The sequence below is a fragment of the Protopterus annectens genome, chromosome 14.part0 (assembly GCF_019279795.1).
Source record: "Protopterus annectens isolate FY-2018-M chromosome 14.part0, PAN1.0, whole genome shotgun sequence".
NCBI lineage: Eukaryota > Metazoa > Chordata > Ceratodontiformes > Protopteridae > Protopterus > Protopterus annectens.
This window is the reverse complement of record NC_056748.1, coordinates 96,317,637-96,461,815: the sequence shown is the minus strand read 5'-3', so window position 1 is coordinate 96,461,815 and position 144,179 is coordinate 96,317,637.

Here is a 144,179-nt window from a genome sequence, read left to right as displayed (position 1 = left end):
GGGTTTCTGTGAACATTTCTCCATAGGCAGCAGTGTTCTCAGGGTTATGGGGACTTGAAATTTTGCCAGGTTATCACTTAATAGCAAGAGGTTAACCTTAGAGTAGTTCCTGAATATTCCTGGTTTAGCTAGTATCCAGGTTTTATTTTTACTTCAAAGGAGACCATTTTGTTGTCGGACCTTATCTGGGAAGACATTACAGTAGGGAGTGTGCGGCACTCTTCCATATTAGTGTGGACCAGATCCAGTATGGCTGTACCCCTGGTTAGTGTATTGACTATCTGGTTCAGGGCGTTTGTGTTTACAAAATCCAGGAATCTCTGTGTCTGAATGTTTGGTGTAGTACAGGATTACCGGGTAATAGTGATGTAATTAAAATTGCCCATGAATATGGTATTGGGTTGGATGGTTAGTGTTTCTAATAAGTTTAAATAACATGGCATGGGTTTCCTGGGTCATAGTGGAGGACCTATAGCTGGCAAGGAAGTGCTGTTGGATTTTGCCTATGGTGATCTGAACATGGAGCAGCTCAAGTGCATTGTCCTGTTTGACCATCCTTAAAGTATATATTTTTTTGATGTAAATAGAGACACCTCCACCTTAGTCCCTGTCTGTGTAGTAGCTGGTCTAAATGTGTGGAAGGCATTATAACCTTGAACTATTGGTGTGCTCTCCGAGGCTTTAAACCATTTCTCAGTTACCACACAGACATCAGCATTCTCTAGGGTGAAGAGAGCTTCTAGGGAGTGGAGTTTTTTGTTTAGACTCCTAGCACTGAGCAGTAATACCTTTAGATTTTCTTGGTTTTGATTTGCTATGTCGGAAGTACTTTTAGTTTGGCATTGCCTAAAAAGGGCACTATGAGGGAAGACCATGTTTTACCTAACATTTGAAAGCATAGAGGGGAGAGGTGCAGACCATCCCTGGCAATGCAGCGTGGTCTGTTTACCATCTCCTTCCAAACTGACAAATATTGCACCCCCTTAGAATAACACCAGAAACTAAGCCAATTATTAAAGACAGATATATTTTGTCCATATTGTGGCATCATCCTTGGAGAAGGTAAAATGATGTTCAGTGCTAGGCTTGTACCAGCATGAGACACATATTCTGTGAACTCTATGATGTCTCTCTTCATATAGTCTAGGGAGGTATGTCTCAGGTCATTTATTCCCACATGGACTATGACTGAGTCATACTTGTACTTGTGGTCCAATGACATGAGTACATGCATAGTGTGGTGGATCCTAGCCCCTGATAAGTAACTGACTATGACTTCCTCCTTACTCAGCCTGATGAGAAGGAAATCAGTATGTCTCATGATGGAGTCTCCAATGACCAGAATGTTGGATTGTGTGGTGGCTTGCTTTATGGGCTTAGATGTTGAGGCTCCATGAGATATAGTGATATGTGTTGATGTGGGTTTTGGTCTGAAACAGTGCATTTGGGGCTGCTGAGGATATTTGTTATATGTACATTGTCTAGGAGGTATTTGTGGTTTAGGAAGGTTACATTTAAGTGCCTCAGCATATGTAGGTCTATATGTCTGCTTTGAATTCTGTGTGATGGGTACAGCATGTATACTACTAACACCCTTATTGACATTAGGAGTACTTTTATGTGAGAGTTTTGTCTCCAGTGATGTGTAAACACATCTCTCACATACCATATCAGTTTGTTTGAGAATTAACAGGTTGTCAGTAAACATGAGGCAATTTCTACATTGCCTCAGGATGCCCATATCCACCAAGTTAGTAATGGAGATAGTGGCAAAGTTCATATCCATGGCAACAGACCCTTTTTTATTGATTATATAGCTGAAATGAGAATATAAAGTAATGTCAAGAGTATTTAGTTTGCAACTCTGTGGACAGGGCTTTTTATTTATTTAGTCTAGCTGGATACATGCTGTCTTTTTAGTAGAAGCCGGGGAGATAAGCTCCAAGACATGGTCTAAATACAATGGTACACACAACAAACAAACACAGAAAAAAATATCATATACTAATAAAGATAGCAACTTTAAAAGAAGATAACTGTAGTTGTGTGATACTGGGATCAGAACTAGTGGGAGGTAGATGACTAGTCTGGTTTGAACAGGTTTGAAGTTTAAGCTTGAAGAGAAATAATTTTCTAGATAAAAGAGAGAAGAGGGAGGAGGGGAGGTAGGAGAGAGAAGATTCCAGGATTTAAGAGGGAAGAAGAGAAAGAGCCCCAGCTGTTGTGTGGTGTTTAGTGGTGTGGTGTGGACTTGTGAGATGTGAGACGGACTTCATTTGTATAGGGGGTGTGGGGGGGTGATTAGGGTAGATAAACTTAGAGTATTAGAAGGTTTATATGTGGGCAAGGGTGAGTTGGTGAAATTTAATCAGGTGTTGTTGTAGTTAACCATCCTCTAGCTGTTTTAGCTTTATGCAATGATGATATGTTCTGAATGGGTTGCCTGCAGCAAATCGTGCTATGTTATTATAAAGCCATTCCAGTTATTCTGGAGGAGATTAGTAAAATGGGAGAGGCATAAAGGAGTGTAGAAATCAAGTGTGTGTGGGAAACTGTTACACCCCATTTTTATTAACAGTCTTTATGGTATTATTGATGTGGATGTCAAAGCTCAGATTATTGCAGAGTCAGGAGATATAATAGTATCATTGGTAGATGTTACTGAGAATTGGAGAGGGAGGACTTATGAGTGGGTGAAGAGGAGAAGTTTGTTTTTTTAGGGTTCAAGAAGAGGCAATGCTGAGAGAACCATTGTTCAACTATGTTGAATACTTTTTGGGTGACAGCATGAAGGTCATGGGATGATGTAGCTGAACATAATAGTGTTGAGTCATCAGCATATTGTATGCAGGTGGCTTGTGGGATAGCTAGATGAAGGTCATTAATAAATATAGAGAAAAGAAGAGGTCCAAGTATGGATCCCTGAGGGACTCCTAAGGTAACAGGTAGAAGGGTGGATAAAGTGTTCTGCCAAAGTACTGCTTGTTGTCGGTTGTCAAGGTAGGATTGGAACCATTTTATGGAAAGTGGGTCTAATGAGAGAGATTTCAGGATGTTTAAGAGAATTTGGTGGTTTACCATGTCGAATGCTTTGGACAGGTCAATGAATAGAGCAGAAGAAAGGTTATTCAGGTTTCGGTGCCTGTTAATATAGTCAGTGAAAGACAAGAGGGCAGTGGTAGTGCTGTGTGAGGGTCTGAAACCATGTTGACAGTTGGAAAGTAAGTTATTTTCAGTTAGATGGTGGAGTAGTGGCTTATGGTTACACTTCTCCATAATTTTAGATAGTTTGGGCAATATACTTTTAACGCCAAACTAGTTGTCCTATGTGCAACTAGTTATTGGAGAAATTTCAGTTGTGCTTTTACAGGAAAAATGTCACTCAAGGTGTCTGTGTCTGCACAGGGAATGGTCAAACACTTGAGGGAAAACTAATATGTAGTCCCTGAAAATTTAAGGATGAAGTATTTAGGCAGATATTCTGAAGTTAGAAACAAATCAAGCAGTACTTACTGAAAACAAAGAATTAGTTTGGTAAGAATGATAAAAGAGGACAGTCGCATAAATGGCTACTGCTTGGCTACTGCTAGTGCTGGTCTCACCACAGCTTTACTCTGCTGGGACACAATGCTCCTTTGCCTCTTCTCTCACCAGAAGCAAAATGTTAGCACCAGTCCCAAGATGAGAAGCAGGTGACAGCCTATTTGATGATCTACAGTATTGTCCCAGATGATGCAAGGGTCTGAGGGCTAGTTGCAGCCTTTTTCTGGTAGATGCTGTGATGCCCCTGCACTGGCCCAGTAATCAAGGAGCCTCAGTCCTCACTACTAGCATCAGTGAGGGACATGCACATTGGTAGGATGACAAGTACGCACACAGTAAAGTACAATTTCCCTTAAGAGCACACAGAGATCACAGTCAGTCTGGGGCTAGTTTCTCCCTCTTTCTCCAGATGCCCAACAAGACTCCCCACTGGCACAGCTATAGGTTTAAGATCTCAGCTGAGTGGTCAAGCTACAACCTCCAGCACCCTCTCTGTCCAACCAGTGCTTCGTGTCCCTGCCCATTTAGCTGACACACACACACACACTTTGAGATTTGATTTATATACAAACACACAGACACTCATGGGGAAGGCTGCCACAGGTTCGCTAGCTATGTCCCCTTTTGTCCAGATTATAAGGTAGTAATCACTGCCACCAACCACTCTTACTTTTCAGCTACTAAATAAGGCCCTTACAAAGGGTGACCAATTCTACTGTGTAATGTTACTATTATCCAAATGGTAAGTGTGACCAACAGCAAGGCTATTGGAGTGGCCTATACAGTGTCATCAAATACATATGCAAGTATTCTAAGAGCTTAATTATCTCTAAACAAACCAGCCACAATTAAAAGATTTAAATATATTTAATAATAAATAATAAAGGAACACGACAATACTCAATAACTCAATACAGTGACAACAGAGTTCAGAATCACAGGAAATATTTTAAAACAACATTGCAGGACAGTCTCATACAAATACAGAACACATCTAAACTAATCTTACTATATTCCTATCTATCTCTAAGAGAGATTACTGTAATCTAGTACTTACTATTAGCAAGGCAGAAGTGCTAATGAAAGGATGTTTCTAGGTCCAAAGAAAAATACAAAATGCACTGTCTCTGAGAGGGTTTCCAAATTAATATCAAAGCATTACTGCTGGGTCAGCTGGATGACATCACTCTTTGTCACCTCTGCCTTCATTTCCCAGGCTAACAGAAACTTAAAATTTAGCACTTCTGTGTCAAAATGACTTATCTCTCAAAAGTCTGCCTAGAACTGGAAGTCGTAGAACAGTTAAAACACTTTTACATTTGAAACCTAGTAATTATTTTTGTTTCCAGACTACAGAAAGAAACCTCTAGCTGTAGACATCCTGTCCCTAGCTGCCTTGAAACTGAGATAAATACAGTCATAAAACTCTTTGTTTTCTTGAGGGTTTGCAAGTTAACTCTGCATGTTCCAGCCTCTACCATCAAAACATGCATTTGCATAGGCATATAGTTTATATACATTTCTGCTCTTTTCCAGTAGGTTACACTGTGATTACATTATTGAAGCTCAGTACATAACATACAGTTCAACACACACTTCTACACCAGTAGTTTAATATATCCATAAAATATAGTTCTCTTACATTTGTAAGACAAGCATACGAATCATATTAATATTCACAAATGACATTGAATTATTTACAAAATTCCAGCTAGCTGGGCTGGCAGCTTCACAGATGCCTTGAATAGCAACCAAACCAGTAAGCAGCATTAAGCACAGACACTCACTGTCCATCCAGAAACAGTCAAAAATCAAAGCACTCTGCTCAGTTTCTCACCAGGAGCAGAATATAAGCACAAATTCCAAGCTCTAACCTATGAAGCACTTATCAGGCTTTCTGGTGAGCAGCAGTCTCCAGGAAATAATGTCCCTGTCCTCCTCTCACCAGGAGAAAACAGAAGCACTAATTCCAAGATTACTACTGAAAGGCAGAATGTAGGCTCTCCAGTAGCTGATGGTCTTGCAATAGATGTTTAAAGGTAAGATAAAAAAAATGGGTTAATATTATAAACACTGCAGTGTGCACTAAGTAGTAAGATATAAAAAAATGGTAATTAAAGATTCAGCTATCTAAGCAGAGCACCACTAATTTTAAAAGAGCAAAATAGATTTTGGGGGCATTTTTGTTTTCTATCTCAATGGAATACAGTGGTATGGCCAATAAATTTAAACAGGTGAAGGGGAAGGGGAGTGATTTCACAAAATGATAATTTTGTGCTTATTCACAACAGCCAGTGAATAGGGAGAGGGAAGGAGATATGTGGTCAAATTAACATAAGGGTCAGGGAACTAGAAAGACAGTTGTGCTAAAGAACACAACAGCAACAGGGTAGGAAGGTGGGAAATATACTGTGTGACTCATAAGAGATACAGCTGTGGTCTCTTTCCAAGTTTTAATATGCAATGCAAAGCAGAGTAAAAGTAAAACACATTGCAAAGAAAACAAATCACAGTATACAAAATAGAAGACAGCAATAAAGTAATACAACATTCAAGAAATCAAAAGCAAACTAACCTTTCCCTCACAGCAAGTTGTGTCAAAGTCCTGGTGACCTTTTCCAGTAAAGTTTTTTTTTTTCTGTGGATGTGCAACAGGTATTGAAGGAGAAAGGAAAGCTTGATACAAGCAACTCATACTTATCTAAATGAAAATTATTGCCTTTTTGGTGCCAAAATTGAGGACAGAGCTCATCTCAACTGGGGCCACCTCTGGTTCTCTAGTACCTCTATGAACTTGTTAATTCTAGCTTAGGGTACACTTCAATAAAGGTACATCTTTCAGCCATGTAAGCCTATCTACTATAGGATCCCATATTTCCTCAATACCAAGTTAAGCATTTTTTTAAAGGGAGCTTTGCATGTCACACTGCCAAGAAAAAAGGTGGCACCTTCTTTGCATTTGAATCTTGTTTTAGAAAAATTAACTATATCTTCCTTTGAACCTACAGCTACCACTCATGTAAAGTTTCTAATCTGATAGCCTGCCCTACTACTTGCTCTAACTTCTGATTCAGATGTGCCTGAGAATCAGTCCTACGTTCATGCCTAAAGTTGTCTGAAAATTTGCCCTTAATTAAACACTCCGGCTTCTTGTTTTGTTTTGTTTTGTTTGTTTGTTTTTTTAATCCACTAAACAAGAGAGAAAAGTTGCTTCATTGCCTGCATTTTCACAGATTGCTGAATAATCTGGATGATACTAAAACATTCAGAAAATTGAACCATTTTGCATGTTATGTTGGTAAGAAAAAAGGGATAGCCAGCTTCTAAACAAACTATCATAAATGGCTTTCTCTTTCCATTCAATTCTGTTTAAATAACTATGGCAAAAATCCTCCTGACAGTGTCCAGGCTCATATTAATAGAGCACCTGTTAGATCTGTAGCTTTCTATAAGGGTGTGGATTCTAGATCCATTTTGCAAACAACTACTTAGCTCTTCGTTCATACATTTACTAAACATTACAAGATGGATGTCATTTCCAGAGGTAGAACAGCCTTTACTAGAGCTATCTTTCAGGGAATCCTAGACTAGACTAAGGTCCTTTTCCATCCACCATCTCTTCTCAAGTGTTTGCAATCAGCCTATATGTAATGGCTACTGCAGCAGTGATTTACTGAAGAACATAGCACAGTTTTATAGTTAACTTACCATAACAGTAGATGTCAAACTAGAACACTAACACTGAAACCCTCACTTTCTCATCCAAAATAATTCCTACCCTTGCCAGGGTGAAGCTAAATACACAACCCTCTTGGTGAAACAACTGAATTACCTGATTCCCCTGAAAGTTTCTCCTATACTCGGAAGAAATAATTCTCCACAATGTGCCATATTTGTGTACTGGCAGCGCGTACCACATTTGTATGTGCCTTATACAACATGTTTATCGGTGAATACTTTCACATTGGTCTATATTTCAACAAGATTTTGAATATCACTTTTATAGGTATATAGAGTCAGACTGGAAAAAATGGTAAACAATTAGGCATTTTAGAAAACAGGTCCCAATATATTAGTGACAATTTTCAAAATAAGGGACATATTATAATCGGTTTCAGAATTCACCACAACAGCCTCATCCTTGGACCCAGGGCACTCTAGCTGGTCCAATGCATCCAAACTAGATCTATTACCACCCAAGAGAGGAACATATTTTGTATTCACCCTTTTAACACTTCACTCTTGAGGTCTTTAATCAGGGGCAGTGAGTATCCCCAATCTAGGAAAAGTTATTCAGTGTAATCCAGTTCCCTTACCAAATCATCATAAGCAGATGTCATACAAGCTGCCCTCACCATCTACCCTTTGACTATGTTCTTCTTCTGGTGGGTCAGACGGTTACTAATATAATATAAATAAGAATTAGAAAACTATCTTTTCAGTGAAATTTGGATCTGAATTTCCTTTTGTGAAAGTCTTTTACAAGTCTGACGTCCAAAAAATTAATCTCATCACATCTTACGTTACTGCTAAATTTCAGAAATTCCATAGTTTGGTTAATGTAACTATGAAATTTATCTAATTCATAGGGTGGCCACGATGGTGCAGTGGTTAGCATTGCCGCCTCACAGCAAGAGGTTCTCTGGTTCGATCCTCGGCTGGGGTGCCTTCTGTGCGGAGTCTGCGTGTCCTCCCTGTGGTTGCGTGGGTTTCCTCTGGGTGCTTTAGTTTCCTCCCACATCCCAAAGACATGCTGTAGGTGAATTGGACACTCTAAATTGGCCCTAGGTTTGAGTGTGTGCCTTCTGTGGAAGGCTGGGCACCGGGCTGGCAACTCAACACTGTAGTACTCCACTGCCAATCATGAGCGGACAAGGTGATCCACTGTGGCGACCCCTAACCAGGAAAAGCTAAAAGAAGAATAAGATCCTTACCCCCTTTCCAGTTATGAAAGATGTCATCCAAAAATGTAGGTGTAGGGCAAGGCATTGAAAGTAAGGGAATTTAAAAACATATTCTTGCTCAGACAACCCTATTATTGTCAGACAAATCTTAAATAAGTAAAATAGCATCATACGTGTCCAGCCATGTCCAAAATGCAGTGAAGCTTTATTTGTATGGTCTCTTATGTAACTGTCATTTTGTATACTAAATGTTGTAAATTTATGGATCTAGTTTGAAACATCAAGTCCCAGTTAACCGAAAGTCATATTCCCAAAATGAAAACCATGAAAACAGATATACCGAATGGCAATGTTTTCCCAGGGTAAGTAAATATTTGCCCAAACATACGCAAAAGATGAACCGAATTAAGGAAAACATACCTAGGTGGGGGCTATGCCCCTCACCCCACCCAATGTAGGGGGCTGTGCCCCCCACACCCCCAACTATATATACCAACTCCAGGATTGCACTGCAGTGGAGAAAAGGGCATGTTGGGCAAGTGAAAGGACATGTTGGGCAAGTGTTTACTTACCCCGGGAAAACTTCGCTGTTCGGCTTTTCGATTTTTGTCTTGGTAAAGTGACATTTGCTTAACTGGGACTCAATGTTTTAAAGTAACCCGAATGTGTATGTATATATATATATATATATATATATATATATATATATATATATATATATATATATATATATATATATATATATATATATATATGACATTCTGTAGTTACATCCATAACCTAAAAGGAAAGGCCCAGATTTGTGCCAAACTAGTAGTTAATGATACCACATATACTGAGCCTGTGGACATAGCTAACCTGTTGGCTGACAGGTTCTGTGAAAACTTCACTCCCCTGTCCCCAGCACATGTACCCCATGACATTTCTATCACCTGTCCCCTACCGTCTATCTCTAAAGAGCAGGTTGTAAATGCTCTCTCTAAGGCCAAAAACTCAGCATTTATGGGACCTGATAACATCCCAGGCTGTGTCTTACATGGGCTTCAACATGAATTAGCAACACCATTGGGTACTCTTTTCATCATAGTCTAAGCACCAGCTTCATACCAGGTGAATGGAAAACAGCCACCATTATTCCTTGCACAAAGGTCATGCTTCCACTTACGTCGGGATTAGTCTGACTAGCCTTATCTGGAAGGTCATGGAGCAAATTATCATGGACCTTATCAACAAAGATATAGGTAATATACAAACACGTGACCCTACTCAGTTTGGATTTATCAAAGGGAGGCCATGCCTGTTAAACCTCATGGACTTCTTCAAGATAGTCACCAAGGCCCTGGACAAAGGGAAATCTGTGCATACAGCCTACCTGGACTTAGCCAAGGCATTTGACACTATCCCCCACTCAGGCATCATCGATAAACTCACACAACTAGGCAGCAACCCTTATATCATTAGATGGGTCGTTAAATGGCTCACTGGTAGAACTCATATAGTCAAAATAGGGGAATCCACCTCAAACAGCAGACCTTTAATAAGTAGTGATCCACAGGGATCAGTCCTGGGACCTCTACTGTTTGGAATCTATTTCACTGAAGTACAAGCAAAAACTAAAGTTCTGTGGCTGACAAATATTGCTGATGACTGCAAAGTGGGAGCGGTCATAGAATCTCCAAATGATGTCAACATTCTACAAGAGGGTCTTACACAAACAAATGATTGGTGCCAAAGTCATGGCCTTAAACTCAATGCAACAAAATATATTTTATCATTCCTTTCAGTAAAAGTGATGTTCCTGCTAAGTACCAAAACAACAGCAACACCCTGAGTATGCACTCAGTGGTGAGAGACCTGGACACACAGGTTGAAAGCAACCTTACCTCTGACCAGCAAGTCTCCACAGTGGTAAGAAGGGCATTCTATATTGCTCATCTCATAAGTAAGGGCATTGTCTCCAGAGAAAAAGAAGTTATAACCTCCCTGTACTCTTCCCTCCTCAGGCCAATAGAGTGCAATGCCCCTTTTGGTATGCACCTTTCCAAGTGCTTGCAGCAATTGGAGAAACCACAAAGGTTCCTCACAAGGAAAATTCAAGGTTTTCACTATCTGTCCTCTGGGGATCATCTGAAATCACTATCAGTTTATTCTGCTTCATGCAGACTACTTAGATGTCATCTCTGCCTTGCATACAAGGCAATCTCTGACCCAGCTTTACTGGAAATGCTGCATATCCATAAGTCAAATGGTACATGGGCTACTCGCTTTAAAGACCTTAACCTGGCATGTGACATTAATAAAACCTGCAGTATGGACAGATTTGTCTCCCAGTGGTTACCACACCTTTGGAACAGACTCCCACTTCTTGCCAAACAAAGTACCTCTTTGGCCCTCTTCAAACAAAATCTGGACAATTGGATAGGTGACCATAAATTCACCCCAGGGGCTCCCCCTGTGATACTCTTGGACAGGGGCAATAGGTACTGATCATGAAAATAATGGTAACAACTTGGCTATTCTTGTAAGGGCCCTAGGGCTATTAGCCTAGTAACTTCCTATGATCCTATGATCCTATGTACCATAACCTATATGGATTTACTGTGGAAGCTCAAACTTTCAAAATTTCAAGCTTCATATGGTTGATACCATAACATTGACGTTTTGAAAGTTCAAAATGTCAATAAAAAAAATAAAAACATTTTATTTTTACATTTATGCAGGGAGGCAAGCCCTCCCTGCACCCACATCATTCCCTGGTTAATTAAATATGCCAACTCCAGGATCATATTACAGTAAAGAGAAAGGTAAATTTCCCATTCCATGCTGTACGGTGATCTCCATTTAAACTATTCAAAGTTCCAAAACTTCGATCTGATCTCAATCATATGAAGTTCGAAGTTTTGAAACTTCGAGCTTCCCAAGTAGACCCAACTTATACATATGTATTATAACCTGTTTAATTTGCACTTATCAAAATTATTTTAATTCTCATATGCTTTTCTTCTTAGAAGTTCTGTAGCATCTTGCAATTTTTTTCTACTGTTCTGTAATTCACTGTTATTACAATTCCTGTGGGCCTGGGGCTTGGCTGAAAGAGGTCTGGGGATCAGTCCACCTATCTGGTTATCAAATGTAATAAATAAATAAATAAATAAATGCCTGTGGTAAAATATGGTTTATTTATTTATTTATTTATTTATTTAACATTTGTTGACCGGGAAAGTCAGACTAGGACAGAGCCTATTTTCAGTGGAAGCCCAGGGAGAAATGCTCCAGATGCATGTCTTTAGAATGTGGGAGGAAATCGGAGTACCCACAGGAAACCCACGTGAACGCAGGGAGAACATACAAACTCTGAACAGAAGGCACCTCAGTCGAGAATCAAACTGGAGAAACTCTTGTTGTGAGGTGACAACATTAACCGCTGCATCTCTGCACCACCCCCAGTGAGATATATGGGTATGTTGTTGTTTGCTCATTATTCTGGCTTTGAAGGATTAATATGATTTGTGTAAAGTAACTTTGAATACTTTATTGTGTAGCTACTTATGTGTCAAACAAAGCTGTTGCACATTATACGGCCATCAGTTTTATCGCAGTCAGATGTCTGAAGTTTACATAGAAGTGGCTATAACTGCTAAGTGGTGGGTGGGAGCTGTCTGCTGATTAAAGCAACTGACCCTCTTGTTGTGTGCTCTTTTTAAATAGTCACTAATCTGAATTTGCAAGATTAGTGTGCATTTGTCTGAAATAAGATAGAATACGGTATTATTGTGACTATTATTTCCTTATTAATTTGTTTATTATTTCTACAGTTGTGCATCTCTCGTATATACAGTTTGTAAGGTAGCTGTAATTGATCTGTGTATGTAAGTGACTTACAAGTGACTTATGTCTGATGTTCTTGGATGATTGTTAAATGCTCTTTAATCTAGTATCATAGGAGGAATATCACATACCCCGGAATTCATGAAGCTTGCGCCAGGTGTGTTCTAACACCAAATATGGCTGCCGAGCGATTCAAGTACAAGCTGTTTCCATGTGCACTACCTGCGTACGCTATGCCCGCACAACTCCCAAGCCTTGTATGCTAATTACCCCATGTGCAGCAGTGTAGCATGCAAATGAAGGTATGTAGCGATTCAGGAAGTGGTGCAGGCGTAGTGTAAGCATGCAGAAATGTAAACCGCAGAAAATGGTTTACATTTTTGCAAACATAAAATCGGAGCCATGACAGCCGACCAAACACATGTATTATATTGTTAATATATGCCAATGGCTAAATATATAGCCATTGGCATAAAGAAAATGTACAAAATATAAAAATAACATTTAATATATATAGTCGCACTATCGCGACGTGGAAGTACAGGGCAGCGGTGTGCAAAGGGGATCACAAGGAATTTATAAAAATATAGAATAAAACTGCAATGAAATACATATCACGATTTCCCCATAATAGTCAATGGCAGGCATGCTACACCATACTATGGCACAAGGGTTGCTAAGGGGCAGTGACAGTGTTATGCGCAGTAGCTAGGAATCAGTAGGCAATGCCATGCAAATGAGAGGAGTAATAGTGAATTGCAGATTCCCCGCTGGTGTAAGGATGCACCTCACAGCATAGTGTTATAACACCGAGGTGTGAGATAAAGATGACATCAAGAGAGGGGTGTGTCACCATTGCTGTAAGCACATTGGAGCATTGCTAAACCGGTTTGCCCCTAGCTAGACAAAGCTGCAGGATAGGGGTCTGTTGAACTGACCATAGCTAAGCTTAGCTGAAAGTACACAAGGTAACCGAGTATGCATGTGAACGGAGTTGAAAACACACATAAACCAGGTAAATGGGTATGCGTGGCATGCACTGCAGCTGAAACAGAAAGGATATTGGAAAGAAATAAGGAAACACTGCAGCAGTGAAATTGGAGTACAAATGACTAATTAACACCTAGGAGCCTACAGTGGGCCACTGACAACAGCTAACAAGGCTGCAAGCAGCTACCTGCAGAACAAGAAAGGGGAGGGACTGTACTGCAAAGAAAATAGTAAAGTATCAAAGCATAACAAAGCCGATTTGCAGTATATCAGCTACAAGGCACATTTTGCCATGACTGGGTAGGGAAAGTACAAAACAAGAAAGATGGCATGTGGATGCATGCCTGATAATGGGAGGAGATCCAGGTCTAAAAGTGAATTAAAGGGCAACATATTAATCAAGGCAGGCAAGCAGATGTCCACAGTAAAGGCCCCACACTTGCAGTACTCATTGCAAAACCCATAATTAAGACACACTGCAGCTGGAATAGCTCATACACACCCACTGACATCAGCAGCATCCATAGCACAATAGTATAAAGTGTGAAAGCACCTCACACACATTTGTGTACTCCCATACACTCTGCACCAGTGATGTATACAGACGGGGAACTTTTATTATGTACATGTTAGGTGCTGCCATAGTTTTGATCCACCGGCATGTGTTGGAGACTGAAGGTGGTGTGGAGGATGATGCACACGACCACCTCAGGCACCAGAGGAGGAGGAGAGTGTTCAGACCCAGGGTAACCTACCAGGGGCTACATGATCTGCAGGTAGTAGAGCATTACAGGGTGGACAGGGACATCCTACAGCAACTTGTGGAGCTGTGCCGGCCATGCCTCAGAGCCATAACAAACAGAGGGGGAACCCATCCCAGTGGATATGGAGGTATGTGCAAGCCTGAGAATACTAGATGCAGGTACCTTTCAAAGACCAACTGGAGATATCATGGGATCTCACAGGCATCAGCAACCAGGGTTCTACACCAGTTCCTGGATGCCATGTTACCACATGCCAATGAGGACATATACTTCCCCCGAATGCAGGAGGAGTTGGCCAGTAATATGTGACTCTTCCACCATGTGGCAGAATACACAGAGGTACTGGGTGCAATAGACTGCATGCACATGTACATCAAGTCACCACCCGGTGAGCAAGGTAGATGCTACATAAACCACAAGGGATACCCCTTCATCAACTGCCAGGTCATGTGCAATGCCCAGGGCATTATCATGGATATGTGTGCTGGCAGCCCTGGAAGCTATCATGACTCCCACATCTGGCATGCCTCACAGCTGTATCAGTTATTTGCCAGGAGGGACATCCCAAATGGCAACCTGGTGGGGGATGCTGGCTATGCACTGGAAATGTGGATGATGACTCCCATCATTAATGCACACACATCCATGCAGGAATGCCATAATGAGGCACACGCACAAACCAGAATCATCATAGAGCATGTGTCTAGGATGCTGAAATCATGGTTCCGTTGTTTGGACATATCTGGTGGACCCTTGCAGTACTCTCCAGGCACATGTGCCCACATCTTCATAGTGTGTGCCTTGCTACACAATATGGTCCTGCAGAAATGGGGACAGAATGGTGAAGGCCCTCACAGCCCACAACCATTGCCAAGGGCCCCACAGGCACAGAGGTACTCAGACCACAAGCACACTGAGCCAGCCCCAGTAGGCAGATGGAGGCCTGCCCAGTATGCTCATGCCTTGGCAAAGAGGGAACGTATAGCACACACACTGACAGTGTAGGCACCTAGGGACTGACACCTTTCTCCACCTGCACACACAGTAAAAATGGATGGCACACCCACAAGCCTACCTGTAAATTGTCATGTATAGGCAGTCTACTGTGTGCATCCAACATAGGCAGTCCTCACCTATTGCACACACAACTACCAGGTAAGTCAACACCTGAGCAGTAAATTAAGCTATCAGCATATGCAGATACTGTATGTATAGATTCATAGGTAGGTACTTGACCAACTGCCAGAGGCCATTCATAAGCCCAGCCAAAATGTGTCAGCTTTTGACACCCCATTGATTCATTAACTGTCCCTCTGTGGAGCAGAGCCAATGGCGAGATCCCTGGGGTGCATCTACTGTTCCCCATCCACTCTTCAGGGTTTCTCTTGCAGAGTGTTAGTGAGGGGCTCTATATAATGTAGTTAGGGATGTTGTTCCAAAGTATGGGGAGTGTCTGTGACAGGAAGCTGTCCCTCCAGCATCTTCCAGTTATTGTTGTGGCAAGGTTCAGCTCACTACAGTGTGTGGCTCACTGTGACAAGGATTCCCATAGGTGGAGAATATCCATCAAGTCTGAGTTTGACATGGCTGTGTTGGCCAGCGGAGATCATCTCTGGGTAAACGAGATGCCACTGAGTAAAGCAGGAGTTTATTCAGTCTGGCTGCATAGGTTATATGTTGGAGGCCAGTATTCCCCTTGGCGAGGTACATTTGTGGACCTCCCAGCTGTTGGAAGTGTCTTCTCAGGTACATCCCACATGGGTTATTATACCCTATGATGGGACTGATGAGTGATGAGTATAGGGGCACTGTAACCCCAGTATGTCTAGATGGGAATCCTTTAGTAATCAGATGGCCTACATAGAAGGATATCGTAACTACTGTGGATATATGATTGTCAAAGGGGAGATCACTATCTACCTTAGTCCCCAGATACCCCATTACCTCATCTGTATTAAACTGGCTGCCACTTATGTGTTAATATGTGGGTGCCAATTCCACAATGGAATGACCATGCAGTTAGTGGCACTTGGCTGGAGGCTGTGGTGTTGACACCCTGTGATGTTCTCTGTGAGGACCCAAAGGGATGTCTGTGTCAGATGGACAATCAATCATGGCTCCCAGTTTGCAGTCTTTGCCAAACATGGTCTGCCGTAGTCCACCTGTTTGCCTGTATCTCTGAGATGTATATGCAAAACAGTAGGGCTCCCAGGACTGAGTCCTGTGGGACACCAGTCGTGACTGGTCAAGAGTTGGACCTGGAGACTGCTAGTCATTCCATGTGGGTTCTGTGTGTAAGCCTGTTGGCAACCCAACCTGTGATGCATGGGTGTATGTACAGGCTGATGTGTTTATCAATAATACCTGAGTGGGGCATGGTGTCAAAAGCCTTGGCGGGGTCCAGGTAGTATGTGTGAACCACCTCCCCCATCATCTAACGTGTTGTTGACTGTATGTAAAACATCAAACAGGTTCAGTAGGCATGAACTGCACTCAACCAAGCTGACCTGGGTTGGGTCACGTGTTTGGAGGTTATCAATGTCTTTGTTAATGAGTGCCATGAGGATGCAAACCATACCATTGCAGAACAGGCTAGTCAGGCTTATGGGGTGGCAGTTACCATGGTCAGTTGTGATTCCATCTTGATGGAGTGGAATAACTGTTGCCATACACCATTGCATGGGCATGTAACCTGTGGAAAGGCTGAGGTAGGAAAGCTTAATTAGATGGGGGATCAGGTTGTCTTGTACAGTTTGCAAGATGCAGTCTGGAACAATATCTGCCTCCACCGACGCTGTGCTCTGCTGTTAGAGAGGGCCATTTCCACCTGTGTGTCTCTGATGTGTGGGATACTGTACCTTTTGGGTAGTGTTGTGGGCTCTTTAGGGGGAGAAGTATGCAAGAATGTATCTGCAAGGATGTTGGCAATATCAGTAGGGTCAGCATATGTTGTGCTATATTTCACCGACACAGTGCAAATCTGTGTGTCACCTCGTAGATCCTTGAAATAGCCAAAGAAGGCTTTGTGGTTATCTTTTGAATCCTTGTGTATTCTCCTGCTGATGTTAGCCTTGGATGATGTCATGAGGGACCTACACATCATACTAATAGTGGTCACAGATGTCTGCCCTTCGTGAGATTTTCTGTTTGTCTGGAACACTGTCGTACTTCTGTAGTATAGCCTGTTTATTGCAGAGGTCCACCAGACCGGTGTCCTTGTCTAGGAGGAGTGAGTCTTAGTTTACCAGTGATGACATGATCCATACATCCATGTAGGTGAGTAGAGACTGCATTTGTAAATCTGTCTGTATCTTGAGCAGTGTTTCCCCTTAGCATGGGGGCTGTGAACCCACCCCTGTCACTAGTAGTGTAAATTTATCTGTAGGAAAGGTATACATTGTGGTATCCATGGGTGGGGGAGATGCTTAGGTGTGGAAACAGTGAATAGTTTATGGTCAGATCTAACCAGTGACCGGTTAACCTCCACTGTGGTGCATCTGTTGCCCATGTTGGTGATGACCACTTCTAGTAGTTTCCACCCCACGTTAGGGAGGTTACCATCTGATACAGGGCATATGGCTTGATAAATTCCAGGAAGCGCTGGGCCTGGAAGTGAATACTGGAGTAAGTTTCCCAGTTAATGGTATGGTAGTTGACATCGACTAATGCCAGGGTGTGCGTTAGGACTGTCATGTTCTCCACTGTCTCCAGGTAGGTGGAGTGGTGGTCATGGGTCATGGAGGGTGATCCATAGCAGGCCACAGTTTACATTGCACTTGTGGCTGATGTTAGCTGCACATGGATGATCTCAGAGGTATCATGCTGCCCCACTAACCTGGAGGTGTAGGTATCCCTGATGAATATGGATACAGCCCCTCCATGTCTGTGTCAGTCCATGTTCTGTGGCTGAAATGTGTGGTATGAGTTGTAGTCTGGTAGTGCTAGTGTGCTTTCAGGAGCCTTAAGACAGGTTTCAGTTACTGCACAGATGTTGATGTTGTCCATCCTGAGGAGTGCTGTGAGTGCATGTGTGTTGTGATCACAACCTCTGGTGTTGAGTAGCATAACCCTCATTGAATCTGCAATGTGCTGTTTACAGAGCTGGTATTCACCTTCAAAACTCTCCTAAATAGGGTACCATGGGAGCACCAATAGCCTTGGTCAGTATTCCAAAGCCTAAGGCTGACACATAGGCCGGTATGGTATCGTTGCATGCATGTTCCCCATCTGTGCTTGTTTTTCATCTCTCCTGTAGGTAACCTACTGGTAAGCAATAGAAAACCTTAAACTTATACAAGTCTTCTAGCTTCCAAGATATGCTTTTGGAGTGACTAAGTATCAGTGTTCTGTATGTTCTTGCTGTACTTAACTGTTTCCTGAATACATGGTGATTTCTCACTGTATATTCTGATCTGAAGGTCTGTTTATTCACGTATCATGGCTGTGATGGCCTGCACTTTAGAGGTTTACAGATAGCCTACTACCTATCTGCCCAAGGGCAATTAGAAGCGTAGCTACAGTGTGTTGGCTTTCCCCGTACCATTGATGAAGTAACCAAGCCTCTGTCAAGCATAGCCAATGAAGCAGTTCTAGGCAGAGTTGCTGGAAGCTGTTGAAGACTGGGGTTGTGGAGGATGATAGAGGCACTTAGTGATCTAAAGAGGGCATGTTAATGTGACAAGTCAACACCATTCAATTACCCCAACAGGTCTCACAGCTATCAAACTGGACAGGCTCCCCCACCCCCTGGCTGTATGGTTCTGGAACACGATCCCAGGGGTGTATATTCTGTTACCCATTCACACAACAAGGTTTCCCTTGAAGTGTGTCAGTGAGGGGCTATGCCTAAAGTAGTTAGGAATGTAATGTATTGTCTCACAGTACATTTGTTATATGTTGTTATTTCAAGAGTATGTGAAGCTCAGTGATTTGGAGGGCCTCCGTCCTTTGCTTAGCCTAGGTTTACACATAGAAATCAACTAAATAGGCGGAAGCAACATTAATCTCAACAGTGTAATGGTTACAGCATCTGTATAGTATCTGTGCATTCGAGGTTCAAATCCCAATAAAGGCAGGGATGTTTATCATGTTCAAAAGTGTACCTTAACCACAACTTGCATATATAGGTAGCAATCATCTGTATAATAAACATTCGAAACACCCATATAAACCCATGTGTGCTGGAGAGTACAGTCAACATAGAATGTAATGTTATGTCAACACATAGTGAGATGTTATTTCACTGACATGTATATATCCTGAGTAGTTAGCGGATGTGGCGGTGTTTGCACGCACAGGTTATACATTACAAAGTTTGCTTCACTGTGTTTAACAGCTGCTGTAATGTCACACAAACACTTTTAAACATGCTTACAACTGCTTAGATGAGCCTTATTCTGGAGTAAAAACCATTTGTAAAACATCGCAGGTGTTGAACCCTGGACTATGCACACTATAGTCATGGGACTTACCCCTAAGCCATTCCAGGTGTATAAATGTTTCATGGTCTTGAGACTACACCTTATACCATATGCATTTCACTGTAATGATCACAAATGGGACAGTCACTTTGTGTACATATGTACAGTACATTGTAATGTAATGTAGTTTGTGAACCAACACATTCCAGTCTACATATGTATTACTGTTACAAATTAATACAAAATATATATATATATATATATATATATATATATATATATATATATATATATATATACACACACACATGTCAGTGATGTCTGCACACACACACACACACACACATATATATATATATATATATATATATATATATATATATATATATGTTATACAGTTATATCAATAGCCATATATATATAAACATCTATGAACACACTTCGTGACACAGAAGCACTCCAAATGAATTGGAGTGTACACAAAACACGTGCAGCTCTGGTATTATAACAATTAATATTAACCTAATTCACCATAGAAGGGGTGGTTGTTGTGTATGTGAAGATTGGGGTGGGGGAGGAATGATGGGTAATGCAATCATGAATCAACGTGGGTCTGGGTCGGATGTCCAATAAGTGAACTGGAGGGTATACATGGAGTATGGGGACAATATAAAAAGGACACAAAACAAGAACATTTCTCATTCATAATGCACCCTGTCATGTCACATTGCAACACCTAATTTCACAAACATATGAACATTAACATGTATCAGACATATGTACACCAACTGATTGTCACATTTGTTTTCAGTAGTGAGGAATCTTTGTAGTACAATGTATATTCTAAACACCATAACATTTGTACATATCTCAGATGCCTTAGTGCCAAAATCAGTGATTGTGGTGTTCATGGTCCTGGGTTCAAGACCTGCAAGGGCTGTTAGGTTATTTTGAGGGCCAGAATAAGGGCTGTTGGATGCAAGTGGATTAAAGCACTCTTAAGCAGTTGTAAGTGGGTTTCCACAGGTTTGTGCAACAGTAAGCGGCGCTGAAACATGGTAAACGGAGAAGTACTTCACAGGTTTAACCTTTGTTTAACATCGTGCAGACCACGGGCAAACCTGCTTACAAGCGAGTAAATGTGCATTATTCACACTTTCCCTACCAGTGCCTACTCTGACAGGTAAAATAATAACACCTTCCAGGAATAGAACCCGCAACCATGTACTCCATCCTCAGAGTAACCTAACACTAAGCTACCTGGGATGTACCTATCCAAGTTGTGTATGCAGACAGGTTAAAACAATAGGGAGGAATGTGTTGAAATAGGACAACCTGCCATGTACCCAATTAAAGGTGTATGCTCATATATATATATATATATATATTTTTATATATATATATATATATATATATATATATATATATATATATATATATATATATATATATATATATATATATATATATATATATATTCATATATATATATATATTATATATAGAGAGAGAGAGAGATACATAGAAACATGTCAATATATACAGGTCTACTTATATATGTAGATATATAGGTAGGTTAAAATCATCTACACATCTATGGAGGTACAGATAAACGTATGCAACAATATACATATATATATATATATTTATATACATATACACACATGTATCTATATACATACACACACACACACACACACACACACATATATATATCTACATATATATATATATATATATATATATATATATATATATATATATATATATATATATATGGATTCCTATTACAAGAACGAAAGTTCACTACTTCGAACTTGTAATAGGAAGCCTCACTTCTGTGAAAGTTCACTTTAACAAAAGTGAACTTTTGCATAAGTGCACTTCACCGAAAACACTGCAGCACAGTGGAGGACATAAAAAACAAGCTATGTCCTACACTATGGTGCAATAGTCACGGACCTTAGAGTTAGGGCACTGGTTAGGGTAAGGGGGTAGTTAGTATAGCTATTCCCTTACCCTAATCCATGCCCTAACCCTAAGGTTCATGACTATCGCACCATATTGGAGGACATTGCTATGTCCTTCACTGCGCTGCAGTCATCACAGACCTTACGGTTAGGGCATGGGTCATTGTAAGGGGATAGCCCGTAGGGCTATCCCCTTACTATGAATCGTGCCCTAACCCTAAGGTCTGTGAGTACTGCACGGAAGTTCAGTACAACACCCGTTCATTGTACTGAACTTTGCATAAGTGCACTTTCGCTACAGTAAGCATTCCATGCACTATTTCGAATTATTGAAAATATGATCTAGTGTATGGAACCTATATATATATATATATATATATATATATATATATATATATATGTATATATACACATGCATACATGTCTGTAGACAGCATCCGAAGTGTTCATAGCATGGACCATAGCAATCACACATTCCGCCCCCCCAAACAATATGAGCATAACATATAAAGCGCATATGCCAATACAATCTTACATATATGTTCTATGGACACAGTCACCAACACAACTGCAATGACTGCAAATATCCATGACAGAAATACACAGCTTTCATTTTGCAAAACTTTATTACATTCCGATGTATTACCAAGAGGATTCAAGGACTTACAGTACATGCATGCTATACAGGTAGCATTTAACAGTGCCTTAATGAATCAGCCTGCAATTACCATAGTATTAGTCCACTAAGGGATAGGTGTTCACATATGGAAAGAACACCCACACACATATAGATGTTGTATAAAAGGGATTCCTACACACCTGCATGTGCTATGTACACCCACCAACATCTACCCCACAACCAAAATAATTACATCAATACTTACTGTCATACCATAACCAATTATTCAACTACTGTACAACATCTGCTGAAACCTTAACAAAATACCTGGACACAGACACACTAACATGGCCCTTTGTGAAATAGTTGCTGTTATACAATTGAACAGCTGCTAATGTAACAGGGTTTGTATGAACTAATCCCGTTTCAGAGGGTTGAAATGTTCGTACACCAGGAAGTGTTACCGAGTACTGATTATCTGCACAGTATGATACACAGTAACACCAAACTAAATATGTCTGGTAAGCACACTGTAAACCCCTTAACATTATAGGCATAGCTATGCAGCCTTGAGCTGGTCAAACAACCTGGCCAGACTGAAACATATGCAGAAGTATTAGGTACAGACAAACCCTGCACAAGTAGCAATGTTCAGAAATATCACAGCAGTACTCACTTTTAGACCAAATCCTCTAGGCATTACACACAATATATTACTGTTTGTCTCCATACAGCTGTTGCAATAGATTCCAAACAACACTTCCATGCTGTCTTCCTCACAAGTAAGGCAAAGGGACAATGCCCAAGTGGAGTACTCCATTATACTCCACTGTAGCCATGGTATTGGCTAAGGCAGTAGCAGTGCAGCTGATGTGCATGTAACTAGCTACTTAGGAACACCAACTGGTTATCAGGATAGCATATGTTACTGATCTGTAACTATAAAAGGTTGCCTTGTCACACATTCCAACCATCTGTATCTACCTGTAGGACAGTACAAAACACTGAAAGACGAACTGAAAATGAGTATTATACTAGTCAATAACACCTCCGATTACTAAGAAGGTGTGTATAACATGTAGTATGTCTGTGTATGTAGTACCTGTTCTGTAAGAATTACAGTGTAATCAATGCATATAGTAGTAATAGCTATGTTGTAGCGATGTATTGTTGAGCAGTAGTAATGCTTGTAGTACTCTATGTGTATACTGCTGTAGGTCACACGGCAAACTCCACATACACCACAAGGGATGATATGGGCTTGGAACCCACCAATTTGCTTCCAGCCACTGTCAGTGTCAGGATTGGTCCAACAAGTATGTGCTATAACAGGGGATAGTATATGTCGATATATTGTAACAGTCAACATATGTATGGGTGTATAAGTAAGATGAACATGTTAAAGGTGGGCTTACCGTGCAAATATGTTGTGCAATGTGGGATATTGTGCCAATAACTGTGTAATGTACAGTATTTTAGGCAGATCTGTATTCTATTCTACATACCAGTTCTGTTATGTTATGAAAACAGTAGTTATGTCAATTGGCTTTTACAATACTCAATAACAGGATACATATCATTTGTATTCATCTGACACTTTAGCAGCATGCTAGCAAAGATAATTGAAAGAGCCAGGTAACTATCCATGCACATAACACATGTAATATCCACCTCTCTAGTATCGTTTGCAAGCAATAAGAGCTGTGCATGTGTACATGTTATGCAAATGTGTAGTGACCCTTGTTACAGGGCTGGTCCTCTCTAGTATCATTTGCAAGCAATAAGAGCTGTGCATGTGTACATGTTATGCAAATGTGTAGTGGCCCTTTTTACAGGGCTGGACCTCTCTAGTATCATTTGCAAGCAATAAGAGCAGTGCATGTGTACATGTTATACAAATGTGTAGTGACCCTTGTTACAGGGCTGGTCCTCTCTAGTATCATTTGCAAGCAATAAGAGCTGTGCATGTGTACATGTTATGCAAATGTGTAGTGACCCTTCTTACAGGGCTGGACCTCTCTAGTATCATTTGCAAGCAATAAGAGCAGTGCATGTGTACATGTTATGCAAATGTGTAGTGACCCTTGTTACAGGGCTGGTCCTCTCTAGTATCGTTTGCAAGTAATAAAAGCTGTGCATGTGTACATGTTATGCAAATGTGTAGTGACCCTTGTTACAGGGCTGGTCCTCTCTAGTATCGTTTGCAAGCAATATCACTTGTGCATGTGTACATGTTATGCAAATGTGCAGTGACCCTTGATACAGGGCTGGTCCTCTCTAATATCATTTGCAAGCAATAAAAGCTGTGCATGTGTACATGCTATGCAAATGTGTAGTGACCCTTGTTACAGGGCTGGTCCTCTCTAGTATATTTTGAAAGCAATAAGAGCTGTACATGTGTACATGTTATGCAAATGTGTAGTGACCCTTGTTACAGGGCTGGTCCTCTCTAGTATCGTTTACAAGCAATAACAGCTGTGCATGTGTACATGTTATGCAAATGTGTAGCGACCCTTGTTACAGGGCTGATCCTCTCTAGTATCGTTTGCAAGCAATATCAGCTGTGAATGTGTACATGTTATGCAAATCTGTTGTGACCCTTGATACAGGGCTGGTCCTCTCTAGTATCATTTGCAAGCAATAACAGCTGTGCATGTGTACATGCTATGCAAATGTGTAGTGATCCTTCTTACAGGGCTGGACCTCTCTAGTATAATTTGAAAGCAATAAGAGCTGTGCATGTGTACATGTTATGCAAATGTGTAATGACCCTTGTTACAGGGCTGGTCCTCTCTAGTATCGTTTACAAGCAATAACAGCTGTGCATGTGTACATGTTATGCAAATGTGTAGTGACCCTTGTTACAGGGCTGGACATATTAATTGCATGCTATCTGCCATAACACATGTACACATAAGGTATGGTGGTCCTGTTAATGGACACTGGTCAGACTTGCAATGCACCACAGTGTTTACCCATGTGAAACAATTGAAGACTGTATGAAACACCTACACTAAACCTTCCAAACTGCAGACAAAGGGTGGTATGTATGGGATGTGATACATGTTTTGCAGGATAGTTGAGCAGTGTTGCAGTCAGCCCACTACTGTTATGTGCTATCTGGCATGTCCAAACTGTCACTGCCGGATGTGTGGACAACAGTGAATACAATGGTGAAGGTGTGTTTCTCTGTAGGGACAGGTACTACATATCAGCATTACACATGTTGGGAATACAAACAGTACTGTATAGAGAGCATATGGGTGCACACACTCTAAATGTGTTGGAGTGGGAGTATGACCAGCCCACAGGATACACCCTTGTGGATTATACCCTTGCTATGAATGTCACACAATGCTATGTGCTATCTGGCATGTCCATGACATGTAGTGGGCTGACTGCAACACTGCTCAACTATCCTGCAAAACATGTATCACATCCCATACATACCACCCTTTGTCTGCATAACCCTGTCCTCACTGGAGCATATGACATCTTTGGGTGTATGTCATATGGGATAACACTGACATGTGAAATAAGATGGCCATCACAACCATTGGACAGAACATGTGTACACATGGCCATGGAGGATGGCCAGAGACATGAAGCAACACACACAGTAGAAGTAATGTACATGTGTGTACACCCTGCTGTACATTGGCTCGACACAATACAACTATGGCCTTTGTGTAATGGTGATATTGCAGATGTAAAACACTAAACATCATACAGGCCCGTGCACAGCTTGTGTAGGCATAACATGAAACCACCACATAACATGTCTTGAACATCTTGAGTGTGTCACGACATGAAAGCATTGACCTATACAGTATCCAAATACATACATGTGTTGTACATCATACACATACAACCACATCAGGCCACAGATACAGTACATTCACCTTGCTGGTGTCAGACATCACTGTCATGCCTGCTCCTGGTGTGTGAGAGGTACACAGATGGCATGTGGGTCATAGAGTACTGCTAAGTTAGACATGTGTGGGCATAGTTGCCAGGCATCAGTAATATGGTTGCAGATGTACAGGGGTGTCATCCATATAACCTTCTGTGACCTGTGTCACACATTTCCACATTAGGGTTAGTGTGCATACACCTCAGTGATGTGGGTCACATTCCACATTAGATATGTATTGTATGTGAACATAGTCATGGCTATGAACTGTGTCAGTAGCTCACACTGTATAGCAATTGTGAAGCCACATGATGCCCTGCAATGGCTATGCACATCAGCTCAATGTGCAGTATGTCCCTGCATATTTGTAGGGTGGAAAGACAACATTGCATCAACTGAAGGCCCATGTTAGTATAACATGTCCCTGTATTGGGACACCATTACCATACTGTAGATTGGAAAGGACACCATTGTATTACACATGTATGCATGTCATTCAACACATCAGCAGAAGACATGTCATACTACATGTGACTGTCAAGATCATATGCCACACAGCAGGCTGGTGTATTGTAAATCTGTGCTGGTCTGTGGCACCATTGCAAAGTAGGGACAGCCATGTCAAACATGTATGTACAGCCACATGCACAATGTCTAGACTCAGCTCAGAGGTAGGCGGAATAATGCTGAAAAGACATGCCCTGCTTTGGGAGAGATATGCAAGCTAGGGCTCAGGCAAACATAGTATGCAGTCGACATACCCTACTGCTCATGTCCTCACACATAGGTGTGTTGGCCAACGCAAAGCATCAGTGGCAGATGTACAAAGGTCAGCGATGGTCTGTTAACATGTGGTGTATGTTGCACACACCATGGAAGTGCAGTGCAATGGTGCAAAGTGCATGCATTGTGTTGCAGGTATGGGACGTAGGCTACTAACACAGATGGTGCAATACAGGTATGTATGCTAACCACCACTATAATTGTGTAAGGTGCATGCCATCTGCTATAACACATGCATGCTGTTGTGTGCAACTCAGGGATGTATAACTACCACTATAATTGTCTAAGCTGAAACTATAATTGTCTAAGCTGAATGCCATCTGCCATATCACCTGCATGTAGCATGTGTGTGTGTGTGTGTGTGTGTGTGTGTGTGTGTGTGTGTGTGTGTGTGTGTGTGTGTGTGTGTGTGTGTGTGTGTGTGTGTGTGTGCCTGTGTGTGTGTCTGTGTCTGTGTGTCTCTGTCTGCATGTGTGCGTGTGTGCATGTGTGCGTGTGTGCGTGTATGTGTGTGTCTGTGTGTGTCTGTGTGTCTGTGTCTGTGTCTCTGTCTGTCTGTGTGTCTGTGTGTTTATGTTTGTCTGTGTGTGTGTCTGTGTGTCTCTGTCTGTCTGTGTGTGTGTCTGGTATAACTTGTAATGTACAGTTCTTGTCTTCCCCTCACAGGTGTTGATGTAGATGCGTTGCCCTCCTGTGGTCCACCTGATGTTAGTGTCCCCACATACTCTAGCAGTGATGATGATAGTATGATTGAGGCAAAGGCAGGGTTGTCAGGGGCTGAATTTGTGCCACTGGTTGCCATTCCACCTGTCTCCCCCTAATCCTCGCACACAGTTCCCCTGCCTACACATACCCCATCACCACTGGCCATAGAGGAAGGACAGTTGGTGTGTGGTAGCATGGAACAGGGAAGTGTGGAGGCTATGGAAGGTGTGCCTGCACACCATGATCCCAGTCAACTGACTGGTGATGTCCCACACAGGCATGTGCCCAGCGCTGCTCATAGGAGGACCACTGGCCAACATGCCCCTGCGAGGCAAAGCACATCAGCTGGAGTCACCATACACATGTTTCGGGCTGTAATGGAGGCACATGCATGTGCTGAATGGCACAACAGAGAAGGTCTGAGGCTTCAGAGGGCTGCTGTCCATTCATTAACTGACAACATTCAGGCACTTGCAAATGCTCACCATCATCTTGCAAATGTTTTGGATAGACAATTCGGTGACATGGTGGGAGTCCTTGACTGTGGCATGTCAATCCTCGAGCATGGAATGTTTGTGCTGGAACATCTGGTGGGAGTGAGGTGTCGGGCACCTGGACATACATCAGCTACATCACCTGTTGAAGGTCTATGTGAACATGCTACCGCACATGCCCACTCCCATAGTGGCGGTAGCAGCAGCAGGGCAGCTGGTGTTGTGCAGTCCACACCAGGACACAGCAGGCCATGTGCACATGGTCCTGGATGGTCCAAAAAGAGACACGATTCCAGTGGACATGTGTCATCAGACAGTACCCAATCTGGACCTCTGCCTAGTAGTGTCCATGCAACCCCTGGCAGGCACAGGTCACGTGGCCAAGGCTGGACACAGTGAACTGTGAAACCTGCCTTGAGCAGTCTGCAGCTGTCAATAATACCCCTGTGTAGGCCAGCCACATGCCAGATCTGTGTGCATGCATACACACACACCAGAAAAAAATGTAGGGCACCTCAACACACACACACACACACACACACACACACACACACACACACACACACACACACATAACATTCACACATGCCCAATGATATCACAGGCCCTAACACACAAACATGATGTCATCCAATGTTGCAGCCTACGCTTCTGGCAAACATTATCACCCTGTGCATATGATGATGCCTGTGCCGCATCCCTGTCATCCACACCATCAGTGCAGGGACATGCTCATATGGTCTGATGCACAGGGTGAACATACTAGGTAGACAATTGTGGATTAATATTGTTGAGTAGTGTTGACAGGCAGCAGACATACCATGTATTACAGTTTTAGAATGCATCTTGTACGTTTGACAATATGTATCATGTGTAACAACACTAACAGCATGTTGATCTTGACATTCTGCCTTCCTCTTTCAGCTGTAGTTGCATGTGTTGGGGGATTCAGTGTTTGCGGTTAGTGTCCCATATGTACATGTTGACTACCCACAGGTCAGTATGACAATACCTGCATGCACATTGTAGCTTCCACATCACAGTTATATTCTCCCATGTTTCAATTATGTTTACTATTCTAATGATCCAAGAGCATGACAGCTGTGTAGTAAGCTACTGTGTTTAAAGCCATCACATCCATAGTGGGTGACATCACAGGTATAGTTACCTGGAGTGGGGAGGAGGTAAAAGAGTGGTATGCCGGATGACAAGGGTAAAGGCCAGTGGAAATAATGGCTTCACATTGGGAAGCAGTAATACCCACTGCCATGACAGCATGCAAACACAGACACACCCACACACTCAGGGATTCACAGACACAATAACACACACTCTGACACATACACATAGTTGTCAGATGAGAACCCCTGCCTATGTGCATATCATCATTATAGTACTAGGCAATTACAAGATGTGCCACGGAGATTACACATGTACAGGTGGTTGGAATGGCCTAAGATCGAGGACATCAACAGGGATACTACAGTGCAGTGAGTGTATGTGGGGAGGGGGGTCCATCAGTAGGCTATGTAACAACAGGTCACACCCCAGGGTGTACATGTTAACAGGCGGTTAGAATGTCCATCTACGATTGATGATATCAACAGGGATGCTAGATTGCATTGAGTGGATGGGGGAGGTGGCATTAACATTTCACTATGGTAAAATACAGCCTCACTCCAGGGACCGGAAAGCCATACACACGGACAGCCATACACATACACACACACACACACACACACACACACACACACACACACACACACACACACACACACACACACACACTGTGGCATTCACAAAGATATACACCTATGTCACACACATACAGACACTTTACATGTGTGAGGTTCAACCACCTGCCTATGCCTTTCTTTCTACACTTCACGCTGTACTGGTGTCAACAACAGTGTTCAGGAGACTGAAAACATGTGGGATGTATTCCCAACCATACGTGCCATATATGGACACACACACACCCACACGTGCCAGTACTGTGAATCAAACACCTGCCAATCTCATGATAGGTATTACAGCAGTACAGTACTATCACATCTGGTACAAAGCTTACTGACTCTTTCCTTTGCCAACTGTGCTGATATATGCACAATATATACACAGGGGAGGTATTACTGTTACAGGTGTCATGAGGTTTGCCTTCAGTGTCACCCTTACAGCAGTCTACATTGTCTGTCTTCCACTTCAATTAACAAAACCTGACCTTAGCAGTTACACAGGTTATTGTAGGAATGGTTGTAACACACCAGTGAACTGTCCTCAGTAATCATTCATCTGCAAAGAAGCCCCACCACTTAGTAGTCATGTCCAACATCTGTCCATACCTCATGTATGGCTTACTGTACTTAGAGCATATCACCATATACAGCTGGCAATGTTGAGGCTGTATTGCAACAGCATGATGTACTAAGACAACAGTCACCTTCAGACATCAGACACTGCACACACATGGAATCTACACAAACATCAATACATGTACACATACATGGTCTACATCAGTAAGTGCACTAGCAGGTCAAGAGGATATATTCCACACCTTCCCCACGCCATGTGTGAAACATAGCCGAGCATTACACCATAATGGATGTTGTATTCATGTACTGGTAGGACACCACCACCTTCACCGAGTAGCCAAGTGTACATATATGACAACAGCACATATCAGCAAGACACACACAGCATTATTCCATGTCATGCTCCTACAAACTGTTACTTGACAGTGCCATGGTGAAGCCAGGGCACTGTAATGGTCAACAGTGAGCACATCATATTTGCCACACACACACCTCATGTTTACTGGAAGAGTGCCAGCAATGTGCTCTGTTAGAGCTAGGCAGTACACTCATTCAAGCATGTGCAAGGTCTGTGGCTTGTAAACATCTCACTCCAGCATGTACTGGCTATTGTGGTACTAAGGCTAATGTCCAGACAGCACACAGCATGCATGGCTTACAATTGTTGACATGGGGTATTTGTAGGAACTGTGGCCACACATGGCTGTACATGTCATGAACATATCACCTGTGACTACTCAGGAACATACAGAACAGAGCTGGAATTCCCTGAGTCTGTCAATACAGGCCTTGTGTAGGTCCTATGATCCTGTTATTTGGGTATGTTTGTAGGCATTGCATTAGGTGGACATGTCTAATGACTTACATGCCACATGGGGTGTTGTATGATATGATAGGTGTCATGGGTGACCAGTAGAGAGGGAATATTACCTCTGTTAACATAGATATCAAACCTTATGTACTGTTAACATGCTATCTGCCATGTGCATGTGTGTAATGACTGTAGCCACCTGTATATAGAAAGGATAGCGAAAGCTATAGTAATGTCATTTATGTTGTATGAGTGTGGGATGTACATATATCAGGGCAGGTACAGTTAGGTCATATCCAACCATGAGGGTGTTGTTTACTGGTGTACATTAACAGTTGACCATGTTAATGCTGACAACATCCGAGGGACCCTGGTATATGTACAACTGAGCTGGTTACAAACAGTGGTATTATTGCATTGCATAACACATTATGCAGCTGTGTCTGTACATGGGTACTTTGCACAGTTGATGTAGGCCTAGGTACAGTCCACCAATCAATGGTTATCTGGTAGTCTACCATACTATTTATACCACATATGGATGTGTGTTGGTAGTCTGGGGACAAGGTGGTGGATGTATATGAGGATATAACCTAGAATGCAGAATTTGCCACTCTCACCTGTACCTGACTCATCTGTGATGTATTATGTCGGAGTAGTGGTCTTCACATGTGAGTAGCCTTTATGAATATGTGTACACCACCACCTTGAATGGTCCATACCACTGTTATGGCCCGCATGTTTGGATCTGAGTTATATGGTGGTAGTGCAATTGTGCACTACAGAGCCTTCAGCCAGGTGATCCTCGCTGCACAGATGTCAGTATTCCCCATTGTAGGTTCAACATTGAGCAAATGGATTACTAAAGCCACACATCTAGCACTGGTTAGCATAAGCATCCAATGCAATTGTATTGTAGGTGTCAGGGTGTTACTTCTGGGTGTAGGACATTTGCTTTGGAATGCGGCTATATGGGTAAATGCGACTTAGGTATTATCCACACACATGTGAAACATGGATGCATGTGCTCTGTGTTGAAGGCTTGTCGTTCAGTCATGACAGCCCAGAATAGCAGACACTGGACAACCTCATAATAACAGCAGGACATTGGCTCATTGTTTTGATCTAGCAGTTGCCACTCATACCATGACATCACTTTTACCAGAAAGGCTCATCCAGACTCTGCTACACTTTGCTGTGAAGGAAAGGTTAGTTTGCTTTTATTTTTTGTATTACTGTATTGCCTTTCTATATTTTGAATACTGTAGTTTGTTTTCTTTATCTTGTGTTTTGCTTGCATTCTGTTTTAACAGCATATTAAAACTTCAAAAGAGACCACAGCTCTCTCTGTTCTGAGTCAGGCAGAATTTTTTCCCACCCTCCCACACATTTAAGTTGTCTTGTTAAATACCACTGTTTTTCTAGTTGCCCACCTCTTATGTTAATCTGACCATATATCTCATTTCTCTCCACTTTCACTGGCTTATGTGAGTAATCACAAAATCATCATTTTTGAAATCCCACCCCTTCAATTATTTAAATTTATTGGCCATCCTACAGTATTTCATAGTACCAAAATACAAAAGTGACCACCCCTTTCAATCCATCTTGCTGTTTTAAAAATAGTAACTCTCCACTAAACCTTAACTTTTTAAACAGGTAAAACTCAAGTTACCTACTTTCACATCTAACTTCTCTAGTGCACACTGCAGAGTGCATTCTTTTCAGTCTTACCTTTAAGCATCCCTGTGACTAGCACTTTCTAATACCTGCTGGAAAGCACTAGGAAGCCTTAAACTCATACAAACACAGAACTCTCCTTGTTAACAAGGAGAAATTAATAGTAGGCACTAAACAGCCTATAACTGCAAAGTACCTTGCTAAGGAAACAGCTCCTATACTTTACAAAGAAAAAAAAAAAAGCCCCAAACCAGGCATGTCCAAGGGTCAGCTTCCGGTGATTTCTCCTGTCCACATGGTGAATCTGGGCATACTGGGGCAATGCAGCAATTGCCTCATGTACACAGACAACCCTCTCCTCCTACCACCCAACACTACAACCTGTGAGAGATACACTTATATAGCTAAAATGGAAACAAAGCGCTCTCCACCCAAGATTGTGCTAAATAGTCAAGAGGAGAAGGTTAACACCCACACTACACCTCAAGCAACACATAGCCCTTCTAAACCCGCACCGCCAACACCCACATATAGCAACACTAAATCCACATATGCAGAGGCCCTTAACTGTAACCTGCCCAAGCAACAAAGACCTCTGAAGCTGAAATGCAAACAAACACCAATCACAACCAATGTGTCACATAGTTCACAACACCAGTGTGCCACCCAGCAACAGCCCCTAAGGCAAGACAATGTACCTAACACTTTAGTCATAGGTGACTCTATAATCCGGCACACTGATGTCCCTCTCACCAGGTTGAATAAGGAGAAAATTACAGTCAGCTGCCTGTCGGGTGCCAGGATCCGCCACATAACACATGCACTCAAGTAACTCCACAACAAGTACAAATATGACTCTGTCATTGTCCATGTTGGGGTGAATGACTTGAGAACCCCTCCCTGGACTACATGAAAAGAGACATGGAAGAGCTCTTGGATCACGTGGCCCAGGCAGGTATGACCCTAGCCCTGAGTAGCATCCTGCCTTCACCCAGAATGATACCACAATATAAGGATAAAATGATTGACTTCAACAATTGGCTGCTTTATGGTGTCATTCAAAGGGGATCCAGTATCTGTCTGCCTGGGATGACATGATTGACAGACCACGATGCTTTGCCAGAAATGGTCTGCACCTGTCGCCCCTGGGATTCAGGTTACTGGCTAAGGCTCTTGCTACCCCTATAGTGCCTTTTTTAGGCAAACTTCAAAGGACAAAACCACCATCATAACAGGTACAAGCATGCAAAATCTGAAGGTAATGCTACTCAATGCTAGAAGTCTAAACCTCAAAATGCACTTTCTCGAGGCACTCCTAAAAATGGAGAACATCGATATCTGTGCAGTAACTGAGACCTGGTTCAAGGGTCCAGAGAGCACCCCTGCAATACCAGGCTACAACTCTTACCACACTTTTTGGCCACCAAACCAGGACCGAAACACTAAAGGTGGAGGAGTGTCAATATTCACCAAGGATATTCACACCACCAGGCTAGTTGGCCAACACAATGTGTCTGAAATTCTCCAAGTGCAACTAACACTAGGTAAGACTGCAATCTAAATTGTAGCTTGCTACAGATCCCCCACCATACCCCAAGATTCTCACTACACCTTTCTAAGCATACTGGAAAATATTAAGATAGAACCAAACACCCTAATACTGGGTGATTTTAACTACCCTGCCATTAACTGGGAAAACTACTCATGTCCCAACACCTTTGCGCAACGGTTCTTGGAATTCATAAATTCTAACGCCCTGGATCAACTAATCCATAGTCCCACCAGGGGCTCCAATATCCTAGACCTGGTCATTACCAACATGGGAAATCAATGCTCCATACCTATGGTCACCCCCTCGTTAGTCAGGTCTGACCATAAGCTAATCACCCTTAACATCCTCATCCCACCCCCACCCCCCCGTAAAGAAACCACCATAAAAAACTTCTCCAAAGCCAACTTCATGCTACTCAAGTCAGAAGTGACAAATGTCATGACACCCATGCAGATGGGAACTGAAAGTTCAACTGCTGAATCCTTCACTAAGGCACTGTACGAGAACATCCACTCATGCATGAATCGTGCCATCCCAAATAGAACCAAAATGCTCTCATCCAAAAAAAGGAAGCCAATCTGGTGGTCCCCTGCCATAAACAAACTTTACAACAAAAGGAAGAAACTTTTGCAGAAAAGAGGAAAATCCCAGGATGCAAAACTCCTTACTAGCCTCAGTAAGAAACTGAGATGCCTCATAAAATCCTCCAAAGCTAGTTACGAAAATAAAATTGCCAAAGATTCCAAAGACAACCACAAAGCATTCTATAACTGTCAAAAATCTAAATGGCAATGCTCAGATCTGCTCTGAGCTAAAACAGAATGGCATTAAATATACTGATCCGAAGGATATTGCCAATATCCTGGCAGATCGATTCAGTGCCAGCTTCATCCCCCTCTTACCCACTAAATGGCCCATCTCAATACCAGAAGATTGCCAAATTCCAGTAATAATGGCCACACAGGTACAAAACGCACTCTCTAAAGCCAAGAATACAGCGTCCATGGAAACAGATGACATCCCGGGCTGTGTACTACATGAACTACAATATGAACTGGCACCTCACCTAAGTGTCATGTTTAATCATAGCCTCACCTCAGGTTTCATGCCCACTGAGTGGCGCAGAGCTACAGTTATCCCAATCCACAAGGGGGGATCCACCTTGGATCCCGGAATCTACCGTCCCATCAGTCTGACAAGCCTTATCTGCAAGGCCATGGAGCGTATTATCATGGAACTTATAAACAAAGACATTGGCAACCTTCAAACACTGGACCCCACCCAATTTGGGTTTGTGAAGGGCCGATCTTGTCTCCTGAACCTGATTGACTTCTTTGAATCAGTCTCCAGAGCCATGGATAAGGGTAAGGTGGTCCACACAGCGTATCTAGACCTTGCCAAGGCCTTTGACACCATCCCCCATTCTGGAATCATAGATAAACTTACTAAGTTGGGCATTAATCCCTATGTCACCCAATGGGTTGCTAAATGGCTTACTGATAGAACCCACACTGTAAAAGTAGCCCACTCCAAATCCAGCTCCAGACAAGTGACAAGTGGAGTACCTCAGGGTTCAGTCCTGGGGCCGCTCTTGTTTGGCATCTACTTCTTTGAAGTACAGGTCAACACTAAGGAAATCTGGCTAAGAAAGTTTGCAGATGACTGCAAACTGGGAGCCATTATTGAATCCCCAAATGATGTGGATACTCTACAAAAGGGCCTTACAGAAACAGATGCTTGGTGCCAGAGCCATGGGCTCAAGCTCAATGCCAAGAAATATATTGTTATCCCCTTTGGGAAAAAACATGTATCCATGAATTACCATATAGGTGGCAGTACACTAAACACAGAAAGTGTAATAAGAGACTTAGGGACACAGGTGGACAGTGGTCTCACCTTCGATAACCACATCGCCACAACAGTCAGGAAATCCTTCTATGTGGCACACCTCATCACAAAGGGCTTTTCATCCAGAAAAAAGGAGGTCATTGTCCCACTGTACTCATCCCTCATTAGACCCATTATAGAATACAACGCCCATTTGGTATGTACCTCTCAAGACATCTGCAACAACTGGAAAGGCCTCAGAAATACCTCACTAAAAGAATCACAGGCCTAAAGCAGATGCCCCGCTGACCGCCTTAAAAACTCCAGCTATACTCGTCTACTCAGAGGCGATCTCTGCTTAACATACAAGGCCATGTCAAACCCAGAGCTGTTGGACATGCTACACTTAAAGAAATCCCAATCCCTCAGAGCTACATGCTCCAGGGATCTAAACCTTGTCATCACAATAAACAAAACATGCTGGAGGGATAGGTTCCTGACCCAGAGACTCCTCAGACTCTGGAATAGATTGCCCATACATGTCAAGCAGAGTGCCTCTTTGGACCTCTTCAAGAGGAACCTTGACGACTGGATGGGAGAAAGGAAATTCACCCCAGGGATCACGTCAGTCACCCTGCTAGACAGGGGTCCAGGAAAGTATATAATGTGGGAAGAAATAGCCAGGGAATTGTTATGGCTAGGCTTGTATAGGCCCTAGGGCTGATAGCCTAGTACCAACCTATGAACCTATGAACCTATGCAAGTGGCAGTAATGTGCTTGGTAGCAAATGCCTCATGTAAGGTGATGGACAGCAGCAGAAATTGTGTATATGACCAGTGTGAGATATACTTAGGGTAGCAGTCCTGCTAATAATGACAACTACTAACACAGCCGGGAGAGGTCATCTTGACACTTGCAACTCAGTACCATTACACAACGTGGCTCACACATTAGGCTTGCACATGCCACTGTTCCATGTATAATGCCACTGTCCACAACCTGCTATCAATGTATGCCTTTCAGAGCAGCAAGGTGTGTGACACATGCTGTAGGTAGCATCAGCCTCTGTGTCCCAGGTAACCTATTGTCTGTCACATCCACACATGAATGAATGTGTATACGTAACATATATATCTCAGTACTTCATGTACATGTATGCATGTGTATCACACAGCACAGACACAGATATATCATTTGCAGGCCACCTACAGGTATCAGGTAGTATGCCATTATGATGTGCATATATGCTGACAGGTAAGATGTATATAGCTGTAAACCTGTGTGTTTACAATAGGAGTCCATTACAATGTGTTCTGTACATGTAAGTGTATGAGGATGCACACTGTGGCCTTCTGTGGTTAGAATTGGAGTGCATCCCAAACAGCCCGGTGCTACTAAGTGTATGAGCATATCCACTGCCACCTTGTGTAATTTGAGTCAGTGCATCCAACAAGCCCTTTGTTACTAAGTGTATGAGCATGCCCAGTATAACCTTGTGTAGTTGTAGTCATAGTGCATCCCAAACAGCCCTGTGCTACTAAGTGTATGAGCATGCCCTCTGTAACCCTGTACAGTAATAGTAGTTGTCCATTCCACAGATGTCTATACTCCAGTTCAGGTTCCTGTTGTGCTACAACTATACCTCTCAGACCTACCTGTAGATGATGTGTCTTGTTTGTGCATACAGGTTGTAATGGACACCTACTTTAAACACACTGGTTTACAGCTATGTACTTTGTGACTGTCAGTCTCCCTGTTGTTGTCCTCAATCTTAGAAGGGCAGTCTGACTGCCTTGGAATGTGTAAACTCTGTGGCGCATCTCGTAACTGTGTAGTACTGTAACAGTGATCTATAGATAGGCAGGAGTTCTCATCCCACCACTGGCAGCTGTGTGTGTGTGTTTGTGTGTGTGATAGCAAATGCCTGATTGTGTGTCAGCAAATGGCTGAGTGTGTTTGTGTGTGTGTGTGTGTGTCAACAAATGCCTATATATATATATGTAGTTATGACAGTTGTACAGATGTAGACTTGTCTTTATTGTTTCACAGAGTACAGTACATTCAAAGGTACTGTACATATGTACGCAAAGTGACTGTCCCATTTGTTTTCAGTACTGTGGAATACCTGCAGTAAGATGTGCATTATAGAGTCCATACAACATGTATGCAACCCAGATGGCTTAGTGGTACATCCAGTGACCTCAGTGTGCATGGTCCAGGGTTCACGACCTGCAATCCTTGTTGATACTGTCAATTAGGACTGCATAAGACACTTTTAAGTAGTTGTAAGCAGGTGTAAATGTGTTTTTGTGACAGTAGGCAGTGGATACATGCAGGTACAACTCACAGTACACTTGAAATGCCCTTTTTTGGCAATCCTGCTGATGTCACCCACCTACGAATACAACTCTGGGACTACTGTAACCTAGTAATCTCCATGGCGCGTGCTGTAACTGCGTAATGCTACAGTGTGTTAAACTAGTTTGGTAGGTGTTCTAATCCCTGACAGACCAACTGCGTGTGTGCCTGCCTGCCTGTGAAAGAAACAATGCTTTTAGAGTATGCAAACTCTTTACAATTCACATACCCACCTTTGGAAATCCTGCTGATGTCACTCACCTAGAAATACACCTCTGGGACTGCTGCAACCCAGTATTCTCCGTAGCGCATGCTGTAACTGGGTATTGCTGTAGTGTGATAAACTAATTAGGTAGGGGTTCTATTCCAAGAGAAGGTGTGTGTGTGTGTGTCTGTCTGTCTGTCTGTCTGTCTGTGTGTGTGTGTGTGTGTGTGTGTGTGTCTGAGAAAGTAGCAATGCTTTTTAGAGTATGCACACTCTTCACATACCCACCTTTAGCATTCCTGCTGATGTCACCCACCTAGAAATACACCTCTGGGCCTGCTTTAACCCAGTATTCTATGTAGTGTGTGCTGTAACTGCATATTGCTGTAGTGTGATAAACTAGTTAGGTAGGGGTTCTATTCCAAGAGAGGCCAACTGTGTGTGTCTGTCTGCTTGAGAAAGTAACAATGCTTTTTAGAGTATCCACACTCTTTACAATTCACATAATAACCTTTGGCAATGCTGCTGATGTCACCCACCTAGAAATACACCTCTGAGACTTCTGTAACCCAGTAATCTCTGTAGTGTGTGCAATAACTGTATAATGCTGTAGTGTGATAAACTAGTTAGGTAGGGGTTCTATTCCTTGACAGGCCAACTGTGTGTGTCTGTCTGCCTGAGAAAGGAGCAATGCTTTTTAGAGTATGCACACTCTTTACAATTCACATAACCACCTTTGGAAATCCTGCTGTTGTCACTCACCTAGTAATACACCTCTGGGACTTCTGTAACCCAGTAATCTCCATAGTGCGTGCTGTAACTGCGTAATGCTGTAGTGTGATACCTAGTTAAGTAGGGGTTCTATTCCAAGACATGGCAGGTGTGTGTGTGTGTGTGTGTGTGTGTGTGTGTGTGTGTGTGTGTGTGTGTGTGTGTGTGTGTTTGACAGATAGAGCCTGTGTAGAAGTGGCTGTGAGTGTCTAACTACTGGACATGTTGGGGAGTGGATTTTGTAATTTTCCTATACGGTGCTCGTATTATATGTCACAATGTCCACCTCACGAGGAGTACAGATGTCAGTCAGCTAAGGGACTGTGTTGGCAAGCCATACCCCTACATCTGGCAAAAGGCCTGGTGAAAAAAGTATGCAACCCTACTATTACCCGGAATACATTCTGAACCCATGTGTTATACACAAACACACTTGTCTAGAATATCCTGCTATGTTGCTAGTACCTTGCACATTGATGACAGATAGTAGGCATAGTATGATTGCAGTGGGCTGCAGAGGGCATGGCACCCTGTACAGCAGTGCAATAGGCACATACTTGTGGACAATGTGCCTTCACTATATTTCCCACTGGATGCCTGCAACATATGTGGTGCCATCAAATGTGATCCGCAGAGGCCATACAATGCCTTACACATGTGCCCTGTATGAACCGATGCCACTGACACCAGGGAATACCTGTATCATGCTATCAATGCAGGCGCAGGGTCAATCTGCTGTCTATAAGCAGGTCCTGTCACACCAGGCCAGTAATGGCATATCTGAGGATAACAGTCTGTGTACACAACATGTGCCAGCCAAACCAGGTACACTTGTACATGTCACTGTACATTATTGTGGGACGTGCACATCCCAGGCAATGTCCATGTCAAGGACTATCAAACAAAGACATGGCATGCATTGCAAATCAATGGCCATACACAATGGTAACCAGGATCTCAGAACAGTTCATACAATACTCATCTGTGTGGGACATTGCAGACACTACATCCCTGTACCACACTGCATGCCATTGTTGGGTGGCATGATGCCAAGGATTACCCCTTACCCAGCCTTGCACAGCCATCTTGCACAGCCAACCACTACACAACCATGAAGCAATGCACACATGCATGTCAGTACTGGTACCTTGTGTCTGCATGTGGGGTATGATGCTCCCAACCACAGTCACACCCAGTATAACTCCCATTGGCATACTGACTGATGTCAGACATGTTCACATGCCCTAGCCCATAGAACCTCTGGATATCCCCTGTGGTGCATGTAGTACCTGTGCATTACTGCAGTGTGGCAAACTAAGTAGTTAGGAAGTGTATTTGTGGGCCTGGCAAAGTGTGTCAATGTGAGTCCATTAGAGAGTGTGGTTGTGTTGACAATGACATTCATTCATGTGGACAGCCATGTGTGCTACACCTAATGTATGTCTATTATATCTCTGTTGCAGATGTCGCACACCAGCACACATATATGTTCTTACAGCACACCAACATGTCACCTTTGTGGCACATGGAACAACCACATGCACTTGTAATAGTAATGACTAGTCAGTCAGGGTTTTGAACCCCTGTACTGGTAGGTGTGTGACAGATGATGCTTAGGTTTTAGTCTCCAAGCCCTTCTCTGATGTACTTTGCCTCTGTCTGTCCCTCCCACACATTCTCTGGTGGATGTGGAGTTGTACACCTGCTCAGCAGCAGCTTGTGTTTTGTAAGTGATGGTCATGATCAGGTGATGGCCTCTGCACCTACTGCAGTTTTCCTCTAGATGATTGCATGTGGAACAGCTGTGATGATGTTCCCATAGCCATATGCATGGAAACACAGTACAATATCTAGGGGCATCATGTTGGTGTTTGCCCATGACAGTCTCTGTGAGTGGTACCTGGATCTGGTGTTTGGTAAATGGCATCACAGATGATATCTGGATGTTCCTCAAACAACATACACAGTAAGAAATAGCCTAAAGACAGGAAGGTGAAGTGCCAGACATGACTACAGCATGTAAGTGCAGCTATGCTTCATTGAGACTACTGCCAGTTTAACAAGTTGTGTGTGGTAATGGCTATTCTGCATGTTTTAAAACTGACAAGACAGTGCTCTGTTTGTGAGGGAACCCCCATCTGTAGGGTCATCTGTGGACTGGTCAGTGTGTGGAATCATTTGTTTCCTGTGTTACTCACTGAACACACATCTGTGAACTGCAGGAGCATAGTGTGAGGATTGCAGTCAGTACATGGTGATAGTGATGAGTTACTGGCATCGCATTCCTGATTGGACATATGTCACATGAAGCAGTGGTATGACAGACACTGTCTGGGGTTCTCAGTGACATGCCAATAATCGGCCACTGTTCATAGCTGCAGTCACAAGTCTCTTACACTTTGTACAGATGTCATGCAGTATATATACATGCGTTGTGCTCCCTCTGCAAATGTATATCATCTGTTGTGTTGGGTTGATGGTCATATCTATGCATGCTGTTATAAGTAATCCTGAATGATTTTGACTATTACTAAGCCATATCTGTGTTAAAACTGCAACACCATAGGCTGTATGGGTTTGGAGGTCCTGGCAGAACCTCCTGTCCCACTTCAGCTGGCCATGGCACCGGGCGCTAGCACATCTGGTGCCCAGCCTTGGACCTCCACCTCTGTTGGTTCTGCACCACCTTCTGGTGGAACCACCACTGAGGATGGGGCTTGTCGCCCCGGGAGCAGGAACAGACAGGAACATGTCCACTGTCATACAGTCCCGGACGTGGTGCATAGGGGGCTCAATAAGGGGTTTCAAGGCCAGATATGCCAGCATGAGGGCAGAGTGTCACATTTACAGGGTGAGCCTGCCCCTCCTAGACTGCTGTCAGCACTGCCACCTTTGTGGCTATTTTGGTGCAGTGGTGGCTGCCGATGGATGGGGACCTGCGTCCCACTGTTTCCATCTGGGGGCTCATGGGCTTGTGACTGTCGAACACCCTTCCCCGTCCAAGGTGTATCCCCCCACATGTGTCATATACTGACCCTATATGCTGTCTTGTCTGTCATCCTACCCAACCTATCCTCCATGAGCATACCTACTCTCCTTCCCCCACATCCCACTCTCACCCTACAGAAACAAAAGGCCAATCGGTTCCTAGAACAACATTTGCCCCATACATAGCTGTCCATTTCACACACATGTCCACTGGGCACATGTAACCCTTTTAATATGCATCACAATATACTCCAGTTGTCCTCACCCCTGTCTCTCAGGCACACGATCCTGGTATGCACATGACTCCTAAAGGTTCCAGGTACACATGATGCAGATGACCCCATTGTACACACAACACTACCGGTCCTTCTATGGTTACCCCATTTACCTTTTTCATGATGATGATGTCGCACACAACACCTTGCAAGAGTACTGTTCTCACATAATGATTGGACAGGAACTGCTGTGTTAATGTAAATAAAATACACTGAGTGATGTATTTGGCCAATGTACAAATGTTTTCATGTATTAATGACACATGTCTGTCTGTGGGAGTTTTGATGTTACATAGGACAATGCCACTACATAATACAGGCTTTGTTGGTGTTTCCCTTTTCATTCCTTTGTAATGATTTGCTGTCACATGGGATGTTCTTGATATATCTATATATATATATATATATATATATATATGTGCATGTATCTATATCTGGACATAAACACACACACATGCATCTACATGATGGAATACATTTCCTATACTGTTGAATGACTGCGCTGGATGATATGTTTGCGATATGATCCGATGTCTTTATATCTTCCATGGCTTAGTGGTAAATCACAATAACTGTGTGTGCAGGGTCCTAGTTTCGAGCCTTGCAGAGGCCATTTATTTTGTTGCTGGGCAGAACAAGGCCATTGGATATGGAGTGATTAAGGCACATTAAAGCAGTTGTGAGCGGGTGTGCGTGGGTTTGCATGGAGCTAAGCAATGCTAACCTCCAGTTATAGTTTCTTACACTCAGTTAGCCTCTACATTGCTTCACCAGTGTAATACTTGCATACTGGCGGCCAAACAGGCTTACACCCGTTTGCTCCCGCAGTTGCAAATGCACTGCATTTCGTGTTTGCATCTGACACTCATGCCTCTGAGTGGGAGTGACGGCTATGATATTACCATTAGATGCCTATTACATCGGATTACCTGCCTACAGTATTGGGAATGGCTGCCCATTAGGCAAAAGTATGCCGTTTGACTGTACGGAATCCGCGGCCTGTCCAGAGTTTGATTCATATTATTGGTGTGTTCCTCTTACAATCTGCACCTGTCTGGCTAATACATGGGAACTGACACTCTTCAATACAAACAAGTAATTGGGTTTTGGAACCCACATCCTTCAGCTGAGTCATGCTACTGCATACCTAATATTCTATCATCTTTCTAAGGTTGTCAGTGGAATATGTGCTTTCTGTCCCTATCAGACCTCTCATACGATTGGGGAAAAATATCAAATGAATCAGGGACACATCATAACAACATCAGGGACACATTTAAATTATTGGTGCTATTAACCTGACACATTGACAGACTCAGAGCATATGAATTCATACACATTGTCTGAGGTAAGTGATGTTTATAACCCTTAATTGTTGTCATTATTCATTATGTGTAATTCACCACCTTTCCTCCAAAAGTCACTAGTTTTAGGAGGGATTAAGTGGGACAGAGTTAGAAACTGAGTTGGAATCTGGGGTGCCCCTGGAAATCGGGGTCAGTTCAGAGGTATGGTCCATATTTGTTCCCCCAATGGTTTATGTCCTGTCCAGTGGATTTGCTCTTAGGGGTTGAGAGGTATGGGCGTCAGCTATGCCCATTTCGGGATATTACTTACATCCCCGGGGCAGTCCTGATACAACAGCGCCAGCCAACACCTGCACACCTAGGCCCATAATTGCATACAACAATTCCCCCACCTGCCCCTCATCTACAGCACTCATCCTTACTGTGGGTGCAGGTGGGGTATAAACACACCACTACACACTGCCCACTCTCCGTGTGTCGGGACACATGTCATACATTGTGTCGAACCATGGGTTATCAGACTTGCGCAACCTACTGGTCCATGTACGTCTAAAGCCTGGTTTGATGAATCATAACTGGGACTGACTCCGATGATCATTAATTTTTGGTGTCCCACAAGGGACATCGATGTCTATGTTTCAGGATTAGACCTGGCAGATCTCTCCCACTGGTAGTATCCTGTTGGTGGTCTGGGAAGCAGTGGTGTGTTTACTTTTATTCTGTGTCTGTATGTCTCATCAGCCTAGCTGGGGGGGGGGGGGTTGATGCTACATGTTGCACATTTGTTTATTGGACCCCTCACCCCCATATACACGGCCTGTGAACATATGTAACTCATAACTGCACTATCATATCCTAGCTATATACATGTGCATATTTACAGTCACATATATATATATATATATATATATATATATATATATATATAGAGCTGTTTCCTATCACAGCTGTATATCTGTGTATATCTATGCACACACACACACACACATATATATATATATATATATATATATATATATATATATATATATATATATATATATACTTATATATATATATATATATATATATATATATATATATATATATATATATATATATATATATATATATATATATATATATATATATATATATATATATATATATATATATATATATATATATATATATATATATATATGTATGTGTGTTTCTGTAAAGCAATGCATACATCATGCAAACACACTTACACACGCTTACTGGTGTTTATATATGCTTATACCTGCTTACTAGTGCTTTATTCATTATGATATTGTCACTTTGCTCCAGTTAACTTTTAATTTTTATTTTGCAGGTTATACAGCGGACAGATGTCACAATATGTTCATGTACAGATTACCGATGTTAAATGGTATGTGATGCAGTGGGATTCAGAACGGGAATGTCTGTTCGCTAGGTGGTTGCTCTAACCAATACACTATTGCTGTGCTGCTTCATTTGCATATATACCCATATACCCATGGCTCCTGGTTCCCCAAACACCCACCCTAATGCCTCCCTAACACTGCAGTCATCCAGTCTCCTGTTGGATTCGAGGTGTATCCAAACCACTAAAAATTGGCCACTCCATACTCCTGCAGACTCATCCCATCAGTATCCTCAGAACTCCCAAACGTCCAGTACACAAACACTGTTGACATCAGCGACCAAAAGGACAATCTTTGCAATTTTTGGGTTTTCCCACATGGGACACGCATGTCTTTATGTCAAGATTAGACCCTATACTTCATTACATCCTTACTCCCATTAACATGACACTACAATAAATTAATAAGTATGACTATGTAGTAATGCACACATTACACGAGAGTCTAATTATGCACATGTTTGGCGTATTTCTTTTATAAATTGACCAGTTTAGTAATAGGCGTTACCGTAGCAGGCAGATCACAGGAATGATTCTATGTGTGGGAAAGTCCTCATATTTGATTTTTTTCAGCACAGCACTGACTTTGGACATTGTACACACTTCTGTGCTTTAGCAGTTTTGTCCCGTCCCTCTTATGCCCAACCTATTATTCTATCGACTGTTGAGGTTTGTAAGGGCATATCCATGTTATTTATGTCTGCAAATGGAATGAATGTGTTACAGAGAATGTACTTCTACATATTGATGTCTGCATATGTGTATGCATATATACTTATAACGAACTCGCTGACCTCCATGGGGCGGTCCAATTAGAACCAGCCCATTCAACCCTGGCATGCCTGGCTCCATAATTTCATACCCATACTTCCTCCACCCCACCCGAATTCAACATACATGCATACCATCCATTATCCAGTTGGTATCGTAACCATGACACACCTACACACATTGCCCTCTCTCGAGCATTAGAGGCCCTACACGTATGTTGTCCCAACCCATGTATTCTCAGGCTCTCCCACCATTTAGTCCTTGAACATACCTGCCCCTGCTTGTGTAATGGTCGGATGGCCAAATAGCCTATCAATTTTTGGGTAGTCCTACCAGGGGCTATCATCTCTGTGTAAAGTAGACTTAGCAGATCAACAATGTTACTCCCACTGGTAATATCCTGCCTGTGGTGTGAGTAGCAGTGCTTTGCTCACTCCTGCCCAGCTTGATATGACATACGCTGACAGCGCTATATAATACTGGGGTTGCTGTTGATTCCCTTCTCATTCCTTTTGTATGCTTTATTGTTCCATCATTCTTTCTTCATATATATATATATATATATATGTGTGTGTGTATGTATATATATATATATATATATATATATAGTATATATATATATGTATATATGTATATATATTATATATCTGTACATACTTTTATACATTTTCTATGCTGGGCACTGCTTAGACCCACGCAAGTGCACTCAGACTTGCTTACTGCTACTTATATATGTTTACTGCTGCTTATTTGTGCTTACACCTGCTTACTAGTGCCTTTTCATTATGACAGTGCCACTTTGATTGAATGATAGTTAAATTAAATATCTCATGTGATACTCTTATGTCGGTTTTACAGCAAAACGACATTCATTCCACATGGAAAATGATATGTGCTATTGTGGGGCTTGAACCGTGAATGCCTGTTCATTAGGCGGATGCTCTAAACACTACACTATTGACATTTACGTTGATGCCGCATATTTTTCTCTATTTGAATGAATTTGATGTGTAAGCTACACTTGGCGGAGGGCGGCAATGCACAAACACGCTACCCTTTGCTTACACCTTCGATATTGCACCAATTTAAATGTATAATAGGGACACGGTGAATCTAGTTGTGAAAGTTCTAGGGACAGGGCTCAACATTCCTCTACGTGCCTGTGAGTTTGCTACTTCAATTTCATTTCACTGCTCGTGGACACTCTTGTATGCTTTGCATACATTTCGGTATCCACAGACACTGAATTACTGACTTACTATTAGAGGCAGGCTCTAATAGTAGGCATAGTAGGTTTTGCAACTGTCGGGGCATGTTTACACCTCTGTAGAGCACTTGTACACGCCCCTGCACTCGCACATGTTTCCTGTGCACATCGAGGGTGCGGTGGCATACCCACATACATATTCATATGGCGCTGCTGCACCATCTGTAGTGAGGACGCTCGGCGCAAGGCTAAAACCATCGTTGCCCCGAGCTTCTTGAATCCTGGGGATAATGTATATGTATTCTATTTGTTGAAGTCAATATAGAGATGGTATTGCTATGGCTTAGGTTTGCGGGATTGCAGTTCATTTTAGAATGGCAAGTTTGCCATAATTTCTTTCATTTTACATCACAAGTATCAGTACTGCATATGACAAGTGGCTATCTTTCGTGATCTGGCAGGAGTATATACATATATATATATATATATATATATATATATATATATTTGTGTATGTGTCTGTAAAGCAATGCATACCCCGTGCAAATGCACTTACACACGCTTACTGGTGTTTATATATGCTTAAACCTGCTTACTAGTGCCTTATTCATTATGATACAGACACTTCACTCCAGTTAACTTTTAATTGTTATTTTGCAGGTCATACAGTGGACAGATGTCGCAATATGTTCACATACAGATTACCGATGTTAAATGGTATGTGATGCAGTGGGATTTGGAATGAGAATGTCTGTTCATTAGGCAGTTGCTCTAACCAGTACACTATTGCTGTGCTGCTTCATTTGCATATATACCCATATACCCATGGCTCCTGGTTCCCCAAACACCCACCCTAATGCCTCCCTAACACTGCAGTCATCCATTCTCCTGCTCGAGTCGTGGTGTATCCACACCACTACAGAATGGCCACTCCATACTCTTGTAGACCCATCCCATCGGTTGACTCACTCCACGTATCAACAGAACCCCCAAACTTTTAGTCCACAAACATTGGTGACATGAGCGACCAAAAGGACAATGTTTGCAATTTATGGGTTGTCCTACATGGGACACGCATGTCTTTATGTCAAGATTAGACTCTATACTTCTTTACATCCTTACTCCCATTAACATGACACTACAATAAATAAATAAGTATGACTATGAAGTAACGCACACATTACACATGAGAGCCTAATTATGTACGTGTTTGGCGTATTTCTTTTACAAATAGACCGGTTTAGTAATTGGTGTTGCCGTAGCAGGCAGATCACAAGAATGATTCCATGTGTTGGAAAGTCCTCACATTTGATTTTTTTCAGCACAGCACTGACTTCGGACATTGTACACACTTCTGCGTTTTAACAGTTTCATCCCTTCCCTCTTATGCACAACCTATTATTCTATCTACTGTTGAGGTTTGTATGGGCACATTCATGTTATTTATGTCTACAAATAGAATGACTGTGTTACAGAGAATGTACTTCTATATATAGATGTCTGCATGTGTGTATGCATATATACTTATAACAAACTCGCTGACCGCCACGGGGCAGTCTAATTAGAACCAGCCCATCCAACCTTGGCATGCCTGGCTCCATAATTTCATACCCATAGTTCCTCCACCCCACCTGAGTTCAACATACATACATACCATCCATTGTCCAGTTGTTATCACAGCCATGACATACCTCCACACATTGCCCTCTCCCGAGCATTAGGGGCCCTACACGTATGTTGTCCCAACCCATGTATTCTCAGGCTCTCCCACCATTTAGTCCTTGAACATACCTGCCCTTGCTTGTGTAATGGTCGGATGGCCAAATAGCTTAACAATTTTTGTGTAGTCCCACCAGGGACTACCCTCTGTGTGTAAAGTGGACTTAGTAGATCAACAATGTTACTCCCACTGGTAATATCCTGCCTGTGGTGTGAGTAGCAGTGCTTTGCTCACTCCTGCCCAGCTGGATATGACATACGTTGACAATGCTATATAATACTGGGGTTGCTGTTGATTCCCTTCTCATTCCTTTTGTATGCTTTATTGTTACATCATTCTTTCTTCATATATATATATATATATATATATATATATATATATATATATATATATATATATATATATATATATATATATATATTATATATATCTGTACATACTTATATACATTTCCTATGCTGGGCACTGCTTAGACCCACGCAAGTGCACTCAGACTTTCTTACTGGTACTTATATATGTTTACTGCTGCTTATTTGTGCTTACACCTGCTTACTAGTGCCTTATTCATTATGACAGTGCCAATATGATTGAATGATATTTAAGTTAAATATCTCATGCGATACTCTTATGTTGGTTTTACAGCAAAACGACATTCATTCCACATGGAAAATGATATGTGCTATTGTTTGGCTCGAACCGTGAATGCCTGTTCGTTAGGTGGATGCGTTAAACACTACACTGTTGACATTTACTTTGATTCTGCATGTTTTGCTCTATTTGAATTAATTTGATGTATAAGCTACGCTCGGCGGAGGGCAGCGACGTGCAAACACGCTGCCCTTTGCTTACACCTTCGATATTGCAGCAATTCAAATGTATAATAGGGACACGGTGAATCTAATTGTGAGAGTTCTAGGGACAGGGCTCAACATTCCACTACCTGCTTGTGTATTTACTACTTCAATTTTATTTCACTGCTCATGGACACTCTTGTTTGCTTAGCATACATTTCGGTATCCACAGACACTGAATTACTGACTTACTATTAGAGGCAGGCTCTAATAGTAGGCATAGTAGGTTTTGCAACTGTCGGGGCATATTTACACCTCCACAGAGCACTCGTACAAGCCCCCTGCACTCGCACATGTTTCCTGTGCACATCGAGGGTGCGGTGGTGCACCCTCATACATATTAATATGGCGCTGCTGTACCATCTGTAGTGAGGACACTCGGCGCAAGGCTAAAACCGTCCTTGCCCCTAGCTTCTTGAATCCCGGGGATAATGTATATGTATTCTATTTGCTGAAGTCAATATAGAGATGGTATTGCTATGGATTATGTTTTGGGGATTGCTTTTCATTTTAAAATGGCAAATTTGCCATAATTTCTTTCATTTTACATCACAAGTATCAGTACCACATATGACAAGTGGCTATCTTTCATGATCTGGCAGGAATGGGATGTGTAATAAAATGATTGACTCAATGTTGCAGTGAGTAGCATCGTCCTCTCATAGCACCTGGATTTAGTTTAGCTCTTGGCTGTGGCTTTATTGGTGTGGACTCCTAATGTCCTCCCTCTCCATGTGTGGATTTACTCGTGCCCTCTGCTTTCCTCCATCACCCCACAGACATGATGTCTATGAACTGGCATTTCTCCAGCTTATCTTTTGGCAACCTTGCAACTTGTGTGTATGTCTGTGCATCTTGTAATAGAATTGACTCATTAAAGGATATGTGTGTGTTTGTATGTCGGAAGAATCATTGCATCTTGTGATCCTGGCTTGTCATGAGCAATGTCAGAGTGTGTGTGTGTGTGTGTGTGTGTGTGTGTGTGTGTGTGTGTGTGTGTGTGTGTGTGTGTGTGTGTGTGTGTGTGTGTGTGTGTGTAGAACAGGATGACTAATTTTAATCTGTACACTCACACATAATATTCCTGGGCACATACACAGCTCTTCAAGACAGCAGTAGAAAAAACATAATTAGCAGGTCTTTTATCACATCATGCACTCGCCCTTGATTATCGAGAAACTCATCTTGCACCAGTCATCAGCTCACAAAGAGAAGAGTGCAAGAGTTGACACCTGGCAATTGTCGTGTGCATGTGCATTCCAGGATGTCCACACCACAAAGCCCACATTACAGAAGCTACATTTTGGTCACATGAAGCCATCACATGTGCCACAATCTATCAAGTCCCCCCCCCCAAAAAAAAAGATTTGGTGATAGCACTCAGAATCAATAAATCTTCTAACCAAGCTCACTCCTGTATGTTATACATGGCTTACAACCTATGGATGAAGAGAATCTTATGTGTTCCCTTATACCAGCTGAGACCATAGGGATAGCTCTGACATTAGACATGCATATATATGGTGTTTGATACTAGCTAGAACTTGCTTTCACAGGTGTACACACCCAGGGAGCACATGTAAATTCCTACAACAAAACCCATGCTAGCCTCTCGTGAACCAGCAGCACTAGTAGTGAATACTGTCTTAGTGCACTGGCACTCCTAGCTGATAGCTAGTGTTTGTCCATTGCACACTGATTGAATCACATGCTGGGAAAGTTCAGACTACCCCCTTTTAGAGCTAGAGAGAGAAGAAAGGTCAGTCTTCTCCCATGATTTCCTGGAAATACAGTGAATAAATCATGGATGAACCACCATGGGCATCCAAAAACTCTTAAAATCCTTTATTAAAATGAACCCTCGATAAAAAGCAAATATTTCTAGTAAAATCCTTGTGGAAAAATATATAAAAACACAAAAAGGTGCACCATTCAGGATCCTGGTTCATCCATGTTTTATTCACTGCATTGCTTTTTCATTCACGAAACACCTTCAGCTACTAACAGGTTTGTTTTGGACTGTTATGATTTCCTGAAAAGGCTATTCAAAGGGATGGGTGAATAATGATAATATGTACCTGGAAGAACTTAAAAAACAAAAACGAATTATTTTAGGAAGAGATCATCATGATGATTTAGTGAATAAGACAGCTGAAAAAATTGCTAGAAGACAACCTTCAAATTTTCCTTCCTTGCTGGGTAATGACATTCATCTGTCAAGTAATTCTCCTACATCTAATGGTGAGTTTTCTAAGGCTATGATCATCCCTTGGTTGCATCCTAGTGTTCTATATTATGGAGAAACATTTGAAGAACACTGTTATAACTGACGTATGGAAGCTTTGGTATGATATCCCAATTTTGTTTTCAGAGTTTCAGACATTAAGAAAGTTATGGGAAGAGTAATATCATAAAATAGAATAATTTAAACTTTAACACCAGAAGTAATAGACTGTGAAAATACTTGGCTTGTAAATATTGTAAATACATAAATGAAGAGGGGCCTTATACAACAGTTTCAGATTATCCTAAAATTATATATTTTTTCAGATTTATTACATTGTAAGAGTTTGTTTGTGTCTTTCGGCTTTTCCCGGTTAGGGGTCGCCACAGCGGAACTCCGGTCCGCTAATGATTGGCAGTAGATTTTTTACGTGCCGAGTTTGCCAGCCCTGATGCACAACCTTCAACGAAGGTATGCCCATTCACACGTCTCCACACAGAAGACGCTCTAGCTGAGAATCGAATGGCACAACGTCTTGCTGTGAGGCGACAACGCTACCGCAGCACCACCACCACAGTATTACATTGTAAGAGTATGGATGTGTTTTATTTTGCAAGCTGCTTTTTTATATATTTTATGTAGGAAAATGGAGAGGCAACATACCTCTCAGCCTCTTAGAGCAAGAAATCTGGATAAAGCCATAAATAAAAGTGGAACAAAACCCCAAAAATATGGACAATTTTTAAATATCGTTGTTACAGACTTAGAAAGTTGATAGAATAACAGGTTTTGCATTAACATGCATTTTCTGAAGGGTATGAAGTCTGAAACTCAAATGTCTGTCATGATTTTATAACTTCAATCTTTAATGATTTGCCACTAATTTGTCTGAAAACCACAATTGTATGAAAAAATGGGCCATAAATATGAGGCAAAAATCTGGACATTCTGGGGAAATCTGTACAGTTGAGAGGTATGAAAGACAACTTTCACAAAAGATATATGAACATTTATGTGACATCAAGTGAAAAGACATAAACAATTTTTTGTCTTAAGTGGTCAAATTTTAATACATTTTTATTTTTTGTGATGGATAAAGTAACTAGATCCCAGTGGGGAAAGTTTTGATAAAATGCCCTGGAATATAAAGAACTGTGCTTGTGGTTTCTCTTAAATATTTCTGTGTTACCAGGTTTAAATTAATCTGTTTCTGTTTGGCAGTTAGTACAGAGAACCAAAACTCTGAATTGTTAATGATCTGCTTCCTGTTCCATCTATATTTGTCTACTATGTGGCCTTGAGCAAGTCACTTAACTGGGGAGTGTTTTGAGGCAATTGGGAATGTAGGCTAAGTTCTTCAATTGTCTCCTGGACTGGGAATCATTTTAATAGATCAACATCTTTTTCTCCAACAGCAAAACCTCCAAAAATATTTCACTGAAAACGCTTCCCGTGAAACTCTGAGTAAAGATTTTTTTGCAGAGGGAGAAATCCCTCTGCACCCACCATGTGAGGGGGACATTGCCACATTCCTGACTTTAAATATATCTACTCTGAGATTACACAACAGTGGGTAAAAAGTAATTATCTGCTGTCGGTGAAAGTGCTTTTGGTTTCACTGAAATGTTAGTCGACAAAATTGCCATCAGTCTTTTGACAGGCTCCCCTTCATCATGTGCCTATTAACCTATGAATGGATTACCAGCACGTTAAAATTTTGAATATCCAAGTTATGATCTAAAATGTGTATTTTAAGTTAAATAGCTGGCTTCATGTTTTATTAATTGAATGCATTTATTTTTGCAGTATGGTTATACGTTTATTAAGTAACCTGATATGATTGTTATATCACTATTTGTTAAAAATCAAATTCAGTTTCAATTTTTTGCTGGATCTGATGAAGACTGGATGCGTTTTACAGATGAATGTGGTTAATCTTTAGTGTATTAAACATGTTTGATTAATTACCATGGTCCAATTTCCCTTCTAGCATATTTTGTGCATTGTTTGATTTTGAGGATACTGAGATGCAGGCCCCTGACAATGACAAGGATAACTCTTCTGATGAACTTTGCTTAAGGTCAAGATTATGATGTTCATTACAGGCTGGCTTACAGCTGCAATGCCTTCTTCCCACTAATGTTGCACCCATATCCATATCAGAGCAAGAAGGTTGAACAACCTCAGGTCATTTCTCCTGGAAGATTTTTCTAAAGGATGCTGTATACATGCATCCCAGAAGCTACTATTCTCAAGAGGGGGTTGCCAGTTATACAGCGGTATCATTATTAAGCCTTCTAGGGTGAATTCCTACTTATTTTGGTCTCTCATAGGTCCCAGAGACTACAACATTTTTCTACCTTGTATTTTGAAAAAAGTCTAAGATTCTGAACCAGAATGGAAAGAGGATATCCTCCTCTTCCATCTTAGGAATTAGGTTCTTTAACTACAAGTTACCTGTAAACATTCTAGTCTTCCCTTATAGATCAAGATATGAAAAATCCAGCAGGACTCCCTGATCAAGCAGGATCTGCAAAACATGCATACCTTTGCCTTCACAATGGGTTTTCATGTGGCCATCTGTAATTTTGGCCTTGTTGGTGTTATGGCTAGAGCAGCTGGATCAAGTATGTCCTCCTTTAAGGGTGATCTCAGGCAGGCCATTTTGTGTTTCACCTTCTGGGTTGATATCATTTTTGATCAGGCCATCCAGGACCTGGTTCAAGACCTCCAAAAGATAGAGCAGACATTAACTATAGTGTAAGGTTTTTATGATGCCACCACCAGTTTCTCCTAAGCAACCCCAATGTGTAAAGAAGAAGAAGACATCCTCCTCCAACAAAGGGGAAAGGCCCCTTAGATTGTCTTCCTAGTAGTTTTGAATATGTGTCCAATAAGAATGAGTCTGCAGACCCAGAAGCCATGGTATGTCTGATAGAATCTTTCATGGTGGCTCCTTTCTCTGAGTTGCCCCAGCTCTGAGATCAATCGCCACAGACAGGTGGGTTTTGGACATGTCATGGTCAGTCAAGTCAGTCATATCTTATAGCTATTAAGTCGTTCCACATGAAGAGCACCACTGACAAATCAGGTAACTTTTTTTTCAGAGTTTTTGAAACAAACCCAAAATCTCCCCTGTTAGGGACAGTATAGTCCATTCATCTTTTGCAAAAATGCAAATGGTTCTGCTTCCATACTTTTCTTGCTGTTAAGGGTATGGGATATTTGTATCTTATAATGGACCTCTGAGATTTCAAAAACGGACTTCCATCATGGCTAGTTCCAGATCTCCAATAATCATGCCCCTGGAGCCAAAGATCAAATGAATATGGTTATCGCACATGCTGGATGCATCCTGCCACACCCATGTCTGAGGTGATCATAGAGTATTTATTGGTTCATTCAGAGCAGACATAATTTTTGGTACAAGGTGCTATGGCTTGGTCTCTGTTAAGTACACTGACATTTTTCAACTTCTAGCTATAGCAATGGAGTCTTAGCAAGCATGGAACCTTCATGTGCTCCCCATATAGTAGATGAATAGTGTCGCTCGTCTAGTCAGGATACAATAGATGTGTCTTCATGGGTTCTGTTCAAGCAGCTTTATTATGTACAAACACATCACGATAAATGCTTTCTGACTTTAACTTAGGTAACTTATATACAAATTAGCTATTGCATTCATACATGCTCACTCTCTGGCTGCGCTCTCAAAATGGCACTGGGTAAAGCACGTCTGCTATTTATATGTGCACATTCAGTCCTTGATATGCTTCTTAAGGATATAGCACATACACTGTTCTACAAACAGGATCATAGGAAGTTACTAGGCTAATAGCCTGAGTGCCCTTACAAGCCTAGCCAAATTTTAACCTTGTTACCATGATCAGCACTTTTTGCCCCTGTCCATGAGGGACACAGGTGGAACCCCCAAGATGAATTTATGGTTATCCATCCAATCATCCTGATTGTGTTTGAAGAGGGCCAATAAGGTGCACTGTTTGATGTGAAGTGGGAGTCTATTCCAAAGGTGTGGTAAACTCTGGGAGACAAATCTATCCCTCCAGTAGGTTCTATTGATGTCACATACCAGGTTTAGGTCTTTAGAGCGAGTAACCAATGTGCCATTTGACTTGTGGATGTGCAGCATTTCCAATAAAGTGGAGTCAGAGATCACCTTATTTGCAAGGCACAGCTCACCTCTGAGTTGTCTGTATGAAACAGAATAAAGTGACAGTGATTTCAGCCAATCCACATAAGATAGCTGCTGAAGTCCTTGAATTTTCTTTATGAGGAACCTTTTGTGGTCTCTGCAATTGCTACAGGTGCTTTGAAAGGTACATGCTAAGGGTCTATATTATGATATTGCACGCTCAGAAAAGCAAACGACACATAATCGACCCCATGTAAGTGAAAGCTTACAACGTCAAAACCTCAGAGCAGCGATTTTTTCCAAGGGGAAAAAAATGCTGTTCCGAGAAAAAAGACAACTATAAAACATTGCATAAAGCCCCCCACACCCGCCTACTTAAATATACAAATTCTGATATCGCACTACAGTGCCAAAAAGACAAAGTAGCGAAAGCAGCCAAACTAATTCTTTCCCAGGGAAAAAAATTTGCTGAAAAGCTGCTTCGCTATTTTGCCTTTTCATGCTTTTTAGTTCAACAAACAAGCATTCGACAAACTGCATTTTTTGACAGCGTAATAGGGAGCCATGTGCTGAAAGGGACATTGTACTCATTACTGGCCTAATGAGTGAAGAGTACAGGGAAGTGATAACTTCACTTTTTCTCAAGGTAATGCCCTAACTTATGAGGTGAGCCATATAGAATGTCCTTCTTACCACTCTGAAGACATGGTGATCAAAGGCAAGGTTGCTGTCAACCTGACTGCCAAGATCTCTCAACACTGAGTGCATACTTAGGATATTGCCATTGATGTGGTAATTTGGAGGAACAACACTCTTGCTGAAAGGGATGATAATACATTTGTTGCATTGAGTTTGAGGCCATGATTTTGTCACCAATAATTTGTTTGCATAAGACTTTCTTGAAGGATGTTGACAACAAGAGAATATCTGGTGTTATCCCAGGGTTGGAAATTTCTGTGGTTGCTGCCCTTGGGGATTCTATAAATGATAAGACATCTTCTCCATTCCTATTGCAGAATATTGCCTTCATCTGAGTAGAATTCTACAGTCTTCTGTGTTGGCCACTCCTACCCAAAAAGAAGGCCCCAGGGGTCATGACTTTGGCAGATGGGTGAGGATACCCCCCCCCCCCCCCCAGAATGTGATCTCTGTATAAGCTAGATGGACCTGTAAGTTGGAGAACTGAAACTTTGCACCAATCAGATAATCAGGATATGAGCTGGACTGGTACAAACAGTCTCCATAGCTGTACTGTTCTCCTAAAGCTAAATATTTAGGAATCCTGCCTGTTTAGAGCCTTGTGGCATACCTCTCAACCTCTTAGAGCAAAAAATCTGGACAAAGCCTGAAAGAATGAGCGGACAAAGGCCCCAAAATAGGGACAGGTTTTAAATATTGCTCTTATATACTTAGAAAGTTGCTAGAAAAACAGGATTTGTTTTAGGATGCATTTTCTGAAGGATATGAAGTCTGAAACAGAAGTGTATATCATTATTAAGTGACTTTAGTCCTCAGATCATCCCAATGATTTGCCAGAAAATCACAAATTTTATGAGAAACAGATAAAAAATATGAGGCAAAAATCTGGACATTCTGCAAAAATCTATATAGTTGAGAGGTATGCGGCTTGTGGAAGTTTGGTACCAAAGAAATGAGCTGTTCCACACACAGCAATTCATATTCTTAATCCTTTCTTATTTTGCACTACAGAGCAGGGAGAACTGATGTTTGATGCTACTTTTCTTATGACAAGGACATTTGCACAAGTTGTAATAAGGCCTTCCACTCTTTTCTCTGACTGTATGCCTCACCAAAAAAAAAAAATCAAAGAAAAAAGACCAGAAGTAATTCTCATTGTTCTGAAGTGACTAAGAAGCATGTGGTTTCAAAGTAGGAAGACCTTGGGAATACAGATAACAATCTCTCTACAAGTCAAGGAAGCCCCTTTCAGATAGGGTGACAGCACCCCAAAATGTAGCTATTCCATTAGATTCTTTGTGTTCCTTGTATCTCTCAGTAAGAGTTTTACAGGAGTATATTAATTTTATTTTAATCAAATATTTAAATTAGTTAATTTAACCACATAATTATTTTTTTTCTCTTTCATTGGCTATTGTCAGTAAGCATAAAATTATCTTTTTTTGAAGTCACATCCCCTTTAGCTATTTAAATTTATTGGCCCTCTCATTGTGTTCCATAGAGCCAGAATACTTAGTCCCCACCCACTTCCAATCTATCTTGCTCTTTTAGAATTAGCAGCCAAAGCTTGAGTTACCCACCTCTTTCATATCTAACGTCTTAGTGCACAGTGCAGCTGTTAAGATACTAACCAATTTTTTCTATCTTACCTTCAAAATGTGCAATATCTGGTCCAAGACCACCAGCCATTTGGAAAGCTCACATTCTGCCTTTCAGTAGTCATCTTGGGATCAGTGCTTTTGTTTTGCTACAGGTAAGAGCAGTACCATAGGGGCATTATTTCCTGGAGACTGCTGATCCCCAGAAAGCCTGATAACTGCTTCATAGGTGCCAGCTTGGAATTTGCTTTTATATTTTGCTCCTGGTGAAAGAAGGATCAGAGGGTATTGATTCCTGACTGCCTCTGATCGGGCAGTGATTTTGTGAATGGTCTGGTTGTTTCTCGAGGCATCTACCAGGAAACACAACAATAAGTCTACAGAGCCCTGCATCAGCTATGATCATAGGAAGTTACTAGGCTAATGGTCTTAGGGCCCTTAAAAGCCTAGCCAAGTTCTTACCCTTATTTCCATGATCAGCACCTATTGCCCTTGTCCAAGAGAGACACAGGTGGAAACGCCGGTTTGAATTTATGATCACACATCCAATCGTTCAGCTTGTGTTTGAAGAGAGCCAATGAGGTGCTCTGTTTGACATGAAGTGGAAGTCTGTTCCAAAGGTGTGGTAACATCTGGGAGACAAATCTGTCTGTCCAGCAGGTTTTATTAATGTCACATAACAGGTTAAGCTCTTTAGAGTGAGTAACCCATGTACCATTTGACTTTAAGATATGAAGCATTTCCAATAATGAATGGTCAGAGATTGCCTTATATACCTAAATCTCAAGGGTGACAGATAAAGACTATCTCTAGCAAAGCATCAAGGTCTGTGGATAATGTCATCTCAGGCTGACAGATAGTGGATCCACTTAGAATGACACCAGAAGCTAAGCAAATTATTGAAGCATCATCCTAGGTGAAGGTAAAATGCTGTTTTAAACAAGAGACATACCTACTTGAGACACATAGTCCAATAGATCAGTCATATCTCTCTTCATATAGTCCAGAGAGGTACATCTCAAGTCGTTCACACCAACATGGACTATGATAGAGTCATTTGTTGTTGACAGACTTGAGTCCATGTGTGATATGGTGTATCTTGGCACCTGACAGACAGCTGACTGTGACCTTTTCCTTATCCAGCCTGGTGAGAGGGACATCAGTGTGTCTCATGATGAAATCACCAATGACTAATATGTTTGATTTTGTGTATTGCCTTAAGGGTTTGACTGGTGAGACTCTGGTGCATGAGCTATTACATGTAATGTGTTTTGCAGAGGAAGTATTATGTGTAGCATGCTTGTGTTTGTGTTTGGGAGGTCTCTGGTATTTAGGTATGTTTCTGGTGAGGACTTCTGCATATGTAGGTATGTGTGATGTGGGTTTGGGTGGAGTAGGAGGTGAGGTGTGCATGATGGCAACCTGCTCATTGTCATATGGACTGACTGATGTGTGCGAGAGCATGGATTCAAAGTTCTTAATATAGTTGCATCTTTCACACATTGGGTTTGTGTGTACTAGGAGTAGAGGGTTGTCAGTGAACATAAGACAGTTGCTACACTGCCTCGGGATGCCCATGTTGACCAAGCTGGCTGGAGAAACTGCAGGATATTGTCCATCTATAGTGATAGGTAAATTTATGTGATCAGGAAAAAAGGTCACAATTAGGAATGGCTAGTGGGTGAGAGGTGTGTTGGCACCTCTGAGGCTAGGCTTACTGTTCCACTTGACTGTAGAGCAGGGCCATGAAAAACCTCTGGAGGACCACAAGCCTCAGGGTGGGAGGTTGGCATAATGGTTAAGGTGTTTACCTTAGAAACATAAAGTACAGGGTTTGATTCTCACATGGGGTAATTAGCTAGGCTGAAAATGGCCCACAAGAGCAGTTAGCCTAGTACTAATCTATGAATCTATCTATAAACCAAGCAAAGTGCTAAGGGAAAATTTAACAAACAAAATGCTTGCATCTATAACCACCAACCGTAACTCTGCTACAAGGCAGTGCATGATGGAGGGCTACATGCAAACAAGTGCAAATGCAGGGCTTAAATAAAACAAAAAAAAATACCTTTTTTAAGTCAAACTATCCAATAAGGATGCTCTCTCTGAGCTCTAGTCCATTCTCACTTGATTAGATGGGACCCAGACAGCACAGGACTGTTTTTTCAATAGAGTCTGTGGCCTGCTTGCCATCTTGGAATTAGTGCGTAGTACACACGCACTCAGCTCATTGGCTTACAAGTACTAGCATGACTCAGTTATAATCCACGTGTGTAAATGGCCTCTGTTTTATTTCATGTTGAGAGAAGAAACAAAGAGGCATTGTATCCCAGCAGTGTGAAGCTGTGGTGGGACCAGCACTAGGAGTAGCCAGTTAGGTGAATCCCCAGTATTCATCATTCCTGACAAAGTTAATTCTTTCTTTTCAGTAAATATTGCTTGATTAGCTATTATCTAACCTAAATTCAGAATATCTCCCTAAATACTTCATGTATAAATTGTCACTTCTACTTTAGTAGTTTCCTTTCAAGTGTTTGGCAGTATCCTGTATAAACGCATGCACCTTGAGTTGGCATTTTTCCTGTAAAAGCATCCTTGAAATTTCACCAATACCTAGTTGCACACAGGGCAACTAGTTTGCAGTGACAAGCACTTCCCTCAGAGTTCCAAACCAGATATTCCTATTCCTGACCTTACTTTACATTCTCATGGCAACCATCTCATCATGAAAAAATGGCCTGTTGCCATGGATATGAACTTCTCCACCTTCTCTATTATCAGCTTATTAGATATAGGCATTCTGAGGCAATGTAGAAATTGCCTTATGTTAACTTGACAACCAGCTAATTCTAATACAAACTAATAAGGTATCTGACAGATGTGTTTACACATCATTGGAGGCAAAGCTGTCACACAAAACTTTCCTAATGTCAGTCAAGGTGTCAGTAGTACACATGCTGCACCATCATACACAGTACGAAGCATACATTTAGACTCACATATGTTGAAGCACTTAAATGTAACCTTCTAAACCCAAAGACCTCCTAGACAAAGCACACATAACAAATGCCCTGAGGAGGCCTAAATGCACTCTTTCAAAAAAAGACCCATGTCAATGCATACAGCCAGATCTCAATGACCCCCTACTGGCCATTTGGGCAGTTTTTTCCATCTCTTTCTACTTTCCGGTTTAAAGGCTCGCATTTGCGATTGTTTCCCGCCTTTCCTGTAACTAATCTAGTCCAGACACAGATTTGCTGTATCCAGGACTGTCTGTAAGCTTATGAGCCCCTCAAGCCTTTCTGTGTTGGAGGGAAGCCTTCTAGCTTGTCAGTGGGAGTGGTAAGCACTAGGTAGCCTATCTATCAGAAGAGGAGTGGTTTCTGGCCCAGAAATTGTAGTTTATTGGCTATTCGGGCAGTTTTCCATCTCTTTCAACTTTCTGGTTTAAAAGCCCGCTTTTCCATTTGTTTCCTACCTTTCCTGTAACTAGTCTAGTCCAGATACAGATTTGCTGTATCCAGGACTGTTTGTATGCTTCTGAGTGGTGCCAAAGTCTGCTCTTCAGTTTTTCCTTTAGATCTGCTAGTCCTCTCCTGCACTTTTATTAACTTATTAGTCTAGCAATTTACCAGACTTCTTGCAGCAATTATTGTAGCACACAAAAGTGCCACGTGCACTAAACGTTCTACAAGGAAACAGCTCCAGTACTTATTATTAATGCCCACCCCTCCAGGCATGTTTAAATGTCAGTTCCTTGTGCTTTCTCCTATTAACCTGGTAAACTTGGGCATCCTAAGGTAATGTAGCAACTGCCTCATGTACACTGACAACCCTCTCTTCTTACTTCCCAACACTCAGACTTGCAAGAGTTGCACTTATATATCCAAACTGGAAGCCACACACTCTCCAGCCAAGACCAGAATAGCTGGTCAAGAGGAGAAGGTCAACACTTACACCACACTACATGGAACTCATAGCCCTCCAGAACGCACACCAGCACTGCCTTCAAATAAAAACACAAACCACACACCCACCTTCGCAGAGGCTCTCAATAAAAATCTACCCAAACAGCAGAGACCTCCAAGACAGAAATGCACTCGACCACCACAATACAACACAACACTAATCATGAGACACATAACTCTCCTAAAGAGTGTGCCACTCAACCAAAGCCCCTAAGGCAAAACAGCATGCCCAACACACTAGTCATAGGTGGCATGACAGTGAGGCACACTGATGTCCCACTCACTAGGTTAAATAAGGAGAAAGTAACAGTCAGCTGCCTGTCAGGTGCCAGGACCCACCACATAACGCACACTCTCTGGTCCCTCAACAACAGGTACAAATATGACTCTGTCATTGTACATGTGGTTGTGAATGACCTGAGACGTACCTCCCTGGACTACATGAAAAGAGGCATAGAGGAGCTGTCAGATTATATAGTCCAGGTGGGTATGACCCTAGCCGTGAACAGCATCCTACCATCACCCAGAATGATACCACAGTACAAGCAGAAAATGATTGATTTCAACAATTGACTAAGTTTCTGGTATCATTCTAAGGGGATCCAGTATCTGTCTGCCTGGGATGACATAATTGACAGACCTCGATGCTTTGCCAGAGATGGCCTGCATCTCTCATCCCTGGGCTTCTGGATACTGGCTATGGCTCTTGTCACCCCTATAGTGCTTTTTTAGGTGATGTTCCAAAGACCAAATTATCACCATAACAGCTGCTCAGCACTATAAGTCTAAATTTCAAAATACACTCGCTCAAAGCACTCCTTAAAATGGAGAACATTGACATTTGTGCTGTAACAAAGACCTTGCTCAAAACAGCAGAAAGCACCCCTGCACTACCAGGCTATAACTCATTCCACACCTTCCGGCCCCAGAACTTGGACCGAAGCTCCAAAGGCGGTGGTGTTTCCATATTCATAAAGGATGCGCACACCTCCAGACTGGTAGCCCAACATAATGCATCAAAGATACTTCAGGTGCAGCTAACATTGGGTAAGACAGTGATTCAGGTCATAGCCTGCTGTAGGTCCCCAACCATGTCCCAAAACTCACACTCCACGTTCCTAAGCACCCTGGAGAATATTAGGGTCCAACCTAACACTCTAATACTGGGTGACTTCAACTACCCCTCCGTTAATTTGGAAAACTACACTTGCCAAACATTTCCTGAAATTCATTAATTCCAATGCCCTGGACCAACTCGTTCTTACCCCCACTAAAGGTAGAAACATCCTTGACTGGGTCATTACTAACCATTGCTGTACACCAATATTCAGCTCCTCCCTGGTTAGATCCAGCCAGAAACTAATCACCTTGGAAATCCACCCCCCCCCCCCCCGCAAAGGTAACCACCATGAAAAACTTCTCCAAAGCTAACTTTGGGTTCCTAAAAACAGAGATGGTTAACTTCATGGCACCCATGCAAATGGAGAATAGTTGCATAACCACTAAAATATACACCAATGCACTGTACGAACCCGTACACAAATGCATGAATCTTACCATACCCAATAGAACCAAGATGCTCTCCTCCAAAAAAGGAAGCTAATCTGGTGGTCCCCTGCCATAAACAAACTCTTCAACAGAAGGAGGAAACTGATGTTGAATAAGGTGAAGTCCTAAGACTGGAAAAACTCCCTTATCAGCCTCAACAAAAAGCTGAGATCCCTCACCAAATCCTCTAAAGCTAGCTATGAAAACAGAATTGCAGCAGTTAGTAAAGACAACCACTAGGCCTTCTATGGTTATGTAAAGAATCTCCACAGCAGTACCCATATTTGCTCTGAGCTACTGCACAATGGTATCTCCTATACTGAGCCAACAGATATTGCCAATATACTGGCCGACAGATTCGGTGGCAGCATTACAACTCTCTCCCCCACAAAGGGCCAATCACAATACCAGTAGATTACCAACCACCCAGTATTACTGCGGCACAGGTTAAAACAGCACTGTCCAAGGCCAAGAATACAGCTTTTATGGGACCTGACAATATCCCTGGCTGTGTTCTACATGAACAACAGAGTGAACTGGCACCTTACCTGTGTGCCTTGTTCAATCCCAGCCCCACTACAGGCTTTGTCTCTATCAAATGGTGCACTGATACAGTCATCCCTCTCCACAAAGGAGGAGTGACTACAGACCCTGGGAACTACTGCTCCATTAGCCTGTCGAGTCTGATATGCAAAGCTATGGAACACACTATCATGGACCTAATAAACAAGGATATAGGGAATCTCCAAACTCTGGATCCCACACAGTTTGGTTTTGTGAAGGGTAGATCATGCGTACTCCACCTGTCTGACTTCTTTGAGTCAGTCACCAGAGCTGTGAATGAAGGCAAAGTGGTTCATACAGCCTAACTTGATCTGGCCAAGGCATTTGATACCATTCCCCACTCAGGAATCATAGAAAAACTCACTAAGCTAGGCATCAACCCAAATATCACTAGGTGGGTTGCAAACTGGCTCACAGATAGACCCCACAGTGTGAAAGCAGCTGACTCCAAGTCAGACTGCCGACTAATCACAAGTGGAGTCCCACAGGGTTCGGTCCTGGGTCCTCTCCTGTTTGGTATCTACTTCTCTGAAGTCTAGGCCAACACAAACGGACTCTGGCTAACAAAGTTCGCAGATGACTGCTAGTTGGAGCTATTATTAACTCCCCAACTGATGTTGACATCCTACCGAAAGGCCTCGCTGAGACCAATGAATGGTGTCAGAACCATGGCCTTAAGCTCAATGCCAAAAAATGTGTCATCACCCCCCTTAGAGAAAAACCCGGTTCCCATGAATTACCATATTGATGGTAGTCCACTGAACACACAAGGCATTATAAGAGATCTGGGAACACAGGTTGACAGCAACCTCTCTTTTAACCACCACATTGCCACTGTGGTTAGAAAGTCCTTCTATGTGGCACAATCTCATTACTAAGGGTTTTGCATCCAGGAAGAAAGAGGTCATTGTCTCCCTCTACTATTTCCTCATTAGGCCAATCATTGAGTACAATGTCTCATTTGGCATGTACCTCACTAGACACCTGAAACAACTGGAGAGGCCACAAAAGTACCTCACAAAGAGTATCCTAGGCCTTAAACACTTGTCCTATATGGGCAGACTCAAAAAACTCCAACTATTCTCTGTCTCATATCGCCTACTTAGAGGCAATCTCTGCTTGACTTACAAAGCCATGTCTGACTCAGCTCTGTTAGAAATGCTACATCCAAAGAAATCCCAATCCTTCCATGCCACATGCTCCAGAGAACTCCACCTCATTACCACAATCAACAGAACATGCTGGAGGGACAGGTTCATAACCCAGAGACTGCCCATTCTATGGAATAGACTTCTCATACATATCAAACAGAGCACCTCACTGGCCTTCTTCAAGAGAAATCTTGATGAGTGGATGGAAAATAGAAAATACACCCCAGGGATGACTCCAGTGGCTCTACTTGACATAAGCACTGGGAACTAAGGTCAGGTGGCACAATGCCAGGGTAATCCTATGGGCTAGGCTTTCAAGGCTCTAGGGCCATTACCCTAGTACACACCTATGAACCTATGAACGTCTGAGCACATAAGGCAAGCCATCAAACAACCAAACATTTGGTCATTGGAAACTCCATTGTTTGAGACATTGAGGTCCCTCTCACCAGAATGAATAAGGAGAAAGTCACAGTCAGTTGCTTATCAGGGGCCAGGATCTGCTATATTATGTGCACACTCAGGTCATTGTACCACAAGTACCAGTATGATTCATATGAGTCATAATCCATGTGAGTGTAAGTGACCTGACACACACTGCCCCAGATTATATGAATATAGACATCATGGAGTTCTCAGAATATGTGTCCTGGGCTGGTATAAACCTAGCATTGATCAGCATTCTACCTCCTAAAAAATGATGCTGCAATACAAAAAGAAAATGACTGGCTTTAATAATTGCTTAGTCACTGTTATCCTTCTAAGGGGTGCAGTATTTGTCAGCATGGAAGAAGATAGTCAACAGACCATGCTGCTTTGCCAGGAATGGTCTGCACCTCTCCCTTCTAGGCTTTTGCATATTAACTAAAAAAAAAATGTCCTCCCACATACTGCCTTTTTTAGGCACTGACAAAATAAAAATACTTCCGATACAGCAAATCAAAACCAAAAAAATCTAAACTTTACTGCTCAATTTAATGTCCTCTCTGATAAGGTTAGACCACAAAATGATCCCGGATGTAAAAAAAATAAATGTAAAAAATAACACCCAGAACCCCAGCTAATATTTGAATGTTCTGCAACTACATTTAGGCAAACTTCCTACTATTGAAGGATAGCGTGGCTAAACTTCAAGCCTCCCAAACCCTAAGAACACTGCTACCTATTCAGAATTGTTCACAGTAACCCTATACAAGCATGTTAATTACTGCATAGAGCAGCTGTACCCAACAGAAATAAGTAAAGAGCTAACTCAAAAAACAAGTCACCCGGGTGGAATCACAACATCAATAGGCTGTATATCAGAAGGAAGGAAGAAAATCATGGCAAAAATTAGGAGGTGCAGCACTTGGCAGCACAAAAGCACTCTCATCAGATAACTCAGAGTACAAATAAAGTCTACCAAAGCCTAATGTGAGGTTATTTTGGCCTCCCAGGCCAAGGACAACCACAAGGAATTATTTTGCTATTTCTGCAACCTCAAAGGCAATACACAGTTGTGTACAGAGCTCATTGTTAATGGAGCCACGTATACTGAGCAGGAGATATAACAAACCTACTGGCAGACCAGTCCAGCACTAACTTTACATCTCCCTCCCAACCTCCTCTCAGGAAATACAATCAAATACAATGCCCCTTACCATCACTAAGGAATAAGTTCTCGATACTCTCTCTAAAGCCAGGAACACTGCATCACTGGGCCCCAACAGTATCTCATGCTGCCTTCTAAATTGCATGAAATGTGACCTATCAGGGCCTCTGGAATCACTATTTAACCACAGCCTCCAAACAGGCTTCATGCTTCATGAATGCAAAACAGCAACTGTCATCTTTTTGTACAAAGATGGGATAGTTACATGCCCTGAAAACTACAGACCCATAAGTCTCCCTAGTATCATATGTAAAGCCATAGAAAGAGTTATCATGGAAATGATCTATAATGACATATATATCAGATGATCGAAAGCTTACAAGTCCGAAGCTCACAACTTCAAACTGCAACCTCAAAAGCTGACAACATCGCACGTGCAAAAAAAATACTAACTACCTCCCCAAAAAATGCTCTATGCAGGGGGGCAAGCCCACCTGCACCCCCACACCCCCTACTACTTAAATATACCAACTCCAAGATCGCACTATAGTGCAGTAAAGGGAAATCTTCCGTTCCCGCACTCTATGGCAATCTTCGTTCTGCGGTTCGATGTTGTCAGCTGTCGGGGTTTGAAGGTCGAAGTTGTGAGCTTTGGACTTATCAGCCTTCAGTGTTCCAATATAAACCCAAAACCTCCAAATACTGGACCCAACCCAGTCTGGTTTCATCAAGGGTAGGTCATGCCTACTCAACCTGGTAGACATCTTTGAGAAGGCTACCAAAACAATTTAAGAGGACAAAATGGTTCATACTGACTACCTTGTCCTGACCAAGGCATCTGACACAATACCTCATTCAGGCACTGTTGACAACTCAGGAGGTTAGGTATAAAGTCTTATGTCGCCCAGTGGATAACCAGCTGGCTCACAGCCAGGACCCAGGTGGTTACAACAGGGGAGTACACCTCTACAAAGAGGCCATTTACTAGTGGAATTCCTCAAGGATCAGTCCTGGAACCATACCTTGTTGGCATCTACTTCTCTGAAGGCAATGCCAATGTCAAAGGCCTCTGGCTGACCAAATTTGCAGGTGACTGCAAATTCGGGGCAATCATAGACTCCCCCACTGGCATTAATGTTCTCCAGGAAAGGCTGACACAGACAAATAACTGGGATCAGAGACTTGTACTAAAACTAAATGCATAATAGTATTCTTCAGTCATCAACTCCATGTGACTATGATTTTGACAACAGATCACTAAAAGTTAATACAGTAGTCAAGGACTTGTGGACACACATAGACAGTAATCTAGCTTTTGACCATCCTCTGTCTGTTGTAGTGAGGAAATCATTCTATGTTGTACAATTTATAAACAAATGCATGGCATTTGGGTCCAAGGAGGTCACTGCAGCATTGAATTCATCAGTCATCAGACCCATTATTGAGTACAATGCCTTCTTTGGTATGTACCTAACCAGACACATCCAGCAAATGGAATATCCACAGAGATTCCTCACTAAAAGAATACAGGGTGTAAGTAACATATCCTTTGCAGACCATCTCAAATCCCTATCACCTGTATTCTCTCTCCTATAGTCTGTTGAGGGGAGATCTATCTATGCCTGACATTCAAGCCATTGTTGGACCTACATTAGGGGACCTGCTACATATCCACAAAACAAACAGCACCAGAATTACCCATGGGAAAGGCTTGATGGACCTCCTGCATATCTGCAAAACAAACAGCACTAGAATAATTTTTGAAAGACTTAAACTGTGCCTGTGATATAAATAAGATCTGCTGGAGAGACAGGCATGTATCCCGAGAGACCACCTCTTTTCTGGAACAGGCACCCTATCCAAGTGAAGCAGTTTCTCTCTATCCCATTTCATGTATAACTTGGACAATTGGATGGGAAACAGGAAATTCATTCAAGGTTTGGACCATGTTTTTGACACAGGCAGCCTATAAATGGTTCACCTCCCAAAACCCTACTTGTAAATGTTTTGTCTCTCAAGCTCCTGTTTACACTTACCAAGGACACTAGAATGTGTCAGAGATTTAGGATGCAATGCTTAAAAAGGCTCCAGTGATCATTAGTCTGGTACATACCCGTGATCCTGTAAAGCCATAAAGTCTTCCAATTATCAATATATATTGCACATCTTATAAACAAATGGATTTTGTTGAGATCCTAGGATATCATTATCCCCCTTTACTCAGCCCTCATTAGGACAATCATTGAATATGGGGCTGAGTAAAGGGGGATAATGATAGGACAATCATTGAATATGGGGGCTAAGTAAAGGGGGATAATGATAGGACAATCATTGAATATGGGGCTAAGTAAAGGGGGATAATGATAGGACAATCATTGAATATGGGGCTAAGTAAAGGGGGATAATGATAGGACAATCATTGAATATGGGGCTAAGTAAAGGGGGATAATGATAGGACAATCATTGAATACGGGGCTAAGTAAAGGGGGATAATGATAGGACAATCATTGAATATGGGACTAAGTAAAGGGGGATAATGATATCCCTGGATCTCAACAAAATCCAGACACATGCAACAACTGGAATGCCCACAAAGATACCTTACTAAAAGGATACAAGGCCTAAACAACATGTTGTACAAGGACTAACGCAAAGTCCTATCACTATACTCGGTATCCTACAGACTGCTAAGAGATGGCCTGTGTTTGTCATACAAGGTTCATAGGTGAATGCTAGGCTAACTGTCCTGAAGGGTCATTTTAACCCTAGCCAATATCTCAAAGTCAGAATCAAATCTTGCAACATGTGTCTATGAGGAGAAGACCTTAACTATTATGCTAAACCCACACCCCAAAAGTCACCTCTGCAAGGAGCACCCGGGTATGAACTGGGAAACATTATCATCTAAAGTCAAATGCTCTACCACTGAGCTATACCTACATTTCCTCTCACCTTTTACTGATGGATTTACTCTACATCAGCAAGTCAAATGGCATCAAACATATTCGGCCTAGGGATCTAAACCTCTTATGCAACACCAACAGAATGGTTTGGAGGGACAGATCTATCTTGCAGAGGATACAGTTTCTGTAGAACAGACTCCCTATCCACATAAAATGAAATTCATTTCTGTCAATATTCAAACACAACATAGATTTACAGATGGGAAGCAGAAAATTTACTGCAGGACTGCCCCTGTACTATTTATGGACAGAAGCAGTTCTTAAATGCTTAATCCCATGCAAGGGTCCCCCAAATTATCTATGGTATGATCCCAGTTATTCTCATTGGAAGTAATATATAATTATCAACCATCGGATGAGTAAGGCCAGTCTATAACCAAATGGAATAGGTTATTTGAGCATGAAAAGGAAAAATAGCTAGGCTTAAAGTGACTTGCAAGGGCAGCTAGCCTATTACTTACCTACAAACCTATTAGGCAATCAAGTGCATTGTGTTCATTGAAAAAGGTTATCAATTTAGGAGGAGATGTCATATTGTACCTCAGTTAGCCTATAGGTAGTCCTGATTTACCTTTGACATCTGCCTGACCTAGGCGTGAATTATTCTACTGTCAATGTCAAGCTTCTTTTATCTCTGCTGATCACAACCTGCAAAAGGGCAAAACTATTGTTTCCTTTTAGTCTTGTCAGAGTATGAGAAAAATGTAGTCTTTAGTCTAGGAATGCTTGTGTCCCATCAAGTGAACTGCTGCTTTTTTCTTCTGGGATGTTCTTCAAATACATATCGATGTGGCTGCAACATAGATTGTTAGTAAAAGAATAGAAACTTCTACTGGTGCTGCCAGATAGCAGTCATCAGGCATGCTTTCATTTGAAGTGTCCACTGTTGCTCAGTTCATTACAAAAAGACACACAAGTAAATGTACTTATGTACTTCTAAATCATCCCAAATATAGTACTCAGCCTAGTTATTTAAAGTGCAGTTTCCGGCTAAGATATAGGAACAACAAATGAAATGGGAAGTAACAGCAGTTCTCATATTAGTAAACAAAATCATGTACCCTTGATTCACAGACCCAGCACTGGAACTACAGCAATACTGACACTTTGATCACAAATGTTGCAGTTCCTAATATACCCTTCTCAACAGCTGCAGTTAACAGTTGCTTCAGCTGCCAGCAGTTCTGCTGCAATCTGTCTTAAGTTCATGGATTCCTACTAGGCTGTTGATCTGTGATGATCTTTAGCAGCATAGACCTGCATCCTCACTGAGTTTTCAGTCTTAGTAGTTTAGTATCAAGACCCCTGCATTTTGCAGACATCTTGTATACCACAGGTGAGATAATCCTTTGCTGTTGAGCAAAATTGTCCTATGTCCTTTGAGCAGTAGTTTTCCTGCTTTGAAGACACCTTCACCTTCTTGGAGAACCCTGCCAGTTTGCAGTTCAGTACATATTAACACTACACGCTGTTAATGAACTTCATCCTGTAGTCCTAGAACTGTGTCTATTAGTTTCCATTTGCCTACTGTGTGACTCTGAATAAGTCACTTAAACAGTCAGTGCTACCAGACTGACTACTGTGTGACTCTCAATAAGTCACTTAAGCAGTCAGTGCTACCAGACTGACTACTGTGTGACTCTGAATAAGTCACTTGAACAGTCAGTGCTACCAGACTTACTATGTGACTCTGAATAAGTCACTTAAACAGTCAGTGCTACCAGACTGACTACTGTGTGACTCTAAATAAGTCACTTAAACAGTCAGTGCTACCAGACTGACTACTGTGTGACTCTGAATAAGTCACTTAAACAGTCAGTGTTACCAGGTTGCCCCTGAACATAGACACTTATGCTTAATATGTTTAAATAAAGAAAACAAGTTCTGTCTCATTATTATAGATTCTTAAAGAATGCAAAAGCCCAAATGACTTTTAAATAGTGTTGTTGTCTGCCATACCCTTATACTACTGACAGATTTATTTTTATTACCGTGTCTTGTGTACTTTCTTCCATGGTGTCTTGATGTCTTTTATGCTTTGTCAATAGCATTTTGGAAGTAAAAAGTCAAATCTATGGTATAGGAAAAAATTTAGATTAATACAGAAAAGTCCTTAATGAGGAAAGAAGAACATTCTGTGAGCCAGTATATAGTTGTTTTTATGAAGAGCAAGCACTGGAAGAAGCTACAATGGAAGGAAATGTTAACTTACGATGACAGACATGGTTCCCTGAAGAATGTAGTCACAAGTGACTAAAGAGAGATGTAAGACAGGAGTGCAGGGAACATGACAAAGAATGCACAGATAAGAAAGAGTTACAGAAATAAGTTTGTAATAGCTGGGAAATAGTAGTGAATCCTTCAACTTCAGAAATCTGGGAGGGGTAGATGAGGAGAAGGGAAGTCTGAATGAAGAGGTCAAAGCTAGAATCAGAGGAGCTGCAGCTAACTGGCACAATGTGCCATAGGTTCATAGGTGTGTACTAGGCTAATGGCCCTGGGGCCTTCACAAGCCTAGCCATGGGGTTACCATGGCATAATGCCACCCAACCTTAGTTCCTAGTGCCTCTGTCGAGTAGAGCCACTGCAGTTATCCCCAGGGTGAATTTTCTGTTTCCATCCACTCACCAAGATTTCTCTTGAAGAGGCTCAGCAAGGTGCTCTGCTTGACATCTATCGGAAGTCTATTCCATAGCATGGGCAGTCTCTGGGTTATGAACCTGTCCTTCCAGCATGTTCTGTTAATTGTGGTAATGAGGTTCAGGTCTCTGGAGTGTGTGGTGTGAAGGGATTAGGATTTCTTTGGATGTAGCATTTCTAACAGAGTTGAGTCATGACATGGCTTTGTAAGTCAAGCAGAGATCACCTCCAACTAGGCAATATGAGACAGAGAATAGTTGGAGTTTTTTGAGTCTATCCATATAGGACAAGCATTTAAGGATCCTCTTTGTGAGGTACTTTTGCAGCCTCTCCAGTTGTTGCAGGTGTCTAGTGAGGTACATGCCAAATGGGGTATTGTACTCAATGATTGGCCTAATGAGGGAAGAGTAGAGGGAGACAATGACCTCTTTCTTCCTGGATGCAAAACCCACCTTTCTGACCACAGCGGCAATGTGGTGATCAAAAGAGAGGTTGCTGTTAACCTGTGTTCCCAGATCTCTTATAATGCCTTCTGTGTTCAGTGAACTACCATCAATGTGGTAATTCATGGGAACCAGTTTTTTCCCAAAGGGGATGATGGCACATTTTTTGGCATTGAGCTTAAAGACATGGTACTGACACCAGTCATTGGTCTCTGTGAGGCCATTCTGTTGGATGTCAACATCAGTTGGGGAGTTAATAATAGCTCCCAACTTGCAAGTGCCTTGAACTTTGTCAGCCAGAGTTCCTTTCTGTTGGTCTGGACTTCAGAGAAGTTGATACCAAACAAGAGAGGACCCAGGACTGAACCCTGTGGGACTCCACTCGTGACTAGTTGGCAGTCTGACGGAGTCAGCTACTTTCACACTGTGGGTTCTATCTGTGAGCCAGTTTGCAATCCATCTAGTGATATAGGGGTTGATGCCTAGCTTAGTGCATTTTTCTATAATTCCTGAGTGGGGAATAGTATCAAAAGCCTTGATCAGATCACGGTAGGCTGTATGAACCACCTTGCCTTCATCCATATCTCTGCTGACTGACTCAAAGAAGTCGACCAAGTTCAGCAGGCATGATCTACCCTTTCACAAAACCAAACTGTGTGGGATCCAGAGTTTGGAGATTGCGAATGATGCCACAATACAGAGACAACGAAGTGATCAGACCATAAACTAATCTCACTGGGCATCCAGTCTGGTGGACCCCAACTCAAAAGACAATCATAAGGCCTTCTTTAAGATATGCTCAGAATTAGTTCAAAATGATGTAAAATTACTGAACCTACAGACATTGCCAACATACTGGCTGACAGGTTCAGTGCAACTATAGCAGAGGATTGTATCCCCAGCATCCATGGGACCCAACTGTAGTCCCACTTCAGCCTCTGGATCCGACCCAGTTTGGCTTTGTCAAAGGCAGATCATGTCTTTTAAACTTGGTTGACTTTTTCAAACAGTCACCAAGGCCATTGATGAGGGAAAGGCAGTCCACACAGCCTACCTCGACACCCCACTCAGGTATCATTGAAAAACTCATCAGCTTAAATGTAAACCCAGACGCCACAAGATGGGTTGCAAACTGGGACTCAAAGCCTGTCACAAGCGGTGTCCCACAGGGCTCAGTCCATCTACTTTTCAGAAGTACAAGCAAACACAGGAGGGTTATGGCTGACAAAATTTGCAGATGACTGCAAACTGGGTGCCATAGTTGAGAACACATCTGACACAGATATCCTTCAGAAGGGTCTTATAGAAATGGATAACTGGTGCCAGAGCCATGGCCTAAAGTTAAACGCCAAAAATGCATAGTCATAACTAAGCACAGAAGAGGTTATCAGGGGGACCCAGGTTGACAGTACCAAAGTAGTTAGGAAGACCTTCTACATTGCCCATCTGATCATGAAGGGATTCACATCTAGATCAAGGGAGGTCATCGTCCCCCTGTTTTCATCACTCATCAGACCAATGATTGAGTACAATGCCCAATGTATCTGACACGACACCTGCAGCAACTGGAAAGGCCCCAAAAGTTCCTCACCAAAAGGATAAAGGGTCTCAAAAATATGTCTTATGCTGCCCGACTGAAGGAACTCCAGCTCGCCTGCTCAGAGGTGACCTGTGCCTGACATACAAGGCCATGTCCAACCCGAATTGATGAACATGCTTCACCTCAAAAATCTAGATCCCTCAGAACTACAAGACTTAAACCTTGACACGGTTATTAATAGGACATGCTGGTGGGACAGATTCATCACCCAGAGACTCCCTATGCTGTGGAACAAAATCCTGGTACATGTGAGGCAGAGCACCTCGCTGGCTTTGTTCAAGAGAAATCTTGACCAATGGATGGGAGATTACAGATATACCCCAGGGATTATCTCAGTGTCACTGCTTGACAGAGGCACAGCAAAATAATGGGCATAGTATCCTTCAACTAGGCTTATAAATGCCCTTGGGCAGATAGCCTAGTATGAACCTATGAACCTATGAACCTATATCCTTGTTTATTAGGTCCATGATGATGAGTTCCATAGCTTTGCATATCAAGCTTGTCAGGCTAATGGGGTGATAGTTCCCAGGGTCTGTAGTCACTCCTCCTTTGTGGAGAGGGATGACTATAGCAGTGCACCATTCAGTAGGGACAAAGCCTGAGGTGAGGTGTGACTGAACAGAATACACAGGTGAAGTGCCAGTTCACTCTGTAGTTCATGTAGAACACAGCCCGGGATATTGTCAGGTCCCATATAAGCTGTACTCTTGGCCTTGGACAGTGCTGTTTTAACCTGTGCAGCAGTAATACTGGGTGCCTGACAATCTACTGGTATTGGAATTGATCCTTTGGGGGGAAGGGCTAAAGTTGGCACTGAATCTGTTGGCCAGTACACTGGCAGTTTCTGTTGGCTTGGTATAGGGGGGTACTGTTGTGCAGTAGCTCAGAGCAAATCTGGGTATTGCCGTGGAGATTCTTTACATAACTATAGAAGGTCTTGTGGTTGTCTTTATTATCTGATGCAATTCTGTTTTCATAGCTAGCTTTAGAGGATTTGATGAAGGATCTCAACTTTTTGTTGAGGCTGATAAAGGGGTTTTTCCAGTCTTGGGACTTCACCTTATTCTGCATCAGTTTCCTCCTTCAGTTGTAGAATTTGTTTATGGCAGGGGACCACCAGATTGGCTTACTTTTTTTTGGAGGAGAGTGTCTTGGTTTTATTGGGTATGGTGAGATCCATGCATTTGTGTACATGTCCGTACAGTGCATTGGTGTATGATTCGGGGGTCATACAACTATTCTGTATTTGTATGGGTGCTGTGAAGTTAGCCACTTGGAGAAGTTTTTTATGGCGGTTACCTTTGTGGTCAGGTGTATTGCATGGCAGAAGAATGCCAAAAAAGCCGAAAAGTAAGGTGTACAAAACAGCAGTGCAACCCATGTTACTGTATGGTACAGAAGCCTGTGCAGTAAAAGCAGAGCAGTTTGTGAAGCTAGAGGTGATGAGGATGAAGTGCCTGAGATGGGTGGTAGGATGCACACTGTGGGACAGATGAAGACATGAGGACATAAGAGCAGAAGCCAAAGTAGCTCCAATTTCATAAAAAGTCAACAAGAATAGATTATGGTGGTTTGGGCACATGTACAGAAAAGCAGAAGACAATCTGGTGAAGATGATTTTAAGACAGACAGAAGGAATGCAGGAGGAAACAAGAACATCCAGCAAAGAGTTGAATGGATTGTCTAAGAGAAGGTCTGTGACAGTAAGTCATGAGTTTCAAATAAGTTAGGAGAGTGGCATAGAATAGGGATAGATGGTGACAGTTGGCATGACCCCTCAACCCCATGTAGAAAATGGGAAAAGGGGTTGATGATGAGTAGTGAGTCCTGAGATAAACTGACAATCTAAACAAAATATATCAAGACACATACATCTTTAGAATATCAAGCTACTAGACCACATTCCTAAAACAGAGCTTAAATTATATTCCCAGAGAAAGCTTTATACTGTTCTAAGTACAACAAATATTCTGTTCCTCCACAGTACACAAACACAAATGGTGACAATGATGAACAGGGAGTTAGGCAAGCCATAGCACAGCTTGCTCTACTTCTACATACTCCTTTTGAAAGAATTGGTACTAAAAGAATGTCAGTTAAAGAAAGCACTTATTAACTCCTCAGTGAAAATGGTAAATACATTAGCACTTCTCACAACATTTTTTGCATAAATTTACCCAGTGATGATAATGGACACTTTTGTTCTAACACTCGGAGGCACTTCAAGAAGCCTTTCAAGATGATGATGACAAAATTGAAGCCAGTTGTGCTGACATTGCTCCCCAGTCTTGTGGGTACTAGCGTTGGCTATTAGGTGCTGACCAATTCTGGTCCATACAGTGGCCCCTGTTTGACTCTTTGTGACTGATTCATTACCAAAAGGTAACTGCTCCTCATAGAGCATGGGACTGCAATGATTTGTGTTTCTCGTCTGCTGCATGATAGGGCACAAAGACTACAAGCACAAGCTGGTACCTGAGGAATGTTAATGTGATAGTTGTACACCTTTTCTGTAAACATGATGGCATTTGATTCTCAGGCATGATGGAGCAGTTTTTGCAACCTTTATACCACCAGATGCTATCCCTAGCAATCACTTTTTCAATAACTCAATAGCACATATGTGATTGCTTTAAATGCAAATTTTTGAAACCTAATATGAGAGTTGAGTGTGTCTTATATTTTGCTGTTGTGCAGACTGTATGTAGTAACAAAACTACCCCAAACAAAATACCACTAACCACAATTATTCATCATGGAACAGAGGCATCACATGCTTGTAATGAGCTGCAGAGGATACCCACATGTGGTAAAAATATGTAGTGTCAATAGGCATGAACGTTCATGATCCATGAAATTTTTCACAAGGTGAATTTAAATTTCTAATGCAGATTAACGATATCACAGTGCCTACCATAATTTACTTTAGTTCGGGAAGTGTTACTTACACAGAATAATATGTAGCTCCTTTAAGTGAATGTTGAAATTATTAATGCATTTTTTCAAATGATTGTAGTGATGTGTTATATGTAGTGTCAAGAAGAAAAAATAATGGTCTTTTTTCCTGAAAAAGTGAATTAAGTCCTTCTAAACTTACCTACATACTGATTCTCCTATTGCTATCAGCTGTGATGGAAACAAGAAGGATGACTGCAGGCAGCAGATGCCATCTGGGACCAAGACACTTACTACAGATGAGTGGCTTCTTTTAAACTTTATTAAGGTCTTCATCTCTGGTAAACCTCATTTCTAAATATCTGGTTATGAAATGTTTCTTGGAGAGAATTGATAAGTCTACCATGTAATGTACAGAAGGATATGGGTGTGGGTGTTCAGTGAAAGCACCACCTGCTGCTAATCAGCCCGCCCATATCAGCTGTAGCAGGTATGGCTGACATAGGATTCCATATTTTAGAGGGTGGAATTGGGTGAAATATAAAGTTGTATATCTTGTTTTGCTTCCAGCTGCTCGAGCATGAAGTAGAGATGTTGCTCCACAGGAAACAGGCCCATGTTTTTGAATACTCACATAAGAAGTGTAAGTATGGCTGCAGCATCCATGGATATGTCACATTTGCTGACCACAGGACTCATAATATCATTGTCCTTGCTATGATAGCTAAGTCTGTGGATGTACCTGTAGACGTGCAGCCTGTCACAGCACAAGGCCTCTCTTTGGGTAACAGAGGTGTGGAGAATGATAGCGGAGGTTAGATGCAGGAACCTAGTGACGGTGAGATATATTCATATTAAGGTCAATGAACTGTCCACCATGTGGCTTGAGTATCCTCAGTAAGAGCCGCAAATGCAGCTGGATTAGAAGATATGCATAACATATGTCAGTCAAGTCCAGCTTCCACTACTACAGACCTGGATGGGTGCCCCTCTCAAGAATGGTTCTTCTGACTTTTGCCCATTCAGTTCTAGGGTAGATTTTGAATAGGATTAAAAAAAAGTAATAGGGAAATAAATGAATGAACAACATGTTTTTCTTATCAAATCTGCCAGATTTAACTGTGAACTTGTCTTTCTTTAAAACACTAAAAGCAATAACAAGGCATTTGTTAATTACATCAAAAAAATGAAAAGGCAAAATTCTGAAGTATATAGCATTATCAATAAGCAACAAAGTGATCACCCAACTACAAAGTACATGTGCTTGCAGAAACATTTTTGCAAACTACAGCATGAAAGAAACATGTCAGACTAGTATATAGAGAAGGGAATATACCACTAATATGACTACCTGCATAATAGTTATTGCTGTAAGTTAAGTTAAAAAAAAACACAGCTTACATTGGGACAGACAAAAATTGCTGTCAGTTTCCTGTAAAGAATAGTGAAAAACATAACTAAACCCATATTTATTTATTTATATATTTACCATTTGTTGACCGGGCTAGTCTAACTGGATATATGTCCATTTTTAGTAGAGGCCGGGGGAGATAAGCTCCGTGAAAACAAAAGCAAAATCATATATACAAAAATTAATATATACAATGCACATTGCAGGTACAGTACAGAGATAATCAAAGAGGGCAGACATTCATAACATAGTACAAAATGAATGTGTTAAACAAATTGCTAGCAGATAGGCATGTCTTTGACCTATAGTTTTTACACCCATCAGCCTGACTAGTATTCTATATAACATCATTGAGAAAATAATACTAGAGCCAATCCAAGATGGAACAGATGATCAGCATCTGTTGGATATGGGTTAGCGTGGGTTTCTTAGTAGGAGAAGATCTTCTCTTTTAAATCTTATAGTGTTGTGTGAAAAAATAGCACAGAAACACTTAATGATGGACCGATAAATACTACATATGTTGACCTTGTTAAGGCTTTCCACAATATTGCAGACATTGATGCATTTAACAAATTAAAATAATTAAATGCTAATCTATACATATTTGAGTGAGTGAAACACTAACAGGACACAGCAAGTAAAGGTCAGGGGTTGCCTGTGAAAGGGATTAGCAGTGGCATTCCAGAGCAATATATATAAGGACCATCTTTTGCCCAATCCTTCTCAGATATAAAGTAGGAAATGGGTTATGGATAGCCAAATATGCTGATGGCTGCAAAGTGGGTAAAAATTGCTACACTAAAAGATGTAGATGTTCTCCACAACATTATACAAAAAAAATATATATATATATATATATATATATATATATATATATATATATATATATATATATATATATATATATACACACACACACATGGTGCTGTAGTAATGACCTCACTTCTATTGTTTAACATCTTGAATTTTGCCACAAAGGGCATACATGCTGATTATGTTGTTCTTCTTTCGGCTTTTCCCGGCTGTGGTCGCCACAGCGCTGTCTGCTAATGATTGGCAGTAGACTTTCACAGTGCCGAGATGCCAGCTCGACGCCCAACCTTCAATGAAGGCACGCCCATTCATGCATGTCTTTCGAACGTCACTCAACCCCGAGAGTCAAATCATGAAAAACAGCACTATCATTAAAGATTAGGTACAATCGTAGAAAGCAGTCTAAAGGTTTATCAGTGTTTATCTACTAAAGTCAGAGAAGCATATTCTGCAGTCCTTCTAATTATAAAGGTCATGCCTACTCACTCAGAAGAGATTATTGTGTCACTTTATAACTCACTGATCTAATTCATTATTGAATGCAATATTGGATTTTATAGGACTGCAAAAAGTCATGCCAAAGAACTTGAAAAGTTACAATGACTCATTGCTAGAAAAATTGAGGGGTTCAGGCTTCAGGAACTATCATTATATTTCATTTCTTTAAGCTCAGTAAAAGACAGACTCTGCCTGATCTATAAGACATTGCCTGCTATGGTATCTTTACGCAGGCCTGTGGCATAGCAGGATAAACGCCCCTACTGCACCCCTGAAAACCTATTTTTTTAGTACCATGGATTTTGGAAGGGACACAAGGAGAGGATGGGTGTGGGTAATGTCAGCTCAACCATCAGTGGAAGGGAGGAGGCCTAAAGACTCAGTGCAATATGCAGCATATGGGCCTAGGCAGCTCAGTGCAATATGCAGCATATGGGCCTAGGCAGCTCCAATCTGCATGAGCGGTGAGCTGCTCACTCAGGAGGTTGAGCATGCAGAGAAGCAGACATGCCCCCTCCCAACCTGGGCAGTGATTGCAGAGGCTGCCATGAGGGAGTAGGACATGCAGCATTATGCTGCACCAGTGTCATTGATTTCTTCATGGGCCTGGGACTAGGGTCACATTGAGGCTAGGGGATTCTAATGCAGAGCCAGTAAACTCATTTATCAAGGAGTAGAGCTGGGGCAACTAATGATCAGCTACAAGGGAGAAAAATAGGAAATGTTAGAGTAGTCCTCATTCTCCAGAGTATAGTGATGCCAGAGTTAGGTATAGATATAGATATAGATATAGATATAGATATAGATATAGATATAGATATAGAAGGGGTGTGAATGCCACAGCTGCCCAATGTTAGAGAGTCCGGGGTAGATTTACCTCCTAGAAAAATGCTTTAAAATTGTAAAACCAAGTGTCAGTATTTTGTATTTTTTCTTAAATCTGCAAATTGATATTTAATATGTTATGCCTGTAACTAGTAATACAATGGAATAGCTACAGCTCCATGAAAAACAGAGAATTATGATTGGGTCTATCCAAATCTAATGCAGTTGTTATACATTATCAATATCCATGTCAAGATTCACCTTTATTCCAGTCCTCAAAGGAAGGTGGAGTTGCAATATATATAAAAGACTTACACACCTCCAGGCTGGTCAAACAGTATGATGCACAGGAGACACTTCAGGCGCAGTTAAAGATTGACAAAACTCCTATTCAAATCATAGCTAGCTACAGGCCCCCAACTTTGACTCAAGATGCCCAATTTACCTATATGAACTTCTTTGAATCTATCAAGATTCAACACTTTACCCTGACCCTGGGTGACTTTAACTATCCAACCATAGACTGGAAGAACTACTCATGCCAAAACACAAATGCCCAGAGATTCCTTGATTTTTTTCAATGTAAATGCCTTGGACCAGCTGGTTGACACCCCCACAAGAGCAGAAAATATCTTGGACTTGGTATTAACCAACATGAATAACCACTGCAGCATCCCTACAGAGTCATCCTCCCTGGTAAGATCAGACCACAAAGCGGTCACTTTCGAGGTCACCATCTCCCCCGACCCCCCCCCCCAAGCTAAGATCAAACCAAATAATTCTCCAGTGCTGATTGTAACCTCCTGAAAGAAGATATAAACAGCTTCACAGCACCCTCCCCTCCATAAGAACTACACCAAAGTACTATACAAGCATTTATATAGCTTCATGTAATCAGAATACCTGACAGGACAAAATCCTCCTCCTCAAGGAAGAGTAAACCTGTCTCAAGGACATCTACAATAAATAAACTCTACAATAAAAGGAAAAGAAATTGCTGTCCAAGACCAAGAAGGGGCAGGTGCCTAATTGGAAGCAATCTCTCCTTAGCCTGAACAAGCAAATACGACCACTAGTGAAATCCTCCAAAGCAAACTTCAAGTCCAAACTGGCCACATCTACTGAAGACAATCATAAAGCATTCTTCACATATATCTGCAATCTTAAAGGAAGCACTCAGATCTGCCAGAACTGGTGGTCTAGGACACCACATGCACAAACACCGTAGATCTAGCCAACCTGCTGGCAGACAGGTTCAGTGAAAATGCCAACCTTCTGTCCTCCACATCAGTAAATCAGGACATCCTCAGCACCTGCCTCCCTCCACTTATCTCTATGGAGCAAGTCATCACTGCCCCCTCAAAGGCAAAAAAATACAGCCTCCATGGGACCTAATAACATCCCAGGCTGCATCCTAAATGAGACAATAAAACAAACTTAGCAAATTGAAGAAAATAAAACTTTAATGTAAACAGAAGCTTTTGGGTGAATGACCCTTCCTCAGTGCTATACAATTTTCAAACCAACATTTCCTAAATAGAAAATCAAAAACCACACAGTCAATGGCACTAGTTCAGCAATTAACAATTAAAAGTTTTCTTAAAGGGAACAAAGCATAGTTTATTTTAAACATAATTGTTTCCATTTAAGAATTGGTTTTAATGAAATAGTCTGATTTAAACACATTTGGACAATCAGCCTGTAACTGAAGAATCCACTCATATTCCTTTATCTCTAATTTGTTATTTAAATCTCCTCTTCTTAAACTCTTGGCAATCATATATATTAATCTAAATGAAAACATATGCATAGAGCCCCTATCAATAAAATGTTTAGCTAAAGAATTTATAATAACATTTCTCCTAATATCTGATATATGCTCTATAATTCTATCTTTCAGTTTTCTTGCTGATTTCCCTACATAAACACTTGTACACACATGTATGAGTTTTTGTCTGACACTTGCATCTTTAAAGAAATGTAGAATTCAGAGGTAGATAAATGTGTTAGTTCTGTTAATATGGCAATTTTCAATTTGCAGGTAATGAATGACATTAACATCGATTTATTTAATTATTTTACTGTGCTCTGTCCTAAAATCCTGATTCTGCACGGGTTACCTAGGATTCACAAATCTCTTGAAAATCCTCCTATGAGACCAATAGTCTCTTGGAGGGGATGGTCCACTGAGACTATATCTGTATATTTGCAAAGTGTACTAAGCAAATATCTTCATTTTGTGAAAAGCTTTATCAAAGATACTGGTGATTTTTAGGTCAATTATATGAATGGTTCCAAATGAAAAAGTGAAGACATTTTCAAATGGTTGTCCCTGACATCAAATCTCTCTTTACAGTTATTCCAAATAGTTGTGGAGTGACATCTATTATGGAGCTATTATATAAATATGATCAAGTTACAGGTAGATAGATTGAAACTTTATGCGAGTTATTAGAAATTGTTTTAGATAATATTTTTATTTTTGACAAAATTTACTGTCAATTTTTGGGCATTGCAATGGGCACTCCCATTGCAAATATTTATGCTAATCTTGTAGTTGATAAATGGGAGAATGATTTTGTATATAATGGTCCCTTGCATTTTTCATCTAAGGTTAGTTTTTTAAACGTTTCATTGATGATGTATTTTATATGGGAAGGATAAAAATGATCAATTAGTTCAGTTTGTTGAATATTTGAATACAAGTACTGATTTTTGAAATTTTCTATCTCTAAATCTTTGAATAATATTAACTTCTTAGATGTTATGTTAACTTATGATGGTGCTGACCTGCATACATCTTTCTATAAGAAAACCGTCCATAGAGATAGGTATTTACATAAGGACAGTATGCATGCTCGCTATATTTTTAGAGGAATTGTCAAAGGACAATTTACCCGTATGAGTAGATTAAATATTTATTTGGGTAAATGTTTGAAGCAAAGAAATGAGTTAGTAGATGAATTTGTTGATCGAGATTGTGATATTGATCTGTTGACCAATACTACCAAGGAAGTTATGACACTAAGGAATACTCAGCTAGACCATATTTTAGTGGTAAAGTTACATCTGGTAATGGCATGTTTTCCTTAGAGGATAGTAATATATTGCACTACATTACTACTTATAGTAGAAGTAGTGCCACAATAAAAAAGATTATAAGTGATAATTGGGACATTTTAAGAACGTTAACTGAATTACAAAATGTGATAGATGTTGCACCTAGATTCTCATTTCACAATTGCTCTAACTTAAAATAACGCCTTTGTTGTAAAGATGTTTGAGCAAGTTTAACCACTAATATTTTTAATAAAGTTGGCACATTCCCATGCCATAACTGTTGTTGTTGTACTTTTATTAATAGAGATTACATTTTTATTCATCCTCTTACATGTTTAAATGTTTGACAACCTGCATTTCTGTAAATATCTATTTGGCAACCTGTAATATGTACAAGTTTTTATGTAGGGAAATCACCCCTGCATTTCTGTAAATATTATCTATTTGACAACCTGTAATATGTAAACGTTTTTATGTAGGGAAATCAACAAGGAACTGATAAATAGAATTATAGAGCATAGATCAGATATTAGGAGAAATGTTATTATAAATTCTTTAGCTAAACATGTTATTGATAGGACCTCTACACATACATTTTCTTTCAGAGTAATAGATATGGCTGTCAAGAGTTTAAGAAGGTGAGATTTGAATAATAAATTAGAAATAAAGGAATATGAGTAGATTCTTCAGCAACAGGTTGATTGTCCACAGGTTTAAATCAGACTATTTCATTAAAACCAATTCTTAAATAGAAAAATTATGTTTAAAATAAACTATGCTGTGTTCCCTTTAAGAAAACGTTTCATTGTTAATTGTTGAACTAATGTCATTGGCAGTGTGGTTTTTGATTTTCTATTTAGGAAATGTTGGTTCAAATTGTATAGCACTGAGGAAGGGTCATTCACCTGAAAACTTTGCTATTTACATTAAAGTTTTATTTTATTTACACATTGCTAAGTTAATTTTATTGCTTGTTTTTTATGTATGAGTTTTGGCTTTACCTTGACTCTTGGATATCCTCTGTTTGCATCCTACATGAACTCAGGCAGGAACTTGCAGCACCATTAGGCACCCTATTCAACCAAAGCCTGAGTACCAGCTTCATCCCAGCTGAGTGAAGGACAGCCACTATGATCCCTTTGCACAAAGATGGAGCATCCACCGATCCAGGAAATTATAGACCCATCAGCCTAACTAGCCTGATCTACAATGCCATGGAGCAGATTATCATGGACCTCATTAACAGGACATTGGAAACTTCGAAACACTTGATCTCACACAGTTTGGTTTCATCAAGAGGAGGTCATGGCTGTTAAATTTGGTCATCTTCTTTGTGACAGTCAACAAAGCCATGGATTAGGGGAAGATGGTGCATACTGCCTACCATGACTTGGCCAAAGCCTTCAATACTATTCCCCACTCAAGTATAATAGATAAACACTCTCAAATAGGCATCAGTCTATATGTTACCAGATGGATAGCAAACTGGCTCATTGATGGAACCCACCTAGTCAAAATAGGGGAAGTCACCTCAAGCAGTAGACCCGTAAAGAGTGGTGTACCCAAGGATTGGCCTTGGGGCCTCTGTTGTTTGGGATATACTTTTATGAGGTGCAGTCCAAAACCAGTGGGCTATAGCTGACTAAGTTTACAGATGACTGCAAGCTGGGTGCTGTCATCAAATCCATTAGTGATGTGGACATCCTCCAAGAGAGTCTTACCCAAATAAATGATTGCTGCCAGAAACATGGTCTCACACTGAATGCCAAAAAAATGCATCATCATCCCCTTTGGGGAGAGTGACATCCCCACAAATTATCACATTAATAACAAGGTCCTAAGCACGCAGTCAGTCGTGAGTGACTTGGGCACCCAGGTTGATACCAAACAGATGTTTGACCACCATATTTCTTCTGTTGTACAGAAAACTTTCTATATGGCCCACCTCCTTAGTAAAGGTATCTCATCCAGGGACAAGGAGGTCATAACATCCCTGTATTCTTCCCTTATAAGACCCATTATTGTGTACAATGCCCATTTCAGCATGTACCTCACAACAGACATGCAGCAGCTGGAGGGACCACAGAGGTTCCTCACCAGGAGAATCTAGGGCCTCAAACAACTACCCTACACAGATAGGCTAAAGGCCCTGTCCCTCTACTCAGTCTCATACAGACTCATCAGAGGTGACTTCTGTCTGGTATACAAAGCAATCTCAGATACCGCCTTGATGGGAATGATGCATATCCACAAGTCAAGCTCCACTCAAGTAACCCACATGCATGACCTCAGCCTGGTCTGTGACATCAACAGGATTTATTGGCGGGACAGATTTTGTCCCAGAGACTCCCCCTTCTGTGGAAAAGACTTCTCTCCACGTCAAGCAGAGTACCTCATTAACCCTTTTTAAGAGCAACCTGGATAACAGGATGGGGAACTGAAAATGCACTCCTGGGATTCCACTTGTGTCCCTGTTGGACAGGGGCATCAGGTGCTGACTTGTCGGAACATGGGCTAAATTCTTAGCTAGACTTGTAAGGGCCTCAGGGCCATTAGGCTAGTAAATTCCTATGATCCTATGAGGTGAATTTCTTGATATTTGTGACTTGAATATATGACAACTTAGTTATGATTGGAGATGTAATGATATTCCTCAGCAGTATAATACACTTCTCCTGGTTTGTATCTAGCTATCTCAACGTTCTCACAGATTTTTAGGTGACAGTATGCCACAGCATCTACAGGACACCTTATCACACTTCAACTAATTTGTGTACCTACTCATCACAACCTGATCACTAAATGATGATACATATATCAACAGTTCTGCTGATCATATCATCAAACTGTAATCACACACTTTGAGACAGTTCTTTATTGAGTGATTACAGAGATCACATAAAAGAGCAAAAAAAGCAAAACAACTGGGAAGAAAACATTTTTGCACACCATTATTTATTCTACTTCTGGTGATCAATTAGCTATCTGATTAGGTGAATTTTTTGGTGGTAGGAAATGCCAAGAAGAAAGCAAAGGTCAATTATGTGCAAGTAAAAAGATAAAGTGATCACTGACATGTCTCACTGGGGGACTGAACAGTGTATACAATGTAACAATTTTGAAATGTATTACTGTGGCCATTTGCTCTATCACTTTCATCACAATCTGTAAAATTAGAAGGGTACACAGAAGGTGGTTACTTTTTTGGGGGGATACGAAGAATGGCTATGTGTGAAAGCATAGGGTAATTACATGAGTTGGTTTGTCTAGAGTCAGTGCATATATCAGGTAGCAACAAGCTGAAATTCATTTCTAAGGTCACTGTGCCTTTCATTTTATTTACAATTACATATCAGAAATGTGGACTGTCCTTTGATACAGTAATATTAGTCCAAATTCTGGGATAAAGCAGGAGAACTATATCATACATTGAAATGGAGAGAAGGCACGTGCTGATTTATGGTATCCACTCAGAGCTTAAAGTTTCACATTCAGATCTCAGTGTATGCTTATTACTACCAAGAAGTCCATTATAAGGCAATGAAAATCTCTCAAACACCACAGCTCATTGAGTGATGTAATGTTCTACATGATACTTATAAGACAAAATTGTCAAAAGAAAAACGAAATGTATAGAACCTGCTCTACTCAGTAAATGTGCACCTTGTTTAGAATTAACTAATATGCTAACCTAGCTATAACTGCATGAATCTTTATTACTATATGCAAACTGTGTGCTGACTGGGAGATGTGGGAGCAATATCTAAGTTCTGCTTTAATGATAGTTTCCAAAGCATATCAACTTTAATATCCTCATTAATACTGTCACTCTTGCCTCCATCATTTTGCCTTTATTTATGCCATAGTTGCAATTACTTTCAATAAATTATTTGTAACTTCCTGACAATTAAATCTACCTACATGAGCTCTCTACTATACTATACTGTAAAAATTTAGCATTAAAGGCTTGTTATATGCTTTTAATTTTTATGATACATAATATAATATTATCTGTGCAATTCTTTTTCAGCTTGGTTAATATATAATTATCGCACCAATTTATTATAAATTAAATTCAATAATTTTTATGTTTATATAGTTTTAAATTATAGTCCAATTTTATATGATTTTATTTATAATACACTGTCTAAAATTCAATAAATAAATAAATGCAGAAAAGAAATGTGCACAGTATGTAGCTAAATGTATGAATGCAGACCATAATTATATGATTTGTGTAAGACAATCATTGCTACAGCTTGTTTAGGGGTCATGTATATGTGTAAAAAAGTGATAAATCGAAATTTTTAATTTGGCCATTGTTTCTTTTAATGTCTGACAGTCAGACATAAGAAGTGTGAACAAAATATGGCTAACTTTTTGTCATGGAGTGAGGAGGTATATTATAAGTGAAAACACAGGAGACTTACATGATCACTGACAAATAAAAATCATATGTCTAGTCTGGGGGCAGTGTATGTGTTTTACAGCAACAATCCAAAATGCATTACTGCACCCTTATACTGTTTATGTTATTCTCAATGAAACTTTAAGTCTACAGAATGCAGTTCTCACTATAATCAGTTTTGGGGACAGTCTGTATACAAAAAGCAAAGGGCGGTTAAAGTATTACTGCTGAGTGTTTATTTACATGACTTGTTAGGGGAATTCTTAAGAATTCTGCAGTCCAGGCAATCAAACAGAACCAGTAAACTTTAAATATTTTCAAACCTCTCAGAGATTTGGGAACAACTAACTATAGCTGTTAAATTGTAGGTGATTTAAAATACCAACAAATTGTTTTGACTCTAAATGTATATTTAAAAGAAAATATATACATATACCTATATATATATATATATATATATATATATATATATATATATATATATGTGTGTGTGTGTGTGTGTGTGTGTGTATATATATATATATATATATATATATATATATATATATATATATATATGTGTGTGTGTGTGTGTGTGTGTGTGTGTGTGTGTGTGTGTGTGTGTGTGTGTGTGTGTATATATATATATATGTGTGTGTGTGTGTGTGTGTGTGTATATATATATATATATATATATATATATATATATATATTGGTCTAGGACATTTCACTGAATGCACATTTCACTGAAAGTCAAATTAGTGTGCACTTTTCACTGAAATCTCAATTCACTGAAACACATTTCACTGAAAGTTATATATGGCCTTTTCCCCACTGTAGTGCGACCCTGGAGTTAGAATATATAGTATGGGGGGTGTGGGGTCAATGCCCCCCCCACATCAGGGGGGTGGGGTGTAGCCCCCCACATATTTTAAATATTTTGAACTATATAAATGGATAGATACTTACATTTCCAATATATTACTCTTGTCCAAGCATAATATATACTTAAATATGTGGGAGGACTACGTCCCCCACAACCTCCGATGTGGGGGCGGTGCCCCCCACACACACCCTTACTATATACTCTAACTCCAGGGTCACACTACAGTGGGGAAAAGGCCATATATAACTTTCAGTGAAATGTGTTTCAGTGAATGGAGTTTTCAGTGAATTGTGCTTTCAATGATTTGTGTTCAGTCATTTGAGTTTCAGTGAAATGTCCTAGACCCATATATATATATATATATATATATATATATATATATATATATATATATATATATATATACAGTATATAGATAGATTTATATACATCAAACACCAGAAAAGTGCACAGGTTTTGCAAAATGGTTCAATTCAGGGCAAATTCAGAAAATTTGGGTAAATTACACCAGTACTCCAGCACTTACATAAAGAAAATAATAAACCCATTACCTGTCTCAAAGAGCTAACCATGTTTATTAAATCAAAAACACAACAAGCCAGTTTTACTGCAAAATATGCAACTTCCTCATGGATTTTAATATATGCTATATATGTACTTTATGGTAGCTTTATTACTGACTAAACTACTGGGAAGCAATTAAACTATCATGCTGATTATCAAGGCTCTGTCAAAAGTGATAATGCTATTTGCTGTGAGGCTGCTTAGCTATACAGCTTCACTCCTTTGCTATTGGTTCACAGGTACTTACAATTGATCTGTGATGATCTTAGGAAGTCTATCCTTACATTCCCATGCTTCTTTTTAGCCCTTATATTTTGTGTACACATATAACAGAAGTAAGCAGAACAAAGATATTTTAGGATTTACTTGTTGCCCCTATCCACAAGGGACATGCTTCCTTAACCGGGGATCAATTTATGGTTTCCCATCTATTCATCCACATTACATTTGAATAGAGTAAGAGAAGTATTAAGCTTTATGTGGCATAGAAGATGGATCAATAAAACAGGTATTCTCTGTGATACATGCCTTTCCCTCTAGAATGCTCTATTATATTGCAAATGAGATTAATATCCATTGAATGAGTGTCCACAGTACCATTGGACTTGCAACTGTGTAAAAGATCTGACAGGATAGGGTCTGCCAAGGCTCTATACACAAGGCAGATGTTGCTTCTTAGCCAGTATGATACTGAGAAGAGGGTCAAGACTTTGAGATGTCTTGTATACTTCATAGCTTTTGTGATTTAGGCCCTTCATTAAGTGAGAGTGTTGTGGCCCCTCCAATTATGACAAGTGTTTGGACAGGAATACACTGAAAAGGGTATTATATTTAATGACTGGCCTGATGAGTGCCAAGTACAGTGGAATGATTAAATCCCTGGACTGGGATGGTATAATTTTAAATATAATCTGTGCAATAAAAAAATGGCTTCCTTAAAGTAGTGGATAAAAGTTGATAAAAGGACAGTTCATTATTGAGATAGGGTCATACATCCCTGATTACAGGATCAGTTTTCAGGGGTGTGTCATTAATGTGATTGTTACAAGAGAAGTAATGTTTGCTGAAGGATATGATCATATATTTCTTGGTATTTGACTTTAGTCAATAATACTGACAACAGTTATTTGTTTGGGAAGGCCTTCTTGGAGAAATCTAGTGTCCTGTGGGTAATTTAATAATGGCACCAAGTTTATGATAATCTACAGAATTGGTCAGACAGAAACCCTTAACAATTTATTTGACCTCCAAGAAATAAATGCCAAAGAGGTGTGGCCAAAAGTATCAACTCTGGGCTACACCTCTAATAGCAGGTGTTTTGGAGGAGGTATAGCCACCCACCCTAATTTTCTAGGCTCTGTTTGTGAGACAGTTTGCTATCCAATAAGTTACAGTGGGATTTATATTTAGCTGTAATAGTTTATCTATGATAACTGAGTGTGGAATGGTGTTGACTACCTTTGCAAGGTCTAGATTTGTGGTGTGTAATGATTTGCTTTCATCCATTGCTTCAGTAACCTTCTTGAAAAAGTCAATCAGTTTAAGTAGGCAGGATCTGACCTTAATTTATCTGAACTGGCCTGAACTGAAAGTCTCTAGGTATCTTATGTCCTTATTTATTAATTTCATAATTATCCTTTACATAGCTTTACTGATGGGGCCAGATTTATGGGTATTTAATTACCTGAGTCCATTGATGCCCCACCTTTATGAAAGGGGATGACTGTTGCTGTCCTCCATTCATCTGGCATGAAGCCTGATTGGAGGCTAATATTGAATAGCATTTGTAGAGGGCCCAGTAAGCCATGCTTCAGGCTGACCAGTAGGTAGCCCAATATATTATCTAGACCTGTAAGAAGTAATGTCCTGAACCTTTGATAGTACCTTGAAGACTAGCTCTTAGAAGTTTTGACAGAGGTGTACATGCAGGTATGTGCTCTGAGAATACAGGATGGGAGAAAATGGTTAAAGTTTGAGCTAAATATGTCTGCTAGTAGATCCGATAAGTCTTCTGGGTTGAAGTATGTGATATCCTTCACTATTATCTCTGCACAGTGCTGGGCATTGTTTTGGGGGTCTTTAACACAGTTAAAGAATTTTTTGTGGTTATCCTTCACCTGTAAGGCTATATTTACCTCATACCTGGCTTTCCTTGATTTGATCATGATTCAGAGTTCCTTGTTAAGTTTAGCAAGAGCATCATTGGCATCTTGAGATTTAAATTTGTTTTAGTAAGCAATGATTTTTTTTCCTATAATTATAGAGCCTATTTATATTTTGAATATCTCTTTTAAACATGACATGAGAAATGCGGCATAGGTATATATGCAGTAACAGAAAACAAAACAAATCATATAAGTATTTGTTTGTTATTTTCATGTAGTGCACATTTAATAATTTTCATTCAGTTCAACATTAGGGTCAGTTTATATTAGGGTTCTGTTATAGGAGTTTATTTTAAAATTGGCATTGTATTTACTTCTGGAAGGAAGATATATCTAAGCAGCTACAGTGTATATAAAAAGTGTTCACACCCCTGTTAAAATGCCAGGTTTTTGTGATATAAAAAAATGAGACCCCAATAAATCATTTCAAAACTTTTCCCACCTTTAATGTGACCTATAATCCATACAATTCAATTGAAAAATAAACAAATCTGTTAGAGGAAAAATATAAAAAATAAAAAACGTACAATAAGCTGGTTGCTTAAGTGTGCACACTCTTAAACTAATTCTTTGTTGAAGCACCTTTTGATTTAATTACAACATTCAGTCTTCTTGGGTAGGAGTCTGTCAGCATGGCACATCTTGACTTGGCAATATTTGCCTACTCTTCCCAGCAAAAGCACTCCACATCTGTCAGATTGTGAGGGCATCTCTTGTGCACAGCCCTCTTCAAGTCATCCCACAGATTTTCTATTGGATTTAGGCCTGGGCTGTGGCTGGGTCATTCCAAAACTTTAATTTTCTTCTGGCGAAGCCATTCTTTTCTTGATTTGGATGCATGCTTGGGGTCATTGTCATATTGAAAGGTCAAATTCCTCTTCATCTTCAGCTTTCTAGTAGACATCTGAAGGCTTTGGGCCAAAAGTGACTGGTATTTGGAACTGTTCATAATTCCCACCACCTTGACTAAATCCCCAGATGCAGCTGAAGAAAAGTAACCCCAAAGCATGATACTGCCACCACCATGCTTCACCGTGGGGATGGTGTTCTTTTGGTGATGCGAAGTGTTGTTTTTGCACCAAATGTACCTTTTGGAATTGTGACCAAAAAGTTCAACCTTGGTCTCATCAGACCATAACACAGTTTCCTACATGTTTTTGGGAGACTTGGTGTATTGTTTTGCAAATTTTAGCTGGGCCTGGATGTTTTTCTGTGTAAGAAAATGCTTCCATCTCACAACCCTACCCCATAGGCCAGACATATGGAGAATATGGGAGATTGTTGTTACATGTAGTACATAACCAGTACTTGCCAGAAATTCCTGCAGCTCCTTCAGTATTGCTGTAGGTCTCTTGCCAGCCTCCCTGATCAGTTTTCATCTTGTCTTTTCATCAATTTTGGAGGGACGTTCAGTTCTTTGCAATGTCACTATTGTCCCATATTTTCTCCATTTTTTGATGACTGTCTTCACTGTGTTCCATGGAATATGCAATGCTATGGAAATTTTTTTTGTACCCTTCTCCTGACTGATACCTTTCAACAATGAGATCCCATTGATGCTTTGTAAGTTCTCTGCAAACCATGGCTTTTGCTGTAGCAGGTAACTGAGTAAATGTCAGGAAAATCCTACTAGGACAGCTGAACTTTATTTGGGATTAATCAGAGTATCTTTAATTGATGGCAGGTGTGTACTCAAGAAGACTAAATGCTGTAATTAAATCAAAAGGTGCTTCAACAGAGTATAGTTTAAGGGTGTGCACACTTATGCAACTAACTTATTGTACAGTTTTTATTTTTTTATATTTTTCCCCTAACAGATTTGTTTGTTTTTCAATTGAATTGTACAGGTTATAAGTCACATTAAAGGTGGGAAAAGTTTTGAAATGATTTATTGTGGTCTCATTTCTTTAAAAACCTGGCATTTTAACAGTGGTGTGTAAACTTTTTATATCCACTGTATTTTCCTGTAAATAGAATTTGGTGGCAAAGGATTCTGCATAAGCAATGTGGTCATCAAGATGGATGGAGTTTTTGAGTTTAACCAGGTCATCACTCAGCTTTAGTAGATTAGCCTTTGCATAATCTCTGAATACTGAGGTACTGGAAGATGCTTCTAGCTTCAGCCTTAAAGTGAATGTGACTGATTTGTGGTCCAATTTAACCAGCAAGGAAGTTGCAACTGGTGAGGAGAAAAACTGCCCCATATTGATAATGACCAAGTCCAAGACTTTATTGCCTCTGCTTGGGGTGCAGTCTTACTGTTCCAGGGAGTTTGTATTTATTATTTCCAGGCACCTGTGGACATACCTGTTTAAGGATGCATAAGTTTCCCAGTTAATGGAGGAGTAGTGGAAGTATTTTAGGAGAATAGTGTTTGGCTTAATGCATAGTGACATCATACTTGTTATGTAAGAGGAACATACAGTGGGGCTCATATAGTAATATAGTTGCCCATTTCTGACAACATAGTGACATCATATTTGTTATGTAAGAGGAACATAGAGGGGGGCTCATATAGTAATATAGTTGCCCATTTCTAACATCATAATGACATCATATTTGTTATGTAAGAGGAACATAGAGGGGGGCTCATATAGTAATATCGTTGCCCATTTCTGACAACATAGTGACATCATATTTGTTATGTAAGAGGAACATAGAGGGGGGCTCATATAGAATATTGTTGCCCATTTCTGACAACATAGTGACATCATATTTGTTATGTAAGAGGAACATAGAGAGGGGCTCATATAGTAATATCGTTGCCCATTTCTGACAACATAGTGACATCATATTTGTTATGTAAGAGGAACATAGAGGGGGGCTCATATAGTAATATCGTTGCCCATTTCTGTCAGCAAATCATGCAGATCTTTTATCAATGCACATATTATTCTAATGCTGAAGTGAAGCAATTTGCAGCACTTGCACATATTTCAAACCAAAACCAAAATGCTTTAGAAGTTGGGTGAGTTTTGTTATTCATTTTAAAAGGTTAAATGCAATGAATGTTAAGTAAGCAAATGAGCTATGTGAAGAAACATCTAGCAGAATAATAATCATCTTCGGTGGATACAAACTAGATCAAAATATTTATGATGTTGCTGTCTGATATGATGAAATTCTGACAAAAACTAGACCATTTCCCTAAATATTATTTTTGCTGCATATCACTCACTGCAGTGAAGAGTTTAAAAAGAACAGGGTGAAGCATAAATATTTTGAATCAAACTTATTTAATTGTGTAGTGCTTATGTGCTGCTAATATATTACTGTATCGTAGCAAGAACACATGCATGATTTGTTTTAATATCTCTAGCACAATTTGCCCAGAAATCACAATTATCTCATAACAAAAAAGTGAATGTCACTTTCTTTTAAGCAATCTCATAAATAGGGGATGCACATGTACGTCTTAATCATAAGCTTGGTAATCTAGGAATAGATACCTTTGCAGTGATATGCTAGACTCAGCTTTGTACAATTTTTGAAAGATATAAGAGTATGACATGACATAGAAATGCTGAAGATATCTGCAAAGGAATCTCTACTATTAATGGTTTATGGAACCAAGTATGGACAGCCTATAAAACAGTCAAGAGTGACTATGTAAAACAGGGTTTTTAAATTATCATGCAAAGAAAAACAGTGCAGAAACAAATATTTTGCAAAAATGGTTAAAGGTGGTTTAAGGATAAGAATAACTTGTAAATGAGATGTGAAAATTAAAGGAGAGAGAGACATGCTGAGAGAGAGAGAGAGCAAGGAGAGAGAGACATGCTGAGAGAGAGAGAGAGAGAGAGCAAGGAGAGAGAGACATGCTGAGAGAGAGAGAGAGAGAGAGAGAGAGCAAGGAGAGAGAGACATGCTGAGAGAGAGAGAGAGAGAGAGAGCAAGGAGAGAGAGACATGCTGAGAGAGAGAGAGAGAGAGAGAGCGAGAGAGAGCAAGGAGAGAGAGACATGCTGAGAGAGAGAGAGAGAGACATGAACTTGTGGTATGCTATTTTACAAATCATAAAAGACTTGCTGAACCAAGGAGTATATACATCCAGCAAAATGAATGATTATATATATTCATGTGAGCTATTGCTAACAAGAAGATGAGGCACCCAACAATTGCTGGACTGATACCTTTGAGTTTTAAAGTGTTAGAACCAATTGTAGATGTAATAAACTCACAGGTGGTTGTAGGTCATCACGCCAAAACAAGATTCAGAGAGTCAAAGCTAATTCACAAAAAGTACTTTCCTGAAAAATATACTTTTTCAAAGTATTAAAATACAGCATTTAATATGTTTGTATACCACTTACATCCACACAGTGGACTTTTATCCCTGTACCATCTCCTATTTTATGTAATTGAATCCCAGAGTACTGATGCCTTACATCACAAGCAGAAACAATAACATCAAGCCCAGTAGTGGAACAAAAGAACATCATTGTTGCAGTAGTAATAATGTTTGAAACGACACAAAACCAAGTTCATCCTCAGTGGTAGATTCAGTGTACAGAGAGGTGCCCAAGCTGACACACACACACACACTCACACTTGTTTATCACTGTACAATATAAAACATATTTTTTCAGAGTTTTGTAAAAGCACTCCACTCAAGAAGCCTACCTTTCTTCTTCCCTTCCTCGAAGGAAGATTTGGTGAATCTCACCTTGGCAGTGACCAGTAATTAGTAAGCATTCATTAAATGCATCTTGTAATACAGTTTATGTTTCATCTACAAAATGCTTATTAGGTTTATATTTGCATGCTAATCTTTACACTAACATACAAACCAAAAATGTCTAAAGAAGTGCAATGTCTTCGACAAAAGTGGTCACCTTTAATTTAAACATTTAAATAAAATCAGTGAATTCAGTGAATTTGCTCATACACTGGCATGGTCATATTTTGTGTCTGTGTTCTAAGCTGCTTTATCAAGCATCAACACTATTCAAGTTTTTTTTTTTGGGTGGGGTTGCATTACTGCATATCACTAAATTCGCTGCTTTACATTTAAAAAAATGAGTCAAAGCTGTTTTTGCCAAACCTTTATGATTTTCAGAGCACTAATTCTTATTAACAGATACCATGAAACATCACAGATGTGTCTGTCTTCAAAGGTTATAGTTAAATTAAAAATGTGTTGTTCACAGACGAAATTATTACTTTTTGTGTTTCAGTGCTGTGTTATAACTCATTGCCACTACTGGGTCAGTTTGTAGCTGTGATTCCAAATAGCACAAATAAAGCATGAGAGTTTTCCCTACAAATTGCTTCTTGACCATATGTGTTCTAGTCAACTACAGCAGCCAGGCACCAGTAAGAAAGAGAAATGACATGTTGTGTGTAAGAAATGCTGAACTGTTTCTTACTATTAGTCAATTAAAAAGACACAGCTGAGAGGAACTTGTGAGGCTGTCATAAAGATGAAGAGCATGATGTAATAGTGGAGTGTGAAAGAAATCACTCCAGACTCATAATCATTAAATTATCAGCAGTATGGGACATACACATGTAAGACTGAAAGACAATTTTATGCCTAAGGCCTGATGCATCACAGATTATTAAGAAAGCAGTTCAACAGAGAAGTATTCCTGCATGAGCAGTTGTCTGACATATTACCTCAATAACTATCCTTTGCATAGACTGCCGCTACACTCCAGTCACACTCTTAGGAAGACGGCCCTAATATCGGTAGAATATAATAATACTGCTTTATTTAGAAAAGGACCTGACTGTAAATCATTTTCCCTCTCCAGCCTGGTACTAAACATGTTCAGTAGGAAGGCAGGTTTGCCGGGAAAAAAGGCAATGTTCAATGAATAAGCTAAAGTTAAAAGGTCCACATCCTGTACAAAATGTTTACTGCTTCCTGAAAAATTTAACTATACCTTCAGGCAAAGTAGTCTTTCTGTCCTTCTGTTATTGCCTGGAGAAATATCAGTTAAAGCTTCTGCCCTCTCAGCAAACCAGCTCATTTGTAGTCTTTTGGCCATCTGTAATTCCCCAGGGCTTACTTAGGGACGTCCTGCATGATGTCTTCCGTTAAATGTAGGTCTAGACAAAATTTCTGTTTATTTTCTAGCTTGACTCCAGTAACACTGGACATTTGTAAATAAGTCACATAATTTAAGAGATGCTTTGATTACATTCAGTAAATAAATTATTTATCCTGATCATTAGTAAGAGACTAGCACTTTAACTTTAGACTGTGCCCTTCATAAAAAACACTGTGTGCTGTAGCAACATGCAAAATGAGTGCATGCAGCCATGCAACCTGACTAATATCTCTTGACTTCATAGGGCAAGAAATCTGCAGAAATCCTAAAATAATGGAGGAAAAAGACCCCAAAAATAAGGACAGATTTAACAAGATTTGTGTTAAAATGTCTTTTATGAAGGTAATGAAGTCTGAAACTTTTACATTTAGGTGATTACCCACTTTCACATATAAGCAACAGAAAACATACTCCATATACGCATGGACTCGGCTGCTTGTGGTATTATTTAAACATTTAACTAGGAAGCTGATCCAGGCTACTTACTATATTAGTGATGATAAATAGGCAGTGGCATTTATTTACATTGCAAGTGAAGTTGTTCTCCTGTTTCATTAGCTCATACATATCAACTTACTGCTGACTGTGTGCTGAATTCTACAACTGACTTAGGCAGTAGTAGGCAAAAAATAAGCTTTGATTGGCACAACACTGCACTACCCTTTTTGCATTAATGCTTATGTCTTAATTCGGTACTGTACCTCTCAACTTCTTTTGCTCAGGAGTTCTGGACATAGTGAAAAATAACGGGATCACAAAATCCCAAAATCAGGAACATTTTACTATATTATTCTAATTCACTTAAAAAGTTAATAGAACAACAGGTTTTGCATCAGCACAATTTTTTATTGATCAGCAAGTAGTATGAAATTCTGATGCTCCCATTGCTAACTGACTGTAAACCTTTAGTGATTCACCAAAAACAAAAAACATCAAACATCTTATGAGGGACAGAGTAAAAATATGAGGTAAAATCATGGAAGTTCTGCAAAATCAGGGACAGCTGAGAAGTATTGAGAAATATGGCAGGCAGCTGTCATTAGGCTGGTGCACACATCAGCTATGTTATCACTGTACAGGGGCAGTTTGAGATGAAAATGACTAGTGTGTGCTGTTTTGTTGTGAGCAAGCTAAACAGTCATCATCTAGTTTTGCAAGACTAATGCACATTTTGTATCGCAAGTTGGAATATTTTGCTATGGCCATTTCTTTTAAATCATAGATAGACATTTGACACTGACATGTGTGAATGAGATACCAGAGGAGGGGCAGCTGTTATGTGTCCAAGTAACCTGGTTTTTATTTCAGTTGTGCTGTTATCAATAATAATGACACATGAAGTTGTTGTATGCAATCTGCACTGCAAAATGTTGTTTTGAGTTGCATTTGAATATTTATCAGAATTACAGCTTTGCAATCCAGTTTGAATCAAGTAGTTTAATATCACAAACCTTTACAGGATTGTAGTTTCAGTCCATGGATCAAATTAAGCCAAATATCCTTAAAATATAACCAAAACTGTTAACACCTATAATTACTGCCTCTTATCTCTCATGTCTCCCTTGTCTACATTTTGTGGATTATAGTGGTGGTAATTTAAGTGGCCTTTTACGGGTGAAATGTTCTGAGGTGTTAATTTCATTATTGGTTAGTGTCATTTATTTCAATTCTTTCTGGAAAATGTTTGAGACTAAACAAATGTTTAAGTGAACTCTCAAACAAATGCTGGCTTATCAAACAATGAATATAATCTAAAACAATTAGGTAGATGAATGCAATCATACAATTGGGAAGAAAGAGTACATTTATGCATGATCCTAACAAATGTGGTGGGGGGTGGATAAACAGTAAAATTAAAAAAAGCCTGGGGCCCAAAGTAATCTTATCCCAGGATTTAATAAAATCCATGTAAGCATCATGTAGAGCCTATATGGAATGTATCCATGTCCGTGGTGATGGTTCCCCCTCGGCAGGATGCCACCCATATTAATTATGGCGTGTTGCCAAGGGAGACCTGAGGAACATGGTTATTGAATCAGTGTAGGGATTGTTAACCATGGCTAAAGAGGAGTATGATACTCCCTGTAATGTCCTTTGTTTTATTTATATTTTAATTTTGTTTTCCTTTGTGTTTATGATTTTTTTTTAAAAAAACGTTTGCGCGGTGTGGTGCGGAGCACAGCAATGCCAAGCTACATTCACATATAAGATAGCAGACACCTACCAGACATCTAAAAATAGAAAGTGGATGTAATTAATTATTTAAAGGTGTGTTTAAGTGTGTCTAAGTGTGTTTGTGCAGCGTGGTGTGGTGCTCAGCACTGGTTATAGGTAGCTCAGTGGTATATGTGACGGTATCACAGATTTCTTAATATCTTTGTAGCTAAATAGGTAGAGTTACAGCTTCATGTAGGTCCAGGGTTTGAATACATGGATGGGAAAATATGTATTTAATTTTGATATACATATTATACATTTTTATTATAAAAGATGTCCCTGCTGTACTCTGCTAAGCTCTACTCAGCTGTGCTTAAACCTGCTAAGCACCGCATAAGCATGGTAACAGCTGCCAATGTTTGTGTGCTGCTTGACTCTGCTTGGCTGGTTTGCATGCTGCTAAGCTCCGCTAAGACTATGGTTCTGTGAGTTTCCATGCTTCTCAGCTCATCTGTGCTGGTTTGCATGATGCTAAGTGACAAGGTACTTTTTTGAATGTTGTCCAATGACGTGTAAGGGTGGAAAAACAGGCTATATTAAGCCCAATAGGCAGGAATACAGCAGAATCCATTGGAGTTCTATCACTGATAGTATACAATGGCTGGCAGTGGTGACGGTGCATGCTTTCAGGCGATGCATTGGGTATTCTGGAGTCCAGAATCATGGGTGGGCTTTTTGTACAAAACCATGTGGACAGGCTGCTGTAGGGTGGCTTCCAGGGCTCAGAGTGTAAGGCAGAGGCCTAGGACTGGCTGGCCAGAGAACTCACCAGTATCACTGGTATCCCCCGTACAGGTGAGCAGTGTCATCACCACCATGACATCCTGAAAAGATGGAAGAGAGGACTCTTGGATACTTGGGTCCAAGAAGAGAGGGCAGGGAATGCCCCACAAATATGTAAGTACTTTTTCCTCATTTTTACAAGTATGAAGGTGAATGTATGCAAAACTGGTATGCATAATGGTGTGCTTCTCTCCCAACATCTGTAGCTGAGAGGGCACGAAATGTCAAGTCACATGCCAGAAGCTTGGCTAGGCTGTGCTGTGTGTGTGGTGAGTACAGATGTATTATGCTAACTGTAGTGAAATAAGTAAGAGAGAGTAAAACATCAACTGCAATAAAGTATATACAGGAAAGGCTGTAGTGTAATAAATGTGGAATTAGAGCTGTATTGCAATAAATGAATAATGCCAACTGTACTGCAATAAAAACATGAAACAATACCAATAACACCTAGGAAAATGGTGTACATCAGGATTGTGTTGTAGTAACCATTGCAGTAGACCTGTATGCATTGAGGCTGTAAGGTAAGGATCTGCAGTCAAGTATATCACTGTATCAGTTGTAGAATGCAAACTAATGGCTGCAACTTGTATTGGGTAACTCATATACGTACTGTTCAAGGCTGTCTCTAGGCCAGTATTGGACACATAATACTCTGCCATCCACAGAGTTCAAGTAATAATGGAGGTACCCCACACCATGAGCTGATATTGTTTGTTGACTTCACAGATATGATACTGAAATGTAACTTACCTACTATCTGCATTATGCTTGTAGTTCATACATGTGCATTCTACTGTCACTGCAGTACTGTATAACACTGAAGTAGTACTACCAGGTCATATTATGATTCTAGGTGAGCTCCATGCAAATATCAGTCAATAATCAGCAGTGAATCACTAGCTCAGTTTGTTAAATGCTCTGTGTGATGCCCGTGCACTGCCCTGGTGATCAAGGAGTCTCAATCCTCACCACAAACACCACTAAAGGACATGCGCATCGGGAAGATGACAAGTACACACACACAGTAAAGTACAATTTCCCTTAAGAGCACACAGAGTTTACAGTCAGTCTGGGGCTGGATTTTCCCCTCTCTCGCCAGATCCCCAATAAGACTTCTCACTGGCATAGCTATAGGATTAATATCTCAGCCGAGTGGTCAAGCCAAAACCTCAAGTACCTTCTCTGTCCAACCAGTGCTTCTTGTCCCTGTCCAAGTAGCTGACACACACTCACACACTTTGAGATTTGATTTATATACAAACACACAGACACTCCTGCAGAAGGCTGACACAGGTTCACTAGCTATGCCTACTTCTGCCCAGACTATAAGGTAGAAATCACTGCCACTAAAAACTATGGATCAGCTACTAATAAGGCCCTTCCCAAAGGGTGTCTAATCTTACTGTGTGATGTTACTATTACCCAAATGGTAAGTGTGACTAAGACTTGAAGGCTATTTAGGAGTGGCTTGTACAGCGTCACCAAATACATATGCAAGTACTCTAAGAGCTTAAATATCATACACAAAACCAGCCACAATTAAAAGGTTTAAATATATTTAATAATAAATAACAAAAGCACAAGACAATACTCATTAACTCAACACAGTGACAATAGAGTTCAGAATCACAGGAATTTTTTTTTTAAAACAACATTGCAGAACAGTCTCACATAAATACAGAAAACATATAGACTACTCTTGCTATATTCCTTTCTATCTCTAAGAGATACTATGCCCTAATTGTCTTACTTACAGAGCCAGGCAGATATAGATGAGAAATGCTGAAGAGATGTTTACAGGTCCAGAACAAAATACAAAATGCATTGACTTTCTCTCTGAGATAGTTCTTAAATTAATAATATATATTACTGCTGAATCATCTCATAATACATCATTCTTGCCACCTCTGCCTAGTTCCCAGGCTAGCAGGAATGTAAAATTTAACATGCCTCTGTTAAAATACTTATCTCTCAGAAGCTGATAATTCTCTTTTAGAAGCTTGCCTAAAACTGGATGTCATAAAACAATTACCTTGGAAACCTCTAATTACCTGTGTTTCCAGACAATAGAAAGAAGCCCCCTAGCCTAGACATCCTGTCCATTAGCTGAGATACACTAACTTTATAACACATCATAAAACTCTTTGCTTATTAACTTATTTTCATTGAGTTTTGCAAGTTAACTCTGTATATTCCAATTTCTACTCTGAAAACATACATTTGCATTGGCATATAGTTTATACACATTTCTGTTCTTTTGCAGCAGGGTGCACTGTGGTTACATTTTTGAAGCTCAGCACATAACATATAGTTTTCTAACATTTTTAAGGCACGCATACAAATCATATTACTATTCACAAATAACACAGAGTTATTTACAAAATTCTTTCTAGCTGGGCTGGCAGTGTCACATTTCTATATAAATCATATTAATATTTTCAAGTGACATATAATTATTTACAAAATTCCAGCTAGCTGGGCTGGCAGCATCTTGGATTATCACATTTCTCCTCCCAATGAGATTTTCAAGTGACCCTTGAGAAACATTACTTGAGAGGGTTGAGTCTATCTGGGAATACCTTACCACATTACCTGTCTTGAGATTCCAGTTGCCTTGGAATTGCTGAACCCAGTATCATGCTGCACTGTCCCATCACATGCCAGCAGTCCTAAGCTCCACCACAGTAATTTGAGATTTTCCTGGCTGGCTCACTGTAGCCATAGATTTCCCACAGACTCTTCCTGCCTTGTACTGCAAACACTAAGCAAAAGGGCCTCCTATCATGGTAAGGTTTTATCATGTTAACATGGTACAGTTTGTACCCCTGCCTCCTGCCTAGCAGTTCTACCATGTAGTTAACATCATTGACCTTCCTTACCACCTTGTAGGGTCTCTCCCAAGCTGCCTGCAGCTTGTTGTGTCTGACAGGAATGAGAACCGCTACCTGCTGCCCTGCAGCATACTCTCTAGCTCAAGCATTCCTGTCATACCAGACCTTTTACTGTTGTTGGGATTCTGCCAGGTTACCCAGGGCCAAGCCCATTAGTTCCCTGAGCCTTGTCCTGATGTTTAGGACATATGCCAAAAAACAGACTGCTTGTGGGATTCACACTCACTGTCCCACTCATCTTGAATTAAATCTAGAGGTCCCCTCACCCTATGCCCATACAGCAACTCAAAGGGTGAAAAACCTGTGGATTCCTGGGGAACCTCTCTGTAAGCAAACAGCATGTGAGGCAAATATTTGTCCCAATCACTCGTAAACTGGTCTGCAAATGCCCATAGCATTGTCTTGAGTGTAGAGCTTAACCTCTCAGCAAGACTATTAGTCTGGGGATGGTAGGAGGTGGTATTTAGGTGCTTCACCCCACAGTACTGCCACAGCTATGCCAGCAGGTCTGACATGAAATTGGCACCTCTGTCAGTCAGTATTTCTTTTGGAAAACCTACCCTGCTGAAAATCTCTAACAAAGCATTTGCCACCTTTTCTGTGTCAGTGGAGGACAGAGCCATTGCCTCAGGGTATCTGGTAGCATAATCTAGTACCACCAGGCTATACTTTTTCCCTGAGGAACTTGGGGTACTCACAGGCTCCACAATATCCATAGCTACCCTCTGAAATGGCTCCTCAATCACAGGCAAAGGCATCAAAGGAGCTTTCACCGTGTCTCCTACCTTGCCTACATTTTGGCACTGCTCACAGGTCCTGCAGTACTCTGTTACATCTTTGGAAATCCCAGGCCAATAGAAGTTCTGCATAATATGTCTCTTTGTACATTTTATGCCCATATGACCTGCAAAGGGAATATCATGGGCTATGGCTAGAAGTGTGAGATGGAAGGCTCTAGGCACTACCAACTGCTGTATTCTCCCACCTTCTAGCCCTCCCTCAGGGGTCCACTCTCTATACAGTAACCCTTTGTCCCAATATACAGATCCCCCTTCCTTTGAGAATCAGGTGCCTCACTAGCTACCTCTCTTAGGCCTTGTAATGTAAGGTCTGAGAGATGAGCCTGTCTCAACTCTTTCTTTGTAACCCTTCCCAGCTCTCCTTCCACAGGAAGTCTGGTATCCTCTGACAGCAGTGTCTTACTGTCAGCTTAGGTACTACTACTCACCTCTGCCCTTGGAGCCACTCTGTCCAAGGGACCATCAGTACCAACAAGCAGCTGTGTCTCAGCTTCAGTCTCACTGCTACAGGATAGCTCCCTCCCTGAAGTAACCACCTCACCAGCCAGGCTGCAAGTGTGCGGTCTGTCTGGGTCTCCCCCCAGGCTACCAAATCCACATGCTTGTCTCCAAGCCTAACTGCATGTAACTGCATGACCACACACTACTGCATCAAAATCCTTCCCTATCAGGACATCTGCAGGATGGTAGTATGGTACTCTTGTTGTCTCAAGACAACCTACTGTTGGCATTTTGTCATTCTCACTTACTGGCTCTCCTACCTTTTGTTCCCCACCTTGCCTCCATGGACATCTCTATGCTACATGGCCCCACTGGTTGCATTTAAAACATTTAACCCTAGATCCTGGACATGTACCTGGACTAGTGGCTTCCCCTGCTACTAGCACATTTTATTGGGGCAGTCTGGGCTGCCCACCATGGGTTCCCCTAGACCCATGAGCAGCACTGGGTGTCCCTTTTCTGTGCAGTAATGCCCTGCTTGCTAGGTATAGGTCTCCCTTCTTCCCCAACTCATTTACAGTAAGGCATTGTCCATCAGCTAACCAGATCCTCATGTCCTCGGGTAAAGTGCTAAAGGCTTGTTCCCTCACCAAAAGGTCTGCCAGCCCTTAAAAGGTGGTGACCTGACATCCAGTCACCCACCTATGAAAACAAATGCTTAATTCAGCAACATATTCACAAACATTTTCATCTGCCTTGCATCTATGTTCACAAAACTTTTTCCTATAAGCTTCAGGTGTTAGCTTAAAAAATTCTAGCAAACAATTCTTTACAACATTATAATTTAAAAAGTCATTATCAGACAGTTTGGACAAAACAGTTAGAGCTTTACCAGGTCATAAGGGGGTCAGGAACTGTACCCAGAGCCCTTGGTCAACATTATATTGTTTACATACCCTCTCAAACATATGAATGAAACTATCAAAAGTATCCCCCTCTGTAAATTGTGGAAGAAATTAACTGACCTTTGTTGCTCCTAGGGTTTGGTTACACTCTTCCTCATTACCTCCATGACTCTGGCAAATAGTCAGAATCTCCTTTTCATGTTGCCTGTGAATCTCCTTCTCCTCAGCTTCTAGATGTCTCAGTCTCTCTGATGCTTCCATTTCCAAACACTTGGCCTTCAACTCAAGTCTCTTTAACTCCGGATGGATTTTTAAGTCCTCTGTAAAAAGGCTGAACTGTCCATTTTCTGAGAATTGTACATATCCATGGCCAGTCTGATCATCCTCCTGATTGCTATTTTCTGATGCAACTGTGACTAAAGTTGCAATCATGTCTGCTTTAGTCAGGTTTCCATGCACCAGTCCTGTGGCCTGGCATATCTCAGCGAAATAGCTCCTTGTGATCGTGCCATACTCCTCTGCTGACATGCTTATTTGCTCTCGCTGACTAACTAAGCTAACAAAAGAAATAAAACAATTGTGATATGAACTCTGAATGCTCACTGCATGGCTGATTTAGAGTACAAATACCTTCAGTGATCACTGTACACAAGCTACAGGAATTCAATATCCAGCCCACTGCAAGCCAATATGTGATGTGGCTAACTTGCCACTATCAACCAATTAATATGTGATGTGGCTATCCCATCACTGCCAAACAATTAATACGTGATGCCCGTGCACTGGCCCAGTGATCAATGAGCCTCAATCATCACCACTAACACCAGTGAGGGATATGCACATTGGGAGGATGACAAGTACACACACAGTAAAGTACTATTTCCCTTAAGAGCACACAGAGATCACAGTCAGTCTGGGGCTGTTTTTTCCCTCTTTCTCTCCCTCTCTCTCCATAGCCCCAGTAAGACTCCCCACCAGCACAACTATAGGGCTAAGATCTCAGCTGAGTGGTCAAGCCAAAACCTCCAGCACCTTCTCTGTCCAACCAGTGCTTCATGTCCCTGCCAAAGTAGCTGACACACACTCACACACTTTTTATTTATATACAAACACACAGACACACCTGGGGAAGGCTGGCACAGGTTCACTAGCTATGCCCCCTTCTACCCAGACTATAATGTAGAAATCACTACCACCAACCACTACTTATCAGCTACTAATAAGGCCCTTCCCAAAGGGTGCCCAATCTTACTGTGTGATGTTACAATTACCAAAATGGTAAGTGTGACTAAGACTTGAAGTCTATTTAGGAGTGGCTTGTACAGCATCATCAAATACATATGCAAGTACTCTAAGAGCTTAAATATCTCTACACAAAATCAGGCACAATTAAAAGGTTTAAATATATTTAATAATAAATAACAAAAGCACAAACCAATGCTCATTAACTCAACACAGTGACAATAGTGTTCAGAATCACAGGAAATATTTTAAAACAACATTGCAGAACAGTCTCACATAAATACAGAAAACATCTAGACTACTCTTGCTTTATCCTATCTATCTCTAAGAGATATTATGCCCTAAATGTCTTACTTACAGAGCCAGGCAGATATAGATGAGAAGTGCTGAAGAGATGTTTACAGGTCCCGAATAAAATACAAAATGCACTGACTTTCTCTCTGAGATAGTTCTTAAATTAATAATACACATTACCTCATTCTTGTCACCTCTGCCTATTTCCTAGGCTAGCAGGAATTTAAAATTTAACATGTCTCTATTAAAAATACTTATCTGTCAGAAGTTGACAATTCTCTCTTAGAAGCTTGCCTGAAACTGGAAGTCATAAAACAATTACCTTGGAAACCTGTAATTATCTCTGTTTCCAGACAATAAAAACAAGCCCCTAGCCTAGACAGCCTATCGCTTAGCTGAAATAAACTAACTTTATAACACATTGTAAAACTCTTATCAACTTATTTTCGTAGAGTTTTGCAAGTTAACTCTGTATATTCCAACTTCTACTATGAAAACGTATATTTGCATTGGCATATAGTTTACACATATTTCTGTTCTTTTCCAGCAGGGTGCAATGTGGTTAAATTGTTGAAGCTCATCACATAACATATAGTTTTCTTACATTTTTAAGGCAAGCATACAAATCATATTATTATTCCCAAATGACATAGAATTGTTAACAAAATTCTATCTAGCTAGGCTGGTAGTGCCATATTTCTATATAAATCATGTTAATATTTTCAAGAGACATAAAATTATTTACAAAATTCCAGCTAGCTGGGCTGGCAGCATCTCGGTTTATCACACAGTCGAGAGTTCAAATCCAGTGGTATACACCAGTAAATATTAAAGTAACAGTCACATAATGCTCACAAAGTCTCTCTCCACAGGAACTACAGGTAAATGAGTGAGGTAGCCCATATTATGAGAAGATAATTCTGTGTTTAGATGTCACAGACTGTTAAAATCGTTGTGATCATCAACAATTTCAATCAGAAATAAAATGCGTAATCCTGCTATGGCTATATGCCTGGAGTGTCTGTTAAACGTTGTTGCAGTCAATTAATACATTCTATGAAGATATCCCCTGCAGCCACTGCTATTAGCTTCTATTCCCATGCCTGGCAACCAAGGCATGGCAGCTGTTTAGTGTCTGTACTTTACACATACATGTCTCTAAAGTGTCACAATTTCACATTATGTAATTAATAGTGCGTAATCCATCTTCCACAGGATTACAATGAAAATGATTACCTAGATTGCAAAGTATCACCAAATTAGCCCACAGAATGTCTTGGTAGTTATATATATAGGTCCACCTGATGTGCAAGTGTTCTGTGTAGTTGCGTACTCTCAGTTGTTACTGCTTGGTCTATAGGTCCAATGCAAATAGCTTGACAGGTATGTACATGCTACATTAACTACAGGAGACTTGCAATCACTGTACACATAAACAAAATACAGACCTGTACAGCAGATAGTACTACTGTTGTCAAAGAAATAACTGGCAATGTTACTAATGGACTGTTTTTCTCTCTCTCCCCACCCCTAATCTTCATTTATTTCTTATTGTTATTCATTGGTTATGGTTTACTATTAACATATGTTGTTACATCAACTGTATTTTGGGACATGTTGCATTATTGTTTTGTTTTATAATGGCCGCATATTAACATATCTTGTTACATTACCTATTTTTGTTGGCATTATGCTGTAACTGTTATTGACATGCAGTTAACATACTGACTGCTTTGTTATTTATTGGTGTGTTTCACATAATATGCATTGATATGTAATTGGGTAATTTCTAATGTTCTGCCATGCTGTTATTACTAACAATGATTTGTTCACAAGTAACCTATACCTTTTGCTATACCTCCATTACTACAACACATCAGGGTAGGCCAATTTCAAGTGATCCACATACCTTACCTCAACCGGCTATGGCACCGGGTCCTAGCACATCTGGGAAGTAGACCACTGGTGTCCCTTTCACTGCTCATGCGGCATCGGGTTGGACTACCTTAGGATTGAGGGCATGCTAGCCAAACTGGTGAGGCCTGGTACCCAGCCTCCAGCACAGTTACCTTCGGGGCAGTGAAGGAACAGTGTTGACAGTCCCATGGGTGGGGGAATTAGTCATGCTGCTGCCATCTAGAGGCACATGTGACTTAGATTCCACAACACCCTCCCCATCCAAGGTATTCACCCACCTCATGTGTCACACACACAGCCCCTGTCTGCTGTCTTGTCTGTCTGCAAATGCATCCTCTCCTACCCATCTCACTTCCCTACACATATATAAGTCCCTTCCCCAACATTCTACTCTCACCTTAATAAAAAAAAAATGGGCACCTGCCCCCCAAAAAATATTGCCCCATACATGGCTCTCCATTTTACACACGTGTCCACTGGACAAAAATTATTTGGTCCACTTGGCTTGACAATGCAGTTATGTTGTCCTCACCCCTTTCTCTGGGGATTGAGAACTCAAATTTGTCTACAAAATCTGACAAAGTGCAAAGCTGTTGCTGTACAAGAAATGGATAACTATGTTTTTTCCCTACACCCTTCCTGCACATCCATATATGCCTTTCACTATGTTTTCCCCCTGCTTGCCCCCATTTTACCACTTTCCTATCTCTCCTTTTTTCTTTTCATTATATTTATTAGTGCGGAGGTACGCATTGGACCGCATCACGCGGCTTCCCTTAGATCAGCTAAACAGAGCTCTAATTAATATATGCGTTTATAACATTGTAAGTCACATGTACAAAATAAACACCTCTGCCATGTTTCAAACCCAAGCCCATCACACCTGCAGCACACTGCATTAACCCAGCACAACATGCAGATCGTAATTAAAACAGGTGTTTGCATCAAAACATAGTGATTGCCACTTACAGTCATTAGGCATGTCTCAGCGGATGCTGCGTGCAGCACCAAAGCACGCAAACTGGAATTAAAAATTAATGGAAAATGTGGGAGTATTCCTTGGACTCTGGTACCATAATACACCACTAGATAGCCAAAGACATAAAATGGATGTAAGTGAGGCCTGTGATAGCAGAATATGTTCAAATTGGACCTTGGTGCAGAAATACAGCCACAGAAAGCCATGCACATACTGATGGATGTAGACAATGTCTGTCACAGCCTGTATGTCTGCACATATAGCATGCAAATACACCTGCTGTAGCAGTGATGCAGTAGCTCAGTCTGTTAATTGCCTTGCATGCAGTACATTTTGCCACACACAGTCCTGGGGTCAAATTCAGTCTTGTGTTGCAGTGAAATTACACTATTCTGAACACAGCAATTAATGACTGAGTCTTGCAATCTTTATCTGCACAGGTTACTGCTAATTAATGAACTACTATCCAGTTTTGCAAGTCAAAGGCCTGCAGGTGGGGACACACTCCACATATCCATATAGCATAACTATATGTCGCCTACTACCCTGTTATTGGCACTCTTGCATAACAGATGTCTTTTAATCACATGCCTCGATTGGACTGTAAAGGGTACCCTTACCCTGGCTCTGCCATAATGACAGGGTTTACACAGCTGTCACAGTTACATCTACAGCTTGTTGTCCTGCAAAGTGTTCACACTGCCAGCTACTACACACCTACCATACCTCCCAACCCCCTAGAACAAGGGATCCGGACACAGACATACTTAATGGGAAGGACAAAGGTTCAGAGATTGAGACATGTTTTACAGTTTGCTCCTACATTGATAGTAAGTTAATACAATAACATCTATTGCATTAGCATGCATATTCAGAAGGGTATAATGTCTGACACTCAAATGTGTGTCTTCCATTACTGACCTCAACCCACAATGTTTGCCAGATGGCCACAATGTCATGGGACACTGACCACACATATGAGGCAAAACTGTGGACATACTGCATAAATTTCTACAGCTGACAGTTATGGTACCTACCCTCTGTGAGGCTGTAGTCTCTGCACCTCAGTAATATCCATCTTAACAACTAACAAAGGGACCCACGTTTACATGAAGCCCTTATATATTGCACTGTGGTGGCATGTCATTGGCTAATGATAGTGCAATTCAACTGTTTTGGCTGTAATTACTATATCAGAGACACAGACTGGTGCAGAGGCAATTACCTGCTAATGAGCAGTACCTTAAAAAGGCAAGCAGATGGTTATGGGGAACAAGTCTGTATGAGACTTACCTGACACAGAGACCATATTTTCAAAAGATTACTGGAAGCAAACTTCAACAAAGGAGTACTGCACTCAACCAGGCATGTAATTGATTTCTCCATATAACAGGATGCAGATGGGAGGATGGAGGTATGGGGAACAGGGATCACAGCAGTAAGCCTGTCTTATATCTATGGTAATGACATGTTATTGATACAAAGCTGTCCTACACCTACAGGCATGGCTGTCAAATGTCTGTGATAGTCCAATCACATCTTAGCTCTGTCCCCCTTATTCCCTCCTACAACAGTTGGCTGTTGTAGGGAAACAAGTGAATTACATATAAAACATAGTGACAATAAGTAAGGGTATATACTGCTGTAACATCAGACAATGTACACTAACTCACTTCCTCTCATTCTGTCAATGCCTCACATAAATAATTCTAACATTTTAAAAGCCTCCCTGATTGTCCCTGATTGTTCCTAATGTACTCTGGCTATGTCCATGATCCTGTTTACATTGTTTCCTGTCTGGTTGACAGCTATGCCTAACACAGCTGTCAACCTGTTATGGCCCAATATCTGAACAAAGCCATAATTAATGGCAGGACAAAGGCCTAAAATTAGGGAACAGTAACTATTGCTTGTACAAAGTAAGAAAGTGAATAGGATAACAGGTATTACATTAGCATACCTGTGTTCTGAAACTTATGATGTCTTAAACTCAGATGTCTGTCTTTATTTTCTGACATCAACCATCAATGACTGGACAGTCTTTTGTCAGAAATCTACAATGTTGTGTGAAAATGACCAAAACTATGAGGCAAACATCTTGACATTCTGCAAATATCTGTATAGTTGAGAGGTATGATGCCTACATATACTACAGCAGGTCTGCATTGTTTTCTGTCACTGTGGCACACTGGTGTTGCTGGACTGTCCCCATATAGTGGCATAACCATTGTACAGAGATATCCCAGAGGGACATGCCCATAGTACTGCAAGGGGATATATTTACACACACACACACACACACACACACACACACACACACACACACACACACACACACACACATACACACACACACACACACACACACACACACACACACACACATCCACACACATACATATAGTTGGCTGATGTGAGATTAGAACCCCTACCTATCTATTGTTACATACTATAGCTCACAATACGTATTGCATGCACCACATAGTTAATCTGATATTAGATTGCTTCTGCCAGTGCTCTTAAGGTGGATGACATCAGCAGGCCTTGTAGAGGAGGGCAATGTAGAGGCCAGCAGCTAGTCACAGGGCCATAAAATGCATATCCAGTGCACAGAGAAAGCCCATAGGGGCATGTGCATAGTGCTTCAAGGAGATATATTTACACACACACACACACACACACACACACACACACACACACACACACACACACACACACACACACACACACACACACACACACACTTAGTTGATGTGGGATTTGTGAGATTAGAACCCCTATCTATCTACTATTACACACTGTACCTCGCAGCACTTATCACATGCACCTCAGGTTATGTCTGTTGTAAATGTGATTGCAGGCACAGTACTTGTGGAGTACACAAAGTAGCCTTGTGTTAGACAGCATGTGCGGACTGCAGAGTGATATTGCTTGGTATTGTTATTGTATTTAGTGTCCTAGGAGTTGGATACATGTTAGTATCCCTAATATGTGTATACATTTACCAGTATGGCCATATGTGGCTGGTTGCAGTTAGATAGGCAAACATGTGGCCATGGACAATATGGCCTGTCCAAGGCATGCGTTGAAACCATTGTACATTGCAGCACCTGCTCACCTGTGTCTGTCTGCAAGGTGACATTGCACAAGCACAGAGCGGTCTGTGGGTGAGTGGATTATATACTATTGCGGCCTTGGTCTGGTTCCATTGGACAACTGTTGTGATGTGTATGTGCAGATAACCTCAGCATTCTGAGGGTATGTGGGAAAATACTTACAGCCCCCCCCCTCCACACACACACACACACACACATATACACACATATATATATATATATACATATATATATATATATATATATATTTATTTGTATAACAGGGATGTTTCTTTAAGTGTTGCTGTATGTGTACGTTATGTAAATGTGTTATGTAGATATATGTGGAGAGTCTAGGTATCATTGTAATTTATATATATATATATATATATATATATATATATATATATATATATATATATATATATATATATATATACATATACGTATATACACACACACACACATATATATATATATATATATATATATATATATATATATATATCATATGTACATGTAATATATACTGACAGATACACTAATCATGTGTGAGGGGGATAGGGAGAGACAGATACGTATAAGTAACTGTCAGTATGTACAGACGTATTTCCACATAACAGATCTTTGTGAGGAAGAGCAAAAGACCTGTGCTCAAATTAGCGAAGTGTAGGAGCATGCCCAGTGGGACTGTCAGTACTTACAAGGTGACTCCAGGCCAGACCTACCTGTACTCTGGTCCAGGATTTTTTGTGTGTTGCAGACATTGGCTGCTGCACCTGCTTCCACAGTACAGCACTTCCCTAAAATTATCCTATGCATTCCCTGGCTGTGTGCTTTACTTAATGTGTGACTGGGTACACGTGGTGACAGTCTACATACCTCTCACTGTACATGTTTTTGCAGAGCATCAGACATTTCACCCCATATGTTTGGTCTGTTCTTCATACATTTGTGGTGTTCAGGTATAATATTGAATAATGCAATCACAGAATTGTACTACCTACTGAAACATTTAAGAAATGACCTTTACATCCTGCAACTATTCTGTTCTGTTGCAAACTGCTGTTTTACTAGTCACCTTCTAGGTCCATCAGGGCATATGTAATGTCTGTCTGTAGCTTTGACCCTTTGCCCCCCCCATTCTCTTTGACTTTGGCCAGCTGTCTTGCAGTAACAGATTGAGGGGTATGACATTCTGTTGGAATACCACCACATGAGTACCTGACATGCAAAAGATGTGGATGCTGCCAGATTCAAACCATCGACACCATCACCCATGCTAATGTCCCTAGCCCAGTGAGCCATGCCATCCTCCAGACAAAGAGCTGCCATTCCTGATGCAATCAACAGCATACAGATATACATTGTCACCCCTGCATTATGTGACAAATATGATGTGTGGCCAGATTCTATGTCACAGCCCTGGAATTGGCTGGTCTGTTGATATATCACTGTAGACTTACTGTTGCAGCAGTTGTATAGGAACACTGGTGTGTTGTGGGTGAGGGAAGAACAGCACATGATCTTCTGGCATAGACAGTAGTACACATATCATGTGACCCCCCACTGTTTAACATCTCTCTTGACTGCTGTAGTGAATATTCCAATCATGAGGCCTAGTGAATACTACGGAACACATACTATTGGACTGGGTATCTGTAGTCCCATGTGGATGTTACATCTCTCCAAATAGCCCACTATATTCCTTTGCATACATGCAGCAGGCCATACATATGATAGCATTTTATAGTACTCCTTGCAAGTGGTGAGTAGGTGAGTGACTTACCTTGCAAATATAGCAGTTGACAGAACTGTAGTTCAGGGCTGACTCTGTATGATGCACTCAGTCACAGCCAATATATGGTTAGGTACAGGTTGTGTGGGTTGCCTGGCATCATTTTTACTATATGTATGCAAATCGGAGTAAAGTGTCAGTCCCTAGGGCCCTAGGTTGTCAGTGCATGTGCAATGCATTGCCTCTTGGCCAAGGCCAGAGCATGCTGGGCATGCCTGCATCTGCCTACAGGGACATCCTCAGGGGTTTCCTCCTCCACGTCCCCCTGTGGGCATGGCTGCGGGGACCTAGGCACTGGTGGGGGGCTATGTATCCCTTCCCTTTGCTGATCTTGTTGCAGCTGTTTCTGCAGGATCATATTGTGTCGCATGGCACATACTGTGATCATCTGTGAACATGTGGCTGGAGAGTACTGCAATGCTTCATCAGATATATCGAGGCACCGGAACCGTGACTTCAGCAGCCCAAACACATGCTATATGTTGTTCCTAGTTTGTATATTTGCCTCATTATGGCATTCTTCTATGGGTTTGTGTGCATTTCTGATGGGTGTCATCATCTGTGGTTCCAGTGCATAGCCAGCATCCCCCAGTAAATAGCCATTTGGGATGTCCCCTCTAGCAAACATCTGATACAGCTGTGATGTGTGCCAGATATGGGAGTCATGATTACTGCCAGGGTTGCCAGCACATACATTCATGATAATGCCCTGGACATTGCACATGACCTGGCTGTTGATGGAGTGATACCCCTTGCAGTTGAAGTAGATTCTACCCTCCTCAATGGGTTGTGCCTTGATGTGTACATGAGTGCAATCTATGGCACCCAGTACCTCAGGGTAGTGTGCTACATGGTTAGAAGTGTTGCATACTGCTGGTCCTCTCCTCAGGGGTGAGGGGAAAACGAGTGTGTTCAGTGGGATGTGGTAGCATGGTATCCAGGAACTGCTGGAGTACCCTGGATTCTGATGCCCATGAGACCCCCATCATGTCCCTAGTTGTTTTTGGAATGTACCTGTAGCTAGTACCCTAAGTGGTACACGTAATTTTGTTTCCACTGGGATGGGTTCCCCTCTGTTGGCTCTGGGTCTGAGTTGAGGGTGGCAGACCTCAGTGAGTTCTTGTAGTATGTCCCTGTCCACCCTGTACTACTCTACAATCTCCAGCTCATGTAGCTCCTGGAAGGTTACCCTGGGCTTGAACACTCTTCTCCTTCTCAGTCTAGGCCTATTGTCAACTGCAGCAGCAGCAACATTAACTTCAGCATCTGGCACATACAGATGTAGCAGACCTGCAGCAGCCCTTAGCTTTCCTTCAGCTAAAACTCCCATGTCTGTCCTCCACTGGTTTAGAGTATAGGGGTGGGTGTATGCAACCTTTATAGTGCTCTATTGTAGGTGTTAACTGTGTGATTGGCTACCTGTGATGCCAAGTACATCATTAAGAAGATTTAATGGCCTTAGTTTAAGTGAAACAGGGGTCATCAGTAACTGATATACCATTGGCTTCCTCAGTCAGTTTTTTTTTTGGACAGCCTTTCTCATTCAGCACTGTGGCACACCAAGCAAACACATGCTATGAAGATAAACAATGCTCATCAGTCACTGCACACACACCCCTGAAAGGTCACACTCAGCACAGTGGCACTTCATGCAAACATGCTGAAACACACGCTGTGAAGGTAAACAAATATTAGCAGCCAGTGTACACACACCCCTGCTTACCAGAATGGCACACCTTGTAAACAGGTGCAGCTGAGCTCCAATGAGCTTACAAGTCCTCAGACACCCCCACCCCACAATTTCCGCTACCTCTTCTCTGGACACCAACATTGTTGTGTGCCTACACGGAAGGGATATGCGGACATGGATACCTATTTGTGCTCTTCAGTAATCCCACCTCATTTGCATAGGGGTCCATGCACACAACCTGGAAACCACATGATTCCAGGCCCTACCTTGTTAGCAACAGCAACATCTGACCATTGTAGATACTCCACACAGGGTCCTATAATACATTATTGACACATAAATATAAATTTGGTTTTACCATTTTTTTATTTTTTTTTTCATAACAGCATGTCTGCGCACTGTGGCACCCTGTGCAAACATACACAGATCATTAAAAAAATAAAATTATTTTAAAGTATTTCCCATATTGTTTTGGACACACAGTGGATAATGTTGCACATATCTGTGTCTGCTATCCTATTTCTGTCCATCGAACTACACTTTTGCAGCCTCTGTTGTCTGTTTAACTTCCTGTACAGGGAATGTTTCCATGTACACTACGGACACCAACAAGGGGTCTGTAGGACTGCCTATCCACTTGCTGGATCAGTCTACTTCCCTCATTTGTATGCAATTCACCTCCTTATGAGGTGATTTGCATGCCATGGATACTTCTGGGTTGGCACATGCGTGCCCAGCTCTGTTTACTGGATGGCAAACCTGTTTCCTTTCGTGTAAGCATTGTGCCATAATGCCTACACAGAAAAAAAGTCCGTGTAGGCTTTATTAAAGTCCCCCCTTAATCTACCTTTGTTAACATCTATGGACATTTTACAGAAGTCAACCAGCACATTTTTGAGATGTGGGAAAATACCAGAGTACACAATTAAAAATACATGCAGATTTGGAAGAGCATTTAAATTCCACACAATGACTGGAAATCAGGAATGAATCTGTGAATGAATAGGCAGAGATCTTAGCCACTAAGCCACCATGCTGTGTAAAATATCATGGACTGAAGAAGATGGAGAATGAAAAATCTTATTGTCAGACAGTATGGATGACTGAAGCCAATGTGATGTCAGATATCAATCTTACTATCATGGTCATCAGACAGTATGGATGACTGAAGCCAATGTGATGTCAGATATCAATGTTACTATCGGGTCTATGTTATATATTTCAACTTCCAAAATGTCGAATACCATATGTTCGAGACCATATGGTTGATATTTGAAAGTTTGAATATATAATGAAAAAAAAAAGAAGAAAAACATGCCTTAAGGGTGCGAGCAGGGGGGCAAGCCCCCTGCACCCCCCACAACCACCAACTTAAATATACCAACTCCGAGACTGCACTTCAGTGCAGAAAAGGGAAATTCTTTCATTCTGCACCGTACAATGCCATTAAAGTCAACCTTCAAACACTTGCAATGTCGATCATATAGTCTCGACCATATGACATTCGACATTGCAAACATTTCTTTATTTGACATAGACCCTTACTATCATGGTCATCAAAACTGCTTGATGCTGCAGTGTCAGATAGCATGGTAAGATGAAGCCAGAATGACGTTGACTACCGAATGGTACCATGATCAAGGAAGTTGGAGGGCTGGCTGGTGTTTATAAATGATGGACGTGACTCAAGGAAAATTCTGAATGTATCCTAAACATTTGGCTAGAATAGGGTTATGAAGAAGGCAGTCAGAGAAGAGATAGTACCCCCAATATTCCACTTAAGGAAAAAGAGCTACTTAGTCTGCTCTAAAGTGTGTATATCTAAACTTTGTATTTAAGCACTATATATTATGGGCACTCCTGTTATAACCTGCCTTAAGAGCACTGGCTGAAAAATAGAATGGCTTTTGTTTCTACCTACACTGTCTAACTTGATTGCTTTGTAGTCCCATAGAGTTACCTTCCTGTGTGAGATACAAACATGCCAACATTCTGTCAAACGTTCTGTCAGTTTAAATCATTAGTTAACAAATATAAATAATCTTTCTTATAAATAAAATAAATTAATGGCAAGAATGTCATGGGCATTCTTCAAGTCTTTTTTTTTTTCGTTTAAACATTGATCAATGCATAAACAACAGATAATATCAGTATTAAAAGCAGTTATATACCTCCTTTTAATAATGAAACAGTAAAATATTTTTCTAGTGTAATAAATTATTCTATGCAAGATATTTTTAAACAACAAAGAAAAATTTCTTACAACTTGACTAAGAATGAATGGGAGGCACTGAAAAAAATGAAATATAGGAATGACATTGTTTTCAAGCCCTCAGATAAAGGTAATAAGCTAGTAGTGATGACAGCAGATCAGTATTATAAGATGTGTATGGACAATTTAAATAATGATGAAATATATAAAACTGTAGTAAGGAAAAATTATGATACAGCTTTGTTGGCATATAATGAATTAATAGGCAAAGGGCATAGGCTGGGTTACTTCACTAAGAAGGACATTGAGAAGAAATTTTCCATAGATAAATGTACTATGGCCAAATTTTATTGTCTACCTAAGTTACATAAAAATAGATGTAACCCTCCGGGTCGACCAATAGTGTCTGCCTGTAACTACTTTCTTCACAACATAGGAATTGTACTACATGAATTACTTTTACCTAAGGTTGTGAAGTTATCATCGTACATTAGAGATACTTTTGATTTTCTTGAAAAAATAGATAAAATACAGTGGAATGAAAATAGATACTGGATAGTATTAGATGTTAAAAATTTGTACACGAATATTGTACAGGAACTAGGTATTAAAGCTTTAAAGTTTCATTTAGGTGATACACCACTTACCTATTATATAATTGATCTAATACAGTTCTGTCTTCAAAATAATTATTTTGAATTTAACAATGTCCTATACCAACAAATAAAGGGAACAGCGATGGGAGCAGTGTTTGCTCCTACATATGCAAATCTATTCATGGGTCATTTTGAAATAGAATTTCTATATAGGATGTGTTTTTTTCAAAATTATGTGATAAAATACTATCGTTATATAGATGATTTGATTTTTCTGTGTGAAGGGGGTAGTTCCAGTGTACTTAAATTTATTCAAGATTTAGATTGTAATAATTTTGGTATAAAGTTTGATGGAGTTCAGTGGGGAGATGAAGTAACATTTTTAGATGTGAATCTGTTAGTAAAAAACAATGAAGTGGTGACATCAGTCCATCATAAATTTGAGGGTGTTAATAACTTTATTCACGGGACAAGTTGTCATCCACCACATTTGATATCAGCACTTCCCTACAATGAATTATTACGTATTACAAGATTGACCAGTGATAGGCAACAAAAGGAATTAGAAATTGAACAAACTTGCAGTAGATTCATTAAAAGAGGCTATAGTGCAGAAAAATTTGCTATTCAAAAATCAAAGTAATAAGCAAATAATGTATCAAGGTAGATCAGATAAAAATATATATAATAAAAAAGTGGAAAAGATATTTTTTGTGACCACTTATGGAGTGTATACAGAGGAATTAGTTAAAAGAATTATGTTCTATTGGAAATATTTGACACAAGATCCTTCTTTAGGAGAATTGATACCTCAAAGACCTATGGTGTCATATAAGCGTGGAAAAAGTATTAAGGATATGTTAGTACATGCTTATTTTGTTTTTCCTACTGTAAAATTAACCAAATGTATATCTGATTGTGGTTTTAAAGCATGTGGACACTGCAATATATGTAACCAAACAGTAAATTTCTTTGATCACATAAATGGAAAGAAATTTAGTGTGAATGACAGTTACAGTTGTAATACAGAAGGTATTGTTTATGTGCTTAAATGTGAATGTAATTTATGTTATATAGGTGAATCAAAAAGAAGTTTTCGTGTTAGATTTTTAGAACATCTAAGAAATATTAAAAATGAAAAGGTGGAAAGCCCATTAGGCTTACATTTTAAAAAGTATCATAACAGTGATGGAAATAAATTAGTAGGTACAATTTTAGAAAAAGTATATTGTGAAAAAGGCACATGTATTAAAAATAAGTTACAATATAAAGAAGCATTGTTTATTTTAAAGTTTGATACTTTATACCCTAAGGGGTTAAATAGAGAACTGGATTGGAAATGGTTGCTTTAATTGCTTTTTTAATTGTTTAATTGGAATTGTTTTTATTATAAAATGGAATGAGAAATAGTTCTTGTTATACTCTGTTAAAGGCTTATGCCGAGGCGCTGCAGAAGAGAAGTCTGTTAAGAAAATAAATCTTTTGGATTTACTGGCTGAGTCGTTTTCTGGATTACTTTTTACTGTGTGGTCTTATATATTGATCAATGCATATCTTTTTTATTCAAATAAAAATAAGATAAGTTATTTAAATCTTGATCATTAAATATGTTTCACCTTGTTGTGTGATATTTCACACTTTCCTCAAGACTATTTAGGAGTACTGCTCAACACGTTCTTCTCTTGTCACCTCCTTATGTAATATTTTGTATATATCAGACATTCCGATTTATATGTATCTATGTGTGTATGTTTTTGCACTGTAATATGTTTGCTTATGTTATGTATTTCTATACTTACATCTCATGAAAGTTCTACAAATCTTCGTAAATATTGTCAGTTCAATAACATAAATATGCTTTCTAGGCATGAGTCATACCTGAAGTTGGTATTAACTACCATATACCCTTATCTCTGTGAACTTCACTCACCTAACCAACAGCAATTGGGACAACTCAGGATAAATATGGTTAGGCTTGTAAGGGCTCTAGGACTGTTAGCCTAGTAACCTCCTATGCAACTATGAAAAGGATCCTCAGACCACTGCCCTCACCTGGCCAACAAATAAATATATAAGTAAATAAATAATACAGAGACACATATCTGTATGCAATAATACAAATTAATTTATTAACAAATTTACATTTACCTCCTCCGTCCCAACTACCTCACTCAACCTGTGAAAAATGCTTGTCTTTGACTCTAAGAACTTAGATTGACAAAGACATTAATGGTAATTCAGTATCAGTGGCTATTATCTGATTCCAATCTTTCAAGAGCATCCATCAACTTGCAAAACCTGTGAGTAAAACCAGTTTTGCTTTCCTACCAGGCAAAGTATCCACTTTTTCCAGGAATACAAAAATCAAATGAAAAATGCTTTTGGGTTCTTGCAGAAAAGTTAAAGCCTGAAATATCCTAAACCACCAATGCCTTGGTCAAGGATAATCTCGCCATACATACTTCTAAGTCCCTAAATTACCACATTCATGCAAATATTGTTTAGACTGACAGGCTCAGCCTAGTCTTAATGGTTCTAAATATGCCCTGAGAAGATATCTGTGTTGTATGGCTATGTAATTACATGATTTGATAAAAAATAATGGAAGTAAGCCTTTTTGACCCTGGACAGTTCGACCCCAATGCATTTCTATACAATTTCATGTATAAATTTATATGTATTGTATATGTGATTTTTTAGTGGACAGTTCAACCCTGGACTATTTGACCCCAAATATATTCTAGTAAGTACTTTATTATTATGTTATTATTTAATCAATTATTCAATAAATACAATGTTAATTTTTCATTGTAAATATATTTTATTGCTATTTTATTACTTTTTTTCATTTAATCATTACATTGGTTACTATAAATATAAACATAAACTTTTAACATTTAATAACAAGTGTTATGTTTTAACATATTATAATTAGTGTTACGTTTTAACATATTCTTTTTTTTAAATTAAACACATTTTTTGAGATGGACCTGTGGTGTCAGTCACGTCATGCTAACGAGGGAATAAAGCTGAAGTACATGCTAATTAAGCAAATAATTATGACAGAGAGGGTCAGAAACATATAAAACAAATGCCTACATGTCACACTCACTTTAGCATTAAATTCCAACACATCCTGAACTACAGCCGCAAGGAAACTTTGAAAATGTTAGGGGTTGGTGCAGCTATTACAAATCTGTACATGCAGCAGATGTTCATCGTGTTACCCTGCTGCAGTCATCACACTTGGATTATCCTGTCGTCAGGCGGTCCCGCAGTCGGCCGGAATTCCAAAGTCTTGGTCCGGCGTCGGTTGCTGTCGCCTCTTCCCTGACGTCAGTGCGCCAGGGGTATATATAATGCAACCGACGCCATTTTCTCCAGTCTTTCTTGCCGTGCGGTGCCCGAAGCAGAAGCAGTTCGCAAGTGCCGGTTGGCCGACTCCTGAGATTTCCGAATTCGAATTTCAGACCGAAGTCTTCTATAAAGCTAAGTACCCCATTGGGGAAACTTTTCTTGCCTCAGACCGATGTCAGAAAAAGTTAACAATTGTATTTCTTGTGGGAAGTAAATACCTCATAAGGATTTTCATTCTTATTGCATACCTTGCCTAGGCCCAGACCACGACGTCACTTTGTGTCGCTTTTGTGCTAGGTTTAATAAGCGTACTATTAAAAGACGCTTTGATTTCGCATGACACTACTTCAGTAGGAAATTTAACTACAACATGCTGTCGGAGCTACCGACTACCGGCGTGCACAAAAAACACAGGGATAAGGACAGGCAGCCCAGGTCTAAGCCAGTTTCTGAGGCCTCGGCTGATCCGGTGTCCGGTTCTCTGGTCCTCAGTGAGGCTCCAACGCAGCCCCTGACTACCGCAGATCTGGAACCCGGGACCGCTACGGATATTTCGACGGAATGTACTAGGCCAACGCAGCCTTTTACTTCAGGCCCTTCCTACGACTTTGCTACAAAAGACGTCGGTGCTACAGAAACGCCATCAGTTTCTGAGGGCGTTTTCAGACCGACGACTCTCACCATTAAAACGTTTTCTAAGTCGAAGACTCCTTCTAAATCTAAAAGGACTGCACTTCAGTCTCCTATTCAAGGCCCTATCCTAAGAAACAGATGCTCAAAATGGCTGAATATTTGATTTCTTTAATCAGGGGTTCACAGCCCCCTCCTGACAAAAGGCCTAGACAAGAGGAAGATTTCCCCTCCTCTGAGCAAATGTCCATTTCTTCAGACTCCTCTGAAGACCAAGACTATTCCTTCTCTCCTTATGAAGATTCTGATGCTGAGGACTCTATTCCCTCATCTTCTCCTCCTGAAGACTACTCCTTTGGGGAAACTTTACACACTATGAGGGAACACTTTCACTGGGAAGGTCAAGACTACTCAGATTCAAAGAAAAGGCTCAGATAGTTTCTTTTACTCCCCCAACACAGACCTCTTGCCATCCCACCAGTTTTGGGTATTGTGGATGATGTCTATTTAGAATCCAGTTTCAACCCAGACTCTCTTCCTCCTGCTCCGGCTAAGCCTGACAGATACTACAGAGTGCCTGATTCCCACAAATTTCTTTACAAAAGCCCAGTAGCTGACCCAGAGACTATCTCCCAGGGTCCCAAGGGGGCTAAGGCTTCTATGGTTAAAACTCAGTACCTTCTGAGAGGGATTCCAGAGCACTAGACAGGTGGTGGAAAAAGGTTTACACCTCAACCACACTAGCTATGAGGGCACTGAATTGTCAATTTCATATGCTTAAGTATCAGCAATTTCTAATCTCTCAGTTAAAGCAAAGAATAACCACTCTCCCTCAACAATCTGAATTGAAAGAAGTACAGGATCTGTTGCACGCCACTGAGCAGGTGGGCAAACATACCTTACAGTGTGGGTTTGATTCTTTGGAGGCCTCCTGCAGAGCAGCTGTCACTGGGTCTGTTATACGTAGGCATGCTTGGTTAAAGGAACAAACTCTGCCTGATCATGTTAAAGTGAAACTACTAGATGCTCCCTTACAGCAGGATGTTCTTTTTGGAGTTAAAGCAGAAGAAGTTTTAAAGAAAATGGAAGATAAGGCAAAATCTATGCAGACAGTCAAAGATTTCCTACAAGTACAACCCCCTCGCTTCATCAGAAACTGGCCAACAAAAAATTGGTCCTTTCCAGCCACTGACAGACCACACAGGGGTAAATACAGACACCCAAGGGGCAGAGGACAACCACAAGCCCAGTATAAACCTCGCCAATGGGGCACTACAACACAGAAGGGAGGAGAAGACAGATCTCAATCCACCAGAAGGCAAACTCAATGACTTGCACCTCATCTGGCCAAGCAATACTCTCTTGGCAGCCCCCTTGGGGGGAAAACTCGCACTTTTTGCAGACAAATGGCAGATAGTCAAAAAGGACAAATGGGTCCTAGACATAATTTTATGAGGACACAGATTCCACTTTCACACCTTGCCAATGAAAAGAGGAATGCAAAACCTGCCACAAAACCAATGGGCAGAGGCACAAAAGCAAATTACAGCTCTCATGGACATGAGAGCCATTCAACTGGTACCTACTCGAGAGCAAGGCCAAGGATTTTACTCAAGACTCTTTATAGTGCCCAGAAAGGACAATGCCTGGAGACCAATTCTGGACCTTTCAATTCTAAATACTTACTTACAAGTACCCAAATTCAAGATGCTAACACTACAGCAGCTACTTCCCATGTTGGGCAAGGAAGCATGGCTAGTAACGTTGGACCTCAAGGAGGCATACCTGCATGTCCCTATCAGACAAAGTTGCAGAAGATACCTCCGTTTCATTGCAGGTTCAACCCATTACCAATTCTCTGCACTGCCCTTTGGCTTATCTACTGCGCCCAGAGTTTTCACAAAATGCCTGGCACCAGTAATTGCATACTGCAGACAAAGAAGAATTCAAATATATCCATACCTGGATGACTGCCTCATCCAAGCAGAAAGCAAAGACATTCTCTTACATCATCTGGCCTTTGTAAAACATCTACTAAACTGCCTGGGGTACACAGTAAATGAAAAAAAGTCAAAACTAGTACCCTCACAAAAAATGACATTCCTGGGTGCCAGCTTGAATACAATGGCCCAGAAGGCTTATCTTACGCCAGACAAGCAACTACAACTGACTCAATATTTCAAGGCAATGGCAACAAAGACCCAATTAACTGCAAGAAAAATTCTGCAGGCTTTGGGCTTCATGGCATCTTGAATTCTAATAATACCATTTGCAAAGCTGCATATGAGGAAATTACAGTGGTACCTAAAAAGCGTATGGTCTCAACACAGCCACAGCTTGGACACAATGATATCTCTCATTCCCTGCCTACAACAGGAATTTCTATGGTGGTCACAGGCATGTCACCTCAACAAGGGTCAGCCTTTCACCTTGCCCCCAGCCAGGCAAACTATCACAACAGATGCTTCAGACTACGTCTGGGGGGCACACATGGCAGGACAAAGCATTCAAGGCCTATGGACTGCAGAACAAAGAAATCTGCACATAAATCAAAAAGAGATGAGGACTGCAGAACAAAGAAATCTGCACATAAATCAAAAAGAGATGCTAGCTGTACAGAAAGCTCTGACAGCCTTCTAGAATCTATTACACCCAGGACAACTTGCAATAAAGACGGACAACACCACAGTAATGTGGTACATAAACAAACAAGGGGTTACACATTCTTACCCGCTATGCAGGCAAGCAATGACCTTATGGAACACAGCTCTGGCCTACCAAGTCCAGTTACAAGCTCAATTCCTGCCAGGACAGAAGAACACATTGGCAGACAACCTCAGCAGAAACATCAAGGATTCCCATGAGTGGAAACTAGATCCACAAATATTTGCAATGATAACTCAAAAATGGGGCCTTCCAGACATAGACCTGTTCGCCAGTCCTCAAAACTATCAACTGACAAAATTTTGTACAAGGACACTTCACCATCAAGCTTGGAAAGTGGACGCACTCTCTTTCAGTTGGAAAAACCTGACAGTATATGCCTTCCCTCCATTGCCTCTCCTCACAAAGGTTCTTTTGAAAGTCAAAAAGGAGAGACCACGACTGATTCTCATAGCCCCAGACTGGCCACGCCAGCACTGGTATCCACTATTGAAAAATATGGCCCACAGCCCACCATGGATATTGCCTCAAATTCCCCATTTGCTCACACAACAAAACAAACAGATTCTTCACAGCCAGCTCAAAACTTTAAATCTGGCTGCATGGCAAATCAACTAAACATCCAACCAACTCCTCTTTCACAAGCAGTTCTGGATGTTATTCTGGAAGCCAGGAGGCCCAGCACCAGGAAGGCTTATTCGGACAAATGGAAAAGGTTTTGTGCCTGGAACCAAGCTAAAGGCCAAGACACAATTCAGCCTCACATGCCTCACATTCTACAGTATTTAGCTGAGATGTTGCACAAAGGACTTTCCTTTTCCTCAATTAAAATCCATGCTTCAGCTATTTCAGCTCACTACAACACGGATCCACCTTTATTTTTACATCCTCTTCTAAGGCAGTTCCTCAGAGGGGCAAAAAACATTAGACCACCCAGGAGAGCTCCTACACCAACATGGGACCTCAACTTTGTTCTGGAAATACTTAACACTACCTCCCTTTGAACCAGCTTTCTCTGCAGATCTGCAGTTCCTATCATGGAAGACTGCCCTGCTCCTAGCAATAACTTCAGCTAGGTGAGTCTCAGAGCTACAGGCACTAATGGCAGTGGAATCTTTCCTCATCTTTCATCAAGACAGAGTTTCTCTACGAACTAATCCTTCCTTCATGCCTAAGGTGGTTTCCAGTGTAGCTTTGAATCAAACCATCCACTTACCCACCTTCTTCCCCAATCCACAGAACAAACGTGAGAGACTCCTGCATTCCTTGGACATTCACAGGCAGCTTCGTTACTACTTGGACAAAACTAAGGCTTTCAGAAACACTGACCAGCTCTTTGTATCCTATGCTACAGCTTCTCAAAGGAAGGCTATATCTAAACAAACCATTTCTAAATGGATAGGTCATTACATACATTTCTGCTATACCCAGCATGGGAAACCAGTTCCTGCTACCATTAGATCCCACTCTACCAGGGCAACAGCTACCTCTACAGCCTTTCTCAGGGGGGTTCCAACCAAGGAAACTTTAGAGGCTGCAACTTGGAGTTCAGTACACACCTTTACCAAACACTATCACTTACCTCTTTACTCTAAGTCCAGGGCAGGCTTCGCCACTCCAGTTCTGCAGGGCCTTATTGTCTCCACTAACCCTCTATGATACCTCCCCCCTACCTTAGCTTTGGGATTCTACCCAAGTGTGATGACTGCAGCAGGGTAACACGATGAACATAGCACAGTTTTGTACCTACCATAAATGTAGATGTTTGAGTGTTCACCCTGCTGCAGTCCAGGTTACCCTCCCTCCATCCCTCTGAACTTCTGAAAAAATCTCTTCTATGCCTTACTGATGTATTTGCTTATAGTTGAAGGGATTTTGTGTTCACTCCATTTGGTACTAATTCTGACCACCTTTTTGGGGGCACCTGACATCTGGGGCAAGAAAAACTGAAGAAAATGGCGTTGGTTGCATTATATATACCCCTGGCGCACTGACGTCAGGGAAGAGGCGACAGCAACCGATGCCAGACCAAGACTTTGGAATTCCGGCCGACTGCGGGACCGCCTGATGACAGGATAACCCAAGTGTGATGACTGCAGCAGGGTGAATACTCAAACATCTACATTTATGGTAGGTACAAAACTGTACTGTTATAATACCAAGTGCAACAGCAGCTGCTGCCAGACCATGGCATGCAAAGCATAGAGGGTTCAGGCCATGTCTGACCTACCATGGACTTGATGACATAGAAATAAAAGAGCGTTACAGGGTGGACAGGAATGCCATACACCAAATAGTGAACCTCTGTCATCATCACATAAGCCCCCCATAGAAATCATGGGGAACCCATCCCAATGAAATCCAAGTTATGTGTAGCATTACATGTACAAAGTACAGGGGATACAGTGAGGGGTGTCACAGGCATTTGCCTCCAGAATACTCTCCAGTTTCACAATGCAATATTGGAACATGTGTGGGAGCATATCTGGTTTTCATATACCCGAGAGGAGAGAGCTACCACTATGCAAAATATATATGCCATAGTACATTTTCATGAGGTCCTGGAGGCCATAGACCACACACATAGAAATAAAAGGTCCACCTGGTGAATTGTGCAGGAAGTTCATTAAAAGGAAAGTGTATAATTCCATCAACTGTCAAGTGATCTGTAATGCATGTCACCCTGGCAGTTTCCCACACATAGCATATCTCTGGATTCTAATTTCGATTTTCTAGGGGTAACTTCCCACAAGGATGTCTAGTGGCGGATACAGGATGTACACTTGAAAATTGTCTCATTACTCCCATGAGAAATCCACACAACCCCCCTGAGTAATGTTACAACACTGCAGATGCTCAAGATAGAAATGTCATAGAGTATGTTTCTGGCCTCTTAAAGTCATGTTTCCAATGTCTATTTACATCTGTCTGAAGGTGCACTGAAGTATGAACCCTGCCACCTCAGCCAAAATGCTTAACAGTCCATGCTATATTACAAAACATCATTCTCAGAAAACAGTTGCAGCAGAGAGAAGCAGGACAGAACTGCGGTTCCCAACAGCCCAGACAAGGCCATAAGACATAGATAAGGAGCCAGATGAAGAACCAGCAGCTGGGGATGATCAGGGCAGATCAAGGTGTGCACTATATGCAAAGAAGATACACATGACGTACAGATGAATACAGCCATAAGAAAACATTAAAATAAGTTAGGGATTGCCACAGCCATTGTAAACATGTATCTGAAGAGGCTCTGATAGAAGGTACTGCTGCTGATGTTTGCAGATGTTGCCCTCAAAAGCATATGGTTTTCATACCATATTTGACCTACCATGGGGTCCATGAAATTGAAATTATCGACTACTACAGAGTGGATGGGGACACCATACATGAAAGAGTAGACATTTGTTAGCCCCATCTGTAGCCTTATAGGAATCATGAAGAATCCATCCCAGTGGATACTAAGGTATGTGTAGCTTTACATATTTTAGCAACAGGGAACTTTCAGTGATGTACAGGGACAAAGTGGGAGTTTCACAGGCTTCTACCTCAAGAAAACTCAAGCAGTTCCTCAATATAATGATTCAACATATGGGGGAGCATATACACTTTTCCCATACTCCAGAAGAAACAGCTAGCACCATGCAAACTTTGTATGTCATAGCCCATTGTCCTGAGGTACCAGGGGCCATAGAGTGTACCCACATTTAGATTAAGGTCCCACCAGCTGAACTAAGAAGGAGGCACATAACCTGCAAAGGGAATCACTCCATCAACTGCCAGGTAGTCTGTAATTCATTAGGTATCATCTACAGTGTGTGTGTGTATGTGTATGTGTGTGTGTGTGTGTGTGTGTGTGTGTGTGTGTGTGTGTGTGTGTGTGTGTGTGTGTGTGTGTGTGTGTGTGTGTGTGTGTGTGTGTGTGTGTGTGTGTTGGCCTCCTCCATGAATCAGAACACCCACTCTGCCTTATTTGGATCTATTTGAGTCTATCAAGATACATCTGAACACCATAGTTTTAGGATACTTTAACTACCCATCCATTAACTGGGTAAATTACTTGTGCTCAAACTCACTTGCCAAAGGTTCTTTGACTTCTTTAACAACAATGCCCTGGACCAGCTGGTTGAAACCCTCACAAGGGGTGCCAACATCCTGGATCTGGCGCTTACCAATATGGGGGACCACTGTAGCACCCCCAATGTGAGGTCTTCCCTGGTGAGATCTGGCCACAAATCAGTATCATTCAAAGTAACTATCTCACCTGACAGCCCCCCCCCACCCCACCCCAGCAGCAGCTAAACTAAAAAACTTCTCCAAAGCAGATTATAACCTCTTATAGGATGTTATAAATAGCTTCACTGCATCCCCCTCTTAGATGAAACTGGCAACTATGCCGAGTTCTACACCAATGTTTTATATAATACCTGTTTGACTGCTTTGGCTCAGCCATACCTGACAGGACCAAAACAAGCTCCTCAAGGAAGAGCAAACCTGCTTGGTGGACAACTGCCATTAACAGGCTTTACAATAAGAGGAAGAAACTGCCATCTAAGAGTAAGAGGGAGTGATCCTTAAAGTGGAAATACTCCCTCCTCAGCTTAAACAAGCAAAAAAGACTTTTTGTGAAGTACTTCAAGCTATTAATCCAAATTAGCATCCTCAACTAAAGATAACCATAAGGCATTCTTTAGTTACATCCGTAACCTAAAAGGAAAGGCCCAGATTTGTGCCAAATTGGTAGTTAATGATAACACATAAACTGAGCCTGTGGGCATAGCTAACCTGCTGGCCAACAGGTTCTGTAAAAAATTCACTCCTCTGTCCCCACCACACATATCCCATGACATCCTTACCACCTGTCCCCTACCTTGCATCTCTAAAGAGCAGGTTGTAATTGTCCTCCCTAAGGCCAAAAACACAGCATCTATAGGACCTGTTAACATCCCAGGCCGTGTCCTACATGGGCTCCAACATGAATTAATAACACCATTGTGTAGTCTGTTTAATCATTGTCTAAGCACCGGTTTCATCTCGGCTGAATGGACAATGGCCGTCATTATTTTGTTGTACAAAGCTGGGGCTTCCACTGACCCCAGGAACTATAGACCTATTTGCCTGACTAGCCTTATCTGCAAGGCCATGGACAAATCATCATGGACCTTATCAACAAAGATACAGGTAATCTCTAAACACTTGACCCTACTCAGGTTAGATTTGTCAAATGTAGATCATGCCTGTTAAACCTGGTGGGCTTCTTCAAGATAGTCACCAAAGCGCTGGATGAGGGGATATCCAAGCATACAGCCTACCTAGATGTAGCCTAGGCTTTTGATACTATCCCCCACTCAGGCATCATTGACAAACTCATCCAGCTAGGTATCAACCCTTATATTGTTAGATGGATTGCTAACTAGTTCACTAATAGAACACATCAATTCAAAATAGGGGAATCCACCTTCAACAGCAGACTTGTAATCAGTGGTGTTCCACAGGGATCTGTCCTGAGACCTCTACTGTTTGGAATATATTTCTCTGAAGTACAAGCAAAAGTTAAAGGTCTGTGGCTGGCAAAGTTTGCTGATGACTGCAAACTGGGAGTGGTCATAGAATCTCCAAATTATGTCAACATCCTACAAGAGGATCCTACACAAACAAGTGATTGGTGCCAAAGTCACAGCCTTAAACTCAATGCAAAAAAAATGTATTATCATCCCTTTTGGTAACAGCGATGTTCCTGCTAACTACCACATCAATAGCAACACCCTAAGTACACACTCAGTGGAGAGACAACTGGGCACACAGGTTGACAGCAACCTTACCTGTTATCACCATGTCTCTACAGTGGTAAGAAGGGCATTCTGTATTATTCATCTCATAATTAAGGGCGTTGCCTCCAGAAAAAAAAAGAAGTTATAACCTCCCTGTACTCTTCCCTCATCAGGCCAATAATTGAGTACAATGCCCCTTTTGGTATGTACATTTCCAAGCACCTGCAGCAATTGGAGAGATCACAAAGGTTCCTCAAAAGGAAAACTCAGTGCCTTCAGCATCTGTCTTATGTGGATCATCTAAAATCACTGTCACATTTTTCTGTTTCATACAGACTACACAGAGACTATCTCTGCCTTGCATATAAGGCACTCTCTGTCCCTGCTTTATTAGAAATGTTGCATATCCTCAATTCAAATGGTACATGGGTTACTTGCTCTAAAAACCTCAACCTGATATGTAACATTAGTTAAACCTGCTGGAGAGACAGATTTGTCAGAGGTTAACACACCTTTGGAACAGACTCCCACTTCATGACAAACAGAGCACCTCACTGGCCATCTTCAACTGCAATCTGGATGATTGGATGGGTAACTGTAAATTCACCATGGGAACTCAACCTTTCTCCCTCTTGGACAGGGGTAATAGGTGCTTATTGTGGATGTAAGGGTAGAACTTGGATAGGATTGTAATGGCCCTAGGGCCATTAGCCTAGTAACTCCCTATAATCCTATGATTCTTTCCTACCCAATTATATTCATGAAATATATGTACTAACTTGCAAAAAGAGTTAACATACAAACCAAAGTTAACATATAGCAAAACAGCAAAATATGTGGCAAATTTACTTACTACAATGCATCAATGAACTGCTCTACAAACATTAGAATGGCTGAACCTGAAAAGTTATCTAGCACTCCTGTACTCAAACATATATGTATTATAGCCTGTGAACCTATTATATATCCATCTATACAGGACCGTATTTTCATTTATAGCCCAGAAAGACCATAATAGTCTCAACAGAAACAAACTAGTCATTTCTTAATCCAATAACCATGTTGGAGACTCATTATAGTCAATTTATGTAGCACTCTCTTCCAGAACATATTAGTGCTAAGGTAGTCTTTACAATCTATGTGCAAAAACTATTAGCAAGCAAAATCTGTTCTTGTTCACAACAAAACATATTAGTCAAAGGTAACTTTCTAATTTCCCTACTAAACAACTGATAAAACAGTCCTAAATAAAGTGTACAAATTAGCATAATATCTATCTTCAGTCTATATATATATATATATATATATATATATATATATATATGTGTGTGTGTGTGTGTGTATGTGTGTGTGTGTACACACATCCATCCTCCATCCACATCATCTTTTTCCCATTTTTGCATATGAGGTCAGGGTGTCACTTCTTCAGTGACAATCACCTAGAGCCAAGGTATATGCCCCCAGGTGGCTAGACCTGTGTCAGTTGTCTTTCCATACCACACACACACACCTATGGTGAATTTAGAGTATCCAATCCACCTACGGCATGTCTTTGGACTATAAGAGGAAACCAGAACACCAGAGGAAACATACACAAACACAGGGAGGGCATTCAGACTCTGCACAGAAACACCCCAGCTGAGAATCAAACCAGGAACCTCTTGTTGTGAGGCAACAACACTCTCCACTGTGCTGCAATATACATTAGTGTACAACATGTACAATATATACAACATGCACGCAAATGTATAGTACATTGCAGCACAGTGGTGTGCAACATGTACAGTTGGAACTGGATAATGCATTTATAGTCATCTGTTATGTATTTTTTCTTCATTGTGTTTTACTATAGTCTGTTCAGAAGGATCACATAGTAAGTTGGTAGCTGTGGTGGGGGGGGGGGGGTGCAGGTGAGCTTCATGGAATGCCAAGCAACTTTGCTGCAATGTTTTGCATAAACCTGCTAACTTACCTCAAACAGTATTATGCATAGCTGCTACCACATGACACTGTGAATCATTTAAATGCTTCAGATGATACTTGTGAGATCTAATGAATAAGAAAATGGACTGAATTTTATTTCTTCCTGCTTATATTCATCTTTCACCAGATGCACATTTTCCATTACTTTTTTGTGTTTTTTGCAAAGAAGAATGAAATTTGGAAAGCTTATGCATCAGCTAAAATTCAGATACCACCCAGCGCATGCAGCATTTCTACGGCTGCCTTCGCGGAGATAAGCATTTGAATCATTGCTCTGGTGACTGGCCTGGCACTGATGGGGTTTTAATCCCACTACTAATAGCCAGCCAATAGAGTCTCTAAGAGAGGAAGTAAGTCTGGAAAGTCCTGTGTTGATGAAGATGCTAGATCAAGATGAGTCAAATGTTGATGAGGAAGTAAGTTGGAGTGTTATGGTGGATTGCATGCTGGGAGATCTAACAGAGGAGGTTCTGCCAAGTAAGCTGGATTATCAGAAGGTGCTGTCAGCAGTCTGGAGGTATGCTTGGCCTGTGGGGTAGCTAGTTTTAAAAGCATGCACATGTAACAAGGTGTTGTTATGAGTAGTAAGAAAACTTTTACATATACAGAAATATGCTGGAAATGTAAATAAAGAAATGAAAGGTACTGTGACTGAAGCTTTATGGAAACAAAGACTGATGCAAGGACAACAAAACAAGAAGATAAGACTAGTGGTAAAAGTCAAAGAAAGAATAGTGACCCTATTAACGGGTATAAAGTTATGGACGGTATTATTTAACCTTTGGGGTTTAAAGGATAGGACATAAGAGCACCGATACACTTAGGAACAGAAGGCTTTTGTGATGTTACGTTTGAAAATTTTACATTACATCAAACATTTATGAATGAAGTGGAGGGGAAAAAAGCTAATTTGTACCCTTAATGAGTATTTTTCAAAACTTGGGAATGCATCTATGGAAGAAAATAAATTGTAATTCAGAACATCATTTTTCAGTAGCCATTTGTAATGTCAGAACCCACTAGAGTGAGTACCAAAATACAAGGATTGAGGGGCCAAAAGAGTGAGCTTACATGTGCTAAGTTTGAGATGGCCATTTCTTGGAATATTCCCTTTTCTCTGAGATATGGCAATATTGGATTTGGTATATATAAGTATGGGCACTTTCCCCTCCATATGCGGGTGCAGGGGACTGACCCCACTCCAAAAACAAAGATTAAAAGAGAAGTGCAATCTTTAAGATTTGCTTTTCTCCTGAATTAACAGCCTTTTTTTCAGCTTGTCGACACTTGGTATTTCCAGTGCCAGTGTTTCAGGAGGGAGCTCTTTTTTTAATTTTCGTTTGTAATAAGCTGTATAAGATTAAAAAAAGTATGTTGAAAGAAATGCTTGGAAGGGGGTGAATGTAATGACACTGGATGTGCATGAGAGGAAAAATGTAGCATATTTCAAATGTTATAAATGTGAATAAGAAATGGGGAATGGTGATTACTGGAGGTCAACCTAAAGCACTTTTTTTTTTTTTTTTTTTTGTGGGATGAGAAGCACTTGGTGCAAGACTGTAATAAAAGAAAATGTGGTCAGTGTGGAGAAATGGGACATACCACAAAATGCAGGCTGAAGTGTGCGAAATGCAATGAATTTGGATATACTGCATTTGACTGTACTTTACTAGGAAAGGAAAGGTTACAAGAAGAAAATATTTAAAAAGAAAGACCATCTGGTGATAATATAGCTGAAGATACTGGTGGAGAAAGTATTATGTGGGAGACAAATGAAGAAGAAATTGCAACTAGCGCAAAGAGGGATGATGGAAATGAGGTGGGGAACTGTTTGACAAACAGAAAGTATTGCAGTACAAGATAAAAACAGATATGGAACACCAGGAAGTGAAGAAAGGGAAGGTGGAGAATTTCAAACAGGAGAAGAAGAAAACAATGATGAATCAGTTGGAGCGAGGCACCTAAGAAGGACAAAAAAAATTAAAACTGCAAATAAGAAAGACACAAAAAAGGAAAGAAAGGACTTAGGAATACCAGCTCTAAATATAAATAACATTTGGAATGTTATTAGAGATGAGGTAGTGACTAAACAGTGTAAAAGCTTGTGTACCATCAAAATGTAGTAGCTGAAGTGTGCAACAGTGGATATCCAAAAATAAGGTTGCACAGGTTTGTATGTGCAAAAAAAAAACACGCCGAATGCACAACAGCGAATGGTATTGTGCATTCACTGTTGTGAATTTGGCACATTGAGTGGAGATCGCACTATAGTGGGGATTGGGAAATGTACCCTTTCCCGCACTGTAGTGCAATCGCAGAGTTTGTATATATAAGTAGCAGGGGGTGTGGGGGTGTACAGCCCACCACATGGGGATGCAGGGGGGCTTGCCCCCCAGCAAAATGTGTAGTAAGACACAGGATGTGGTGGTATGTTCGAAAAATGTCGACAATTCCATTTTTTCATTCATTCTTTTTCTCGGTCACTATCATACTTGTCAACAATGTTTTTCAAGTACATAAGTACATGCAACAAACATGTTCTAAATTATGATAGTAAGCCATAAAAACTAAGATGAATATTATATGTTTGCTGAATATGACATGCGTAAATGAAGAAAAAAGGAAGGCAATATTGGGTAAAAAGGTTCTATGCTCACCGGTGAGTGACATGTGTTGAGGAAATGGATTTTTTTAAGCTGAAGATATAATGGTGCTGGATGTGATGGTAGCGGTTCAGGAATACTGGCAGTACCTGTTGAAAGTAAACAACATGAAAGGAGATGTAGTCTGCACACACACCGATACGAAGGAAAAAGGTGTTTGAGAAATTGTAAAACTGTGTCCTATTAAATATGCCAGTTATTATGGTGGGATATTTTAACTGAAGTTTTGAGAAAGGAGAGGGGGAAATAGCACAATATACTAAAGTAATAACCAAAGTTATAAGATATGGAGAGTTAAAAACAGGAAAAATAGGGACTGGCCATATAAAAGGGGGGGCTTTTAGAACTGAACCTGATTATGCAGTGTATTCAAAAGATATAAAATAAATAACAGGTGGGGTAGAAACAGCTGAGTTTTCAAATGATAGAGTGCTATGGGTTAGAAAAAGGGGTGACATATGAGGGATAAAAGAAGGGAAAGAAATAAAAAAGATTGCGTGGAGAGACATGAAACAGATGAGATGAGATGGAAAAGGAACAAATTATTTTTAAGGAACAGCATATGACAGTGAGAGTACATTATAAAAACTTGACAGACTGCTTATAAAGAAAAACATAAGAAAATCATGTACTTCCTACTATGTTAATCCATTATTATAATATGCTGTATCTGAGTTTAGTTATTCTGCATGTTTTGTGTAATTGTGAAGATTTTCTCCCCAGGCCTCTACTGAGAAAGGTCTTTGGATCAGACAGACAAACCCAGTCAACAAATGTCAAATAAATAAATAACTAAAATAAAAATATTTTGGACTGTAGAAAAAAAGAGTGAAGCAAAGAAAAAAGAAAGTATATAATGAAATCATAAAAAGAAATGAAAAAGAAATAAAAAAGGGTGACAGAATAAGACAAAAAGAGAGCTGTGTGAACAAATAGAGAAAATTGTAGATAAATATTGTTTATATAATATATATTGTTTAGACAAAGATTTTTTTAAGAAAATAATGAAGTTTCACCCCTTCTGGGAAAAGAGTTAAAATGAGAGAAAGAAGAATGGATACAATGATTAATGAAAAAATGGAAATATTAGAAATATGCAGGGAAAATAATATAAATTTGTTGAAAGTGTGTGAATAGAATGTATGAAAAGGAAATAGTAAAAGATGTATAGCTTGTAAAAAATATCTGAAATGTTAAGAATTCCCTAGAAAAGTATATTACTATGAGAGAAACTGAAAAAAAGTAACAGATTTGATTTTGAAAGAAAATAAGGAAATAAGGCCTGATGTGACAAAGGTATTTGGAAGATTAGCCATGATGTGATATGGAAGATCCTAAAGACATATGGAATAGAAGAAAAAATTGTGAGTGGTATAAACATATACTGCGAAATATCAATGGTGAAAGTTGTGGTAAATGGGTAAATTCGGACAGGAGTTAAATGTTATATTATGAATTGCTTATTCAATCCAACACACTGAAAAATAACGCCCATAACACACAAAGTTGAAAAATTAGCTTTAGCATTTTTGCAGGAAGGCAAGACCCCCCACACCCACAAAACACACAACACACACACAGACACACACACACTTATATATATATATATATATATATATATATATATATATATATATATTATATATATATATATATATATGTGTGTGTGTGTGTGTGTGTGTGTGTATAATACAAAGAGACCATATGATTGAGTTTCCAAAAACTGAAACATCAAAAAAAAAAAATCACAAAAATCTACCTTTTTTATATTTCTGCAGGGGGCAAGCCCCCACACCCCCTGAAAATTATAGAATTATATATACCAACTCTGAGACCAAAATACATTTAGGAAAAGGGTATATTTCCTTGTCCTCATTGTACTGCTCTCTCCATTCAAAAGCTTCGCGTTTTCAGTAACTCGATCATATGATCTTGACCATATGAAGTTTGAGTTTCTGAAAACTTGATCAACTGATAGGAATCTAGATATATAATTTACCCATAGATATATATGTGTATGTATACACATATATATATATATATATATATATATATATATATATATATATATATATATATACGACAACTAGAAAGGCCACAGAAATACCTCACTAAGAGGATAACCAGCCTCAAGCAGATGCCATGTGCAGACCGTCTCAAAAAACTCCAGCTCTACTACGTCACTTATCGCCTACTCAGAGGTGACCTCTGCCTGACATAAAAAGCCATGTCAAACCCAGATCTGTTGGACATGCTACACTTAAAGAAACCCCAATCTGTCCATGCCACACACTCCCGGGACCTAAACCTTGCCACCACAATAAACAAAACATGCTGGAGGGATAGATTCCTGTCCCAGAGACTTCCCATGCTCTGGAACAGACTACCCATTCATGTCAAGTAAAGCTCCTCATTAGCCCTCTTTAAGAAAAATCTGGACAACTGGATGGGAAATAGGAAATTCACTTCTGTGGCTCTGCTAGACAGGGATGCAGGAAAATAACCTTCTTGGATGTCGAAAGCCAGAGAACCATTTTGGCTAGGCTTATATAGGCTCCAGGGCTGATAGCCTAGTACCTACCTATGAACTTCTGAACATATATATATATATATATATATATATATATATATATATATATATATATATATATGCCAACTCCATGGCATGGTCACATCAGATCAAAGAAAGGAGAACTCTCTCAAAAGAAGTGAATCGATGCTAGTGCACACTTAGAAATCACACCAGCAATGATTTACCTATGGAGAACAACTGTCAGCATAATGCTTTTCAGTTTTTCTTTTTCCCTGTGGACAGCTGATTCTCAAGGAATTTCACTTTAATCAGCTGTAGAAGAGGTTAAATTTACCAAGAATGTCCATTAAGTATGTGTTTGACTATACTGATAACGAATGCAGTAATTCAAATATTTATGTGTGAAGTTAAAGAAGCAAAATCGGGAATGGGAAAAAGAGTTATAATTCCAATTTGCCTATCATGTGCAGATGATTTGATTTAATGATTGTGGCTAATGATAAGATATGGTTCAGGGAAGTGGTGGTACAAGTGGAGGAAATATTAGTTAAACATGGGTTATTGTTAAATAAGACAAAAACAAAGGGCTTGGTGAAACTAAGAAAATGAAATTGTCCACTCTTATTAAGCATCTGTTGGGTTGTTTGTTTATGATAACTTGTTGCAGTTAAACTCTTTTTTTCTAGTGGCTCCTTTAGCTGTTTAAAACCTTCATTTAAAGGCTCACTGCTGCTCTTCAGCTGTGAGTAACATTTCTGCTGTTTGTTCTAAGTAGTGGGGATATTTGTAGCATTTCCATATTCAGGCTTGTATTTGGGCCTAGTGTTTGTGGAGGCTGTGTGTCTGAGCACATAGTTCAGGGACATCTTGTTTTAGCCAAAGCCATCAGGCATTTCAGTGAGAGAGAATTGTTTGAGGTCATTGGCTGACTGAGGTCTCCTGGACTACAGCTTAGACTAAGCACCTCATTGGTTCTTTTTAGATTTCTTTCTTAAAAGCTGTCTCAGGTTTCAACTTTCTGTTACCTAAGAAGCTCAGTTGTGAGTGTTCAGCCATTTTACAGTGAGCTGATCGAAGGAAGGACACTCAGCAAACTCGGAGCTACAATATATAACATTAAGTATCCTGTTTTTTGTTTATTTTGTTCTTTATTTCTTTGTTGTTTATAGCACTTTGTGTACTGTGTATTTTTCTAGCTAGTTTCACTGTGTGTGAGGTATTAACTGGAAATTGTCCACTCTTATTAAGCATCTGTTGGGTTGTTTGTTTATGATAACTTGTTGCAGTTAAACTCTTTTTCTAGTGGCTCCTTTAGCTGTTTAAAACTTTCATTTAAAGGCTCACTGCTGCTCTTCAGCTGTGAGTAACATTTCTGCTGTTTGTTCTAAGTAGTGGGGATATTTGTAGCATTTCCATATTCAGGCTTGTATTTGGGCCTAGTGTTTGTGGAGGCTGTGTGTCTGAGCACATAGTTCAGGGACATCTTGTTTTAGCCAAAGCCATCAGGCATTTCAGTGAGAGAGAATTGTTTGAGGTCATTGGCTGACTGAGGTCTCCTGGACTACAGCTTAGACTAAGCACCTCAATGGTTCTTTTTAGATTTCTTTCTTAAAAGCTGTCTCTGGTTTCAACTTTCTTTTACCTAAGAAGCTCAGTTGTGAGTGTTCAGCCATTTTACAGTGAGCTGATCGAAGGAAGGACACTCAGCAAACTCGGAGCTACAATATATAACATTAAGTATCCTGTTTTTTGTTTATTTTGTTCTTTATTTCTTTGTTGTTTATAGCACTGTGTGTACTGTGTATTTTTTCTAGCTAGTTTCACTGTGTGTGAGGTATTAACTGGAAATTGTCCACTCTTATTAAGCATCTGTTGGGTTGTTTGTTTATGATAACTTGTTGCAGTTAAACTCTTTTTTCTAGTGGCTCCTTTAGCTGTTTAAAACTTTCATTTAAAGGCTCACTGCTGCTCTTCAGCTGTGAGTAACATTTCTGCTGTTTGTTCTAAGTAGTGGGGATATTTGTAGCATTTCCATATTCAGGCTTGTATTTGGGCCTAGTGTTTGTGGAGGCTGTGCGTCTGAGCACATAGTTCAGGGACATCTTGTTTTAGCCAAAGCCATCAGGCATTTCAGTGAGAGAGAATTGTTTGAGGTCATTGGCTGACTGAGGTCTCCTGAACTACAGCTTAGACTAAGCACCTCATTGGTTCTTTTTAGATTTCTTTCTTAAAAGCTGTCTCTGGTTTCAACTTTCTTTTACCTAAGAAGCTCAGTTGTGAGTGTTCAGCCATTTTACAGTGAGCTGATCGAAGGAAGGACACTCAGCAAACTCGAGCTACAATATATAACATTAAGTATCCTGTTTTTTGTTTATTTTGTTCTTTATTTATTTGTTGTTTATAGCACTTTGTGTACTGTGTATTTTTTCTAGCTAGTTTCACTGTGTGTGAGGTATTAACTGGAAATTGTCCACTCTTATTAAGCATCTGTTGGGTTGTTTGTTTATGATAACTTGTTGCAGTTAAACTCTTTTTTTCTAGTGGCTCCTTTAGCTGTTTAAAACTTTCATTTAAAAGCTCACTGCTGCTCTTCAGCTGTGAGTAACATTTCTGCTGTTTGTTTCCCACCCACCCTGCCTGTTGGTATAGTGTTTTTATAGTTGGTGGCTTTGCAGTTGCCCGCCCCTAGTGTAAATTTGATCTGGGACCCTCCTCCCAGTCTAGTGTCATTACCTCATTCTACCCAGTACAGGGAGAGCATTTGAGAAGGCCAATCAGCTTAGTTTCTGCTACTCCTTTCTCTCTTTCCTTTCTCTCTTTCCAAAAAAAAAAAAAAAAAAAAAAATGTATCTGCTTTTACTGTATTTGTGTTTTTTCCTACTTTATTTTGCTTTTCGTCATCTTAAAAGTACTCAATTGTATTTATTACTGCTTGGTGTAACTCATTGTAAGCCTTTTAGTTTAAGCACCTGGGCTTCAGACCAGTTTTACATTAGGAAGGTTTGTGGTCTGCACTGTGGTGGCAGAACAGGTAGCTTACATCCTTCTAAGTTGGGAACTGCTGATTGAGGGCTCAGTGTCTGTTATTCTAAAAGTGTATTAATTCTGGTTTAAGCACTTGGGCTTGAGGCCAGTTATTTTACATTAAGAGGGTTTGTGTTCTGCACTCTTGTGGGAGGAGAGGCTGGACTCTGTCCTTCTGAGCTGGGAATTTCTGGTTAAAGCTTATAGTGCCTGCATATTTGAACTGCTTTTTTACTGAAATTGGTACACCTCGTTTGCTGTAGCATAGACTAGATCCAGGCCTGCTGAATCTAGCTTTGTTTGTATAACTTGAGCACTAATCCAGGCATTCTTTAAAGTATTCAGTTGTATTTATTACTGCTGGTAGTAACTTGATTAAAGTGTAGCTATCATTTCTAAGTCTTTTGGATTAAGCACTTGGGCTTCAGACCAGTTGTTTTACATTAGGAAGGTTTGTGGCCTGCACTGTGGTGGCAGGACAGCAAGCTTACATCCTTCTAAGTTGGGAACTGCTGATTGAGAGCTCAGTGTCTGTTATTCTAAAAGTGTATTAGTTCTGGTTTAAGCACTTGGGCTTCAGGCCAGTTATTTTACGTTAAGAAGGATTGCGGTCTGCACTCTTGTGGGAGGAGAGGCTGGACTCTGCCCTTCTGAGCAGGGAATTTCTGGTTAGATGCTTATAGTGCCTGCATATTCTAACTGTTTCTTACTGAAATTGGTACACCTTGTTTGCTGTAGCATAGACTAGATCCAGGCCTGCTGAATCTAGCTTTATTTGTATGCTTGTTGTTTGTTTATTTCCTGAAATGCTAATTCCACCTAAAACGCGCCTTTTAGCACTTCTGTGGATCCCTAGTGATATCTGCATTGCTTACTGTACTTATTTCCTTGTTTCACTTGAAAGAAAGTTACTGTTTGTCGTTTTGCATTTAAGTTACCTGTAACACATTGCATTTAAGTTACCTGGCACTTGCTCACTAAAGCAATTATATAAGTCAGCTCTAAAA